The 144,179-nt window shown below is 39.8% G+C and overlaps 1 protein-coding gene and 2 long non-coding RNA genes across 3 annotated transcripts; all 3 read right to left on the bottom strand.

Annotated features, from left to right (window-relative positions):
- Positions 1-34,234: 34,234 nt before the first annotated feature.
- On the bottom strand, positions 34,235-35,180 carry KRTAP11-1 (keratin associated protein 11-1). The gene has a single exon (XM_002716804.4). The coding sequence runs from the start codon at positions 35,105-35,107 to the stop codon at positions 34,613-34,615; it is 495 nt and encodes a 164-aa protein (XP_002716850.1). The 5' UTR covers positions 35,108-35,180; the 3' UTR covers positions 34,235-34,612.
- A 9,414-nt stretch (positions 35,181-44,594) lies between these two features.
- LOC127482994 (uncharacterized) lies at positions 44,595-48,999 on the bottom strand. Its single transcript, XR_007908989.2, has 3 exons — positions 48,406-48,999; positions 46,289-46,467; positions 44,595-45,461 (listed from the first exon to the last, which is right to left on the bottom strand). It is a non-coding gene; the product is annotated as an uncharacterized lncRNA (long non-coding RNA).
- A 3,237-nt stretch (positions 49,000-52,236) lies between these two features.
- Positions 52,237-106,663, bottom strand: LOC127482995 (uncharacterized). Its single transcript, XR_007908991.2, has 3 exons — positions 106,402-106,663; positions 81,213-81,361; positions 52,237-52,470 (listed from the first exon to the last, which is right to left on the bottom strand). It is a non-coding gene; the product is annotated as an uncharacterized lncRNA (long non-coding RNA).
- Positions 106,664-144,179: the final 37,516 nt, after the last annotated feature.

Below are 144,179 nucleotides of genomic sequence, written 5' to 3'. Positions count from 1 at the left end.
TTTCCACTACTTTTCCCTTATGACTTCAATATGGGATTACTTGTTAGCAAGTAGTTGACTTCTATTTTACCCTTCCAGGAGATTTCCAGAAGGTTCAGGAACCCTACTCATATCCTGATCTCCTTTTCCCTGCAAGCTCTTAGATAAAGGAAGGCTTGGGAAGATCTTCGGATGATCCTTACAGCTATATTGAGGCCTTCAGGAGTTTGTCCAGGTCTATGATCTCATCTGGAAAGCTGCTGTTACTCATCAACAGCCTCATCCTACATGGACACCAATGACACTGTAAATAAATGGAAATGAAATATTTCATTGCTGTGTCTTGGAGAGATTGCAGAGGACCCTGACCAAGTTCCCTAAACTAGGCCAGGGTCCAGAAGAGAAACGTTCTGCCTTCCTAGAAAGGTTGAGGGAGGCATTTAGTCAAGCATACTTCCATATCTCCCAAATTGATAGGACAGGCAATCTTGAAGGATAAGTTCATTATTCAACAGCTTCAGATATTAGGAGAAGGCTTAAAAAAACTGGCTAGTAGGCCTTAAGAGGACCTCAGAAAACCTCCTGAGGATCACCATTTCAGTATTTTACAACTGAGACAAGGAGGAGACCCAACAACAAGAGATAAGGTTAAGAGGTTAAGAAAATGTCATGCTCTGGTAGCAGCCTTATAGTAAAACCAACATGAGAATTCCCAGGGGTCTCCAAAGTGTCATGGCTGTGGTTAATCATGGCACTTCAAGAAGAAATGTGCACATTCCCATCATCAGAGAAGCCCCCAATGGTCCTGTACTATTTGCAAAGGAGATTATTGGAGGGATGATCAGTTCCCAAGACCAAGACCTCTTGTGTTGGGCCCCCTTCCTAGATGCCCTAGTAGAACTGAAGGTGCTTTGGCTTCCACAGGCTCCTACCACCCAGACCATCAACATTCAGGAGTCCTTCATGGTCCTAATCATCAAAGGGAAAGGAGTTGCCTTCCTCCTAGATACTGGGGCCACTTTTCTATTCTTCTCTCAAATCTAGGTCTCCCCTCTTCCTTTAGTATGACCATGATAAGCATATTAAGAAAGACTTTAGTTATGTATTTCACACAGCTACTAAGGTGTAACAGGGAGAATGTGGTTTTTACACATGTCTCCCTGATCATATCAGAGAGTCCAACACCCCTTCTAGGAACATATTCCTTAGTCCAGATGGGAACCATGTTATCCTGCCTTAGGGCAGTCCTTATATTTTCTCCTATTTGATACAAATATTAACCCATTGGTTTGGACATGACAGAGAAAGATTGGCCAAGCAATAACTGCCCAAACAGTATAAGTTTATCTTAAGGATCCCTCCTTTATTTCCTCATCAAAAACAATATTCATTTAAATCAGAGACTGGTCCTACATGAGTTAAAAATCATGAGAAACAACTTGAGTCACAGGGACTTTTAAAGCCACGCACTAAACCCTGTAACACTCCAATCTAGGGAGTCCAAAAAGAAATGGATAATAGAGCCTTATGCAGGATCTCTATCTCATTGGTAAGACTGTGATCCCCATTCACCTGGTGGTTTCTAACACTTACACTTCACTGCCCCAAATTCCAGAAGTTACTAAATGGTTTAGAGTTCTAGATTTAAATGATTAATTTTATTGGATATCATTACACCCCAACTCACAATATTTGCTTCTGACAACCCTTCACTCTGTCCACTCAATAAATTTGGACTTTGTTGCCACAAGGGTTCTGAGGCAGTTCCCATTTGTTTGGACAGGACTTGCCCAAAGACCTGTCAGAGTTTTTCCAACCATGGGACAGTTTTTTATTGTATGTAGATGATATTCTTCTCTGAACTCACAGGAGGGTTCCCAAGAAGGTAGTAATGCCCTCTCAACTTCCTAGCAAAAAGAGCCCAATTCTGCCAGCCTTCCATAAAGTATGAAGGATTAATATTACCTTAAGAACTCGGACCCTGGAGGAAATACAATTAAGCCCATAGCCATCTTTCCACTTCCCAAATCACTTAAGCAGTTCAGAGGCTTCCTGTGAGTCACCAGATTCTGTCAACTCTGGATTTCCAGATATAAGAAATATCCCATTCTTTGTATCATCTGATGAGGGATACCCAGATACCAGGGACTCATATTTTGACATGAGGTCCAGAGGCCAAATTTAAGCAGGCCTTACCCTAGATCTCAGGTTTAGGCTTCCCAATGAGTGAATTCTTCTATATATATGTAACAGAAGGAAAAGGGATGACTTTAGGAGTATTGATTCAGCTTAAGGAACTAGCTCATCAGCTTGTAGGTTATCTTAGCAAAGAACATGACCTTGTGGCCAAAGGGTACCTCTGAGTGGTGGCAGCTACTATCCTTCTAATCCTTGAAGACTCCTTACAGAACCTGGGATAAAAATCTATTATTCTACACCCCTACAATGTGACAGGTTTGCTAGTCTCAAAACTAAGCCTCCAGTTAACAAATTTTTAAAAAAAAATACCAGACATTACTGATAGAGGGCCCTGCAATGCAGCTCAAGAATTGACCCTCTCTTAATCCCACTTTTCTCCCAGAGGAAATGGATATCCCAGAACATGACTGTGAACAGGTAGTTCTACAGACTTATGCAGCCAGAAAATACCTAAGGAGATCTCTTTAGAATACTTGAACAGTTGTTTTTGTTTTTGTTTTTGTTTTTGTTTTTGTTTTTGTTTTTGTAGATAGGAGTTCCTTTGCTGAAAAAAGAACTCACCATCCAGGATATGCCTTAGTCATCTTAAATGAGACTATCAAGAGCTCTCATGTACCTTCTGACATTAATGTTTACTTGACAGAGCTGGTAGCTCTGACAGGAGTCCTCAAGATGAGCATGGATAAAAGGGTAAATATATTAATTCTTAATAGGCCTATCTATTTCTCCATGGCCATGCAGATATCTAGAAAGAAATTTCGTCTTTGAAAACTGGCTCCCTATCAAGTACTGTTAGAAAATAGATCAATAACAATTGATCTATTTTCATTGTTCAGGTTATCTTCAGTGTTCAGGAAGTGATAGTTACACACTATAAGGGACACCAAAAGAGAATCAATGAAATAGCTGAGGAAAACCAATTGGCAGGTTTGGTGGCCAGATTTGCAGCCAAGGAGCCTCCATCCCTTGACCATTTGGAGGCCTGTTTGATTTGTGAAAATCTCCTACAAGTGTTCAGACTAAAATACTCCTCTAAAGAGACCCAACTGAGCACATGCAAGAGGTTACATTCTCCAACCCGGTGGATGGCTTCAGTCTGAAGAAGCAAAAATCCATCTTCCTTGCTCCTGCTAGTGGAAAGCTCTTAAAAATCTCTATCAATGGAGGCCAGTGCTGTGGCACAGCAGGTTAACACCCTGGCCTGAAGCGCCAGCATCCCATATAGGAGCCAGTTGGAGACCCAGCTGCTCCACTTCCGATCCAGCTCTCTGCTATGCACTGGGAAAGCAGTAGAAGATGGCACAAGTCTTTGGGCCCCTGCACCCACGTGGGAGACCTGGAAGAAGCTCCTGGCTTCAGATGGGCGCATCTCCGGCTGTTGCGGCCAATTGGGGAGTGAACCATCGGATGAAAGACCGCTCTCGCTCTCTCTCTCTGCCTCTCCTCTCTCTATGTAACTCTTTCAAATAAATGAATAAATCCTTAAAAAAATCTCTATCAAGCTTTCCACCTGAGGAGGTTGAAGACTTTTCAAAAACCCAGAGGACATTTATGGGAAAGAACCTCCTCGGGTCTCTACAACTGATTGTAAGGGCTGAGTTTTGTCTTAAAAACAGCAACCTTACATCAAAGACTTCCTTTCTCCCAAATACAAAGAAAAGAGAACTATCCAGGTGTGGACTGGCATCTAGATTTTATTCACATGCCTAAAACAAGAAATATCCAGAACATCTTAGTACGGATTGATACCTTCATTAATTGGGTGGGAGCCTTCCTCTGTACAGCTGAGAAGGTTCCTGAAGATGTAAAAGTGCTGATCTCTGAAATTGTACCTCGGTTTGGACTTCCTAAAAGCCTACAAAGTGACAATGGCCCCTTCTTCAGGGTGACTGTCACTCAGGGAGTCTCTAAATTGCTAGGTATATAACATTATCTCCATTGTGCCAGGAGACTCCAATCATCAGGGAGGACAGAAAAGTTTAAAGACATCCTCAAGAGACACTTCAAGAAGCTATCTCAGGAAACTCACGTTCCTTGGATCTCTCTCCTGCCCTCAGCCCCAGTGCATAGCAGAAATACCCCCTCAAAGTTAGGTTTGAGACCTTTTGGCATGCTATATAATCATCCCTTCCTTACTAATGATTTCCTAACAGACAATGAGATTTCATACATGATCAGATCCATTACAGCCCTTATCAAATTCCAACAGATTACTCAGGATCTACTGGAGACACAACACAAGGGATCAGGAAGCTCTAAGCATAACCAGGAGACTAGTTAATGTTAGTCAAGGCCCTTTAACTCACACCCTTTAGAAGAGGGTTGGCAGGGACTCTATACTGTGATTCTTTCCACTCCCACTGTGATAAAAATGTCCAGATTAGTCTCCTGGATCCACCATTCCCAAGAGAATGCCCGGATTTCTGAACCAACTTCAGATTCAATGCCAGAGGAAAATGTTGACATCTCCACAGAAGATGGAGTCTGGCAAGCCATTGAATGACTCAAACTGCTCTCTACACTTGATCTTGGCCAAAAGGCTAAGAAGTAATTCAAACTGCTCTTTAAAAAAGATGCATAATTCTGTTATGGACATTCCTCCCCAGCCATCATCTCTCAATTTTACCATCAAGATGCAGTTATTTTGGGAATAGCCTTGCTTCTAAGGGTAATAATTATTTTCTTATTGTTCACCTGCTTGCCTCCACTAATGATATGGTGCCATGGCTAGACTTTATTTGGCTTTAACTCTATTGACTGTATGCAACACAGTGAGTGCTTGCAAACATCCCCTTTATTGAGAGTTACATGCCCAGACAATCCCCTCCTATTTGTTGTATGGCTTGTCTCTTCTTATCTAGAGGCTATCAACTCCAGATATTCCTGCAGATGGAACCACTCACGCAAGCCTTCTACTAGGGTCCATGGGACGCATCCGTGAAGTGGGAACTCTGACTGCTGTCTCCAACATTGCCCCTCTCCAGCTCAAAGTAGTCAGAGTAGTTATCTCTCCTCCTCTCTGATGGCAGGTAGGGTTGTCTCTTCAGGGAGAATGGGTGGTGTTGATTGAGAGACAAATTCCTCTTAGGTCAACAGGTACCTGGAGGTCCCTCTGCAATGATCTGGAGATGAGTCTAGGAGGAGCTGAGAAAAGTCAATCAACTGGCTTCTGCATAGGATATTGATGTCATGTGCTAGTCCTTGTAATCAGTTTTTCTGTGTTATCATAGTATATGTAATTGAGAATCTTATGAATCTTTAGAGAAAAGTTTCATATGTTTGCTATTGTCTCTATAAAGTCTTGATTGGAACTTTCACACAATTAAGCAATCAAAACTGTCCCTCTCACAGAGCAAAAACAAAAGCTTCCAATTTTACAGTCTATCAAACCCTAAACAATCAGCCTTCAATGGCTCCGTTTTTCAGGGACCTCTCTCAGCACTTGGGAGGTTTTTCTTCTGCTTTCTCTGCTTTATTTCAATAGGCTGTTTTTATTTTACACACTTTTCATGGTGCACACTTAAAATTCTTCATGGAGTGAAATATGAACCCAGCAGATGAAAGAATTGCAATAACCACAGACTGCAGCAACAATGTTGAAATGAGGGCATCTTTGGGAATGATTAGTCCATGAGGGTGAAGCCCCGTGATTAGTATTAATAACCAGTAAGAGACTTCAGAGAACTCCATCAGTCTTGTCCATGATGTAAAGACACAGTGAAGTGGCAGCATCCATTAGCCAGGAAGCAGGCTCTCACCAAACACCAGATCTGCTGGTACATTGAACTTGGACTTTCCAGTTTCCAAAAGTACAACAAATAAAATTTAGTTGTTTATAAGTCACCCAATCTATGATATCCTGTTACATAGTCCAAAAATCTTATCTTCACTGGATTATACCATGTACATAAAAAATATACCATTCTTTCTGCACTTTATGATCTTTGTATGAATCCCATATTATGTGAATATTAATATCCCTGTTTCTAAGAAAAAACAGTATATATGTATATAGTATCTACCAATGAAATGAATACGGCAACAGTTTTCAAAATATGTCAAAAATTGTTGTCAAAATAAATATTTAAAATTCTTTTAGGAGCACAAAGAAAAAACAAATGTCAGACTATGCACCATAAATATGTATAATTATTAATAAAATATAATAAAAGGTATGAAAAACAGTGTCTCAGAAATATTTAAAGACATTTCATACATAAAACAAAAGAAGGCTCCAAACAATAAGAAAAGATAAAGAAATGGAAAGGCTTGCACAATAAAGTGACTATAGAAAACACTAATGTACTCTAAGTTTCCCCATAAAGAAAAAAAAATTAGAAGATAGGATTTTGGGTGTTTTCACCATAAGGAAATATCAAATATCTGAAGAAAAATATATATTTATCCTTATTTTAAACACAATACATATTATATATATATATATATATATTCATTAGAACATCACATAAATACATGTAAATGTTTTGAAAGTTTAAAAAAAAGTTTTAATTACTTAAAAGGCTGCCTGGGTGATTCCAATATGCAGATTCCCTGAGTAAGTCAGAATACTTAATATCCTGCTTCCTAGATTAAAAGAATTGGAAAAATCTGGAACGCTTGATTTGCTTGTCCTTACACAGCTTGAAAAGGGAATAATGGGGCTAGAATCTGTGCTATCGAGACACTTGGGTATCTAGTTGCACCCAGTACTTAGCTAAACGCATTTAAAAATTCAAGTTCCACTAAAGGTCAGATAATAATGAGAGCATCAATTTCAAGAAAAAATCTTAGTGGTAAGTAAATTATTTTACATGGACTCACTTATTAGATGAATAATGCCTGCCTTGTAAATCCAAACAATGACATATAAATGACAGTATTTTCTAAGAAAATATTCTTACTGTGACTTATAAAAGGAAGTAAATATTTCATTAGTATTTTTATAAGCTTCCTCATAACTTTCCCTAGAGGCCAACCTAGTGGTTTAGCTTTCTAAAGTCCACTCACAGTTTTTCATTCATACCTTTTTCCGCATTGTATCTCAGAAACCAAAATAGTTAACTTTTCAATAATCTTCCACCAGAATTGATCATGTGACCCAGTTGTGGCAAGGAAAATATAAGTAGAAGTCATTATATGAAACTTTGAAATATCTTCTTTAATTACAGTATTCAACCAAAAGTATTAAGTAGAACACAAAAAAAAAATTACTAAGAGGGATAACATATCAAGTTGCTCATCAACAGTCAGGGTGAGGGCTGATCAAGTCACCATTTCTCATAGTGTTCATTTCACTTTAACAGGTTTCCTTTTTGGTGCTCAGTTAGTTGTCACCTATCAAGGAGAACAAGTGGTATTTGTCCCTTTGGGATTGGCTTATTTCACTCAGCATGATGTTTTCCAAATTCCTAACAGGGATCACGTTTCAGTTAAAATTTAAACACCTAAGAATAATTGTGTGTTAATTACAGAGTTCAACCAATGGTACTAGAACAAAAAAAAAATACTAAAATGGATAAAGTATTACATTGTTCATCAACCATCAGGACAAGAGCTGATCAAGTCACTGTTTCTCATAGTGTCCATTTCATTTCAACAAGTTTCCCCTTTGGTGCTCAGTTAGTTGTCATCGATCAGGGAGAACATATGATATGTGTCCCTTTGGGACTGGCTTAATTCACTCAGTATGATGTTTTCCAAATTCCTCCATCTTGTTGCAAATGACCGGGTTTCGTTGTTTTTGACTGCTGTATAGTATTCTATAGAGTACATGTCCCATAATTTCTTTATCCGGTCTACTGTTGATGGGCATTTGGGTTGGTTCCAGGTCTTAGCTATTGTGAATTGAGCTGCAATAAACATTAATGTGCAGACAGCTTGTTTGTTTGCCAATTATATTTCCTTTGGGTAAATTCCAAGGAGTGGGATGGCTGGGTTGAATGGTAGGGTTATCTTCAGGTTTCTGAGGAATCTCCAGACTGACTTCCATAGTGGCTTGATCAGTTTGCATTCCCACCAACAGTGGGTTAGTGTCCCTTTTTCCCCACATCCTCGCCAGCATCTATTGTTGGTAGATTTCTGAATGTGAGCCATTCTAACCGGGAAGAGGTGAAACCTCATTGTGGTTTTGATTTGCATTTCCCTGATTGCTAGTGATCTTGAACATTTTTTCATGTGCCTGTTGGCCATTTGGATTTCCTCTTTTGTAAAATGTCTATTGAGGTCCTTGGCCCATCTCTTAAGTGGGTTGTTTGTTTTGATGTTGTGGAGTTTCTTGATTTCTTTGTAGATTCTGGTTATCAACACTTTATCAGTTGCATAGTTTGCAAATATATTTTCCCCTTCTGTCGGTTGTCTCTTCACTTTCCTGTTTCTTTTGCAGTACAGAAACTTCTCAATTTGATGCAATCCCAAATGTTAATTTTGGCCTTGACTGCCTGTGCTTCTGGGGTGTTTTCCAAGAAGTCATTGCCGGTACCTATATCTTGCAGGGTTTTTCCAATGCTCTCTAATAATTTGATGGTGTCAGGTTGTAGATTTAAGTCTTTAATCCATGTTGACTGAATTTTTGTGTAAGGTGTAAGGTAGGGGTATTGCTTCACGATTCTGCACGTGGAAATCCAATTTTCCCAGCACCATTTATTGAATAGACTGTCCTTACTCCAGGGATTTGTTTTGGATCCTTGATCAAATATGAGTTGGCTGTAGATGTTTGGATTGATTTCTGGTGTTTCAATTCTGTTCCATTGGTCTATCCATCTGTTTCTGTACCAGTACCATGCTGTTTTGATTACAACTGCCCTGTAGCATGTCCTGAAATCTGGTATTGTGATGCCTCCAGCTTTGTTTTTGTTGTACAAGATTGTTTTAGCTATTCAAGGTCTCCTGTGTCTCCATATAAATTTCAGCATCATTTTTTCCAGATCTGAGAAGAAGGTCTTCAGTATCTTGATTGGTATTGCATTGAATCTATAAATTGCTTTTGGGAGAATGGACATTTTGATGATATTGATTCTTCCAATCCATGAGCATGGAAGATTTTTCCATTTCTTGGTATCCTCTTCTATTTCTTTCTTTAAGGTTTTGTAATTTTCATCGTAGAGTCTTGTTCATATTTCAGACTAACAATATGCTAAATTCTTTGCTATGTATCATCACTGAAAAATGACTTGTCAATAAAAGCTACATTAAATTGAATATATCCAGATTAAAACATTAGATAATCAGAAAAATAGTGTAATTGTATTATATAATTTTTGGATGACAAAGGATATTTAAAAATTCTAGGATTAGATATAGGCAAAGATCAGCAAAGAAGAAATTTTATTTTCACACGAAATTAAAAACCTCGGAAAGAAGTACAGGCATGTTCAAGATAGAGAGCTGCATCCAGCAATGCTAGTGTCCCTCCCCATGATTCAGAGTCATGGGAGGTGGTGGCTAGTGTAGGGTTTAGTTGAATACTGAAAGAGTAGTGTTTGGAATGATGTATGATTATCGCCCATTTCTTTGCCCTTTTTTGGCAATTGCAGAAGTGTCATGACATCAGGTTCATGATGGAAGTGGGACTGTCAGCATACCTTCCATCATTTCAAACATGTATCCTTTTTTTGTGGTGGCAACATTCACAAATCTTTCTCATTATTTTGAAATACATAATATTAACTGTAATAACCCAAATGTGGGAAACTCCAGATTTCTTCCTCCACTCTAACTGTAACTTAACAATCACAGACCAATTTTTCCCCCACCCAGTGTGTCATAATCGCTATTTCAGTCCCTACTTCTATGAGATTAGTTTGTTATAGATTCTACAAATTAGTCAGACCATGCAGTATTTGTCTTTCTGTGCCTAGCTGATTTCACTTAAAATAATGTATTCCAAGTTCATTCAAGCTGCACAAATGATGAGATTTCATTTTTTTTAACTTTTATTATAATGAACATAAATTTCCAAAGAACAGCTTATGGATTACAATGGCTTCCCCCACCACAACATCCCTCCCACCAGCAATCCTCCCCTTTCCCGCTCCCTCTCCCCTTCCATTCACATCAAGATTCATTTTCAATTCTCTTTATATATAGAAGATCAGTTTAGTATATATTAAGTAAAGATTTCAACAGTTTGCACTCACACAGAAACATGAAGTGAAAAATACTGTTTGAGTACTAGTTATAGCATTAAATCTCAATGTACAGCACACTAAGGACAAAGATCCTGCATGAGGAGTAAGTGCACAGTGACTCCTGTTGTTGACTTAACAAATTGACAATCTTGTTTATGGCATCAGTAATCACCCTAGGCTCTTGTCATGAGTTGACAAGGCTATGGAAGCCTTTTGAGTTCACCAACTCTGATCATATTTAGACAAGGTCATAGTCAAAGTGGAAATTCTCTCCTCCCTTCAGAGAAAGGTACCTCCTTCTTTGATGACCCATTCTTTCCACTGGGATCTCACTCGCAGAGATCTTTCATTTAGGTGATATTTGTGTGTGTGTGTTTGTTTTGTTCTGTTTTGTTTTGTTTTGTTTTGTTTTGCCAGAGTGTCTTAGCTTTCCATGCCTGAAATACTCTCATGGGCTTTTCAGCCAGATCCGCATGCCTTAAGGGCTGATTCTGAGGCCAGAGTGCTGTTTAGGACATCTGCCATTCTATGGGTCTGCTGTGTATCTCACTTCCCATGTTGGATCATTCTCTCCCTTTTTGATTCTATCAGCTAGTATTTGCAGACACTAGTCTTGTTTCTGTGATCCCTTTGGTTCTTAGTGCTATCATTATGATCAATTGTGAACAGAAATTGATCACTGGGACTAGTGAGATGGCATTGGTACATGCCACCTTGATGGGATTGAATTCGAATCCCCTGGTATGTTTCTAACTCTACCATTTGAGGTAAGTCAGCTTGAGCATGTCCCGAATTGCACATCTCTTCCCTCTCTTATTCCCACTCTTATATTTAACAGCGATCACTTTTCAGTTATGTTTCAACACTTCAGAATAACTGTGTATTGATTACAGTATTCAACCAAAAGTATTAAGTGGAACAAATAAACAAAAAAATACTAAGAGGGATAACGTATTAAGTTGTTCATCAACAGTCAGGGCAAGGGCCAATCAAGTCACCGTTTCTCATAGTGTTCATATCACTTTAACAGGCTTCCTTTTTGGTGCTCGGTTAGTTGCCACCGATCAGGGAGAACAAGTGGTATTTGTCTCTTTGGGACTGGCTTATTTCACTCAACATAATGTTTTCCAAATTCTTAACAGGGATCACTTTTCAGTTAAAATTAAACACCTAAGAATAACTGTGTGTTAATTACAGAGTTCAAGCAATAGTACTAGAACAAAAAAATATTAAAATGGGTAAAGTATTACATTGTACATCAACCATCAGGACAAGAGCTGATCAAGTCACTGTTTCTCATTTTTAACACTTGAATATTATTCCATTATCTAAATATACCACATTTTCTTTATTCATTCGTGGGTCAATGGCACCTACGCTGATCCCACATCTTGGCTATCGTGAATAGTGGTGCTGTAAATACAGACATGCATGGGTCCTTTCAACATACTGATTTCATTTCCCAATTCATGACATATGAAGGCAGTTTTATTTCTTCTTCTCTCCAAAGCACACAATATTGCAAACCTGTAGGAAAAGCTTATAATTGTGTATTAATGTGATTTCCAGTGTTATTGGTGTGATTAGACACAGAAACAGCAAGATACTTGAAGGAAAGCATGCACACCATCTTCCATGCCATCAGTTGTGAAGGTTAGGGATACTTTTTCTGTCTTCAGCTTGCTTTATTCTTCGTGTCAGCCAAGTCCGCAACTGGCTTTACTAAAAACATCCACATCCACATCTTAAAGTGCTGTTCTAGGCCGGTGCCGCGGCTCACTAGGCTAATCCTCCACCTTGCGGCGCCGGCACCTGGGTTCTAGTCCCAGTCGGGGCGCCGGATTCTGTCCCGGTTGCCCCTCTTCCAGGCCAGCTCTCTGCTGTGGCCAGGGAGTACAGTGGAGGATGGCCCAAGTCCTTGGGCCCTGCACCCCATGGGAGACCAGGAGAAGTACCTGGCTCCTGGCTTCGGATCAGCACGGTGCGCTGGCCGCAGCGCGCCGGCCGCGGCAGCCATTGGAGGGTGAACCAACGGCAAAGGAAGACCTTTCTCTCTGTCTCTCTCTCTCTCACTGTCCACTCTGCCTGTCAAAAAAAAAAAAAAAAAGTGCTGTTTTAAATCAAATGTTTTCTTCAGTGTTAGAATGCTTGTTCTTAATTTTAGTATTTGAGGACTCAACCAAGAAATTGATATTTTTTCTGGCCCTTTTTTCCTTATGTGCTTGAGTCTTTGCTGATGCCTCTTTTGCTGGTATCTTCATCTTTCCAGAAAGAAGATTCATATTGTATTTTCCTGTTCTTCTCTGGATGCTATGTTTTGCAAATATCTTGGATAATTTAATTGAAATGTATTTTTCACTCTAATTTCATCTGAAAATGTAATGATAGGGATGGGTATCTGGAAAAGCAGAAAGATGCCACATGGGACACCCACATTCAACACCAGAGTGCCTGGGATCATGTCTTGGCTCCACTTCAAGTCCCAGCCTTCCAGATCATGCACTGTGGAAGGCAGCAGGTAATGTCTCAAGAGGTTGAGTCCTTGTCACCATTTGGGGAACCCCAGTGAGTTCTAAGACCCTTGCTTTGGCCTAGCTAAGTTCTCATTGTCTCAGGCATTTGGAGAGTGAACCAGTGGATTGAAAATGCTTTCTCTTTTCTCTCTCTTTCTCTCTCTCCCCCACTCAAATAAATAAAAATAAATGAATTTATTTTAAAAATCCAATGATACATGTAAATAAATATTCGAAAATTAAAAACTCAAAGCTAAACCAACCAAATGTCTTATTCTTGAGATACATATAAAAAGACTCTACTCCAGTTAGGGATTCTATGTAATTTTAGTGTGACAGGCAGAGGGAAAGAGATTTGAGCCATATCTCCTTCACTTGGCCATGGTTCTATCTTCTCTAATCACTCCACTTCCATTGAGAACAGGATAAAACCTAAAATATCATGATGCAAGCTATCATCAAAAGTGGCCCATTTTTGCCTCTCCTTTGCTGGCCAACTTCTATGTCTCAACTTGGAGAAAAATTCCAAAAATAACTTTAGATGATATTAACAGAATGGGAATTTTCTGAGTCAGAATAAATTATAGAGGTTGTAAAACTAAAAATTGTATTTCAGGGCCAGAATTGTGACACTGTTAGTTAAGCTTCTATTTGCAATTCTGGCATCCCATAACAGAGGGCTGGTTTAAATCCTGGCTCTGTTTAAATCCTGCTCTGTTTCTGCTGCAACTCTCTCCTAAGGCTCCTGGGAAGACAGTGGAGGATGGCCACAACTACCCACATGGGAAACCAGGATGGAGTGCTGGGTACCTGGCTTCAGCCTGGCCCAAACCTAGTCACTGGCAATTTGAGGAGTGAATGAGCAAATGGAAGATGTCTCTCTCTCTCTCCCTTTCTCTCTCTCTCTATCTCTCTCTCTCTGCATTGCAGATGAATGCATAATTTTTTTAATTTTATTTCATGATATATCTAGGGAAAGTTTTTGGAAGTATTGTTTTAGTAGAAAAGCAATGTTAGAAAATTCAGAAGATTCTTCATCATTTAGAAAATGAGACAAGGTGAAGTTTAATTTTGGGCATGAAGAAAGTGTTAAGTTTTGGATAAAGGTGGGTAAAGAGCACATCTCATATTAAAGCTATTACAGTAGGAAAATGACATGATTTCTTAAGCATGTTGCTGGATATCTCTACTTTATGAAAGATACTGGAAAAAAGTTGAGTCAGGATTTTATTAAGTAGTATATGGTAAGATGATGAATCTAGATTGCTAATTAAGAAGATTGCGATGAATCAGCAAGACCTAGAATTTGGGGGCAAAATATGTAAATTAACAAAATGCATATTGCCCCTCTGTTTCGCCCTTACATGTCATCCCAGACTAGAGGGGAAAAAAGTACTCATTATTTTACCTCCTTATAGACTGACTTGGTTAACAAATACTTCGGTGGTTTGTTGCTACAATTATACATTGTGATCCTTGATGCCATCACAGAGGAACAAGCCCACAGAGGGATCAGGACATTGAGAAAGGAGAAGTTCTAACTGCCACTGCGATGTGTTTGAGCTCCTGGTGTCAGTGCATGAATCACAGCTGCTCTGAGCTAATGAAATCTTATGCTATCCTAACAGAAAGTCAGTGTCAGAATCTGGCTTTACATCTCTGTCTAGTTCAGAGATAATCTTAGAGAGTTGCATTATTTTTTCTAATAAAAAGTTGCCAAGCTATCATAATTTTAATAACTTTGTTCTGCAATTAAATATAGTTCTATTTTACCAATTACAGGTTTGGAAAATGAGAACATTATCCCCCAGTTTCTAAAGTTGTTAAAAGTAGTTAAATAAATCAACTGTTTTGAGAAAAAGTTAAACAATCCTACTTATTTAGATGGGATGTATTTATGGCTGAAAAAGCAATTGATTTTAAATAATTAAATACTAGATATATGTGGTTGTTGCAATGTCCATTTAATTGTCTCATTGTGTTATCCTCTTAGTCATTTCAAGATTACACAAGATTTAACCTTAGGTGTAAGTTAGCTAACATGTCAGACTGGAATGACTAAGAGAGTTATAGGGAGTTAAATCTCAGCCCCAAAGTATTTCTTAGTCCTAACCTCTGGGTCTATGAATGGCTTAATTAACTTATTTGGAAATAGGGTCTTTGATGATGTAATTATGTTAAGAATCTCTAGATGAGCTCATCCTGGATTTAGGGTGGACTCTAAATCTAATGACAAGTATTCTTCACAAAGACAGAAAAAGAGAATTCACAGAGGCAGAAGAAAACAGAAGCAAGCTCTGGAGGAATGTTCCCATAACTGAAGTTCACCCCTGGTCTCCAGCAGCAGAGACAAGGAATGATTCTCCCTAGAGCCTTCCAAAGGAGTGTGATCTTGACCACACTTGGATTTTGAACTTCAGGTTCTTCAAGAATTCTGAGTAGAAAAATAAGTTTAAGATGCATTCCATGTTATACTCCACACTTGGAGATACACAGTTTAGCATTTAAAACTGAGACAGAACCTACAGAAAGAAAACAGCTTAACTTTCACTCACCCAACATTGTTCCAACTTTGTCATCTGGAATTCCTTCTGGGGGAAGAGGAGAGAAGGAAAAAGTTATTTTTTTTTTTTATAATCCACCAGACTGGAGCTCCATATAATGCTGTTATACCATGTTTAATCAATATGTCCTTTGTGGAATAAGTATTCTGAGGGCTTAAAATAAAATGTTTTTCTTTGAGCAAATGGCAGTTATTGGGTGCATTATGTGAAAAAATTCCAATAAATGGCAAAGAAGTGCCAACTATATTAATTGACTTTGAATCACTGCTTTTCTCAAGAATTATAAAATTATGCACAGAAACTAAGAAAGCAAAAAGATTAAAAATTTGGAGGAAACATGCTGACTTAAAAAATTAGGAAAGTAGTTTTATCTTTCAACATACTGTAAATTATGTTCTTGGTAAGTAATATCTGAATCCTTTGCAAAGAGCACTAAAATACATGACACAATCTTACAGAAATATGATCTCAAGGTTTAGGCACAGATGTGAAGATTCAGGATAGGTTTGCAAGCTCGTCAGTAGCTGCTGATTTCCAAACAATTGGCCTGACCAGTAGACAAATTATACCCATGATCACCAGTCAATAACTTCCAGAACCAAAGCCATAGAACTCAAACGTACACTCAGGGGAAGAGGATTCCTGTGGATCAGAACAGAAGATACTGTGCCCGTATATTCTCCTATAGGAAACCTGCTAGATCAATACTCCAGGTAAGTTATGGGTCCCTTCAGAGTCAATGAGTAAGTTTCCAGACTGATGTGACTGTGGCAGGAGAGGAGATAAAAGCTGAAAAAAAGAACAAATTCCTGGAGTTTGATATCACCATCTGCCCAGGGACAGCTATAACCTTTACCATCATTAAAACATCCCCCATTGCTAGAGGAGAGAAATTCGAATGTACTCACCACAAAGTAATGATAAATATTTAAGGTAATGAATATGCTAATTACCCTGATTTGATCACAAAACATCACACTGTACCCCATAAATATATACAATAACTATGTGTCACAAAAAAAATAAATAAATAAAACAAGGAAAAAAATGTGTATCTCTACCTAAGACCCTTCCTTCTCAACAGGCATACTAATAATGGGATATTTTCTTTCTGTAATTTAAGCAGCAATATTTCCTAGTTCATTAAGAAGTTTGCATGATTTTGCACAGGAATTAAAACACTCAAAGCAAATTACATGAACTTTGCAGTATATGTTCAGCATGGGTAACACAAAGCTAATAAACTCAGGTGGTGTTTATATTTCTCAAGGAACTACTCTGTCTGCAACAACTTAGTGTGTTCCTTGTGCGTGACCCTGACGAGAAGCTGGATGGAGTGTTGCATGGAGGAGCCAGTGATTACACGGTCAAGCAGGAGCCAGAGAAAGAGGACCAGGCCAAGGCTTTTGTCTCAATCCTCTCTCCCAGAGCCTCATGAAAAACACCTTCCTTCTTCTCAAGGACACGCTCCCAGTTCACATAGACCCTCCCACTAGGTCCCAGCTGTGAATGGCTCTGTCAACTCCCAGACCCCTCAGTGCCCATCACCTACCAGTGCCACCACACTGGGGACCCAGCTCCCAATGCATGACCTTTGGAGACAAACAACATGCAAACTATATCAGAGATAAAAAGAGAAAGTAAAGCCCCCAAACAAGAAATAAAGGGAGGAAAGAAGTAAGCGGAGAATCTAATCTAACTCTAAACCATTTCCCACAGTCACTAACTTTGAAAAAATATAAATCATTCACTTGATGGGCTCTGCTCAGAAATAAGTTCTCTAGGGGAAGAAAACAGAATCAGAAAACTATTCTGAAATGCCAAAGACTTCTATTTATTTTTGGTGTTTTACGATTGGTTTATTTGGCATTTGAAAATCACATTTCACTTTCAAAAGCCCAAACTACCCATCAGAACATCACCCAGTGCAGTCAGCCGTATTTGTTCATAAGTGTATTTTGCATTTTCAATTACCGTTGTCCCAGAAAACCGGGTAGCCTGGAAGAGTTTCACTGAGAGCCAGTCATATAAAACATGGCCGAGACATGTTAATTTAGCAACACATATGGAACACTGGAGCTGGGCAGCCTGAACTTTGAATCAGAGAACAATTGGATCTGCCATCCTCTCCGACTCTTCATTTCACAGAATGTTAGATGATAAAATGATTTAATGACCCAGCAAGGTTATGATGCACTGCCTCTTAGGAAATTCAGATAGATATTCCTATTTCTTTTTAAGATTCATGCAACTGTCTTGATCTTCTCACCCCTTTTTTACATTAAAGAATGAGTTGAATTGAACCCATCTTGGGGGCAATTTCTCTACCTGTGGGTACCTAGCGCTACTCTTCATTAGCCTTTTCCAAAGTGCTTTCAAGTATGATAGTTTCACTAGATGTTCCAAAGTGAAAGGATTCTGTGGTTTAAGAAAAAAATGTATCTTTACCACACATTATGTCCTGTATCAGAGATCATAGCACATGATAGCAAAAATAAATAAATAAATCATGTTATTTAGGACATCCGCCATTCTATGAGTCTGCTGAGTATCTCACTTCCCATGTTGGATCACTCTCCCCTTTATTTATTCTATCGGTTAGTGTTAGCAGATACTAGACTTGTTTATGTGCTCCCTTTGACTCTTAGTCCTTTCATTATGATCAATTGTGAACTGAAATTAATCACTTGGAATAGTGAGATGGAGAGTGATCCAACATGGGAAGTGAGATACTCAGCAGACTCATAGAATGGTGGATGTCCTAAATAGCACTCTGGCCTCAGAATCAGCCCTAAAGGCACTCGGATCTGGCTGAAAAGCCCATGAGAGTATTTCAGGCATGGAAAGCCAAGACACTCTGGCAAAAAGATCTCTGTGAGTGAGATCCCAGTGGAAAGAACAGGTCTTCAAAGAGGGAGGTGCCTTTCTCTGAAGGGAGGAGAGAACCTCCACTTTGACTATGACCTTGTCTAAACAAGATAAGAGTCGGAGAACTCAAGGGGCTTCCATAGCCTTGGAAACTCATGACTGGTGCATAGGGAGATTACTGATGCCATAAACAGGAGTGTCAATTTGTAAAGTCAACAACAGGAGTCACTGTGCACTTACTCCTCATGTAGGATCTCTATCCTTAATGTGCTGTACACTGAGGCTTAATGCTATAATGAGTACTCAAACAGTATATTTCACTTTGTGTTTCTATGGGGGTGCAAACAATTGAAATCTTTACTTAATGTACACTAAACTGATCTTCTGTAAAAAAAAAAAAAAAAGAAATTATCAATTCCCAACTTGACTCTCACTGGGATTAAACATGACAATAGGTCTGATCTGATTTCATCATCATTTAAAAAAAATCATCTATTATTTTTTACCTTATGTTTCTGTGTGGGAACAAACTGTTGAAATCCTTACTTAAGGTATACTAAGCGGATCTTCTGTATATTAAGATAATCGAAAATGAATCTTGATGTGAATGGAAGTGGAGAGGGAGTGGGAAAGGGGAGGGTTGTGGGTGGGAGGGACGGTATGGGGGGGAAAGCCATTGTAACCCATGAGTCGTACTTTGGAAATTTATATTCATTAAATAAAAGATATAAAAAAATCAATGCAATAAAAAAAAATCATGTTAAATTAACTAGATCTAAATTTCTTATACATCTGCTCTACAGAAGCCTTTTTTCTATCCCACAAGACTTTTGCAAAATTTTTATACATAAGGGTGAACATTTTTTAAAAGATTTTATTTATTTTATTTGAGAATTAGAGTTACAGATTGTGAGAGGGAGAGACAGAGAGAAAGGTCTTCCTTCCATTGGTTCATTCCCCAAATTGCCACAATAGCCAGAACTACCCCAATCCAAAGCCCAGAGCCAGATGCTTCTTCCTGGTCTCCCACATGGGTGCAGGGACCCAAGGACTTGGGCCATCTTCTACTTCTTTCCCAGGCCTTAGCAGAGAGCTTGAGTGGAAGCGGAGCAGCCAGGACTAGAACTGGTACACTTATGGGATGCCGGCGCCACAGACGGAGGATTAACCTATTGTACCATGGTGCCAGCCCCAAGGGTGAACATGTAACATGGCAATTAGGATGCCTCTCAGGGCTCCAATTTTTTTTTTTTTTGACAGGCAGAGTGGACAGTGAGAGAGAGAGACAGCCGGTGCACCACGCTGATCCAATGGCAGGAGCCAGGTGTTTCTCCTGGTCTCCCATGGAGTGCAGGGCCCAAGCACTTGGGCCATCCTCCACTGCACTCCCTGGCCACAGCAGAGAGCTGGCCTGGAAGAGGGGCAACCGGGACAGAATCCGGCGCCCCAACTGGGACTAGAACCTGGTGTGCCGGCACCACAAGGTGGAGGATTAGCCTAGTGAGCCGCGGCGCCGGCTCATGGCTTTGCTTTTGATTCTAGCTTCCCGCTAATGAGAATTCTGGGATGCAATAGACAATGGTTCAAGTCCTTGGGTCCCTCCCAGCATCACCTTCCAGTGCCACCACACTGGGGACCCAGCTCCTAATACATGACCTTTGGAGACAAACAACATGCAAACTATATCAGAGATAAAAAGAGAAAGTAAAGCCCCCAAACAAGAAATAAAGGAAGGAAAGAAGAGGAGAATCTAATCTAACTCTAAACCATTTCCCACAGTCACTAACTTTGAAAAAATATAAATCATTCACACAAGGTCCCTGGACTGGTTCTCTCCCTGGCTCCTGCCTTCAGCCTGGCCTAGACCAGGCTGATGCAGGCATTTGGGGAGTAAACCAGTGGATAGAAGATTCTCTCTCTCTCTCTCTTTGCCTTTCAACAAAAATGAAAAATAAATAAAAACTTTTAAATAATTTGCAGATAAAAGACAAAACTTCAGTTACATTTGAAATTTACATAAACAAAAATATTTTAGTAGAACTATGTCACAAATGGACTATACCTATACTAGAAGAATTACTCAAAATGCCAGCAAGAGTAAGAATTAGACACAACATAGGGGGTGATTTCTTGTGAGGATACCCTGAGGTGATAAAGGCAGCAAGTGATAGAGACAGGAGGTGCTAGAATCTTCAATTAGAACAGCGCAGCTGTTAGCAGGTGCTCCCTCAGATGGCAGCCGAGTCTTCCTACCACACAGTGCCCCTGAGGACTCTCAGGGTCACGTCCAACATGACAGTTCAGGCATTTGTGGTGAGATAACCAGCTAAGTACCCTAGATCAAAAGTAGTTCTCTAAATGTACCTTGCATAGAAAGTCCAGATTTAGCAAATATAAATATATGACTCCATGTTACATTTCAATGTCAAACAGCAAATAATATTTTGCTAAATAAAACATGTATGTGGGGCTCTTAGTCAAAGACTATAGAACCTAAAAGTGGAGAAAGAGCACAACTTATACCCCTAGATGATCTACTAACAAAGTAAATCATCAAGAAATGAGAACGAATATGGAGCCACACATATCTATATGAAAAACTCTAAGTATCAGAAGTCATCTAGAGGATCCATTACTAAGTGTTTTATTAGAAAAATGAATCACTTCCTATTTCCTTATCTATTAAATGAGAGGGAGTTGTACAATAGCTTACAAAAGACGTTATTACATGATGAAAATGGGGGCCAGAAATAGATAATTTAAAATGATATTATGTGACTTATGCATAATAGAGGGACATAGAATAATTTTGCACCTAAGTTTCATTGTGGATGTTGTCAGGCCATTTCCTATTGTATTTCAAGTCAGGAATATCTAAATTATTTCCAATTATTGTAGCCATTACCAGAATTAGCTACTTTTAAATGAGCCCTAATGATTTACATTTCAATTTTTGTCTAATGTATTTTCCTTGGCATTTAAAAATAATACCTCCTTGAAAGATCCTTAAACACAATTAGCAATCTCTGAATACATTAGGTTAGTGCCTGAATCAATCCCTTCCTGTGTATTCTGTTTCCTAAAACAGGGCTCCTTTGATGCTCAGATGGAACGAGAAGTCTGGTTTAGATTTTCCCAGCACTCTAGAGCAGCTGCAATGAGTCAGACTTCACACCATGCTCTTTCATTCTTACAACCACAATATAAAGAGTGGCAGTCACAGACCTACTGTTTGCCAAGCCAGTTTCTTCATCTTCTTTTGCGCACTTCTATACTGCGTGAACCAGATTCTCCCCTGCCCATTTCTCCATGTAAGTGAGCTGTGTGGCTGGAAATTTGACTCTGAAATATGGGCAGAAGCCATATGGGCCCCTTCCAAGGCTGGCTCATAAAAACTCTCCATGTGAAATTCCTAATATTTTTTGTCTCTCTGCAGCTACCAGGAGGCCTTGTGTTAAAGCTGGAAGAAGCACAAGATAGAGTACCTATGTCCACAAATCCCCTTGTTGAGAATAGCTATGCACCAACCAGGAGAACCATTCACAACTTGCAGGAAATAGACTCCTATTTTATTAAGCCACTGAGGCTGAACAGTTCATCTTTTATAGCAATGAGCCTCACCTTAGCTACATTGAAAGTTAGCATTACTATTCCCAATTTTACACAGGAAGCAAAGAAGATCTTGTGAGATCAAAGAATTTACTTTACTCTCAGTGGGAGAGAGAACTGAATTCAAGACCAGACCTCTGGCTCCACTGCCTGTGACTTTTCTGAAACAAGGCTGACTTCTTCCAAAAGCTCTGGCTTCCAGAAGAACATTGCATATGCTTTGCAGACCTTTCACAAGCTTTTCTTTAAAAAGAAACATTTTCTAAAATCCTTCCTCCATCACAGACAAAGGGTAGAGTCAGTGAATTAGTATTTCAGCAAGAGCTATGAAAGAAATTGAGTTCTTCCTTCATTTTAAGTAAATCAATTTGGACATGAACATAGCCTTTAATTTTTGGACTTAACATTGTGAATTTTGTCCATAAAGTAAGTTTTAGGGTAACATTGCTTCACTTTCTAGTGAGTTTTATTTCCATTTTTCATCATTTACCATGGAAAAGGAAGAATGCACAGACTGTAGAACCTGTTGTGTGAGTCACCAGTTTGTGGCGTTTTGTAATGACAGTCACAGAACACCAATCCAGAGAGATCAGATAGCTGAGCATAGAGGAAGAGCCAGGAAAGAAAAACACTGAGCTCAGGTAGGGGCTTGTTACAATATCCTCATCTAAGGCAGTGGCTTCCCTAGTAGGAAGTGAGGGAAAAAATGCTTTCAAAAAGACAGAGGAATTGTTATTGCTACCAAGGAAGGGAGAATGACTCTTGGATTTCATTAAATATGTGAAGTTGGGGAGAAAGAGGCATAAAATCTGATAAGGGGGATTACATCCAAAGTGACTTGAAAGATGATGGTACCAATAACCAAGAATCAGAAATTATTATGATGAGAGATTTTAGCGAAAATATTTTTTTTCATTTTAGTGAAACAGTCTTCTGTGTTATTATGCAATTGATGTGTTCTTAAAAACATTCAAACTCTCAATTTTTTAAATGTTTAATAGACATAAAAAAATAGGTTAGTAGTTAAGAGTTTCAGACTCAAATATAAAGTCACATTTATGAAATTTTTTCAATGATCATTCTTTTCTATACCAAGTACATGGTTATGAAACATACACTTCACTAAACAAATCCTACCTTGGACCACATCCAATCTTTGATCAAGAGTAATCATTTTGAGCAGGTCTTTAGCCTAATAGTTAAGACATCTATACCCCATATTTAAGTACCTAGGTCTGAAAACCAGCCCCAGCTACTAATTCCAGCTTCCTACTAATGCCTTTGGGAGGCGGCAGTGATGCATCAAGTAATTGGATTTCTGCCACCCATGTAAGAGACACAGACTGAGTTCTTGGCTTCAGCCTAGCCCAGCCCTGGCCATTGCAGACATTTGGAAAGTGAACCAAAGGATGGATGGATGGAATCTCTCTCTCTCTCTCTCTCTCTCTCTCTCTTTCTCTCCCCCCCTCCCCGCTAAATAAATAGTAATCACCTGTCTTTTTATACAAGCACAAACACTAACAGCAATATTCTTCTAATTATCATAACTTTTATTTTAAATGCTTTTATATAATGAATGCATTTTTCATAGGTACAACTTTAGGAATATAGTGGTTCTGTCCCCCACACCCCCCCACCCCAACTTCCTTCCCACCTCCCTCTCTCTCTCCCTCTCCCATCCCCTTCTTCATTATGGTTCATTTTTAGTTTGATTTTATATACAAAGGACCAACTCTATATTAAGTACAAATTTCAACAATTTGCACCCACACACACTCACAACATATAAACTACAGTTTGAGAACAAGATGTGCAGTTAATTCTCATAGTATTACTCATTAAGGATGGAGGTCCTATATGGGGAGTAAGTGCACAGTGACTTCTCTTGTTCCTTTAACAATTAACATTCTTATTTACAATATCAGTGACCACCTGAGGCTCTTACGGGCTGCTTTTGTGATCACAGACTCCATCAGTATTTGGACATGGCCAAAGTGGAAGTTCCCTCTTCCCCTCAGAGAAAAATACATCCTTCTTTGATGGCCCCTTCTTTCCACTGAGGTCTCACAGAGATCCTTTGTATAGGATATTTTTTGCCACAGAGTCTTGGCTTTTATAACTTTTATCATCTATCTCTATAATTAGGCATAGAACTTGTAAAAACCAATTGTGTCTGCTGATAATAGATTTTTACCTGTGCTAATGAGTGAGTACTGGTTCCAAATCATTACTGTTTTATAATATGAAATGTACAATATAAATAATATCCAATTAGTACAATATGATTATGACCAATTCAAATTTGCAAAATTTCTTTGAATGTTATCCTAGGACATGTCTCTGTAAATGCCCATCGGGTACTTGAATAATAAAGGAAATCACAGTTTATGCAAGAATTTGAAGCTAGAGATCCTAATAAACATTTCAGAATCATAAAAACAAACACAAAGTCCTTCATGAAGCATTTACAAGCTCCTAAGCACAGGTAGGAGTCTCCTAAAAATCTGTGGGAACCAAATAGGTCTTTATGAAGGCTAAGATCAAACAGCAGAGCAAAGGTCAAGGAGTTGCCCTTGCCTACTTGTGTGGGTGGGTTGGGGCTGCTTTCTGACGATGTGTCAACTTCTCATTCCTGCCATTTGACCAAATCTCATCACTGTCCTTTGTGAGTCTTACAGGCTTTATGGCTCTCAGATTTTATGTCTCTTCAAATATCCAAGAGGTATATGCTTTCAGTTTTTATCGTATTTTTACTATAAATAAGTATCATATAAGTAAATAAGAAGGGAAGTCTATCCACCATTTACTGAGGGCATCTGGTATGTAGCACCTTGGTGAGCAGTTGTGTGTGCTGTACTCAAGTACTTAAGCCATCACCAGTGCCTCCCACAGTGTACCCTAACAGGAAGCTAAAATCAGAAGCGGAGCTAGGACTTGAACCCAGACACACCAACATGGGATGTGGGCATCCAATGTGTATCTTAACAGCTGAGCCTAATGCCCACTGATCTCATTTTTTTTATTGAAACCTAGACTAGAAAGCTCAAGATTAAGAAAAAATTCCTTAAAAATAGTCCATCAACAGCGAAAAACTTGGAATTTTCTGATCATACGTGTAGTGACTGAAACAAATGATTAATTAAGATGAGTAAACAGCAGCTCTGAATGGCCATTGAATGTTTCCCTAGGGATTTGCATTCTACAGTAAACCAGAGTTCTGCTGAAAACCAGAACATCACTTTATAAAAGGGGGAGGGGGCACATGGAACTTAGAGAAGTGCTTAGTGAAGACTGCCTTGTTTTAACAAGGTATTACTCTTATTTCTTTTATCAGGGAGACCCCAAGAGTAGAGTCAGCCAAGGGAAACTGAAAATATTCCATCCATACAGAAATCATCTGTACATTTTGCCTCCTAAAGACCATGAATGAAATAAGGAAATCATGCTGCACTGACAAGACAGGACAATGATCAGATTCTCCACCAAGCATGAGGTCTCTCCTTCCATGAGCAGAGGAACTAATTGCTCTTGGCATTTGCACCTTGTATGTCTCCATTTTCTATTAAAAAATGCTTCTGTTTCTTCTTGGGCAATTCTATGGGAAATAAATAATACAGAGATGTGTTCCTGGACATAACAGGTGATAAGGGCAAACCATTGGTAACCAATTCTCACTTTCTAAAAAAAAATAACAAAAGGTTACATGGTCCCCTCCCCCACAGAATCCATCCAGATGGCTTGCTTTAACAGTACATGGGTTCTGGGAAAGAGAAAGCAGGAAATAAGGCTCTGAGTATCAAAATAGACAAATCTTGTTAAATCCTTCCTGCCCATACTAATTAAAATGGGGAAGTTTTGTTGACTTGGAGCATGTTTGGGAGTCTGCTGATTTGCACTAGTAAGTAAGAGGTCAATAAAGCTGAGGCAGCAACCTGCTATAGTTTGAGCATCCCCCAAGGCCCCATGTGTTGAACTTCAGTCACCATTGGAAGATATGAAGAGGGCCTAGACTTATTCTGACTAAGGTGTTTAGAGGTGCCACCTTCGGGAGGTGATGGAGATTGGGTGAAGTCATCAGAGTCAAGCCCCTGATTGAATTCTTGTGGTTTCATAAGAAGAGGGGAACAGACCACACTGACATAGACCAGTGAGTTACCATTCATGCCATGTGATGCTCTGTGCCTCTTGAGGACTCTGCCTGCAAGACCATCACCAGATGAGGCCCCTTGAAATTGCACCTCCAGGGAGATTAGATGGCAGAGAAGGGAGGAAGCTTGCTGCTCTAGTCTAAGAGAAGATAGTTTAAAAAAGCAGAAAACAGCAGAGGAAGCTCGACAGACTAGAGGAGAAAAAACAAAGGGGGGGTATGATTTCTCTCTCCATGATCACCCTGAAACTGTGTCCTGCAGCAAGCTGATAGAGAGCAGGTGCCATTTTGGACATACTTAACAGCTGTGCCAGCTTGTGTCCATGTCCAGCAACCAGCCAAATGGAGACTCCTGAGTCTGGTGGGGATATCAGAGAGGTATTTGGGTGCTCAGGACTGTGGGAGGCTTGTGTGCCAGGACTGTGAAAACACTGAGGCTGCGTGGGAGGACTCAGGGTGTGGCTGGGACATTGAGCAGTCACTGTGGAAGGCTCCACACAATCAGGTCTCCATGGTTACCTGGCAAGGAACATTGCTGGGGAATCTGAGCTTACACTGAGGTCTACACAGATCCTTTGTGTGGTCCTTGTGGCACAGCAAATGCATAATATATCCACTGGGGCTAGCGCACAGGCAGTGGTCTCCTTTGAGGAACGGAGTTCAGCGGAGTCTACACCAACAGACAAGAATAAACCTCCCCTTTGATTTAAAAAAAAAAAGAGCAGATTTACCACTCCAAAGCTGGGTGTGTCACCTCAGACATGCACTTCACCCTGGAGCACTGACCAGAGCTCTTTGGCTACAACCCACCACACACCTATAGATATTCACTGAAAGCAAACACTCCACTAATCCACACAGACATAGTCCAAACAACAACAAAAAAAGAAGAAACCAATGAGTATCTCCACAAATGCCAAAAACAAATGTACAAATTCAAGAAACAAGAATAAGTAAGGCAACAAGACACCCCAAAAGAGCACAACACTTCAATAATAGATTGTGAAGATGATGATATTGAAGTAATGCCAGAAATAGAATTCAAAAAATTGATTATAGGATTACTTAGAAGTAATCAGAAGCAAATACAGTAATAATGAAATACATACATGACATGAAAGAAAATTTCTCCCACGAAATTCAGATCTTAAAGAGAAATCAAGATGATATCTTGGAAATCAAGAATTCAGTAGAGCAAATAAAAATTTTCAGTGGAAAACAACAAAATCAGTGAAGCAGAAGAAAAAATATCTGACTTAGAATATATATCACAGGAAATTATACAGTCAGACCAAACACAAGAAGATATCAGAAATCTAAAAAACCCTGTTGGGGATCTACAGGATACTATCAAATGACCCAACATATGGATTCTTGGAGTTCCTGAAGGCATGGAAGTGAATTGCCCCAATTTGGAGAAGGAAAGAGACATCTAATATAGGAAGCACATAGAACTCCTAATATACATGACCAGAAAAGATCTTTACCATGACACATTGTAATCAAACACTTCACAGTAATACATAAAGAAAAGATTATAAAATGTGCACTAGAGAAATGCCAGATTACTTTCAGAGGATCACCAATTAGACTCGCAGTGGACTTCTCATCAGAAACCCTATAGGCTAGGAGAGTGTGGATTTATATCCCAAGCATTAAGAGAAAAAAACTATCAACTCAGAATACTATATCCTGCAAAGCTCTCATTTATGAATGAAGGTGAAATAAAGACCTATTGAAATAATTTGTCATCACCCATCCTGCCCTGCAGAAGATGCTTAAGAATGTGCTGTACACAGAAACACAAAAACTTGGTCATCACTATGAAATAAGTTAAAGGAAGGAAACTCCCCAAAAATACAAAGTAAAAGGGGCCAGTGCTGTGGTGTAGCAAGTAAAGCTGCTGCCTGCAGTGCCAGCATCCCATATAGGCACCAGTTCAAGTCCTGGTTGCTCCACTTGCAATCTAGCTCTCTGCTATGGTCTGGGAAGGCAGTAGAAGATGGCCCAAATCCTTGGGCCCCTGTACCCACGTGGGAGACCTGGAAGAAGCTCCCGGCTCCTGGCTTCAGATCGGCACAACTCTGGCTGTTGCAGCCAATTGTGTAGTGAACCATTGGATGGAAGACCTCTCTCTCCCTCTGCCTCTGTTCCTCTCTCTATGTGACTCTGACTTGAAAATAGATAAATAAATCTTTTTTTAAATAAGTACAAAGTATAAATATTTTTAGAAAAACGGAAGGGCAAAGTTTTTACTTATCAGTAGTCACATGGAATGTAAATAATCTCAACTCTCCAGTTAAAAGACACAGACTGGCTGAGTATATTAAAATACAAAAGCCCATCTACTTGCTGCCTGCAAGAAACATATCTCACCAACAAAGATGCACAGAGACTGAAAGTGAAATGATGGAAAATATATTCCATTCTAACATAAACCAAAAGAGAGCTGGTGTAGCCATCCTAACATCAGACAAAATAGACTTTAACACAAAAACTATTAAAAGAAACAAACAAAGGCATTATGCAATGATTAAGGGAGCAATTCAACAGAAAGATGTAACTATTATAAATATATATGCACCTAATTACATATATGCACCTAATTAGGTATATGCACCTGGCTATTTAAAAGAAATGATAAGAAATCTAAAGGGAGACATAGATTCAAATACAATGGAAATGGGGGATATCAAACCCCACTTTCAGCAATGGACAGATCAAACAGACAGAAAATCAGCAAAGAATCAGCAGATTTAATTGACACTATAGACCAAATGGACCTAACAGATATCTACAGAACTTTCCACCTTACAGTTGCAGAATACACATTCTTTTAAACAGCACACAGAACTTTCTCTAGGATTGACCACATGTTGGGCAATAAGGCAAGTCTCAGCAAATTGTAAAAAACTAAAACCATGCATCTTCTCGGACCACAATGCAATGAAGCTGGAAATCAGCAACCCAGGAATCTCTAGAGCATATGCAAATACATGGAGACAGCACAACATGCTCCTGAATGACCAGTGGGTTATAGAATAAAGCAAAAGAGAAACCAAAAAATTTCAGGAAACAAATGAAGGTGACAATACAGCATATCAAAACATATGGGATACAGCAAAAGCAGGGTTAAGAGGAAAGCTTATAGAAGTTGATGCCTACATCAAGAAATTAAAAAAGCACCAAATAAATGAGCTATCAGTCCATCACAGGGATCTAGAAAAACAACTGCAAACCAAGCCTAAACTAGTTGGAGGAAATAAATAATTAAAATTAGAGAATAAAATCAACAAAATTGAAACAAAAAATCAGCAAAATGATTAGCTGGCTTTTTTTTTTTTTGAAAAAAATAAACAAAATTGACTCACCATTGGCCCAACTAGCCAAAAAAGGAGAAGACCCAAGTCAATAAAATTAGAGATGAAAAAGGAAATGTAACAACAGACACAACAGAAATAAAAATAATTATCAGAAATTACTACAAAGAGCTGTATACCAACAAACTGGAAAGCCTAAAAGAAATGTATAGATTCCTGGACACATACAACCTACCTAAATTGAGCCAAAAAGAAGTAGAAAACCTAAAAGACCCATTAATAGGACAGAAATTGAATCAATAATAAATAATCTCCCAACAAGGAAAATCCCTGGAGCAGAAGGTTTTACTGCAGAATTCTACCAGATATTTGAAGAACTAACTCCCATACTTCTCAAGTTATTTGAAACAATTGGAAGGCAGAGAAATCTCCCAAATTCTTTCTATGAAGCCAGCATTACTTTAATTTCTAAACCTGAAAAAGATACAGCAGAGAAAGAGATCTACAGACCAATTTCCCTGATGAATATAGACACAAAAATCTTCAATAAAAATCTAGCTAATTGAATCCAACAACACATAAGAACAATCATTCACCCTGACCAAGTGGGATTTACCACTGGTATGCAGGAATGGTTCAACATTCTCAAATCAATCAATTTAATACATCTTATCAACAAACTGAAGAACAAAAATCATATGATTATCTTAACAGATGCAGAGAAAGCATTTGATAAAATACAACACACCTTTATGATGAAAACTCTAAGCAAATTGGGTATAGAAGGCACATTCCTCAGCACAATAAAAACAATTTATGACAAACCCATGGCCAGTGTCCTATTGCATGGGGAAAAGTTGGAAGTATGCCCACTGATATCTGGAACCAAACAAGGATGCCACTGTTATTCTCGCCATTGCTATTAAATATAGTCCTGTAAGTTTTAGCCAGAGCCAATAGGCATGAAAAATAAATCAAAGGAATTCAAATCAGGAAAAAGGAAGTCACACTATCCCTTTTTTCAGATGACATGATGCTGTATATAGAGGATCCAAAATACTCCACCAAGAGACTAATGGAACTCATAGAAGAGTTAGGTAAAGTAGCAACATATAAAATCAAAATTATGAGACTGACTAGTACTCAAACAGTATTTTTCACTTTATGTTTCTGTGTGGGAGCAAACTGTTGAAATCTTTACTTAATGTATGCTAAACTGATCTTCTGTATATAAAGAGAAACGAAAATGAATCTTGATGTGAATGGAATGGGAGAGGGAGTGGGAAAGGGGAGGGTTGTGGGTGGGAGGGACATTATGGGGGGAAGCCATTGTAATCCATAAGCTGTACTTTGGAAATTTATAGTCATTAAATAAAAGTTTTAAAAAAATCAAAATTAATATCTTTTGACAACCTTTATATTTGACAACATTTGTATACACAGATAATGCCACAGCTAAGAACTTCTAAGGTCAATCCTATTCATAATAGCTGTGAGAAAAATTGAGAAAAATCAAAAACCTTGGAATAAATTTAACCAAGATTGTAAAATATCTCTAAGATGAGAATTACAAAACATTAAAGAAAGAAATAGAAGAAGATATTAAAAACGGAAAAATTTTCCATGTTCAATATCATCAAAATGTCCATTTTTCCAAAAGCAATTTACAGATTCAATGTGATACCAATCAAAATGCCAGACATTCTTCTCAGATCTAGAAAATGTGATGCTGAAATTCATATGGAAACACAGGAAACCTCAAATAGATAAAGCGATCTCATGCAACAAAAACAAAGCTGGCGCTACAGTACCAGATTTCAAGACATACTACAAGTCAGTTATAATCAAAACAGGCTAGTACTGGTACAAAAACAGGTGGATAGATCAATGGAACAGAATAGAAATGCCAGAAATCAATCCAAGCATGTACAATCAACTTATATTTAACTAAGGAGCTAAAACCAATCCCTGGAGCCAGGACAGTCTCTTCAACAAACGCTGCTGAGAAAACTGTGTTCCCACATGCAGAAGTATGAAGCAGGAGCTCACCTTACACCTTACACAAAAATCCATTCAAAACAGATTAAAGACCAAAACCTATGACCTGATACCAACAAATTATTAGAGAACATTGGGGAAACACTGCAAGATATTGGCACAGGCAAAGAGTTCTTAGAAAGTACCCCCGAGGCACAGAAAGCCAAAGCCAAAATTAACAAAGGGGATTACATCAAATTGAGAAGCTTCTTTACTGCAAAAGAAACACTCAGGAAAGTGAAGAGGCAACTGATGGGATGGGAAAAATTATTTGCAAACTATGCAACAGAGAAAGAATTAATAACCAGAATATATAAAGAGATCAAGATATGCCACAACAACAAAACAAACAACCCCATTAAAAAATGGGCAAAGGGCTTAAATAGATATTCTTAAAAGAGGAAATCCAAATGGCCAACAGACACATTAAACCATGTTTAAGATCACTTGCCATCAGGGAAGTGCAAATCAAAACCACAATGAGGTTTCACCACACCACAGTTAGAATAGCTTTCATACAGAAATCAACAAACAAAAATTGCTGGCAATGATGTGGGGGAAAAGGTACCCTAATCCACTGTTGGTGAGAATGTAAACTGGTAAAACCACTATGGAAGACATTTTGGAGATACCTCAAAAAACTGAATATAGACCCACCATATGACCCAGCCACCCATTCCTCAAAATTTACCCAAGGGAAATGAAATCAGCAAATACAAGAGTTGTCTGCTTCCCCATGTTTATTGCAGCTCAATTCACAGTAGCTAAGACATGTAATCAACTAAATGCCCATCAACTGAAGACTGAATAAAGAAATTAAGGGATATGTACTCTATGGAATACTACACAGCAGTAAAAAATGAAATCCAGCCATTTGCAACAAAATTGATGAACCAGGAAAACATCACGCTTATTGAAATAAGCCAGTCCCAGGGGCTTGCACTGTGGTATAACAGATAAAGCCACCGCCTTCTGTGCTGGTTCTAGTCCTGGCTGCTCCACTTCTGATCCCAATTTCTGCTGTGTCCTGGAAAGGCAGTAGAAGATGACCCAAGTCCTTGGGCTACTGCACCTGCATGGGAGACCTAGAAGAAGCCCCTGCCTCCTGGCTTCAGATCAGCCCAGCTCCAGCCATTGCAACCATTTGGGGACTGAACCAGTTACTGGAAGACTCTTTCTCTCTGTCTCTGTCTCTGCCTCCACTTCTCTATAACTCTTTCAAATAAATAAATAAATCTAAAAAAAGGGAAAATTACCATATGTTCTCCCTGATCTGCAATAACTAATAGAGCACCTAAAAGAAAATCTATAGAAGTCAAATTGACACTTTGAGAAGCAATGACTTGAACAGTCCTTGTCTTGACTATAGAGGAACAGTTTTTTTTCTCTTCTTCATACTATTTGTTGAACTCTTTTCTTAACATAGAATTAATCAGATGTGTATAAAGTCAGTTGAAAACATATCTCAGTAAAAGAGTGGGAATAAGAGAGGAAAAAGGAATTTTGTAACTGTAAAGCTGTAGAGTTCTTCACACATTCCTACAGACTTACTTCTAAGGGTACAGTTTAAAAATCTGCCATGGGACCCCAAATCCTATTAAGCTGGGTGGTAAAAATATCATCTTAAGTGTTAAAGTGACCACATTAAGTGTTAAAGTGATCATACAGATGGAATTAAGTGTTAAAGAGATCATGTAAATAAGATCAAGTGTCTGGTGATAATAATAGAATTAAAAAGGAGAGAATGTTCCAACATAGGAAGCACTTCACACAGCAGATTCATAGAATGACAATCTCTTTAAACAGCATTCTGACCTCAGAATCAGCCCTTAAGGCATTCTGGTCTGGCTGAATGAGCATGACAGCATTTCAGACATGGAAAGCCAAGACACTGTGGCTACATATGTTCTACATAAAGGATCAGTGTGAGACCCCAGTGGAGAGAAATGCCAATCTAAGAAGGATGTACTTTTCCCTGAAGGGAAGAGAGAACTTCCACTTTGATTATGGTCTTACCTAAATATTTAAGGAGATTGTGGATTTAAAAGGCTTCCATAGCCTAGGTAGTTCATGTCAAGAGTCTCAAGTGATCACTAACATTATACATAAGAGTGTTAATTGCTAAATTAACAACAGGAGTCACTGTGCACTTACTTCCCATGTAGGACTTCTGTCCTCAGTGAGTTGTATTAAGGGAATTAACTGTAAAACTTGTTCCCAAATATTTGTGTGTGTGCATGTGTGTGCAATTTGTTTAAATCTTCACTTAGTATAGAGTTGTCCTTCTGCGCATAAAGTTAATTGAAAATGAAAAAAAAAAAAGAAATTGCAGCTCCAGCACTGTGGGCTAGAACAGCCTTTTGTCTTTTATAACTTACATAATCTGTTGGATTGTGTTAGCAGCAGCAGAAAACAAACTGATACATGACCCTGTTGGTGCAGAGAATATCAGGTCCTAGAAATCACTGTTGTACCTTTCCCCTTTTCTTATTCCATCCCTTCTCATCCAGGAGTGCTCTGCTGCAACCTTTGCTGCTATGGTCCCCTGAATAATAAAACTCAGTGTCTCTCATTGATCTCACTGCCGCTTTCCCTATAAAAGTCTCTGAACTACCTGAACTCTTGGGTAACATTTCCTTTTCTCTCATGCGAGTCATTCTGTGAGCTCCTAAAACTTGGGGGAAATATACAGGACAAACCATTCCTTCCAAGCTTTTAACCCTTACTTCACATCGAAGCCGAACACTCTCTATGAACAAGTAAAATATCTTAAGGCTAAACCCACACACTAAGCTCAATCAGACCCTGATCAGCATAAAATGACTCCCAGACTGAAAATAACTTGCAAACAAAGGACTCTGTGGAGACATACTTGCAATGCCAACTAATGCAGGTTTATTGAGAAATACATAGTGAGACAAGCTCCCTCTTTCACAGACACAGAAGCAGAGGTCAGGAGATTCAGCAGTAAGGTCAAAACATGACAAAATTATCAGAGCCTGGGGCATGAATGAAAAAGCTTCTGGAAACATCCAGCGACTACATAGCACCAGTGGCCAACCCTTAAAATAAGCTTGGTGCTGGCTAGAAAATTTTGAGCATGCCAAAGGCGGCTTGTGCATGGCTAGCAGCCAGCAATCAGGCAGTCAGTATAGTGTTTAGCAATGAAGAGTTTTCAGGCAGCATGCTGGACAATCCTGGAAGCACAGCTGGCAGGTCACGGAGTCTTGACTCACTGGCTCCTACACACTTAGCAAGTTCTTCGGCAGCTGGACACACAGGAGGACTGCTGGTACGTCCGGGAGTACCCACAGGTTGGTTGGCAGACAGAAGAGACTCCTCCCACTGGTTGGCAGACAGTCGAGATGCTGCCCACTGGCTGGCAGACACTGGAGATGCCTCCCACGGGCTGACAGCCACTTGAGACAAAGCTGAATGGCCGGCTGCTGGCAGTTGAGCAGGGATTGGAGACACAGGTAGTTTGCCGCGAGCAAGTTACCTGCGCAGGGCTGGAGATGCAAGAAGTTCGCTGGAAACAAGTAGGCTGGCAGACAGTAGGCTCGCAGCTGGACTCCTGACAGTGGTCCAGGAGCCAAGAGCCAGTTTGGAAGGAACTGGGCAAATAGATGCTACTCAGGCAGTCGCCTTCAAGGGTTGAAGACGTGGCAGCTGGGGCCACGGGGACAGTGTACCGTCCTCCGATCGGCCTGGAAGAGCAATTTCTTGTGGAGCAGTTGAAGGACATGATGTCAGAGAGAGGGCTGAAGGTACTTCAGTGAAGTTAGCTCCTAAGTTGTGAGTGCCACTTCAGGCTCCAGAGCTTTTATATATCCTTGCAGGTGGGTGGGGCTCCCTCCTTGGTCTCCCTGGCTTCTTTGGCTCACAATAGCTTGTCTTAGAACAGCTTGTGAATCTCAAGTTAATTGTCTCTTGAGAAGCCCTCCTCCTCGTAAAGAAAGTTTAGTAGTTTGGTAACTAAGTCATAAGTCTTCTGCACTGTACTTAGTCTGGATTAAGAAGGTCGGTTGACAGCTTCAAAGCTATTGGTCATCCCAGCCCACACGGCATCTGTCATTCATCATGCCTGCAGACGATGAGTGTCACTCTGACCACAACACCAGACACGCCACATCCATCCCACACTCTCTCCCTTCTGACCAGTACTGATTACAAGCTCACACTCTGTTTGGTTTGTCATTGGCAGTTAATCTGTTTTAAGCATGACTTAATCAGTCACTCTTCCGTAGCTAACGGGTCTTCTGATAGGGAAGGTGGATGGTGCCTGCTTGAATATGTTTCAAGGTGACAATGGCAAGACCTGCCAGGAAAAAGAATACAAAGTCTTGCATCCAAAGCAGGAGCTGACTCTCAAAATCACCAGATGACCAAATTAAGATGCCTATGGAAAGGTGGAAGGGCAGTGGGACTCCCTCCATGTTCAATGAACAAAACAAATAAGAAGCTAATGAAAAAACAACAGCACTTGTAGCCAAAGACCCTTTATAAATAAATTGGATGAGCTTTATTTGTAAAAATATTTAATCTAACAACAATGGATAATGATGACTCATGGGCCTCATTAGCATGCTAGTGGAACAGGCTTAACTTTTAAATTTGAAGTTGCACTATCTTTCTCCCAATTTGCCCAATACATATAGAAGATATTTACCTTCACATAAATATATTTGGATAAGATGCATTTTAATCATGGATGAACACTCTTCAAGGTCATTTTCGCTATCAGAGAAAAAGAGAGGGGAGAATGTGTGTATACAGAAACTTGGTCAATGCTGTGTAATTATGGATGGGTGAAGAGTATGCTATAACATTTAGTAATTCTTTCTATGCTTGGGGAAACTTGACTTCATCTCACAACAATATATTCCATTCTGAAATGATCCCCTTGTACACAGCTAAAAGAACTGCTTCAACTCTGGCAATATACATAAATTCAGCACAGGGTAAGTGTTCAGGGTATTTCTACCTCAAAACAGCTGTAAAATCTGGTTCATTTTCATAAACTGGCTTACCTGGGGCAGGGCATGGGCACACTAATGGATTTACATGTATTTGAGGGCTACAGGAAGGCTGTTGTAAATATCCACAAAGCAAACAGCTTTATGTCAGAACTCATCAGAAGTCCCCTTGCAAAAGCATCATTCATCTAATTGGGGGTGAATGACACATCCAAACAAGAGGAGGCTGTGTGGGGAGCTCTATTACAGTTCCCAGGGCTCAGCCCCCAGCATCTTACCACTCCCTCAGTGACTCGCAGTATGTTCCCAGGAATAGCGTGAAATTAATGAGATGACTACTTTCCACAATGTTGTGACTACTTTTTTCCCACCACAGAGAATGTCCTAGTTAGTGTTAGTTAGTGTTTGAAGGTTAGAGTCCCTGGTCACTGGGCCTGGCTTGTCTGTTTTAAAATGCATGAGTAGTTTACAGGCTTCTACTGGCCACAGATCTGCAGGCTACTATCAAAGAGTTACACTCAATGGCATAAGTGCCAAAAAATGAAGTCAGTAATAGGGTTGCCAGGAAAATCTTTTTGTCTCCATTGCCCCATTCCTGGTGCAGCAGACATTTTTATCATTCTGTCCTGATTCCTCTTTTCCATTGAAAGTTCGAAATTACAGATTAAAAGATCCTACAAAATATCTCTCATCAGCTTTAGGAAAAGGCAATGAATGCTTTTTGAGCACACCCCTCTTTTGCAGGCATGGAGTTTGGGGCTTTGCAGACCCCGTCTCTTTGAGTCCTTACAGCAAGGCCACAGAGTAAGCATCATGTCACACAAAGGCCCTGAAGTTCAAAGAGGTTGAGTGGCTTGCCGAGGTCAATGCAGTTCATATTTGACTAAGTTGAGTTTCAAATAAAACAGCACCTGTGAGCAGCCAACCCATGATGAGAATGCTTTCAACATGATGACACACCTTCACTAAGCTGTGAACAGGATCTTTTTTTAAAAAAAAATTCAATTCCTGCTTCATTGATGACATCGTGATGGATATGGTCTTCATTTATCTTCCAAATTTATCAGCTGCTTAACAATGAAAACAAACTAAATAAATAAAATAGCAGGACCACTTTGTGGCACAGCACATTAAGTCACCCCATATCAGAGCACAGATTTGGACCCTTTTTGTTCAGTTTCCTTTCCAGCTCCCTGATATTGTGCCTGGGAAAGCAGCAGGTGACATAAGTGCTTGGGCCCTGCCCACCCACATGGGAAACCTGGATAGAGTTCTGGGCCCCTGGCTTCAGCCTGGCCTGGACGTGGCTCTAAGAGGCATTTTAGGAGTGAAACAGTCGATTGAAAGCTCTCTCTCTCTCTCCTTCTCTCTCTCTCCCTCTCTCATCTCTATCTCTCTTGCTCTCTCTCTCTCTCTCTGCCTTTCAAATGAATAAATAAATTAAATGCCAGTTACAAACATTCCTTTCCTTATACTTCATATATATCTTCATTCTGCATAAGATTGGACAACTTTTGCTTCACTAGAATAAGATACAAGTTTGCTCCAAATAAAGCAATAATAGCAGGGAGCCATCAGTAGTTTGAAGCTACAACAGGAAATTACAATTACTTATAATGGTTGTACATGCAGCAAATTGTGAGAGGATAACAGAGATGTGAACGGATTTTTCAGCCTTACCCGATTTCTAGACAATCTGCCATTTGGCAGGTGTTAAATAGCAGGCAATCTGTTAATAGATCCCTTAGATTTAATTACTAAATGAAAGTACTGATTTGGCCTACATTGTGATTGGAAGAAGACCATTTCTGAAATCTCAGTCAAAAATGATTTCAGAATGTGAAACTTTTATTCAGAAAGTTTTTTGCCACCTAGACCTGAAAAATCAATTCACTTCTCTGCTATTCGCTGAAATTACACTATCCAGGGTACACTTAGGGAAGCTACTCAGTACCATCCTACCTTCTACTTTTAGGCACAAGCATTTTATTCTTTATTTGGATACACTGGGAAGTGCTAAAGAAAAAACACACATTGACAATCATGTGAAGCTTGAACCAAATACAATTTTAGTTCAACAATGTCATGAAGAATAATTAATAAATCATCCTTTCATTGGAATGTAAGAAAAATAGATGGCCAGTCAACCACTACTACTACATAGTTCTGTGGGATATGAAACTTCCTCTCTGCAAATGGAATTATGAAGATTATTCCCAGGTCTGCAGAGCGTGAAGTGAGGAGAGTTGATGAGAGCAGATGACGAGGGATCTAGTAGCCATTATCTTCATCACTGTTGGATAATTGGCTCTCGTTTGTATAGGACAATCTAAGTCCTATACAATAATTATCCCAGGCTGGAAATGAGCAATTCTTTCACTCCAAACTGAATCACAGCAATCACTTACAAGGCTAAGCATTTGAGAGTAAAATGAGTGAAGCAGGTGTGGGCACTAAAGGTTTGATATGCAGAAAGAGTATTTTTCATCCCAACGTTGGTGATAACACTGAACAATCCCAGTTCAGAGCAAATCACTTAGCCTCACCAAAGGGAAGAAGAGTAAACTTGTACAAAAATTAATACATAATGTAATTCTGTCATTTTGCACTTTTTCAGAGTGTTCATGCTCTCAAATTGCAGCTATTCATCGTCTCTTAAGAAACATCAAAGGGAAACTCAGAAGTTTAGGTACAGAGTACAACGGTTATTGTAAAATGTAAATACATCTTGGCTGAATTGTTCTGCTTTTTTTCCTCCCAACTTTTCATAAGGCCTCTAGGTTGAATCTCCAGAATCTTTAGTAACCTAGACATTATAAAGTACTAAAACTCAAGTGATTTGCACCACAAAACTGAACTGAAATTCATTTTCCAACCTATTTTCAAAAAGCATCAATCCTAAGAAGAGTTGAATCTTTCAGGCTTGGGAGAACTGTAGCACAAAAAGCAGAAGGTGAAAAGAATCAAGCAAAAACCAGCAAACGTTGTTGCTTATAGAACCTGAAAATAGCAATGGCTGGCTATATGACTTGTGTAAAAATAAATGATCAGACAGGGTGTCAAGGTTGAAAACTCCTAAATAGAACCATCCTCTCTCTCTTGATGCTTATTTCCAAATTCATCTAAGTTTTCAGGTAAGCCTTCATTGAATATCAAAATCAAGGTGCTGTCAAGAAAGGAAAGGTGAGTAGAATCCCAAGTTTGTTGTCACAACAAATTCACGTGGGAAAACCCATGTGTGTTTGACAGGTGCTCCAGTCCTGGTTTTCCATGTAAAATAGGCCCATTTGTGATCAGACATGTGTAATGTTTATGTATAGGGCCTAAGCGAGCAGGTACCACATCAGCAAAATGTCTTCTCTGACTCAGAATTATTTGGGGGCTAGTAAGTACTCAGTAGGGTAAGGATACTAGAAGCTATGTAGGAGACAGGAAGAGTATATAAACCTTCTCTTAGCATTACCTAGCTGATGTGTGTTTCTGCCCTTCCAACAAAACTCTTTTTGGCCTGAACTGCCTATCCAGAGGACTAGAAATGAAGCATCAGGTAGCACTACCTAAAATTGAGAATTAGACTACCAGAGCTGAATTTTAAATTCCTCTACTACAGTTTTCTCAGGTGGTTGATGAAAGACCAAGTCCCACAAAGGGAGCGTCTTGCCAAATGTATCAGGCTTCAACATTGTCTCAACCCATTTCCAGCTGTAGCCTTTATGCACAAGGGTAGCCCAGCATCTTGGTGGTGGCGACCAAACAAGGTTCCCATCACTTTGGAGTCTTTAACCTGCTTCTTGAGAGATCCTCTCAAGAGATCCTTTCTGGTGCCAGGCTGGGGAGGGGCAGGCTGACTTGCTCTCCACTATTCATGTATGTGCTGTAGAAGTGGGGCCTCACTTGGGCAACACAAAATGTAAACCAGCAGGAAAATGCTTCCAATTTTCAGCTCCAGATAGATGGGTTCTGAAACCCACTCCAGAAAGTCCCACAGGATCATGCATAAGTTGCTTGCAATCGTGGCCAACTACTGATATTTTGCAGGGGTGGGGGTGGGGAGGAGGAAGGGGGAACTTCACTTATTTCTCTATTTCATTCACCCTGTGCTGCATTCCCTGGAATAAAATTCTAAACTATCTTCAGCTCTGCTTTTAGGAAAACTTAGATTGAGATGCCATGTTCCAAGACTTTCTAATTTGAAGGAATTAGAAATAACAGCATTCTTAGTGCAAAGCCCCTAAAAAACCTACATAACCCTGTGCACGAAATCCAGGAGAAAGATTTGTATACCAACTGAGCATCAAGCCAGTAATATTTTGATAAGAAACTACATATCATTAAAACAACTATTTGTAGGCATATTTTAAAACTTCCTAATCACACACAGCTTTTTCCTTGACATAGGCTGATACTTAAATGTTGATATCCCACCCAAAAGGATTGGAAGATAATTTTATTCTTCTTGACTTCATGTCACAGCTGTTTTCCAAAATTAAAGGACAATTTTTTCCAAATGAGATATGTACCAACTGTGGAATAGGAAAGCATTTTAGATAGAAAATGTACAAACCCTAAGTAAATTAGAGCTGATTTATCCAAGCCATAATTTCATGGATATTATTACATAAAATGAAGCTTAAGCAAGATTTTTATTTAGGAAGTGTGTTAATACAAAAGTAATAAAAGTTTATATAAAATAAATAACATAAATAATATGAGTAATAGTGAGATTGATCTAAAATATGGCAAAAATACAACAATAAAATCATGGCAATGATTTAATAAATGCTTAAATGGCACTAATCGTGCTTAAATGGATTATAAAAATAGTAAATATTTAGAGTGCTTTAGCAAATTTTTAAAACTCCTTTTAACTCAGAGAATATACCCACTTACCACCCACTCACATTGACATACACCTGTGTACTCCAAGTACTCAATTCTCTCTTCTGCTAATCAATTAATCCTTAATAAATCACTACAAAATTTAGAAACTTAAAATAACCTCTTATTTTGCTCATGGATTTTGTGGCTCAGGAATTTGTACAGAATACAACAAACCCAGTTTGTCTCTGCTGTAGGATGTACGGGATCAATAAAGAAACAGGAGGCTGTGATTGTTTAAAGGCAAATTTAGTCACTTTATTGACAGTTCCTGCTCGCTGTCAGCCCTGTTACCTATGTGTAGCCTCTCCCTTTGACCAGGATTCTTAAACACTGTGGCTGGCTCCAAGACAGAACTGGAAGAGACACAGTCAGGCAGAAACTATTTCACTTTTCAAACCTAGGCTCAGAAGTCCTGCAACATCAGCTTCACCAACCTCTTCCCATGTTCAAGAGAAGGTGAATAGACTGCATTTCTTGGTAGGAAAATGACAAGGTTCTGGATGAAGAGGTAGGACTGCAAATATTGTTTTAGCCATGAAATCAGATTCACCGTCATTTCCAAAATTGCCAGGATTCCAGACTAGGAATCCCAGAGTTGGGTTTGGTTTACTCTCAAAATCTGAATTTCACATTCTGCATTTTTTGAAATGATTTGAGTAAACAGAGAGCTCATTGTCTAAAGACTTTGTGAAGGGGATTCTTACAGGAATTAGAGATACCAACAAGATGTCCTTTACATCTCCTTTGACGTGGGATACCAGACAGTCACATAAAGGGCCATGCCCCAGATAGAATAAATCTGGCCAAAGAAGAAAGTTCTCAGCACCTTCAAGGTATTTAAGCCACTCACTGGTAATTTTTAAATGTTTATTTGTTTATTATTTTCATGTACTTGAAGGAAGAGCTAGGGAGAGAGAGAGAGAGAGAGAGAGAATCTTCCATCTGCTTATTCACTTCTCAAATGCCCTCAAAAACCAGGGCTGGGCCAGGCCAAAGAACTATACCCAAGTCTTTTACAAGGGTGGCAGGCACCAAAGCATGTGAGCCATCAATGACCATCTCCCAGGTTGTATTAGCAGGAAGCTGGATCAGAAGCAGAGTATCTGGGCCTCAATACAGCACTCTGATATGAGATGTGAGTTTCCCAAGCAGCGGCTTATCCTGTTGGGCCTCACTGCCACTTTTTCAGTGGTAATCTCTTCTTCTGGTTTGATTTCTTAATTAAATACCATGAAGATCCATCATCTTTGGAGAATACATGTGTTCAGGGCCTTATACATCAGATGAAGTAGTGGGACACACAGGAGTTCCCATGAGTTACTTGAAGCTATAGGAAAGTCAACAATATGAAAAGATCTGTTCTTTGGAGACTACGCTATCTTATGCTTTAAATGAAATTGTTTAGCAACTTGTAGATTGAAAATTATGAAGATAGAATTAATATAAAAAATAAAAAACCAGTAGTAAAGGTGAGAATACTGAATTTTTCCCAACTCCTAGACTACCTTCGATTTTCTGTCCTAATCTTGTATTCTGTGAGTTGGTGACTCTCACTGTTACAGTTATTATTATTTAAAATACGAGTCAAACTGAGCATAAACACCTTTTTTTGTTTTATGGTAATGTTTCTTTCCCTACTTAAAACTTAGTTCCAGGTAACTAGATCACAGCTCAAGATAAAAGATCAGTTGTCTTACCCTAATCACAGAACATTGATCTGTCCTTGCTTATCTGACAATGGTTATCTTTGATATTGAACTATCAAGTGAACATGAAGTAAGCAATTGCTTTGGCTAAGCAACAAAAGAGCTAAGGGTTGATAAATTGACCATTCATGAAAAGAATCCACTGGGACTGATGCCCAATTTCATTTTCACTTAATTGCTTTTTCCCCACTGATATAAGCCAACATACCTGCCCTTGCCCAGAAACCCATTGAGAACTTAACAGTAACTTTTGGTTCTGAAGCTTTTAAATTTAGGTATTATTCTGAGAGGTACAAAAATATATAATGTGTTAAAAAAAACTGAGCATTAGAGAGAAAAAAAGTAAAAATCACTAGGAAAACCTAAAAGAAAGTTTCAGAATGAAGAACTATATTATGTATTCTATATAAGAATTATGGTCATGCTAAATTTAACATTACCCCAGAATCTGGAGCTATAATTCAGAAGAATAAGTAAGCATTAATATAAAGTAAAAGAGATGAAATATAGTAGATATCTTCAGAAATAATCAATATTTTTAAGAAATGACTTATCAATGTTTTGTTTTCAGACTAGGTTGAGCAAGAACATATTATTAAAGATCATGTGTTTTACCCTAATGGAAACACATCAAAGATAATGTTACCTTTACAGAAAGGTAAAGGACTCAAGAGATGCAGGCTGTAAGTGCTCTACAATGGTGTTCCAGCCTCAACAGGGATAAGTTTTGGACTTGTCCCAACACCAGATTTAGTAGTCACTGGACTGTGGCCAGGCACTGCATCTACCTTGGCAGTTTGGGCTAAGGGTATTCCTAGAACTGGAATGACTACAGTAGTAAAAGGCTTAGGGATCAGACAGATGACTTGCCCATACTCTCTTCATAGGTATGCTGTTGCGGGTGGGAGGGACGTTATGGGGAAGCCATTGTAATGCATAAGCTGTACTTTGGAAATTTATGTTCATTAAATAAAAGTTAAAAAAAAAAAAGACTGTACCCAGACATATCCAGGTTGTGATTGGAATAATTCCCTATTCTTCAATGTAAAGACATTGAAGCACCAACACAAGAATTGAGAACAATCAGGGAAACATGATATAACCCAGGGAAAAATAAAACCCCAATCACAAACCTTAAAGGAATGGATTTTAGGGGCAGGTATTTGGTTCATTGGTCAAGACACTACTTAAGACATGCACATCCCACATCAGAGTGCCTGGTTTTGAAATCCAGCTCCTCTGATTTCAATCCAGCTTCCTGCTGTGTGCACCCTCAGAGATAGCAGGTGATGACTCAAGTACTTGGGTCCTTGCCACACATGTGGGAAACTTGAATTGAGTTCTGGGCTCCTTGCTTTGTCCCAACCCTGGCTGTTATAAGAATTTCTGGATGTGGTGTGGGGGAGGGAGGTAACCAGTGAATGAAAGATTGATCTCCTTCTATCTTGAAAATAAACTTAAATAAATACAAAAATAATTTTAAAGAAATGGAAAAATGACAAAGAACACAAAATAATTGTTTCAAGAAAACAGTGAAATTCAAGAAAATACAGAGAAACCATTCAAAGAAATGAAGAAATCAATAAGTAATAAGACTAAGACATTTAACAGAAATTGTAATAATTTTAATCATACAGAAATACTAAGCTGAAAAACATAATAAATGAAATGAAGATTGCAATAGATAGCATCAACAACAGCTTGACCAAACAGAAGAATCTGTGAATTTAAGTATTGGTTATTTGAAAATATGCAGTCAGGGGATAAAAGGAATGAAAATTAATTTAAAATTACTTACAGGTTTTATGGGACTGCATCAAAAGAGCAAATGTTTGAGCTACAGCAGTTTTTGAAGAAAATGAAAAAAGAGAAGTGTGTAGAAAGCTTATTTATAGAAATAGTGACAGAAAATTCCCAAACTAATTCTTCTCAAACCCTTCTAGTACATTGAAGAGAAATTCCTCCAAACTCATTTTTACAATGCTTACATTATCCTGAAACAGAAACGACACAAGGACACAACAACAATAAAAACAATATACATACATATGCAAAACTACAGGGCTCATCAACATGGATGCAAAAATCTTCAAAAAACAAAAAATACAATTGAAACCAGGAATGCAAGGATGACTCAACAGATGCAAGACAGTAAATGTGATAAATCCCATTAAAAGAATGAGGGGGGAAAAAACACCATATGATCATTACAAAGGATGAAAAATAAGCATTTGAAAATACTTTACGTCTCTTTTCAATAAAAAGTCACAACATGGGCTGGTGCTGTGGCACAGAGGGTTAAAGCCCTGGCCTGAAGAGCTGGCATCCCATATGGGCACTGGTTCTAGTCCCGGTTGCTCCTCCTCTCTGCTGTGGCCTGGGAAAGTAGTAGAGGATGGCCCAAGTCCTTGGGCCCCTGCACCCACATGGGAGACCCAGAAGAAGCTCCTGGCTCCCAGCTTTGGATTGGCGCAGCTCCGGCCATTGCTGCCATCTGGGGAGTGAACCAGTGGATGGAAGACCTCTCTCTGTAACTCTGTTTTTCAAATAAAAAAAATCACAACAAATTAGGTATAGAAGGAATATATCTCAACACAATGAAAGTCATATGTGGCATATCCACAACTAATATTATAGTGATGGAAAAAACTTGTTTTTCCTCTAAAATCTGACACAAAGTAAGAATAGCCACTCTCACCACTCCTATTCAACATAGTACTGGAACTGTAACTAGAGCAATTAGCAAGACAAAGAAGTAAAATCATCCAAATTGAAAAGGCAGGTGCTGTGGTACAGCAAGTAAAGCTGCTACTTGGGATGCTTGCATCCTCATGGGAACTCCAGTTGCAGTCCTGGCTAAACTGCTTCCAATCCAATTTCCTCCTAATGCACCTGTGAAGCAGTGAATGATGGAATTCCTGGCTTCTGGCAAAGCCTGGGATGCTGTAGCCATTTAGAGAGTAAATCAGCAGATGGAAGATTTCTTTCTGTCTCTGACACTCTGTCTTTCAAATAAATAAATAAATCCTTATTTCAAAAAAGAAGAGGTTAAATCATTCCTGTTTACAGATGATATGATCTTATACATAGAAAGCACTAAAGATTTCACCAAAGGAAAACTGAACTAATAAATTCAGTAAAATTGTAGAATTCAAATTCATCATGGATAAGTAGTTCATTTCTCTCTTTTTAAGTTTTTTTTTTTCTATTTATGTATTTAAGAATCAAAGTGATTGAAAAAGAGACCTTCCATCAACAGGTTGGGTCCTTCAAATGCCTGCTACAATCAGAGCTAGACCAAGCCAAAGGTGGAGCCAGAAACTCCATCCAGGTCTCCCACATAGGTAGCAGGAACTCAAGTACCTTGGCCATCCTCTGTTGCCTCCCAGTTGCATGAACAGGAAGCTAGATCTGAAGCAGAAGCAGAAGTTGATCTCAGGCACTCCAATATGGTATGCAGACATTCTTAGTGGGGACTTAACCCACTGCACAACAATGTCTGCCCCTCCTTGTAGCATTTCTAAGCACTAACAATAAACTATCTGAAAAAGAAATAAAGAAAAATGCAGTTTACAATATCTACAAAAATACTTAGAAATTAATGTACACAGCATGGTGAAATATCTATAGTGAAAACTATAAAATATTAATGAAGAATGAAAGAGGACATAAATACTCATAAATTGTTTTAAATTCTAGAAAAAAAGGAGGAAATCATTATCATTTTGGTCTGGATAATGATTTTTTTAGGTATGATCTCAAAAGCACAGACAACAAAAGCCAAATTAGACAATTATGATTACTTCAAACTAAAAGTGTCTCTGTGTAGCAAAAGAGCAACAAAGTGAATAGACAATTTACAGAAGGGGGAAAAATACTTGCAAAGTATGTATTTAATCAAGAGTTAATATCCAGGGCTGGCACTGTGGCATAGCAGGTAAAGTTGCTGCCTTCAGTGCCAGCATCCCATAGGAGTGGCGGTTCGTGTCCTGGCTGCTCCATTTCTGATCCAGCTCTCTACCATGGCCTGGGAAAGCAGCAGAAGATGGTCCAAGTCCTTGGGCCCCTGCACCCGCGTGGGAGACCTGGAGGAAGCTCCTGGCTCCTGGTTTCAGATGTGCGCAGCTCCAGCCATTGCGGCCAACTGGGAAGCGAACCAGTGGATAGAAAACCTCTCTCTCTCTCTCTCTCTCTCTGTGCCTTTCCTTCTCTCTCTGTGTAACTCTGACTTTCAAGTAAATAAATAAATCTTAAAAAGTAAGAGTTAATATCAAAACATATAAGGAAATCAAACAACTTAGTAAAAATAAAAGAAATGACATTTAAGAATAGGCAACAAATCTGAATAGATACATATTTAAAGAACATACCAATGGCCAACAGGTATATGAAAAGCTGTTCAACATCATTTTTCTATTTTTTTAAGATTTATTTGTTTTTATTATTTGAAAGGCAGAATTACAAAGAGAGAGGGTGAGAGAAAGAGAAAAGCTCTTCCATTCACTGGTTCATTCTTCAAATGGTTGCAAGAGCCAGGACAGCATCAGGCCAAAGCCAGGAGCTTCTTCCAGATCTCCCTCATGGGTGGCAAGGTCCCAGGGACTTGGGAGTAAAGGTCCCAGCCATCCTCCACTGTTTTGCCAGGTGCATTAGCAGGGAGCTGGATCAGAAGTGAAGTAGCCAGGACTCGAACCGGCACCCATATGAGATGCCCAGCACCTTAAGCAGCAGCAGCTTTACCCACTATGCCAGAACCTCTACCCAACATCATAAAGCATCAGGGGAATGCAAATCAAAACCACAATAAGATATCACTCTTGTTGGATTGGTTGCTCATATATCAAAAAGACAAAAGATAATAAGAGCCCGCGCCACGGCTCACTAGGCTAATCTTCCGCCTTTCAGCGCTGGCACACAGGGTTCTAGTCCCGGTCAGGGCGCCGGATTCTGTCCCGGTTGCCCCTCTTCCAGGCCAGCTCTCTGCTGTGGCCCGGGAGTGCAGTGGAGGATGGCCCAAGTGCTTGGGCCCTGCACCCCATGGGAGACCAGGATAAGTACCTGGCTCCTGCCATCGGATCAGCACAGTGCGCTGGCCGCGGCAGCCATTGGAGGGTGAACCAACGGCAAAGGAAGACCTTTCTCTCTGTCTCTCTCTCTCTCACTGTCCACTCTGCCTGTCAAAAAAAAAAAAAAAAAAAGATAATAAGCATTGAGGAGGACATGGAGAATAATTTGGTGGGAACGTAAATTAGAATAGCCATTGTGGAAAACAGTACAGAGGTTCCTAAAAAAATTTAAAATAGAACTGAGATACAACCCAGCAATCCCACTACTGGGTATATACCCAAAGAAATAATCTCAGTATTTCAAAATGATACCTGCATTCCCTTTTAATTGCAGCACTATTCACAATAACCAAGACTCAAAATCAACTGAAGTGTCCATCTGTAGGTGAAAGAATAAAGAAATGTGGTACATACACAGGGTGGAGTAGGTGAGATGATGCCAGAGGAAGGGTCGTGGGGAGATGTTGGTCAAAGGATACATATTTCCAGCTACATAGGAGTAGGAAGTGGGAGATCTGTTGCACAGCATGGTGATAGAGTTAATTACATTATATTCAATTTTTGAAGATTTCTGTAAGTGAATGTTGTATTATAAAAAATTGTAAATACATGAAATAATTCATTTGCTAGTTGGCTAGATTTAACCATTTCACAGTGTTTATCTGCTTCAAGACATCATGTTACACCTGATAAAGACACACACAGTATTATCTGTCAGTTAAAAAAAAAAAAAGACCTTCCTCAACTTTCCCACTGACTCATTGCCTGACATTAGGCTGCTCCCTGCAGCTCCCTGGTTGTTTCATGAACATCTGTAAAACAGGACTAATGGCAACTGCCTCACCAGGGAGCTGGGAAAACTGAGTTATTGTTTGCAAACTGCTTTGTGATTCATACATAAAAGGCTCTACAAAAAAGCATACTGTCATTGGACGTTACAAACAGTTTTAGTCCCAATTATTTTAAAGAAGAGACTAATACCCAAACTTGCAAAAGATATTAAAGCAGCATTATGTTGTGGAGAATTTCCAAAACTAAGGTAGGCAATTGCTGATTCAGGTTTTTTTCTGAGCATTAGAAATGTCTCTCACTGATAAAGTATAGAGTTAGGAAAAAAAAAAAACTATGAGCGATAAAAAGTAAACTCTTGGCTCTGTAATCAGGCAATAAGAGAGTTTTTACTTTCAAATTATCCATTGGAATCCAGCCCAAGAGAATTAAAAAAGAAAAATCTTTCTACTGTTCAGCCACCCACCCACATCTGGTGCTGCTCTTATACTTCCTAGAGATGGAGCAATGATTTTCATGCCTTAAGGGCAAGCAATTTAAGGGTTAACACTATTAGATTTGTCCTTCAACTAGAGAACATTAAAGCTGAAAAATCTAAATTGTACAGAGTGGTGGTGAAACATCTATATTGTACTTTAAATTACCTACAAACATCTTAGAAGAAGGCTCTGGGGAAAGACATTATTAAGAGCTGATAAAATTATAACACTTGACACCAACTAATAATTTCATTTAGCTATGTTGCACTTATTTTCACCTTTAAATCATAACCACACAGGGAAGGAGTAAAATTTTTCCCTATTATCATCTGGTAGATTCCCTTATTTAAAAGGCTCCTGGGCACACTTAGCACTGAAAATGTCATAATAATAATTAAAATGATTAACATTCACCCTCTTCCAATTAATAGAGTGCCATAACTGCAAGATCCAATGGTGAATGTCAATGTCTTAGCCACAAGAGTAGGACTAACAATTAGCAAAAAGTAAAAAATAAAAGGAAAACTTTAAAAATCAGAAACCCAAGACTGCCAATAGACTCAGTGACCAGGGTACTTCTCGAGAATTCCTAAAAATTCTAGTTTGGCAGTAACCTTTCCCACTTGTCATTATAAAAAATCAATTACATAGGTAATGTGTGTAATTTTGCTGATGTAAGAAAAACCATTGGCTGTCTACGTTATCTTAGCTTACTTGAAAGATTACAGATGAAAAGGAGGCTCTTCCACTTAGCTAGTTGTGACCTGGGACAAAGAACTAACAGCCCTGAGCCCTTTCCTTGTTTGTAAATGGAAATAATAATGGTACCTTCCACACAAAGTTTGTGTGAAGGTTAAATAATGCCTGGGACAGTTGATTTAAATATAAGAAGGCTTTCATAATTTTTTAAATAATGGGACATTCCTATCCATATATAACAACTTACTGCATATAATTGATGAAATATAAAAACCAAATAACTTGGAATATTTAGCAGTTAATGTTTTGATGTTCCCTTCCAGTCAGCTCTGACAATGTTATAGGCAAAATGACAACACTAATGAGATTTTGAGCAAGGTATTGCCAATTTTACCACAAAACCAGAAGTTCTATCTGCAGTCCACAGTGATGCTGTGTAACAACCTACTACAAAACTCAATGGCTTAAGACAACAAGTATGTAATTGACTCAGGGATCTGTGGACTATTGGGCTGAGTTTTGCTTAACAATTCTTTAGATTTGCCAACATCACTCACCAGTGAGAAGGTGGCTGTGGCTACCTCTTGGTTGATCTAAGATAGCCAATGATGGGACATCTTGGACAAGAGAATGAGTTAAAGTACAAAAGCATATTTTCATATTTAAGTTTAGGTTACATTTGCCAGCATGCCCTTATGGAAGGCAAGTGATTGCTAAGGCCAAAGTCAAAGTGATTTTGAATACCAGACCAGAGGGTACTAATAATTACAAGGCAAAGGAGGTAGATATGGAGAGAATGGGGGTCATTAATGCAATCAGGTGTCCACACACAATCAATGCCAGTGTGTCTACTATTTGAACCAAGGAGAGCTTGACCAGGCTGTTTACTTCATCACCTATGTAACCCCCAGTTTAGTGGCCCCAAATCTTGAACCATGCACTTAAATGAAGAGAAACTAGAAAGAGATCTAGGCAACTATCCCCAATATAGTTTAAATTAAATCATTGAATAATTGCAATAAGTAATTGATGAAATTTACTAATAGGTAAATAAAATTAGCTTGTATCTTCATAACGCATGAGACTGTAGTGCATTTTTCTTTGTTCCTGCCTTACACAATCCGAGATTACTGTCTAACAAATCAACAAGTCATGAAGACAGTTTGTCATAAAACCATTACCATTTCTTAAGGCAGACAGACATTAGGGCATTCTGAAAATTTCATGCAAAAATTGAATTAAAATGCTTATTTTTGGTGCAAAAAAGTCAAAAGTCATGCATTTTTCATACTATGCATTTTCCATGACCTTTTGAAGATCATTTGAATGCATGAATTTCAATTTTTGTATCAAAATAAACTTATTCTTTAACTCCATTTTTCATAATCTGTTCAAAGTACACTTGTACAAGTTAATTGCAAGTGACAAAATGATTTTCCCCAAAATGGCAGTGTGAAAGCAATCCTTAGAAAGTGCAGTTGAAGAGTTAGTAGTGTTAAAATCAATAATATGGCAAAAATAACATAGAAATCAAGATATATGTCCTCAAATTGTCATTAGAAATGTATCACTCATTCATTTAAGATAGGAAGATTAAAAATTCACATGATTTTATCTGCCCTTGCCTTTAAAATGCTTCATGTTTGAAACAGAATGCTTTGCTCTGAATTCTTTGTTGTTTTATGGATTTGTTAGATCTCAGACTTTTCTCTGAAAAACTGAACATGTTTCACATATTTTAGGTTAAAAAATCTTTGTATTAGAGTTTGGAGTATATTTCCCACTCCATCTGCAGCAATAGGCATCTCAAATTGCTTGGGATAATTATTTCCACAGGAGGAGATGATGGACCAAATCCAATTCTTAATATCAATGCTTTTATAATAAATTCAGTAGTAATCTTGCTGATCATCAGCACAACCCATATACATTCTGAAAAGTTAATGAATCTAATCAACCAGTTTGGATATTTCAGCAGGTAAAATTCTGCTTGTTAGGGACACCAACTCCCAGAGACAGTTAAATGAAAAGTGATGGAATTTTGCATATCTTATCATTATTCCTGACTCTACAATCAAAGTCATGGTAATGACAATTGCTCCCAACCCAAAGGACTTTGAATAAAACAATGTTTTTATCAAGGCAGCAGAATTATACCTCATTTCTGACTCAATTCTTTTCTGAATGCTTTATCTGTGAAGTTTCTCCTCTCTTTCATGTTCCATTTTGTTTCTATCTCTAGGGCAAGAGAGAACTCTCTCTAAGAAACTGCCTCACCACCAATTTAACTCTCATTTTACTTTTTTAAAAACTGGATACAGACACAAATCACAATGTACAATGTGATAAGTTTAGCAACAATAGATGCCTTTCATCCAGTTTCCCTTGTGATCATCCCAGGTGTTGTTTTAGATAGCCAGAGAAGCAGAGGCTCTTTCAGGGCTGCAGTAAAAGTCTCCTCATCCACAGAGAGTTTTAGGCATGCTGGGAGCAGAAAGTCTTTTCAGTTATCCTAAAAGGAAAAATGGAAAAAATTCCACAAGTTATTTTCTTTTGTCCAGCCAATATAGCTGTATCTTCCTTCAATTTTCAGTCCCAGGTGTCATATGGATTGAACAAAATTGTAAAGGTAGCTCTTTAGAAGAGAAGGTCTATTTCTTCCTCAATCTAGTATTTGTGTAATATGCATAGGTATCAAAATAAAAGATAAGGAATTTTCATCAGGAGAATTTTATGAAAATGTTTGAAGAAATAAAAAGGGAAATTTACGGCATCTTATCCTTGAATAAAGAATGTGTTGCTAATAGCTAAAAATGTACTACAATGAGAGGGGGCATTTGGCAAGACACCTCTAAGGGCACCCCCATTCCATATAGAAGAGCCTACATTCATGTATCAACTCTACTTTCCATCCAGCTTCCTATTAATGCACACCCTGGGAGGCAGAAAGCAATGGCCTAAGTGCTTTTGTCCCTGCCACCCATGTTGGAGAACCAGAAAGAGTTCCAACTTCCTGGCTTCAGCCTGACTCAGCCCTAGTCCTGGCTGTTGTAGGCATTTGAGGAGTGACCCAGTGGATGGCAGATTCTCTCTCTCTCTCTCCACCTTTCTAATAAATAAATATAATGTTAATGTAGCACAATAATTATGATAGTATTTTTTTCTCCCCATTTCTTCTACTGCTAACACCATGAATGTGACCCTACCCAGCCTGTTGCTACCTTTACCATCTCAGGAATATTGCTGACATTGTTCTCTTGAAGGACACCAATGACTATTTCACCTTTTTTACCCTATTTTATTGCGAAGCTTAGCACATAAACAAAATTATATAAAACCAACATAAACATTGATAAACTGTCAGCACTTCAAAAGCATTCCCTCATACCCTCTCCCTGTCACTGAGCCCTCTCTCCTCCACAAAAACGATCTATTGTCTTACGCCTAAAACTAGAGTTATTTTTCACAATATTTTGTGATTGGACTCATGCATCTGTCATAATACAGAATTGTGCCTAGTTTATTTCTTTAGAGTTCTGCTGGTGAGATTCAGTCACACCACTGCCTATAGTGATACTTCATTCATTTTCATTGCTGTATATATTTGTATTGCATAACTGTTGCACAGTTTATCTATATTACTATTGATGGACATTTAGGTTGTTTAGCTATAATAAGTAATGCTGCTATGAATAGTATATATATATATCCTCCTAATTTACATTTGTACTCACGTCTGTTGGATAACTAAGAGTAAGAGTTCAAGACCATAGAGTGTACATATATCATAACTAATATATAATTAGCAATTATACTGATTAATGCTTCTAACCTAGTATAAGAAAGTATCTGTGGCGCCGCAGCTCAACAGGATAATCCTCCGCCTAGCAGCGCCGGCACACAGGGTTCTAGTCCCGGTCGGGGTGCCGGATTCTGTCCCGGTTGCCCCTCTTCCAGGCCAGCTCTCTGCTGTGGCCAGGGAGTGCAGTGGAGGATGGCCCAAGTGCTTGGGCCCTGCACCCATGGGAGACCAGGAGAAGTACCTGGCTCCTGCCATCGGATCAGCGCACTGCGCTGGCTGCAGCGTGCCGGCCACGGCAGCCATCGGAGAGTGAACCAATGGCAAAGGAAAACCTTTCTCTCGGTCTCTCTCACTGTCCACTCTGCCTGTCAAAAAAAAAAAAAAAGTATCTGTAATAGCTGGCATTATAGTATAGCGGGTAAAGCTGCCACCTGTGATGGCAGCATCCCATGTGGGTTCCAGTTCGAGTCCCAAATGTTCAACTTTGAATCCATCTCCTTACTGTTGTGCCTGGAAAGGCAACAGAGGATGGCCCAAAATGTGGGCCCCTGCACCCACATGGGAGACCTGAAAGATGCTCCTGGCTCCTGGCTTTTGGCTCCAGCCCCGACAGTTGCAGCCATCTGGAGAATGAGCAAGTAGATGGAGGATCTCCATCTTCATCTCCATTTCTCACTCTCTCCCTCTCTCTCTCTCTGTAAAGCATTCTTTAAAAAAAGAAAGTGTCTGTAGCTTTATGATGAGTCACTATTATTTTAGCCATTTGAGGGTTCATATTGTTACTCTTAGGAACCATAATGTGTTATTTGCCAATTAGTAGAGCACTGTTCCATATATTTATGGGTATTTGGATATATTCTATTATGAAATGTTTGTTCAACTCCCTTACCTATTTTTTACTGATCTGCGGTGGTTCTTTGTACAGTCTTCACATTTTCTTTTTGTTATTTACTTATGATGCAAATGGGTACTGCCACTCAGTGACCTGTTTTTTATTTTATTCATAAAATATCTTTTTTTAATTTTTTAACTTTCATTTAATGAATATAAATTTTCAAAGTACGGCTTATGGATTACAATGGCTCCCCCCCATAACGTCCCTGCCACCCGCAACCCTCCCCTTTCCTACTCCCTCTCCCCTTCCATTCATAAAATATCTTAATTTTGTTGTTTTATTATCTATTGGCAGTCTTTTCTTATTTATTACATTTGAGAATCATTTTCATGAAATCTTTGCCTGGAGATTTTAAAGATATTCCCTTATCTTAGCTTTTATAATTTTATGTTTCTATCTTTCACATTTTGATAAAAAATCTAACTGAAATTTATTTTTGTGTATTATATGAAATAGAGTTAAAGTGTAATTTCCTTCCAAGGACAGGCATTTATTAACAGATTGTTCTTTGCCCAACATCCTTTAGTGTTGTCTTTGATGGAAGTGAATTGTTCTATTACTAGAAAATCTATTCTATTCCTTGATTTGGTTTTCTTTATGAAAATGTCATGTTGTCTTAGTACAGATTTAGAATAGATCTTGAAACCTGCTAACACATGTTCTTTCAAAAAAAGATTAATTTTTTATTTATCTGAAAGGCATATTTAGAGAAAAATAGGGAGAGACAGGGAGAGAAAGAAATCTTTCATCTATTGGTTCACTCCCTTAGATGATCACAATGGTCAAGGCTGGGCCAGGTTGAAACCAGGAGCCTGGAATTTCATCCAGGTCCACTACGTGGGTGGCAAGGACCAAAGCATATGCACCATCACCCTCTGCTGCTTTCCCAGGCACATTCACAGGGAGCTGGATCAGAAGTGGGACAGCTGGGATTCCAAGATGGCAGATTAGAGAGCAACATTCTATACAGGGCTAAAGATAAACAGTGAAGAGAAAATTGTAAGAAATGTACTCTCAGGAGAGAATTGGAGAGAAAATTACACTGGAAGTCCTACAGGAGTGGGAAAGATGGCATGGACTATGCGGAGGGCACAGACTCACAGCAGAACTAACTCCAATTCTTCTCTAGCTATGCAAAATAAATGAAAGGGAGGGAATCCTCCTAAACTTCTATGAAGACACAACACCTTAATATATAAATCTGAAAATTATGCAACAGAGAAAGAGAACTATAGACCAATATTCCTGATGAACATAGATGTAAAAAATCCTCAGAAAATATTAGCTAATAGAATCCAACAACACATCAGAAAGATCATTCATCTGGAACAAGTGGGATTTATCCATAGTATGCAACATTTGCAAATCAATCAATGTGACATATCACATTAACAAACTGAAGAAAAAAAACATTTGGTTATCTCAATAGATACAGAGAAAGCATTTGATAAAATACAACACCCTTTCATGTTGAAACCCTTAAGCAAATTGGGTATAGAAGTAACATTCCTCAACAAAATCAAGGCATTGCATAGCAAACCCAAAGCCAGCATAATATGAAAGAGTGAAAAGATGGAAACATTTCCCCTGAAATCTGGAACCAGACAAGGATGCCTGCTCTTACTACTGCTATTTAATATAGTATATATAGAAGTTTTACCCAAAGTCATTAGGGAAGAAAAATAAATAAAAGAGATACAAATTGGAAAGGAGGAATTCAAACTTTCCCTATTTGCAAATGACATGATTCTATATATAGGAGATCCAAAAGACTGTACTGAGAGACTACTAGAACTCATAAAAGACTTCAGTAAAGTGACAGGATATAAAATCAACATAGAAAAACCAATAGCCTTTATATATATGGGCAATGCCATGACTAAGAAAGAAGTTTTAAGATCAGTCCAATTCCTAATAACTACAGAAAGAATTAAATACCTTGGAATAAATTTAACCAAGGATGTCTAAGGCCTCTTTGATGAAAATTACAAAACACTAAACAAAGAAATAGAAGACATTAAAAATTTACATATCTTACATTTCCATGGATTGGAAGTTTCAACATTATCAAAATATCCATACTACTAAAAGCAATTTATAGATTCAATGCAATCCCAATCAAAATACCAATGACATTCTTTACAGATCTAGAAAAATGATGCTAAAATAGATATAGAAACACAAAAGATCCCAAAAAGCTGAAACAATCATTTTTGTTAAAGAGTTATTTATTCATTTGAAAGTCAGAGTTACACAGAGAGAGAAGGAGAAGCAGAGAGAGGTCTTCCATCTGCTAGTTCACTCCCCAACTAGCTGCAATGGCTGGAGCTGCACAGATCCAAAGCCAGGATCCAGTAACTTCCTCCACGTCTCCCATGCGGGTGCAGGGGCCCAAGAACTTAGGCCATCCTCTGCTGCCTTTCCAGGCCACAGCACAGAGCTGGATAGGAAGTAGAGCAGCTGGGACTTGAACCAGTGCCCATATGGCATCCTGGCACTGCAGGTGGAGGCTTTACCCATTATACCACAGTGCCAGCCCCACTAAAGCAATCTTATACAACAACAACAACAAAAAAAAAAAGCTGGAGGAAACACAATACATCATTTCAAGACTTACTACAGGGCAGTCAGAACCAAAACAGCCTGGTACTGGCACAAAAACAGACACATAGACCAATGAAACAGAATAGGAACTCCATAAATCAATCCATGCATCTAAAACCAATTTATCTTTGATAAAAGAGCTAAAACAAATCCCTAGAGCAAGGACAGTCTCTTTTTTTTTTTCATTTTTTATGTATTTTTTTTGACAGGCAGAGTGGATAGTAAGAGAGAAAGGTCTTCCTTTGCTGTTGGTTGACCCTCCAATGGCCGCCGCAGCCAGCGCGCTGCGGCCAGCACACCGCGCTGATCCAATGGCAGGAACCAGGTACTTCTCCTGGTCTCCCATGGGATGCAGGGCCCAAGCACTTGGGCCATCCTCCACTGCACTCCTGAGCCACAGCAGAGAGCTGGCCTGGAAGGGGGGCAAACCGGGACAGAATCAGGCGCCCAGACTGGGACTAGAACCCGGTGTGCCGGCACTGCTAGGTGGAGGATTAGCCTGTTGAGCTGCGGCGCCAGCCAGAAACCTATATCTTGTTACTTGTGATTAAATGAAAACTCTTCAAAAAATTTACAGAAGCTGCATATTAAGAAAAAAGCTGCATTTTTATAAATTTTGAACTAAGATAGACATTCTTTAATTTTATTTTCAACAAACAGAATCCGGCACCCCAACCGGGACTAGAACACTGTGTGCCAGCGCCACAAGGCGGAGGATTAGCCTAGTGAGCCACAGTGCAGGCCGGACAGTCTCTTTAACAAAAGATGCTTGAGAAACTGGATTTCCATATGCAGATGTATGAACCTAGAACCCCACGTTAGACCTTACAAAAAAAAAAAAATACCACTCAAAATGGATCAAAGACCTAAATCTATGACCTGATACCACCAAATTACTAGAGAACACTGCGGAGACCCTGCAAGGACTGACATAGGCAAGGATTTCTTGGAAAAGACCCCAGAAGCACAGGCCATTAAAATGAAAATTAACAATTAGTATTACATCAAGCTGAGAAGATTCTACATTGTAAAAGAAACACTCAGCAAAGTGAAGAGGCAACCAACAGAATGGGAGAAAATATTTGCAAACTATGCAACTGTTAAGAGTTAACATCCCAGGGCCAGTGCTGTGGTGCAGTGGGTTAAAGCCCTAGCCTGAAGCGCCGGAATCCCATATGGGCACTGGTTCTATTCCTGGCTGCTCCACTTCCAATCCAGCTCTCTGCTATGGCCTGGGAAAGCAGTAGAAGATGGCCCAAGTCCTTGGGCTCCTGCACCCATGCGGGAGAGGCTTCTGGCTCCAGGCTTTGGATCGGCACAGTTCTGGCAATTGCGGCCGTCTGGGGAGTGAACCAACAGATGGAAGACCTCTCTCTCCTCCTTTCCTGTCTCTATGTAACTCTGACTTTCAAGTAAGTAAAATAAATCTTTTTAAAAAAAGAGTTAACATCCAGAATCTGTAAAGAGCTCAAGAAATTCAACAACAACAAAGCAAACAAAAAAAAAATCCAGTTAAGAAATGGACAAAGAACTTGAATAGGCATTTTTGAAACAAGGAAATTCAAGTGGCTAACAGACACTTGAGAAAATGCCCAGGATCACTAGCCATCAGAGAAATGAAAATCAAAACCACAGTGAGTTTTCACCTCACTCCAGTTAGAATAGCTCTCATACAGAAATCAATAAATGACAAATGCTGGCAAGGATGTGGGGAACAAGGTAGTCTGGTCCACTGTTGGTGGGAATATAAACTGGTTCAACCACTGTGGAAGACAGTATGGAGATATTTGAAATATGAATGTAGACCTACCATATGACCCAGCCATTCAACTCCTGGGAATTTACAAAACTAAAAAAAAAAAAATCAGTATGTGAAAGAGTTATCTGTACCTCCATGTTCACTGCAACACAATTTGCAATAACTAAGACATAGAATCAACCCAGATCTCCATCCACTGATGACTGGATAAAAAAATATGATGTATATACACGATGGAGTACTACTCAACTGTAAAAAAAAAAAAAATGAAACCCTGTCTTTTTCAACAAGTTAGTCACAAATGGAAACAATTAAACTTAGTGAAATAAGCCAGTCCCAAAAAGACAGAAATCGTATGTTTTCCCAGATCCAAGGTAACAAGAGAGTGCCTGAAATGTAATGTATTGGAGTGAAATAGACATTTTGAGAATCAATGATTGTTTATAACCCTTTTCTCTTCCACTGAAGAACAGTGTTTTGGTTTGTTTACTTTTATTTTCTTCCTCTTCATATTAGTTGTTGAACTCTTTTACTTAGAGTTAGGTTAACTATATGAGCATTAAGTATACTGAAAATAGATCACTATAAAAATTAAGAATGGGAATCTGAGAGGGAGGGGGAGTAAGGTTTGGAGCATGAATGGGAGGGAGTATAGGGAGAAAAGTGCCACCAAGTTCCTACATCTTTACATATGAAATATATGAAGCTTATATAATTTAAATTTAAAAAAGAATTAAAAATGGAACAGCTGGGCCTTAAACAGTCTCTGATAAGGGATGCTGACATTGCAAGCAATGACTTAACCTGCTGCACCACAACACCAGTCCCTCTCACAGCTTCTTTGCTTTGAATGTGCGTTGGCTATTATTGACCCCTTATATTTATATATATATACATTCAATTGCAGGGAAATTAGGGTATTTAGAATACTGAGTCATCGAGCCGGCGCCGTGGCTCAATAGGCTAATCCTCCACCTTGCGGCGCCGGCACACCGGGTTCTAGTCCCAGTCTGGGCGCCTGATTCTGTCCCGGTTGCCCCTCTTCCAGGCCAGCTCTCTGCTGTGGCCAGGGAGTGCAGTGGAGGATGGCCCAGGTGCTTGGGCCCTGCACCCCATGGGAGACCAGGAAAAGCACCTGGATCCTGGCTCCTGCCATCGGATCAGCGCGGTGCGCCGGCTGCAGCGGCAGCCATTGGAGGGTGAACCAACGGCAAAGGAAGACCTTTCTCTCTTTCTCTCTCTCACTGTCCACTCTGCCTGTCAAAAATTAAAAAAAAAAAAAAAAAAGAATACTGAGTCATCCAATCCATGAAAATGGTGTAGCTACTTATTTATTTCCTTTTACTTCTCTTAATATCTTTTCTGTAGAGATTTTACACAACTTTTATTAAATTTCATGTGAGTATGCATGCATAAAATTTTTTTATTTTCTATTTATTGGCATACATAAATTCTTTTGATTTTATATGTAGACATTGTATTCTGCAAATATGTTACTTTTACTTGTTACTTCTAATAATTCATTGGTAGATTCATATTTAGTTTTCTCCACATACAACTTTTTTTTTTTTTTTTTTTTTTTTTTTTTTGACAGGCAGAGTGGACAGTGAGAGAGAGAGACAGAGAGAAAGGTCTTCCTTTTGCCGTTGGTTCACCCTCCAATGGCCGCCGCGGTTGGCGCGCTGCGGCCGGCGCACCGCGCTGATCCGATGGCAGGAGCCAGGAGCCAGGTGCTTTTCCTGGTCTCCCATGCGGGTGCAGGGCCCAAGGACTTGTGCCATCCTCCACTGCACTCCCTGGCCACAGCAGAGGGCTGGCCTGGAAGAGGGGCAACCGGGACAGAATCCGGCGCCCCTACCGGGACTAGAACCCGGTGTGCCGGCGCCGCTAGGCGGAGGATTAGCCTAGTGAGCCGCGGCGCCGGCCCACATACAACTTTATTATCTATGATATGATAGTATTATTCCTTTCCTCCTATTTGTGAAGTACTTTTTTTCTCATTCTTACTTTTTGGCAGAAATTCTGGTAAAATGAGGACTAGATAAAACAATAGCGGGCATTTTTGTTTAAAATTCTAATTCTCAAAATTTTACTCTTGGATATAATGTTTTGTGCTTATTTAGTGTAAAAATTATTGACTTGATTATCAAAGTTTCCTTTTATTCCTCTTATGCTAAGTGTTTGAAGTATTATTATAAGTTAGTAAGTTTTATAAACTTTCAGTGAATCTTTTTAGAAGGAACAAAGACTATTCTCTATGTTTCTTTATGCTAGATTGATTTTCAAATGCTTAACCAACCTTGCATTTCTACAGTTATTGTACTTTGTTTTGGATTATAATTTATGTAAACTAAAATTCATCACTCTAAGTATACAATTTGATATAGTGTGGCAATAGCACACGGTCTTGGGACCATGGCCACACTCAACATTCAAATCAGCTCCACCAGCCTTGAAGGTTTCCTTATGATCTATGATCTGACAGCATCAAATTATTAGAGAACACTGGAGAAACCCTGCAAGATATAGGCACGGGAAAAGACTTCTTGGAAAAGACCCCAGGGGCACAGGCAGCCAAAGCCAAAATTAACAACTGTAATTACATCAAGTTGAGAAGTTTCTGTGTGGCAAAACAGTCAGGAGAGTGAAGAGGCAACCAACAGAATGGGAGAAGTTATTTACAAACAATGCAACTAATAAAGGATTAATAACCAGAACCTACAAACAGATCAAGAAACTCCAAAACAACAAAACAACCCATTTAAGAGATGGGCCAAGGACTTAAATAGGCATATCTCAAAAGAGGAAATCCAAATGCCCAACAGACACATGAAAATATGTTCAGGATCACTTGCCATCAGGGAAATGCAAAGCAAAACACGATGATGTTTGCCTCATCCCAGTTCAAATGGCTTTCATACAGAAATAAACAAACAACAAATGCTGGTAAGTATGTGGGGGAAAAGATACTCTAATCCACTGTTGGTGGGAATGCAAACTAATAAAGCCACTACGGAAGACAGTTTGGAGATACCTTAGAAATCTGAATACAGTCCTACCATACAACCCAGCCATCCCACTCTTCCAGTCTAGCTCTCTGCTTTGGCCCAGGAAGGTAATGGAGGATGGCCTGCACCCGCATGGGTGACCAGGAGGAAGCGCCTGGCTCCTGGCTTCAGATCAGCACAGCGCACCGGCCACAGTGCACTGGCCGTAGCGGCCATTTGCTAGGCAAACCAATGGAAGGAAGACCTTTCTCTCTGTCTCTCTCTCTCACTGTCTAACTCTGCCTCTCAAAAAAAAAAAAAAAAAAAAAAAGAACATTTTAAGTGCCTAACTGATCACAAAGATAGTAATAAGTGTCAAAAGGATCACATAAATAAGATCAAGTGTCTGCTAATAACATTAGATAGAATTTAAAAGGAGTTTATGCTTCAACACGGGAAACAGGACACACAGCAGAGTCATGGAATGACAAATGCCCTAAACAGCACTCTGGTCTCAGAATCAGCCCTTAAGACATTTGCATCTGGCTAAAAAGCCAGAGAGGCAAATGTTCCCTGAGCCAGCTGTCCATGGGTGTTCTACCTAAGCAGCTTCAGCCCTATAACCTATGATATGTTGTGAGGATGGGGGCACCTCACAGTTGTATGTGGATGCCCAGCCCCCGTCCATCCTCCCACCCAGGTTCAAAGTCAGTGGGGATCATGAATATTTCCCTCCACTAGAGTCTGTGGATCACATGCATACAAAAGAGCCACTGGCCAAATATTACCCTCTCCCCACCACTGCCACCAGTACTGCTGAGAAGACGGCATCCTGTTTTAGCCAGTTGCTGTGCACGTGCACAAGGGCTTCTGCCGCTGCCACCCAAACCCAAAGTGGCACCTGTCCAGCTGTGTGTTGGGCACCATCGTAGGGAGCACGGGTTGAGAGAAATGTGCTCCTTTTACTTCCACTGGGTCCACGGGTACCCACTAGCCCTTAGGGCTCCAGGCAAGACTCATGCCACACTCCTCCTCTGCCTATATCACCATGGGCTGCTGCATTCTGGTCTCACCTCCTTCTCCAAGCTGCTGCCTGCTCCAGCTCTTGGCTGCTGGATTCAGGTTTCGTGTCCATGTTCAGGCTGTGCATCCGCACCTTCAACACAGGTCCACAGTATTCCTATTCCTTCTGTGGAGTTTCCACCACAGTTTTCTTTCTAATTCTCCCCTGGGAGCGGATTCCCCACACTTTTTTTTTACTATGTTTCCCAATTCTAGCATAGTACCTCTTCCCTATTCTGCCATCTTAGAATCTTTCATATATACTACATTTTATTAATCCACTGATGGACAGTTAAGTTTATTCCATTCTGATTAGTGTTTCATTACTGATTTGTAGCTTAATTTCTCTGCACTCTGAAATTTTCCAAAAGATTTCAGTCCTTGGAGACTTTTTGAGCCTTGCTTTATGGCCCTGCGTGTGGTCAATTTATGTAAATACTGTTGTGCACTTCAAAAGAAAGTACATGTTACAACTTTTGTTATACTTTTAGATTTATTTGTATTTGTTTTATTTGAAAGGCAGCATGGTAGGCAAACAGGGAGAAAGAGAGAGAGAGAAAGAGAGAGAGAGATGAGAGGGAGAGAGAGATCTTTATCACTTATTCTCTTCCCAAATGCCAGCAATAGCCAAGCCTGGAAGAGAGAAGAAGTATTTAGTAATATCAGACTTTGATAGCTCATAAAGTCTACTATTATTTTTTGGTGACTGTTCATTTAACTTTGTTCATTTGTTCCTCACTTTCTTTAGACTTTATTTCTTCCTATAGCTCAAATTTTGAGCCTGAAAAATGTTCCTTCTGTTTGGTGTAGATTACTGATGATGAATTCTTCTAGGTTTGCTTATCACAAAATATAGCTTATCTATTTTTGAAAGGTATTTTCACCAGGTATGGAATTTTTGGCAGCAGTTATTTACAATGAGCACTATAAGTACTCTGTGGATAATGTTTTCCTCACCTTTTAGCTTTTGTTGGTTCTATTCTGAAGTCAGCTTGTCACTCTAATTATTGTCTCTTTAAAAGGTGTTTGGCTTTTCTTCCCTGAATGTTTTTTCCATTGTTTTCATTTTCATATTTTCTTATGACAGACTTGAGATTGTTCATTCGCTATTCTCCTGCTCAGGATATGTAGAAATGATGGAATACATGTCTTAATGTTTTTAGAAACTGTAGAAAATTTTCCTATTCTGGGCCTTTATCTCTTGTCCCTGCTCCAGGGGTTCCATCTCATTTTTGTACAATGTAGTCTATATCTCTTCTCTGTTCCCTAATTGTAATTCCACATATTTCAATCTATATTTTATAGCAGCAGACTTTTCAAGTGGTTCATTTTCATAGTTTCCACTTCTTTTGGCAAAACATTCAATGTTTTATTTTTATTTCCTGGAAGATATTAAACATGGCTATTTTAAAGTTCAAGTCTGAGAATATCAAGTTTTGGAACCCCTGTGGGCTTTTTCTTTTGTCATTTCTTTTGACTTTGATCTATTTTGTCTTGTCACCTTGTTATTTTCCATTGAATGCCAGCTGTTGTTTATTTGAAAACTGGAAAAATAATTGCAGAAATTGTAGAAATAACATAAATACTATGTTATTTTCCTCTAGAGAAAAAATGTAATTCTCCACAAACAACCTGGAATTTACTTGAATTCAATGTCAGGAATTAAGACCATTCAAAAAGTAGCTTTAATCCTGGTAAGCGTTGATCCACCTCAGTATACTCTGAACCCAGGATGTAACATTTTGGGTTCTTAACCCCAAGTGAGAAGTTGTACCAACTTTGGGCAATGGTTGTTGACCTCATTTTTTTTCTCCCTAGACAAAAAAGACTTTCAAAATCTCTGTCCAGTTTAAATTCTCAATTCTCTTCCAGATTTAACAAATACCTCGATGTAAAAAACAGCCCTCAGTGTTAGAGTTTTCTCTCTGAATGGTCAATCCAGCTGCTTCTCAAATAACTCCCTGATTTTCTCTAGCTCTTTCTTTTTTCCTTTTAATAAATAAAAAAATTAAAATTTGAAAAATATATATTATGAGTAATTCTTCCATATAATTCTCCCTAAAACATATTTCTCATATGACTCCAAATATTAAGAATCCAGTGTGCCCCCTTCCCATCTCTAAATGTCTTTGCCTAATTTCCAAAGTTATTTGTAATCTGTGATCATTTTACCTAACCAGGTTTCCAATACTGTATTCAATTGATACACTAATTAATAATTTTATTCAAAATACTTCATTCTGGGCTAGCATTGGATTCAGCAGGTTAAAATGCTGCTTGCAATACCTGCATTCAATATGAGTGCTGGTTCAAGTCCTGGCTGCTCCATTTCCAATCCAGCACCCTGTTAATGTATCTGGGATGGCTTGGGCACCTGCACCCACATGGGATACCCATATGGAGTTGCAGATCCCTAGTTTCAGCCTGGCCCATGCTTGGCCATTGAGGCCATTTGGAGAGTGAATCAGTGGGTGGAAAATCAATCTCTCTTGCACATGTTCTCTCTCTCTCCCAATATCTCTCTCTCCATCTATCTCTCTCTGTAATTCTGCCTTTCAAACATGTTTTTTAAAAAAATGCTTCATCCTGTAATTAATACACAGTTATTCTTAAGTGTTGAAATTTAACTGAAATGTGATCCCTGTTAAACATAAGAGTGGGGATAAGAGAGGGAAGAGATGTACAATTTGGGACATGCTCAAGCTGACTTGCCCCAAATGGTAGAGTTAGAAACATACCAGGGGACTCCAATTTAATCCCATCAAGGTGGCATGTACCAATGCCATCTCACTAGTCCAAGTGATCAATTTCAGCTCACAATTGATCATAATGAAAGGACTAAGAGTCAAAGGGAGCACATAAACAAGTCTAGTACCCACTAATACTAACCGATAGAATAAATAAAGGGGAGAGTGATCCAACATGGGAAGCGAGATACTCAGCAGACTCATAGAATGGCGGATGTCCTAAACAGCACTCTGGCCTCAGAATCAGCCCTTAAGGCATGCGGATCTGGCTGAAAAGCCCATGAGAGTATTTCAGGCATGGAAAGCCAAGACACTCTGGCAAAAAAAAAAAAAAACCCTAAATGAAAGATCTCTGTGAGTGAAATCCCAGTGGAAAGAACAGGTCTTCAAAGAAGGAGGTACCTTTCTCTGAAGGGAGGAGAGAACCTCCACTTTGACTATGACCTTGTCTAAACAAGATAAGAGTCGGAGAACTCAAGGGGCTTCCATAGCCTTGGAAACTCATGACTGGTGCATAGGGAGATTACTGATGCCATAAACAGGAGTGTCAATTGGTAAAGTCAACAACAGGAGTCACTGTGCACTTACTCCTCATGTAGGATCTCTGTCCTTAATGTGCATTGAGGCTTAATGCTATAACGAGTACTCAAACAGTATATTTCACTTTGTGTTTCTATGGGGGTGCAAACTGTTGAAATCTTTACTTAATGTATACTAAACTGATCTTCTATTAAAAAAAAAAGAAGAAATTAGCAATTCCCAACTTGACTCTCACTGGGATTAAACATGACAATAGGTCTGATCTGATTTCATCATCATTTAAAAAATCATCTATTATTTTTCACTTTATGTTTCTGTGTGGGAGCAAACTGTTGAAATCTTTACTTAATGTATGCTAAACTGATCTTCTGTATATAAAGAGAATTGAAAATGAATCTTGATGTGAATGGAAGGGGAGAGGGAATGGGAAAGGGGAGGGTTGCGGGTGGGAGGGACGTTATGGGGGGGAAGCCATTGTAATCCATAAGCCATACTTTGAAAATTTATATTCATTAAATAAAAGTTAAAAAAAATGCTTCATCCTTCCCACTGACAAACTATTTTCATTAATGACAAGTTCTCTCTTCCCACATACTTGGATTGTTTTTTTTCTTTTTTTTAATTTTTTTTTAAAAAACAGTATTTTTTTTTCAGACACTAAAAATTACTTTACACCAATAAGGCATCCATTCCTTAATAAAATCGTGTGTCCACTTATAATTGTGATTATATTTTTAGCATCATCAAACATGTAGCTTTCATTAAGTGTTTATATCTGTGATGCATGGCAATTTTCAGAGATTACTGATGCTTTCATATGGTTTTATCTTGTTTCTTTTTCTTAACTTTTATTTAATAAATATAAATTTCCAAAGTACAGCTTTTGGATTACAGTGGCTTCCCCCCTCCCCATAACTTCCCTCCCACCCGCAACCCTCCCACTCCCGCTCCCTCTCCCATCCCATTCATATCAATATTCATTTTCAATTATCTATATATACAGAAGATCAATTTATTATATATTAAGTAAAGATTTCAAGAGTTTGCACCCACACAGAAACACACAGTGTAAAGTACTGCTTGATTACTAGTTATACCATTGATTCACATAGTACAACACGTTAAGGACAGAGATCCTACATGAGGAGAAAGTGCACAGTGACTCCTGTTGTTGACTTAACAAATTGACACTCCTGTTTATGGTGTCAGTAATCACCCTAGGCTCTTGTCATGAGCTGCCAAGGCTATGGAAGCCTTTGAGTCCACAAACTCTGCCATTATTTAGATAGGGCCTTAAGCAAAGTGGAAGTTCTCTCCTCCCTTCAGAGAAAGGTACCTCCTTCTCTGATGGCCTGTTCTTTTCGCTGGGATCTCAGAGAGATCTCCCATTAAAGTGTTTTTTGTTTTTGTTTGTTTGTTTGTTTGTTGTTGCTTCCATGTCTTAGCTTTCAATGCCTGAAATGCTCTATTGGGCTTTTTAGCCAGATCCAAATGCTTTAAGGGCTGATTCTGAGGCCAGAGTGCTGTTTAGGGCATTTGTCATTCCATGACTCTGGTGTGTGTCCTGCTTCCCATGTTGAAGCATAAACTCCTTTTTAATTCTATCAGTTAGTATTAGCAGACACCAGTCTTATTTATGTGATCCCTTTGACTCTTAATCTTATCATTATGATCAATTATGAACTGAAACTGATCACTTTGACTAGTAAGATGGCATTGGTACATGCCACCTTGATGGTATTGAATTGGAGTCCCCAGGCACAAATCTAACTCTACCATTGGGGCAAGTCCAATTGAGCATGTGCTGAACTGTACATCTCTAGTGCAAGGAAGTTCTCTGTGACTACATAGTAAATTTTCAGCAAATGTAATGTTGATTGAAGAAACAAGGAAAAGAACTTGTAAGAAGTTTCCATATAAGTATTTCTATTATTCTTCAAAATTTTCAACCATTTTGAGCATTGTTTTATTACAAACCAGGTGTACAGTTGCAAAGCAAATGGATTTCACACTACAGAGCCTAAGGATGACATCAGAGCTTGTATGGGCTAGGGTAACTTGTCATCATTTATGATGAGGATTGGTAATATTTAGGATATTGTTTGCATTGCATAGCATGTGTTACAGTAAATATTTAACATGAGTTTCTCTCTCTCTCTCAATAAAAAATAAAAGTCAACTTAGTAGATCACAATCCAGCAGTGTGCGTCACAGAAGTCCTGACTCCTGGGCAGAGTCACGGTACTCTCCAGTTCACCTTCTGGGTGGTTTTATATTAGCACTATACTTCACAAGTCTAGAAAAAAAAGGGATTGTCCCTCATAAATCCAGTTTTAGGTTCTAAAACATTGTTATAACAGGAGTTTCTCTCTTTGTACATCTTGGATACCCTTTTTCTGCTCCATTAGAAGTAGAGAGAACAGGGTGGAAGGGAAATTTACTCTACACCCTCTTTTCTACATGTCAGTCTGTAAAGACTGACTTAAGTTTGCATTTATTTATCAAATTTTGTGAAGGATATCATATCACTTAGTCACATAATTATTTAAATGTGTAACTGAGACCTGCAAAGGAAGGAAAGAATTTTTTTGTTGGAGAGAGGCCCTTTATGAAGGGAAAGAGGGCCATTTTGGAGCAGAGCAGAGACCACTTTCAGAAAAGGCTGTTCTGGAGAGCGGGTTGTGTAGCAATTGTGTGACAAACTCTCTAGGAGGACTCTGGACCCCGGAGATCCAGGGCTTAAAACAGAAAAGTTCCTGGGAAACAGGAGATGGCAGAAGGAAAAGAGCTGAAAAGATTGCTTTACCTATTCAAGGTCTCTTATGTTTCTGAATGAATCGTAGGGTCATCTTTCTAGGTCTGAGAAGAATGTCCTTGGCATTTTGGGATAGCATTAAATCTGTAAACTGATTTTTAGTAAAATGTAGATTTTGATGACATTAATTCTTCCAATCCATGAACATGGAAGCCTTTTTCATCTTTGTGATGTCTCCTATTTATTTACTTAATGTTTATGATTTTCATTGTAGAGATACTACGCTTCCTTCATTAAATTTGTCCCAAGGTATTTAATTGTTTTTGAAGCTATTGTGAATATGACTAATCTTAAAAGTTCTTTCTCAGTCATAGCATTGTTTGTGAATATATATGCTATTAACCTTTGGGTATTGCTTTTACATCCTATAACTTTGCAAATTCTCTTCTGAGTTCCAATAATCTCTCAGTGGAGTATTTTGGTTCCCCTAGATATAGGACGATGACATTGGTAAACAAGAAATAATTGACTCCTCCTTTCCCATTTGTATCCATTTGATTTCTTTTTCTTATCTAATGGCTCTGGCTAAAACTTCCAGAGCTATATTGAATAGCAACAGTGAAAGTGGGCATCCTTCTCTGATTCCAAATCTTTCTTAGTGGCAGTGCTTCTATGTTTTCCCCTTTCAATATGAGGCTGGCTGTGTGTTTGTCATATATTGCCTTGATTGTGTTGAAATATGTTCTTCTTATATCAATTTAACTTTTTATCGTGCTTGGATGTTGTATTTTATCAAATGTTTCACTACATCTATCGAAATATTCATGATTTTTATCTTTCAATTTTTTTAAGATTTATTTATTTGAAAATTAGAGTTACAGACAGAGCAAGAGACAAAGAGAGAGGTCTTCCTTCCGTTGGTTCATTCCCTAATGGTTGCAATGGCCAGAGCTGTGTCGATCCAAAGCCAGGAGCCAGGAGCCAGGAGCTTCTTCCGGGTCTCCCATGTGGGTGCAGGGATCCAAGGGCTTGGACCATCTTCTACTGCTTTCCCAGGCCACAGCAGAGAGCTGGATTGGAAGAGGAGCAGCCAGGACTAGAACCGGTGCCCATATGGGATGCTGGCACCACAGGTGGAAGATTAACCCACTGCGCCACAGCACTGGCTTCTTTCAATTTTTTATGTGATGTATCATTGATTTGTGTATATTGAACCATCCCTGCATCTCAGGAGTAAGTCACACTTGGTCCAGCTGGATTATCTTTTGGATGTGTTGTTGGATTCAATTACATAGAATTTTGCTGAGAATTTTTGCATATATTTTTATCAGTGATATCAGTCAATAGTTCTCTTTCTTTGTTGTATCTTTTTCTGGTTTTAGAATTAATGTGATTCTGGCCTCGTAGAAGGATTTTGGGAGGATTCACTCCCTTTCAATTGCTTAGAACAGTTTGAGAAGAATTTGGATTATTTCTTTAAAAGTCATTGAATTCAGCAGTGAAACTGAGCAGTGGAGCCAGTTCTGTAGCTTTTCTTTGTTTGGAGAGTCTCTATTACTGATTCATCTCCATCATGGTTATTGATCTATTTAAGTAGGTTTCCTATATCTTCATACTCCAATTCTGTTAAGTTGTATGTATCCATAAATCTATCCATTTCTTCTAGAGTTTCCAATCTGTTCGCATATAGCTGTTTGCAATAATTCCCGATGATTCTTTTTGTTTCTGTGTCCTCTGTTGTAGCATCTCCTTTTTCATCTTTGATTTTGTTAGTTTGGGTTTTTTCCCTTCTTTATTCAGTTGTTCCAATGGTTTATCAATTTTTTTTTTCAAAAAACAGCTATTCATTCCACTGATCTTATGTATGAGTTTTTATTTCAATTTTGTTTATTTCTCCTCTAATTTTTATTATTTCTTTTCTTCTATTAATTTGGGGTTTGGTTTGTTATTATTTTCCTATGTCCTTGAGATGCATTGATAGCTCATTTATTTGATGCCTTTCCAATTTATTTTTTAAGATTTATTTTATTTATATGAAAGAGTTAATAGAGAGAAGTAGAGACAGAGAGAGAAGTCTTTCATGTGCTGGTTCACTCCCCATTTAGCTGTAACTGCAGGAGCTGAGCCTATCCTAAGCCAGGAGCTTCTTCCGGGTCTCCCATGTGGGTGCAGGGGCCCAAAAATTTAGTCCATCTTCTACTGCTTTCCCAGGCCATAGTAGAGAGCTGGATCAGAAGAGGAGCAGCTGAGACTAGAAACGGTGTACATATGGGATGCCAGTGCTTCAGGCCAGGGCATTAACCAACTGTGCCACAGTGCCAGCCCCTCCAATTTCTTGATGTAAGCACTAATTGCTATAAACTTTCCTCTTAAGAGTGTTTTGCTCTATCACATAAGTTTTGATAGGTACAGTACCCAATTTCAAGATATATTACAAGGCAGTTATAATCAAAACAGCCTGGTACTGGCACAAAAATAGACATGTGGACCAGTGGAACAAATTAAAATCCCTGGAAATGAATCCTTGCATCTACAACCAATTAATCTTTGACAAATGAGCCAAAATCACTCCTTGGAGAACATACAGTCTCTTCAACAAATCTTATTGAGAAAGTTGAATACCTGCATACATAAGAATGAAACAACTGGTGGGAATGTAAACCAGTACAACCAGTACAGAGATTTCTCAGAAATCTGACAATAGATCTACCATATGATCCAGCCATCCCACTCCTCAGAATTTACCAAAAGGAAATGCAATCAACATTTGAAAAAGACGTCTGTACCCCCATGTTTATAGCAGCTCAATTCACAATAGCTAAGATATGAAATCAACCCAGATGTTTATCAAATGATGACTGGATAAAAAAATGTGGTACCTATACGTGATGGAATACTAATACACCAAAAAAAAGAGTAAAATCTGTCTATCACAGCAAAATGGATGTAACTAGAAATCACTCTGCTTAGTGAAATAAACAAGTAACAAAAAGACAAATATCATTTTTTCTCTGATTTCTTGTAACTAACACAGAGAGTACAAAAATGCAATGTATATAAGTGAAATTGACATATCGAGATTTAATCATTGCTTATAGTCCTTGTATATACTCATGAGGAACAGTGGTCTTTCTATTCTCTACTGTTGATTTCTTTATTAGGTGGAGGATTAAGCTTGTGATTATAAGGCAGATAAAAGCATGTCGTCACAAAAATTAAAAAAAAAAAAGAACAGGAAAGGGAGAAGGAACAAGAGTGGAAGTAAGGGAAGTAAGGAGGAGGAGTATCGTTACATTCTTAAAACTGCATATATGGGCCGGCACCACGGCTCACTAGGCTAATCCTCTGCCTTGCGGCGCCGGCACACCAGGTTCTAGTCCCGGTTGGGGCACCAGGTTCTGTCCCGGTTGCCCCTCTTCCAGGCCAGCTCTCTGCTGTGGCCAGGGAGTGCAGTGGAGGATGGCCCAAATACTTGGGCCCTGCACCCCATGGGAGACCAGGATAAGTACCTGGCTCCTGCCATCGGATCAGCGTGGTGCGCTGGCCGCAGCGTGGCGGCCATTTGAGGGTGAACCAACGGAAAAGGAAGACCTTTCTCTCTGTCTCTCTCTCTCACTGTCCACTCTGCCTGTCAAAAAAAAAAAAAAACTGCATATATGAAGCACATGAAATCTGTTCTGTGTATATAAATAAATAAATAAATAAAATCAGTGATGCTATTCATAATCAGATGAATAGAAAAGGAAAATGGAAAGGAAATATGTATATGTATATACACACAATGCAATGTTATTCAGCTATTAAAAAAGAATAAAATTCTATCATTTGCAACAAAAATAATTAGAACTGGAGGGCACCATGTTGAGTGAAATAAGCCAGACACAAAAACACAAATATTGCACGTTCTTCCTTATATGTGGAGATAAAATTTTAAAAAGAACAGAAGAAGAAATGCCTGTGTGTATCAGTTTTGCTGCAAATACAATGTTTTTCAAGCTTTGTTTAAATCTTTGTCAAATTGAAAGTAATTATATACTACTGTGGCTTTACTAATCTATCACTACTTTAAAGCTTACTTTTTAAGAAAATAGACTATAACTCTGGCTTCAGAATCAGCCCTTAAGGCATTCGGATCCAGCTAAAAAACCAGAGTTTCTCAGGCACGGTAAGCCAAGACACTGCAGCAAAAAATGACTTAAATGAGAGATCTCTGTGAGTGAGATCCCAGAGGAAAGAACGGGCCATCAAAGAAGGAGGTACCTTTCTCTGAAGGGAGGAGAGAACTTCCACTTTGATTATGGCCTTGTCTAAATAAGGTCGGAGTTTTTGAACTCAAGAGGCTCCCATAGCCTTGGTAGCTCATGACAAGAGCCTTGGGTGATTACTGACATCATAAATAAGAGTATTAATTGTTAAATCAACAACAGGAGTCACTGTGCACTTACTCCCCATGTAGGATCTCTGTCCTTAATGTGTTTTACTATGAGAATTAATGGTATAACTAGTACTCAAACAGTACTTTTTACTTTGTGTGTGTGTGTGAGTGCAAACTGCTGAAATCTGTACTTAGTATATACTAAGTTGATCTTCTGCATATAAAGACAATTAAAAAGGAATGTTAATGAAGAATGGGATGGGAGAAGGAGTAGATGATGGGATGGTTTGTGTGTGGGAAGGTGGTTATGGGAGGAAGAACTGCTATAATCCAAAAGTTGTACTTTGGAAATTTATATTTATTAAATAAAGTTTTCAAAAAAAAAAGAAAGAGAAGAAAATAGACTATATAAACAGCTCAAGAAACTCAACAACAAAAAAACAAACATTCCAGTCAAGAAATGGGCAAAGGACTTGAATAAGCATTTTTAAAGAAGAAATTCAAATGATCAACAAACATAGGAAAAAAATGCTGAGAATCACTAGCCATCAGGAAAATGCAAATCAAAACCACAATGAGGTGTCACTTCACCCCAGTTAGAATGGCTCTCATACAGAAATCAACAAAAAATACATGCTGGCCAGGATGTGTGGAAAAATGTTCCCTAATCCACTGTTGGTAGGGATGCCAGCTATTGTGTGGAAGACAATATAGAGAGTCCTCAGAAAGCTGAAAATAGATGTACCATATGACCTAGCCATCCCACTCATGGGAATTTACCCAAAGGAAATGAAATCAGCATATGAAAAAGTTATCTGTATCCCCTTGTTCATTGCAACTCAATTCACAGTAGATAGATATGGAAGCAACTCAGATATCCATAAGCTGATGGCTGGATAAAGAAAATGTGGTATACATATGCTATGGAATACTATTCAGCTGTAAACAAGAATTAAATTCTGTCTTTTTCAACTAAATGGACAAGATTGGAAACCATAATACTTAGTGAAATAAGCCAGTCCCAAAAAGACAAATATCATCTTTTCCTTGATCTGTAGTAACTAGTAAAGTAGGTAAAAATGTAATACGTATGAGTGAAATTCACATTTTGAGAATCAGTGATTGTTTAAAACATTTGTCTGTACTGTTGTGGAAAGTGTTTTTCTTAGTATTTGTTGAATTCTTTACTTAGTATAGGGTTAATATTGTGAGTATAAAGTAAGCTGGAAGTAGATCATTGTAAAAATTAAAAGAAAGAATAAAAAGGGAAGGAATAGGGAGGATGGAAGCATGGGCCAGGGGGAAGGTAGGGTAGGAACAGTGACTTGATCAGCTCTTGTCCTGACTGTTGATGTACAATGTAATACTTTATCAATTTTAGTATTTTTTTTGTTCTAGTACCATTGGTTGAACTCTGTAATTAACACACAATTATTCTGAGGTGTTTAAATTTTAACTGAAAAGTGATCCCTGTTAGGAATTTGGAAAACATTATGCTGAGTGAAATAAGCCAATCCCAAAGGGGCAAATACCTCTTGTTCTCCCTGATAGGTGACAATTAACTGAGCACCAAAAAGGAAACCTGTTAAAGTGAAATGAACACTATGAGAAACGGTGACTTGATCAGCCCTCACCCTGACTGTTGATGAGCAACTTGATATGTTATCCCTCTTAGTATTTTTTTTGTTTGTTCTATTTAATACTTTTGGTTGAATACTGTAATCAATACACAATTCTTCTTAAGTGCTGAAACTTAACTGAAAAGTGATCACTGTTAAATATAAGAGTGGGAATAAGAGAGGGAAGAGATGTGCAATTCGGGACATGCTCAAGCTGACTTACCTCAAACGGTAGAGTTAGAAACATACCAGGGGATTCCAATTCAATCCCATCAAGGTGGCATGTACCAATGCCATCTCACTAGTCCCAGTGATCAATTTCTGTTCACAATTGATCATAATGATAGGACTAAGAACCAAAGGGATCACATAAACAAAAATAGTGTCTGCAAATACTAGCTGATAGAATCAAAAAGGGAGAGAATGATCCAACATAGGAAGTGAGATACACAGCAGACTCATAGAATGGCAGATGTCCTAAACAGCACTCTGGCCTCAGAATCAGCCCTTAAGGCATGCGGATCTGGCTGAAAAGCCCATGAGAGTATTTCAGGCATGGAAAACTAAGACACTCTGGGGGGAAAAAAACCTAAATGAAAGATCTCCGCGAGTGAGATCCCAGTGGAAAAGAATGGGTTATCAAAGAAGGAGGTACCTTTCTCTGAAGGGAGGAATGAGCTTCCACTTTGACTATGACCTTGTCTAAATAAGATTAGAGTCGGTGAACTCAAAAGGCTTCCATAGCCGTGGCAACTCATGACAAGAACCTAGGGTGATTACTGATGCCATAAACAGGAGTGTCAATTGGTAAAGTCAACAACAGGAGTCACTGTGCACTTACTCCTCATGTAGGATCTTTGTCCTTAGTGTGCTGTACCTTGAGATTTAATGTTATAACTAGTACTCAAACAGTATTTTTCACTTTATGTTTCTGTGTGGGAGCAAACTGTTGAAATCTTTACTTAATGTATGCTAAACTGATCTTCTGTATATAAAGAGAAACGAAAATGAATCTTGATGTGAATGGAAGGGGAGAGGGAGTGGGAAAGGGGAGGGATGTGGGTGGGAGGGACGTTATGTGGGGGAAGCCATTATAATCCATAAGCTGTACTTTGGAAATTTATATTCATTAAATAAAAGTTTAAAAAAAAACTAAAAAAAGAAATTCCTAGGGAATAAAAAAGCATTTAGATTAAATAGTTGGAACAACTGATTTAAAAAAAATAAATTCAAAAAATTAGATTTTAAAAAAAAAGGAAGTATCACTATGTTCCTAAATCTGTGTGGATGTGATACATGAAATTTGTTCTCCTTTAAAAATAAATAAAAATAAAAATAAAGCAGGATATATGCTAGTATATTACTGATATGTAATCTAATAAATATATGGCAATATGTAACTGTAAGATATTCTTTTGCCAGGGAATTTTCAAGCAAAGTAGCTAATTAGTTCAATCATCAATTTTGATTGGAATGGTTTGTAAACCACTGTGATATGTCTATAAATTTGTGATTTTCTGGTTAAAAAAAAAAAAAAGGTTGTAGAACAGGATCACCCGTTTCAAGTCTTCCCATTTTGTAACTTGTTTGAGAAAATGAAATCAGCTTCAGAGGTAGAGTCTTAGTATTTTAAATAAATTGTGGTCCTGGACCAACAGTGTTAGCATCCCAACCATCCCATTCCTGATAATTTACTCAGAGGAGGCCGGCGCCGCGGCTCACTAGGCTAATCCTCCGCCTAGCGGCGCCGGCACACCGGGTTCTAGTCCCGGTCGGGGCGCCGGATTCTGTCCCGGTTGCCCCTCTTCCAGGCCAACCCTCTGCTGTGGCCAGGGAGTGCAGTGGAGGATGGCCCAGGTGCTTGGGCCCTGCACCCCATGGGAGACCAGGAAAAGCACCTGGCTCCTGGCTCCTGCCATCGGATCGGTGCGGTGCGCCGGCCGCAGCGCGCCGGCCGCGGCAGCCATTGGAGGGTGAACCAACGGCAAAGGAAGACCTTTCTCTCTGTCTCTCTCTCTCACTGTCCACTCTGCCAGTCAAAAAAAAAAAATAAATAAAATAAAAAATAAAAAATAAAAAATAAAAAAAAAATTAAAAAAAATTTACTCAGAGGAAATGAAATCAGCATATGAAAGAGATATCTGTACCACCATGTTTTTTGCTGCTCGATTCACAACAGCTAAGACAGGAAATCAACCTAGATGTCTATCAACTGATGACTGGATTGAAAAAAAAGTGATATGTATGCATAACAGAATACTACTACAACATAAAAAAGAATAAAATCTTGTCATTCACAACAAAATGGGTGCAACTGCAGATCATTATTCTTAGTGAAATAAGCAAATTTTAAAAAAAGATAGCATATGTTTTCTCTGATTTGTGAAAGCCAATACAGAGGCTACAAAAGTTGAAATATATATGAGTGAAATTGACATCTTGAGATTTGATTATTGTGTATAGCCTTTGTCTATACACAATATATATGAAATATGTTCTCCATATATAAATAAAAAAAGAGAAATACAAATTATGCTCCATCCCACCCAGACTTGCTGAACCCAGAATCTGGGGTGGGGTCCATCCTACTGTATTTCAACAAGCCCCCTGGGAGAGTCTAATGTCCTCTCAAAGGTCTAAACCACTTCCTTTAGGTAGTGGAAAAAAAAAAAAAGAACAACAACATACACAATTTTCCCAGCACCATTTTTCAGGTCAGCACTGAGAGCCTGCCCTAAGCTCCCCTCCTCCAGCTGAAGAGATATCGCTCTCTATGTGCCTCCCAGTTCCAAATAACTCATCCTTTAGCAGCAACTGCCTCAGCTAGAGCTTGGAAGGACACCAATTCCTCAACTGGCAGAGGGCAGATGAGTGGGCACTGAGATCGGTGACGTTGTTGAATGGCAAAGTCAAACAGCAACTGCCCTGCCCATGGACTCTTCATAGCTGAGTAAGGTGACTTCCTTATTGCTTAAATCTGTATAACTAGAACTTTCTGGAATATTTCCCTACTGACAAAGTTTACAAACTTCAATATGTTGAAAGTGTCCCTACTTCTGCCCAGGACTCTGGTGTCAACCTAAAGTCAGATGCCCTGACATGCCAATGAAAATTTAATAGCATTGTGAGCAAAAATGGCTTTGTAAACATGACGGATGTGAAAATTAAAATGGCAGTCCCAACTATCCAATAACCAGTACGATTGGGTTCAATCCATAGGCAGACTTCTACATTTTAGGTTAGAGTTTGAAAGAGATTTTGTAAAATTATAAACTAGTACATTTTCATCACAAACTAGAAAACTCATGATATGTCCATGGGTGAAATGCTTAATGCAACTTTTGGTTTCACCAGTCCCCTCTGATACCTTTTATAAAATGAAAGAAAACAGGCTGAATGGTCTCTGATAGGAAGATCATCTGTCTTGCATAATTCAGGACTGAGGCATTTTCCTTTCAGGACTAAAGTGTTTGTAGGCAGCTGGGGTAATTGGTCAATTTACTCTGTTCACGTTGACCAAATAGATTTGAAAATTTACTCTTCACTCTGTTTACAGAGAGCCAAGTGACTTATTTCCTTTAAGATGCATGAGGTGGAGCCACTATTGTAGCACAGTGAGTTAAGCCACCACCTACAACAACAGCATCCTGTATGAATTTGACTGCCGTCTGCTCTGCTAATGAGCATTGGAAAGCAGAAGACAAAGTACGTGGGCGCATGACACCCAAGTGAGCAGCCAGGAGCAACCTGGCCATTGCAGTCATTCGATGTATCAACCAACAGGTGGAAGATTCTCTCTCTCTCTCTCTCTCTCTCTCTCTCTCTCTCTCCCTCTGTGTGTGTGTGTGTGTGTGTGTGTGTTATTGCATGAGTGCATGCACACAATGTGTGTGACTCTGCCTTTTAAACAAATATTTTTTTAAAAGAATCAAATCATTACTGTTGGAATCTGCGGTCACAAAAGTCTTCTATAGCCTTGGCAGCTCATGGCAAGAGCCTTGGATGATCACTGATGTCATAAATAAGAATGTTAATTGTTGAATTAACAACAGAAGTCACTTTGCACTTACTCCCCATGTAGGACCTCTGTCCTTAATGAGTTCTACTATGAGAATTAACTGCAAAACTTGTTCTCAAACAGTACTTTATACATTGTGTATATGTGGGGGGGTTGTAAGTTGTTGAGATCTTTACTTAGTATAGAGTTGGTCTTCTGTCTATAAAGTTAATTAAAAATAAATCTTGGCTGGCGCCGTGGCTCACTAGGCTAATCCTCCGCCTTGCGGCGCCGGCACACCGGGTTCCAGTCCCAGTCGGGGCGCCGGATTCTGTCCTGGTTGCCCCCTTCCAGGCCAGCTCTCTGCTGTGGCCAGGGAGTGCAGTGGAGGATAGCCCAGGTGCTTGGGCCCTGCACCCCATGGGAGACCAGGAGAAGCACCTGGCTCCTGCCTTCAGATCAGTGCGGTGTGCTGGCCGCGGCGGCCATTGGAGGGTGAACCAACGGCAAAGGAAGACCTTTCTCTCTGTCTCCCTCTCTCACTGTCCACTCTGCCTGTCAAAAAATAAAAAGAAAGAAAGAAAGAAAGAAAGAAAGAAAGAAAGAAAGAAAGAAAGAAAGAAAGAAAGAAAGAAAGAAAGAAAGAAAAAAAGAAAGGAAGGAAGGAAGGAAGGAGGAAAGGAAGGAAAGGAAGAAGGAAAGGAAGGAAAGGAAGGAAGAAAAGGAAGGAAGGAAGGAAGGAAGGAAGGAAGGAAGGAAGGAAGGAAGGAAGGAAGGAAGAAAGAAAGAAAGAAAGAAAGAAAGAAAGAAAGAAAGAAAGAAAGAAAGAAAGAAAGAAAGAAGAATCTTAACAAAGAATGGGATGGAAGAGGGAGTAGGAGATGGGATGGGAATGGGGGTGAGAGTATGGGTATGGAGGGAAGAACCACTATATTCCTAAAGTTGTACCTATGAAACTTGCATTCATTAAATAAAAGCTTTTATGAGAAGAATCAAGTAGTATTGATTACAGTTAGATCATTCTCCATATGTAGTGTTGGCATCACTTGCATGTCTCTTTCTAAATTAGTTTTCTTAAGAGACTTTTCAGGTGTAGCCTCAGAGATGTCTCAGTTGTAAAAATGAGGGTACTAACCATTTCCTTCAAGTCACCTTTTTGTAACCACTTGAAATTTTCATTTTCCCTTGGATAGTAGATTCAATTCCACTCTGTTGAATGCTCTCAGAAAAGGCTCTGAAATCCCACCCATCCTAAGCTTGCCCCACCAAAGTCTGTGCGGTTGAAAATGGAAGTTCACTTATGAAAAGAAACCAAAACTGTTCGTGCAAATGGATGGTAAACTGGACGTAAGTCCTTTTTCTGTCCTCATGTATTGTCTCCTCTCCAGCTCATATGATGGAAAAAAATCAAGAAATAATGCATTCTTCTTCAGTTAAATAATGATGCATGAAATGTTATAAGCATTTATTCATTGCAAATGGCATCCAGTTTCCCCAAATTCCAGAGCAATCATGACATGATGGCTAAACCAAAGGGAGAAATTAATAGGAACGTTGCATAAAAGCAAAATGCAAAACACTAGACTTGTTTTAAGTCTTAAAAGTAAACAGGAGCCAGTGCTGTAGCTTAGGGGATAAGGTCACCACCTGCACTGCTGGCATCCCATATGGGCACCGGTTTGGGTCCCGGCTGCTCTACTCCCGATCCAGCTCTCTGCTGTGGCCTGGGAAAGCAGTAGAAGATGGCCCAAGTTCTTGGGCCCCTGCACCCACGTGGGAGACCCAGAAGAAGCTCCTGGCTCCTGGCTTCGGATCAGCCCAGCCCCAGCTGTTGTGCCCATCTGGGGGATGAACCAGTGGATGGAAGACCTCTCTCTCTCTCTCTCTATCTCTTTGCCTCTGCCTTTCTGCCTCTCAAACAAATGAATCGAGAGAGAGAGAGAGAGAGAGAGAGAGAACAGCAAAAGAAACATTGTTTTTTTATTTTTAACAACCTGAATGAAACAAGTTAGTTTAAAAACACTAATATGAAGAAAAGAGGATTGTTGCATTACTTGTATATAAACAGTCAAATATTTGCTTTCATGGTTCTTTGTTCTTTAACCTTCTCACCTGCTGGTGAACACAGAACAGTCGGTATTTTGCTTTTGGTGTTGGTGATACAGAATTGCAAACACTGCTGCTGGTTTTGACATTGAAGGAGCAGATGATCCGATTTGAAACACTCTAGCATTCTGTAACCTGGCAGTTTGGTCCTGTACCTGAACAAAGGGGAATACTAGTCAGTTAAATTACGTGACCTCTGGGGTTCTCTGAAGAGCAGACTGAATGCATTCCCGGTGGGTGATTGGATTGGGGAGAAGAGGAATGTTCAGATTCTGTGGAGAATCACAGAGGGCACCACACCAGCCCAGAGCAAGGTGAAGGGCAAGCCGGCCCCGGGAATTAGGGGGTTGCAGCAACGTTCCCAAAGCTTGACTGAGAACATATCAATAGTCTTAGAAATAACTACTAATGCTTCCCAATGGACCTCCTTTCAGGAGAATCCAGATTATAAAAACAGAGCAATACAGGTCATTGTAATATGATGGGTCTCTGTTTTAATGCATTTGGCTACACCAATTTTTATATACACCAAGCTAAGCTTACTTACTAAAGCACAAAATTATATCATTTAACTTATAAATTCAAAGTACAAACCCTAAGGGCATCATTGCACTGGACAAGACTGTATATTATTGCAAAGCCAATAGCCATTCTTCCCAGAACCAGGACGTGTATGGCATTGTCTCTTGCAATTTAATAGATAATTTTGTTAACGTACTGTGTAGCAGGCCATATTTTGACTAATTTAGGCCTCAGAAAAATCCAATGAAGTATGGGTACTCTAATTGTTATCATTTAACAAATAAATCAAAGGTGCACAGGTTTAAAAAAGTTACCCAAAGTTCTCTCTCTAGTGAGTATTCAAATCCAAGCATTCTGGTCTGGGTGGCTACACTCCTAAGCCACTATAACATCTGTTTTCCAGCAGGAGACAACTCAGTCTTGCTCAAAGCTAGTCTCAAATGCACTCACTTTTCAAAAATTTGTCAAGGCCGAGACCACCTTGGATATACATCAAGTATCTCTTTGCCACTGATAAAGCGTTCTTCTTTCTCTGCTACTCCACTGCTCCTCCAGTGCTATCCGCTCACTGTCTGTAGCAGCTCAGGCTCAGAAGACTGCTTAGAGCTCATCCCATATCCAAAGCATGAGCTCGAGTCCACACATCACTCATTCAGAGGAAACCATCTACAATACAAATCAGCCTCTTTTCTTCCATCATTGCCCCTTGTACGTGACATGTTACTACATGAAGATCCTCTTCCCACCAAATACCACTGAGTGGAAAGGAAATGGAGATGAACCTATAAAAGACACAAAACTGTACATACAAGCTGAACTATTTCATAGCCTCCTCGAACTCCTGTGCTAGGGGGAACTGTGCCAAAGACAGCATTTTTTTAAACTTTTATTTAGTAAATATAAATTTCCAAAGTACAGCTTGTGGATTACAATGGCTTCCCCCCCCATAACTTCCCTCCCACCCACAACCCTCCCATCTCCCGCTCCCTCTCCCATTCCATTCACATCAAGATTCATTTTTAATTCTCTTTATATACAGAAGCTCAATTTAGTATATATTAAGTAAAGATTTCAAAGTTTGCACCCACACAGAAACACAAAGTGTAAAATACTGTTTCAGCATTACTAGTTATAGCATTAATTCACATTGAACAACACATTAAGGACAGAGATCCTACATGAAGAGTAAGTGCACAGTGACTCCTGTTGTTGACTTAACAAATTGACACTCTTGTTTATGGTGTCAGTAATCACCCCAGGCTCTTGTCATGAGTTGCCAAGGCTATGGAAGCCTTTTGAGTTTGCCAACTTCAATCTTATTTAGACAAGGTCAAAGTCAAAGTGGAAGCTCATTCCTCCCTTCATAGAAAGGTACCTCCTTCTTTGATGACCTGTTCTTTCTACTGGGATCTCACTCACAGAGATCTCTCATTTAAGTCCTTTTTTGCCAGAGTGTCTTGGCTTTCCATGCCTAAAATACTCTCATGGCCTCTTCTGCCAGATCCGAATGCCTTAAGGGCTGATTCTGAGGCCAGAGTGCTGTTTAGGACATCTGCCATTCTATGAGTCTGCTGTGTATCTCGCTTCCCATGTTGGATCATTCTCTCCCTTTTTTATTCTATCAGTTAGTATTAGCAGACACAAAGGCAACATTTTAATGAAAGCATGATTAATTTTTTTAAACTTTTCATTTATTTAAAATGTAGAGTATCAGAGATGAGATCTTCAATTTGTTGATTCGTTCCCCAAATGCCACCACACCAAATTTAGGAGCCCAAAACTCAGTCCAGGTCTCCCTCATCTATGGCAGGAATCCAAGTAATTGAGCCATCATCTATACTTCCCACTCTGTACATGAGCAAGAAGTAGATGGGAAGTAGCTCTAGGAGTGAAACTCAGCCACTCTGATACAGGATATAGGCAGTCCAAGCAATGTCTTAACTGGTTTGGCAAACATTCATCCCATTTATTTATTCTTTCTTTTTTATTTTTTTTATTTGACAGGTAGAGTTACAGACAGTGAGAGAGAGAGACAGAGAGAAAGGTCTTCCTTCCATTGGTTCACTCCCCAAATGGCCCCCACGGTCGGTGCTGTGCCAATCGGAAGCCAGGAGCCAGGTGCTTCCTCCTGGTCTCCCACTTGGGTGCAGGGGCCCAGGCACTTGGGCCATCCTCCACTGCCCTCCTGGGCCACAGCAGAGAGCTGGACTGGAAGAGGAGCAACCAGGACTGGAACCCAGTGCTCATATGGGATGCCAGTGCTGCAGGAGGAGGATTAACCAAGTGAGCCACAGCGCAGGCCCCCCATTTGTTTATTCTTATGAAGAAAACACCTGCTGTGTGACACACTGGGGACTGAGGGAGGAGTAGTATATTAATTTGTTGACCCGTATTTTGGAACACAAGAAGAGGTACATGGACTTTTGGCCAATGGAAGAGGCATTGAAAATGCTCTTCTGCATAGACTTGAGCATGTATACAAGTCAGTAGACCCCCTAAGAAACCACCTCACTGCCTACATAGTCTGAGTATTCTGGAGTAGGAGAGAGAACACTGGACTCTGCATCCAACTCCCGTTTTCTTGTATATTTCTCCTTTGTCTCAATTCTATTCCTCTCAGTTTTCTCATCTATAAAATCATCTGTAAAATAAAGATTTCAGCTTAATGATTCCACCTCTTAAGGCTCTATGAACATTTATTATTGGATCTGATGCTAAGAAAATAGATAAGATAGACTTCAAAGATTCCTTGGTGTTGGTTCTTGGACCAGAGCATCTTTACACTAGAGCTCAACCAGCAGAAGAAAAATCCCCAGCCAACAGCAGGCTCAACAAAAATATTCACTAGTTTTTGATTGTATTCCTTTGACTTTAACATGGAAGACACAAAGAGTACTGTTACAACAAAAAGGCATAGAAAGAGTGAGGGACTACTACCATATGTGCCTAAATCCTTACTTAGCTGCGCTGCCATCAACAAGCAAGCAAAATTTTGTTCAACCTTTAGTACAAATAAGAACCAGGAATTCAACAGATGCCAAGCCCTGGCACTCACTAGGGTACACAGTTTCCAGGGACTAAGCACTCCTGCCACCCTTCTCAACTCAACCAGATGCTTTCAAGGTTACCTCCTTGCATGCAAAAATAAACAAGCAGCAGTGTTCTTCAGGGAATGTACTGGTTCACATCACAAAGCACCAGGGGCTCAGGATGAGACAAACAGGTGCCTATGCCACAAAATTTAAGGAGGCAAAATAATGTGAGTGCTGGCTGTGCCCTTGCAGAACCCTAAAAGTGAGCATGAGCTTCCTTAAATTCTGTGCCCCAGGCTCCTAACTCTTGAGATCAAGCAATTGCAGATTCCAAACTTGCGCAACCTTCCGCCTCCTTAATTTCGGCGCCCTAAGCACTTCAGTTGTCTCATCCAGGGCCAGACACTGGTGCTATGTGAAGTGAACCAGTACATTTCACTCACAGGGAACCACTGCTTGTTTATTTTCACAGACAAGAAGGTAACCTTGAATGCACCTGGTGAGTCTAGGAGCATGTCAGGCACTCTCCAACCCTGGAAGCAGATCACCTTCAGTGTGTGCCAGGGTCTGGAGTCTACTGAATTACTCACTCTTATTTGTTCAGAAGGCCAAATGAAACTCACCTAGTCCTGACCCTGCAGCATGCACTGAGATGTGCACAGTCAAAACAGGCTCGTGGGTTTGAATGCTCTCACTCCTCTTCACCATGTTATTCTTGATGATCATTTTAACCAGATCCACAAGGAAATTTAATAAACAAATGGGGCTCAAGGCAAATTCATTTGTCTAAACCTTAAAATGGTGATTTTTTTAAAAATTAATGTGCATATATAACATCTGTGGGACATCTTAAAAGTGTATATTCCACCTCCATTGCTGTGCTAGGGCTGCCGTAACAAAGTACCATATACTAGGCCTCATAAGCAATGGAAATGTATTGTCTCACAGTGCTGAGGGCTCCAGGTCCAAGATCAAGTGTTGGTTCCTTCTGAGGTCACTCTCCTTAGCTTGTATGTAGTATCTTCTCCCTAGTCTTCACAAAATCTTCCCATGTGTCTGTGTCCTCATCTCCTCTTCATCTAAGGACATCAGTCAGAATGGATGATGGAACCATCCTCACGGCCTCAATTTAACATGAACACCTCTTTAAAGAATCTGTTTCCACAGGCCAGAGTTGTGGTTTATCAGGTAAGGCTGCCACCTGTGACCCTGGCATGCCATATGGGCACAGGTTAAAGTCCTAGATGCTCCACCTTCCATCCACCTCCCTACTAATGGCCTAGGAAAAACAGCAGACAATGGTCCACATATTTGGGGTGCTGCCACCCTCTTTGGAGAACTCAATAAAGCTCCTGGCTCCTAGCAGCAGTCTGGACTAACCCCAACTGATGCAACCATCTGGAAATTGAACCAGAAGATGAAAGGTACACCTCTCTCTCTCTCTCTCTCTCTCTTTCTCTCTCTCTCTCTCTCTCGTAACTCCTCTCCCTCTGTAACTCTTGCAAATAAATAAATATTGTTTTTAAAAAAAGAGCCTATTTTCAAATGCAGCTACATTCTGAGGCACTAAGGGTTAGGACTTCAACATACGAATTTAAGGACATAATTCATCCATAACACCATCCAACTCTATTCCCAATGTTTTGACCCAGGGGAAAATATCCAAGATGGGGCCAAAGATTTTTCACACATTCCTTTCACAAACACTCCCAGGATTCTGGTTCCACAAAATATAGCTTGGAAGGAATATTACTTTGGGATCCGTGCTCAATTCCCTTGTAGAAGCTCTCCCCACTTACCTTCCTGCTTCTTGTTTTTATGAAATTATTCACGTTTCATTTCTCCATGAGTCTGTAACTTTGGGGCTTTTCATCCTCTTCCCCACAGTTTCAATCTATATCCAATGTCTTTTACCATTTTTCCAAATACGCAGGAGTAATTAAACCCAATTTTAAGGTAAAATAAAACATAATTTCTCCTTGAGTCTGCAACCCATTGACAAACTAGCATAATCACTAAGCAAAATGTCCACAAAACATGATAAACCAAGTTCCCAATTCATCTTCATGACCAGCCTCCCTTCTTCCAATATAGACTGTGCTATAGATTCTTTAGAAAGAAATTACCAGCAAGGCTCCTGTTCTAAGAGAAATCTCCATGGCATTAAGCACAACCCCTCTCTGGGAGGCATCCAGGTTTCCCATATGAACACCTCATGAACACAAAGTACTTGGCACCTGACTAGCAGCCAACCTAACCAACCAGTGGGTACCGGTAGCAATAAAATATTAGCGGCTCCAGCCAGAGGCACCTGCCCTCTCTCAGCTCCAATGCACACTAGATATGGGACTCTCAAGAAAATGCTTCCCAAGAGATTCCTCAGATCTTGTGCTTCAAATTTGACTGCACACAGCTAGAACCACACTTTCTGCAGCTGGCAACAGCCCAAACTTGGACGTAAAATATTCAAACCAAAGCATATTTCTCCTTCATATTTTTGAGCAGAAGCTTGTGAATCACTCAGGATCTTAAAGGTGAATTCAGTTTTCCCTTTAATAACATGTAAGAGGTTAGAGACATTATATTTCCTTCTCTTTCAATCAGACTTATCTCTTCAGTGCATAGCATTCTGCCTACAACACATTTACTCAAATGAAAGCATTTTATATGAAATACCAAAAATATAGAAACAAGAATCATTTATGATTTCAGACTTGGTCTGTTTTGATCAGATTAAACTAAAAAAATGTTTACAGTGTTTTGATAAGGAAAATCAGAAGCAAAACTATAAACAAGCCAAAAACTATTTCTGATTAAAAAACATGAGATATTAAGATGTGACATATGATAAAATTTAGAATATATCAAGAGATTTTCTCAAAGAGGCTTTATTTTCCCAATTCAATCAATGTCTGTGCAAGATAAGGCCAAAAACAGCATTCCAAGGGTGTTCTCAAGGCTACAGTGGTAAAGACCCCAAAGACTCCAACTCTTAGGAAATTATTGATGTAACCTCAATTGGGGAAGTAATGCACTTCAAGAATATCAATATTCTATAAATCCAAGAAAAGAGAAAGAGAAATAAATGTGGCTTCAGTAGAAGTAATGTGATTATAAAGCAACTAATAACAAAGGCCATCCTTTCTGCTAGGGAAAATGTATTCAAGGTGGTGAATTTGCCAATGCCAAGAGGATCTCATTGGTTATTTCCAGTTACACAGGTAGCCAGAGAAAGAGTCCGCAATGTATTTGAGATTTTTCTCCTTTCTCTTTCCCCTCTTCCCACCCAGGAAGGCTGTATGGAGATGTGTTGTCTAGCACAACAGCAGCTGGGCTGTAACCAACGAGAGAGATTCATGAAATGGAAAGCTACCACCTTAAGCTTAGTGGAATCAAAAACTGGAAACAATCTGGACCCCTGAAGTATTCCTGATCTATAAACCAGCTGTGAACACCACTGATCTAAAGGCTTCTTATTCATTAAACAATGGATGCCCTGTGGTATAAATCACTAGTTCTGAAAGCAAGGTACCTTGAGGTTTAAAGCCTGGTCCTTCTTGCTTCGACTATTACCTTCTGTTGCCTTCTTTTTGTCCAACTCTTTGAGATCTTCATTTGCTGTCATCCTTGCAAGTAACATACACTCCACAAAGTGATCTTGGTTGTAGTATTACCTCCTATCCCAGCAGGCCAACTGACTCTAAGTCACCTCTGAGAGCATACAGGAGATCTGAGTGCTGTTCATGCCATGAATGATTCAGGAATGCAAAATTTCATCTTCATTTTGTTCTGAGCCATAGGATTCACTTTGCTAGACTCTCCCCAGGTTCAGGAAGGAGATACTTTTGGGATTATCTCATTTTTAGAGTATTTAGAGTTCCTTATTTATCTAACAAACCAGAGATCCTACATTAGTGGTTCCCAACCTTGAGCAATTTCATCTCCCAAGTGTTACATCTGACAATGTCTGGAGGCACTTCTTCATTATCACAACTCTGGGGGGGGGAGGGGCGTTGGAGGTCTCCCCTGGCATCTAGTGCAGAGACCTGCCAAACACCCCCTACTGCAGTGGTAGGCAGCCCCTTTGAGATCTGCACAATCCCCTGCCCTTGATCATAGGCAGGATGCTTATATTTATATAGCATAAGGAATTTGTAAATATAATTAATATCCCTAATCAGCTGCCTTTGAGTTAAGAGAAAGGGAGAACATCTTCATTAACTGAGCTTTAAAAGAGAACAGAAGCAGCAACAGACCTTGTTCCTGCTGGTCCTGACAAAGCAACCAGTAATGGTGTGGACTGTCTGTGCAGGGGGCCTCTGGGAGCTGAGAGGCAGCTTTAACCAGCAAGAAAATAGAGACTTCACCTTCCAACCAAAAGAAAATGAATTCTGTCAACAATTTGATTTGGCTTGGAAGAGGACCCCAAGCCTCAGATGAGAATTGTCTCAATCAGCACCTTGACTTCAGGCTTCTGAGACCCTGAGCAAAGCACCCAGCAGGCAGCTTGTAGACTTCTGACCCACAGACACTGGGAGATAAAGAGCATTTTTGTGGTTTAAAGTTTTCAAATTTGTGGCAATTTTCTGTGTACCAATAGAAAATGAATCCCTATATCACAAGAAACCACCAGTCCAAAATGGCACCAGCGCCACTATTCAGAAACCACACAGTAGAGGGAGGGAAGTGCGATCATGTTTCTCTTTTCTCCATAGGAAGGGAAACTTCCAAGTAACTCACTTTCTTAGCCTGCACCCTACATTTGGTACCATTCTAGATCTTCTAACCATATAGCAAGGCATACACAGTGTGGAGAAAGGAGCAGGACACAGATATCCAGTAGCTTTGGAAAAGACTGGAATCTCCAGAGGAGGTAAGGCAATTGTGAGCCAGATTTGGAGGTCACAGGGGTCTAATGGGATTTAGGATTAAGTTTATCATATTAACAGAGAAAGCTATGAAGGCTTGTCTTCTTAGCCCTGTGATGTTATCAGAAAGAATCTATCTTCCTTTCTATGACTTTAGATTTGTGTGCAAGTATTGAAAATAACAGTCTTATTTTGTGATAAGAATAAGGGTGAAAACTGATACTTCCTGGCTACATCCCATGCAATGCTGTTGGAGTGGGCATTATTATGACAATTATTATTTTATGGATGAGGAAATTGAGGCTAACAGATGTTTGGTATTTCCAAGAGCTGCTCAGCTAATTATCAATCAGAAATTTAGACTTCAGTATGCCTCCTCCTGTAGTTTAGGAATCTTAGGATCCTCCATACCCTATCTACAGGTTTTTGTCATTTCCATAAATATTCCCTTATATCAAAATGCTGCACCCCAGTTACAATAGACCAGGAAGCTTAAAGAAAACATTGATCCCCGTCCTCTCCCTATTTATCCACCCACTATCCCAGAACCCCAAAGAATCTAATTTCAGTGCAGTATGTAACTCCAGGACTGAAAAGAGTTCTCTGATGAGTCTAATGCAGCCTAGGGTCTAGGGTTCAGGGCCATCACACTACAAATATAATTATTTATATTTAACCCTGACCACAACACACCCAAGTCCATTTGTTCTTTTGGCATTTGTTCAAGTCATTGCTCTTCCTATCAATAACTACATATTCACATTTGTCATCCTTAGGGGATTTTTTATTTTGTTTTTTTTTTGTCCTTTGCTTTTTCCCCCACTGGAAATATGACTGCAGCAAAGCAGCTAGCAAATTCCAGACAGAGCAGCCCTGAGAACTTCATTGGCAGACCAAACCCAATATCCCCTGTGGTACTTCTCACTCAAGCTGTTTAATCTCAATTACAAGGTAATGAACAAGGAGCAAACAATGAAAAGCAAGATTTCAACTTAACAGATGTGACTAGATCATGTTGAAATTCTGTCTGATAGCAGAACTCTTTATGTTCCTAAAGCATATTTATTCTCTGTTTCCTGCTGGGAACTTTTGAAGGACCTAGAGATAGGATTCAAGAAGATAAGAAAGCTCAGGGAGGGTCCAGTGCTGTGAGGTAGTAGGTAAAGCCTCCACCTGCAGTTGCCAGCATCCCATAAGGGTGCTGGTTCAAGCCCCAGTGACTCCTAGCTTTGGATTGGCCCAGCTCTGGCTATTAATGGCCATTTGGGAAGTGAACCAGCAGATGTAGACTTCTCTCTCTCTGCTTCTGCCTCTCTGAAACTCTTCCGTTTAAATAAATAAATCTTTAAAAAAAAAAGAATGCTCAGAGAAAATTAAAATGAACTGATCTCCCATAGTGTATCTAGGAAATATGAGGTGTCTGGGTTTTTTTTCCATTCATTATAATTATTTAATTTAGCCATATAAATGAATCATAGCACCCTTTGTTATTTCACAGATCAAAAGCAAAGCAAAATACATTTGTCCCAAATAACCAGTCACAAACATTATGTGTCATGGAATCATACTTCCTAAGCTGAGCCCATTGAGTGCTGAAATGAGAATGCCCACAGCAGCAGCCCACACTGTAATGAACCTGGAGTCCTGATGTGATCACAGCTCCAGCAAAGAGCCTGAGCACCACAGACCCACAAGGAGTCCATGCAGCCAGAACCTGGCCCGCTGGTGTCTAAGCCCTGTGCCCTGCTCTGGCTGCCCCTCTGGCCTGGGTGGTAAGTGTCGAGGGCCTTGAACATATGACCTTCCCTGGTGTCTGCAGCATCGTTTCCTATTTCTCTCAAGGTTTTGGGTGAAGACTAGTATCTACCAAGCACCCTGCAGGGAATAGGAAGATTTCAGAGGAGAAAAGGCAATGAAACAACTTTGTTCAAATATGTTTTACAAATTTAAAATGCAATTTCAGTTATGATTTCCATGGATATCCCATTAATCTCTTAATGTCTTTACTTTCGTGTTGGTTGCATAGATACTGTGAGTGCTAGGATTTAGGTAACAAGGTACAGTTTATCTCAGCTCTGCTGTTTTGAGCCTTGAGTTTTAGTTAGAGTCAATTGTTATTTTTACTATTACCATCAAGTCTCATTTTCCTCCAATTAGTCAGCATCAATCACTGGCTCAATGGAGACTTCCTGAATTGTAAAAGTAGACACTTTGAAAGTAATATGCATGGTAGAATTCAGAGTAAGGGAAACTAGTGGTAAGAGGAACTTATTGCAAACATGGATTCTATGTATGTACTAAGACACATGAATCTGTGAATATAATAATGTTGTACAAGCATGAAAAAGAAAAAGGTAAATGTAATGTCTGATCATTACATTTTTTCATAATGGGGATCTGTGACCCTCCTGGGTCATCTGCTGTGAAATCTTGCCAAATAATATCCCCCCAAAAAATAAAGTTTTTTCATAATTTTTAATATTTTGAATTATATAAGGAGAACAAATTTCATATATACAGATATAAGAGCATAATGTTACTTTCCATTCTACCCTCCCTCTTTCTCCCACCCTCCCTCCTCCTTCTTTTTTTTTTTTTTTTTTTTTTTTTTTTGACAGGCAGAGTGGACAGTGAGAGAGAGAGAGAGAGAGACAGAGAGAAAGGTCTTCCTTTGCTGTTGGTTCACCCTCCAATGGCTGCCACGGCCAGCGCGCTGCAGCCGGCACACCACGCTGATCCAATGGCAGGAGCCAGGAGCCAGGTGCTTTTCCTGGTCTCCCATGGGGTGCAGGGCCCAAGCACCTGGGCCATCCTCCACTGCACTCCCGGGCCACAGCAGAGAGCTGGCCTGGAAGAGGGGCAACCGGGACAGAATCCGGCGCCCCAACCGGGACTAGAACCCGGTATGCCGGCGCCGCTAGGCGGAGGATTAGCCTAGTGAGCCGCGGCGCCGGCCTCCTCCTTCTTTTCTTATTTTTCTGTTAATCTTTATAATGAAATACTTTCAATTTACTTTAAAATCACAAGCTTAACCCTCCACTAAGTAAAGAATTCAACAAGTAGCAGGTAGAAAAACCACTGTTCCTCAAGGACATAGACAACATAGCTGGTGTTGTAGTGTAACTGATAAAGCTACCACTTGTGATGCAGGCATCCCATATGTGTACCAGTTTGCGTCCTGGCTGTTCCATTTCTGATCCAGCTCTTTTTCCAGCCTGGAAAAAGCAGCAAAAGATGGTCCAAGTGTTTGGACCCTTGCACCCATATGGGAAACCCAGAAGATGCTCCTGACTCCTGACTTCAGCCTGTCCCAGCCCAGCCATTGTGGCCATTTGGAGAATGAACCAGTAGATGGAAGACCTCTCTTGCTGTCTCTTCTTCTCTCTCTCTGTAACTTCGCCCTTCAAATAAATGTTTAAAATGTATATACAAGGGTTATAAACAATAATAAAATCTCAAAATTTCAACTTAACTCTCACACATTACATTTTTCTCATAATTTTTAAAACAAGTCCAGTAGCATCTCTTTGAAAGCAACCTCACCTACACTCTAGTCCATGCACAGCTTCTAATCTATTTTGAACTAAACTGTTAAAGATTATCCACCTGAACTCACCTCATAGATGATGTATAGAAATTTTAAATGACTTATATCAAAGAGCTAATGATTGCTATGGTTAAGATTGAAAACTCAAATCTCAAGGCCAGTGTTGCTGCACTTTGGCTGAAGCCATTACCTGTGACGCCAGTGTCCCATATCAGCACCAGTTGGAGTCCCAACTGCCCTGCTTCTAATCCAGCTCCCTATCTAATGTGCCTGAGAAAGTAGCAGAAAATAGTCCAAACACTTGGGCCCCTGCTACCCACGTGGAAGACCTGGATGGATGGAGTTTCAGGCTCCTGGCTTCACACTGGTGTAACCCTCTCTTGCTGCCATTTGGGGGATGAGCCATCAGCTGGACAATTCTCTCTCTCTCTCTCTCTCTCTCTCTCTCTCTCTTGTCTTTCCTGCTCTCTATATCTTTTTGTCTTACAAATAAATAAATAAATCTTTAAAATTCCACAAATCTCCTGGAGGTGAGGTGGGGTGCATGTGAATACAGTAGAGGAGGAGAGAGAGAGAGATAGAGAGAGAGAGAGAGAGAGATGGTCTGGCCAGCAGTAAAATACTCCCAAAATTATTTTCTTATATTACAAAGAATTTCTCTTATCATTTCCACCTGACGATCTTGGGGAGATCTTCTAATTAGAGTGGTTGGCAAACACAGGACCTACTGAGGATAAGAGCCAGCCTCTGTATGAATTCTCATCCATCCAACTCTGCCTTTACCCTCTTCTCAAAGGTGGGTCTTTCCTTCTCAGAAAGCTCAGTCATTTGAGATTCCACTGGTATCCTCTCTTCAAATTTACATTTGGCAATTCCATACCCTGCATCCAGCCAAATCTAGTTCAAGAAAGCCACCCTGGAGTTTTTGTAAGCAAGTTCAAAATCACGCGTAATGGTTTGTGCATTTGTTTTTTTTTCCCTTAGAAACCACTAGAATAACCAACTACGAAGTAGACGCCAGCTGCTAAGTGTTGACATTCAGCAGTTAGCATGAGCAGTCATGGTTGATAATTCATCACATTACAAATACGTCTGACAGAAGCCCCAGGTGTCAAGAAGCACATGTCCTAGAGCCCTGGATGAAATGCTACTCAACAACACGGGAACATCTAGGGAGTGAGCTGTGCCAGAGAGTTAACCAGCAGTTCATTCCATCTCCTCAAATCCAGACATTCTAATGCTTCCCCTCTCACGAAACTCTCCTCAACTCACACCACTTCAGCCAGTCATGAAAATAAGATGTTTTCTCTTATTCACAAATCTATATTAATTTCTCACTTTCTTATTATTTTTATATTTTTTAAATTTAGTAGAGTAACAACAACTTCAGCCAAGAAACTTGAAGTTTAGTTTAAAAATATATAGCTGAGCTAGGAAAATCATTCTATTTAATAAAATGTAGATACTTTTTTCCCTACTAGAGACTTATCACGTACCTACTGTTTCTTCCCAAAAAAGTTAGCTGGTTTCCCACTTTGCAGCTATCTAGAAACATTAAAATAATGATTGAAGAGGTGAAATCTGATGAAGCAAGCACACTCAGAACAACTGGAAATCTGACACCAAGGGAGAAGAGAACAAAGTTTAAAAAGAGAATATGAGAATCAAAAGCATAATTCATTGAACCTTTTAGTGTCATGCCAAGTAACCCAATACTTTTCAGTAGCCCTAAAGGCACCAGATTTTATATAACACCAAATAATTTATGTATTTAATAATAGCCTAAATGAAGATGCTTGTCATGGCAGAATTCATTTAAAAATGTGAAATAAACTTATAATCCAACAAAGGAAGAACCATAAGTAAATTATAATGCAGAATCAAATATTTTGTAAGGATTAAGTGGTATAGAAAAGCAGTTTGTAAAACAAGTCATAAAAACATCCTGAAAAATGATAGAGCCATGTCCTGTATATTTGGTTCAGTAAGGCTTCTTAGTTTTATATAAGCAAATGATCTATTTCTGCTTTTGTCATCTGTGCTTTTTGGGTGACTATGGCTCACGATGATGTATTTATTCTGTATAAAGAATTGAAATAGAAGAGCCAGTAGGTCCCAAGCACAAAAAAAAAAGATATGGAAATGGAAAGGCTGGTTTCCTGGCATAGTTGACTTAATCTATGCACAGATAGAGGTGCAACTAAGTGATTTTATTAGAGGGATAAATTCACATCCCCACTGACTTCGAGTCTGGCCTGGAGAGCTTGCAGTGGTGGGACAATCCCTTGGGATTCTGAGGTACTCCCATCCCTGTGTTCTATAACAGGCTCCAGGACTCAAACTGAAAAAGGTGAAGTACCAACAAGCAGTCAGCTCTGGGAATGCCTCTGCTCTCTGCATGAATGGGCTAAGCTAATGGGGCTGAGAGTGGATCCCTTGGACTGAATGGATCTTCTGGACTGAGGGAGCCTTGCATCCTATGACTGAGAATTCTGGGATTGCGTGAAAGGCATGAGGTGTAGCTGGGTATCTGGGCAATCACAATGTCTGACTTCAGATGCTCACAGTTCCCTGATTGCCTGGAAGGAGTCATTGCAGAGGGTTTTATGCTCACAATGAGGACCACACAGCTCCCTTGGTTCATGCACCTGCGTGGGTTCTGGTTGTAGCCACTGTGGGCTAACTCTGGGCAATAATCATCTTGGAAAAAAGGAAGTAAGGTAGTGATGACACCAGCAGACATGATCATACTTCCCCTTTGCTGACAGTAGAGGAAATCTACCACATCCAACATGGGCATCAACCTGGACATCTGCCCCACAATTTAGCACTGACCAGTGTTCCCTGGCTCTATACAGCACACACCTCTGGATATCCACTGAAGCACACACTTCACTAAGCCATAGAGGCATGCTTCAAAGATAAAACACATCAAAGTAGAAAACCAACAGGTGTTTCCACAAATGCCTAAAAACAAATGCAGAAGTATAAAAAACAAGAACAAGGAAGACAACACAACTCCCCAAAAGAAACACAACAGCACTTCAATATTAGACTATGAAGATGAAAAGATTGATGAAATTCCTGAGACAGAATTCAAAAGATTAATAATAGGGTAATTCAGAAGCAGAGAGAACAAAATGCATGAATTAAAGAAATCTATACATGACTTCAAAAATTTTCCCATGGAATTGAAATTTTGAAGAGAAATCAAAATGAAGTATTAGAAATGAAGAATCCAATATGGCAAATAAAAATTACAGTGAAAATTCTTAATGACAGACTTGGTGAAGCAGAAGAAAGAATATATTAGCTAGAAGAGAAATCACTGGAAATATTTCAGACAAAAAAGAAAATTAGAAAACCTGAAAACCGTGTTAAAGACTTATGGAATACTATCAAATGACCAAATAAATGTGTCTTAGGAGTTCCTGAGGCATGGAAAAAGAGAATGGATTAGAAGGCTTATACAGGGGCCAGCACTGTGACATAGCAGGTAAACCCGCTGCCTGCAGTGCCAGCATCCCATATGGGCACCTGTACAAGTCTTGGCTGCTCCGCCAAGCAGTATAGGAAAGCAGTATAAGGTGGCCCAAGTCCTGGGGCCCTGCACCTGCATGGGAGACCTGGAAGAAGCTCCCGGCTCCTTGCATTGGGTCAGTGGAGCTCCAGCTGTTGCGGCCAACTGGGGAGTGAACCAGCGGATGGAAGACTTCTCTCTCTCTCTCTCTCTCTCTTCTCCTTCTCTCTGTGTAACTCTGACTTTGAAATAAATAAATAAATAAATCTTTATTTTAAAAAAGGCCTATACAGTAAAATATCAGCAAAATTCCCTAATTTGGAGAAAAAAGGGACGTTCAAGTACACAAGGCACATAGACCTCCTAATAGACATGATCAGAAGAGGTCTTCAACATGATGTTATGGTCAAACTTCCAACAGTAAAGCAAAAAGAAAAGATTCTAAAACATGCACAAGAAAAAGACCAGATTAACTTCAGAAGATCCCCAATTTGAATAGCAGCTGATTTCTCATCAGAAACCTCAAAGGTTAGGAGAAAATGAAGAAACATAGTCCAATTCCTAAAAAAACCTGTCAACCCAGAATACTATACCTACAAAGCTCTCATTTATAAATGAAGGTGAAATAAAGAATCAACAAAACAAATAGAAATTGAAACAATTTGTCACCACTGGCAAGCCTTACAAATGATTCTTCAGAATGTTCCACACACAGTAACTCATAATGGTAGTCATAACTATGAAAGAACGCGAAGGCAGAAAATCTCCTGGTAAAAGTACAAAGGAAACAATAGGAATATTTATGGAAAAATGATAGGCCAAGTCATTACTTATCAACGATAACCTTGAAGGCAAATGGCCTGAATTCCTCAATTAAAGGATACAGATTGTCTGAATGAATTAAAAAGCAAGACTCATTTATTTGCTGTCTACAAGAAACACACCCACCAACAAAAAGACACACAGAATGAAAGTGAAAAAACAGAAAAAGATATTCCATACTAATGGAAAGCAAAAAGGAGCATGTATAGCCATCCTAATATCAGAGAAAATAGACTTTAACACAAAAACTGTTAAAAGAGTCAAAGAAGTGCACTATGTAATGATTAAGAGATTAAATCAACAGGAAGTGACTATTGTAAATATATATTCACCCAACGCCAGGGTGCCTATCTATTTAAAATGAACATTAATGGATCTAAAGAGAGACATATACTCCAATGCAAAATAATGGAGGACTTCAACAACCTGCTTTTGGTGCTAACACTGTGGTATAGTGGGTAAAGTCACTACCTGAAGTGCCAGCATCCCAAATGGGTGCTGGTTCATGTCCTAACTATTCCACTTCTGATCCAGCTCCCTGTTAATGTGCCTGGGAAAGCAGCTCAAGATCAAATATTGCTCAAGTTCTTGGGCCCCTGCACCCATGTGGGGGACCTGGAAGAACCTCCAGCCTCCTGGCTTCAGATTGGCCCAGCTCCAGCCATTGCAGCCATTTGGGAAGTGAACCAGCAGATAGAAGACACTCTCTCTCTCTCACTCTCTCTTTCTTTCTCTCTCTCTCTCTCTCTCTCTCTCTGCCTCCCTGTAACTCTTCCTTTCAAATAAATAAATAAACCTTAATTTTAAAAAACTCGTTTTCATCAATGGACAGAACAAATAGACAGAAAATCAACAAAGCAGCAACAGAGCTAACCTATATTATGCACCAAATAGGCCTAACTGATATGTACAGAATATTTCAATCTACATTTGAAGAATACGCATTCTTCTCATCAGTGCATGGAATTTTCTCTAGGACAGACCATATGCTAGGCCATAAAACAAGTCTTAGAAAATTCAAAAAATTGGAGTCATACCACAAATCTTTTTTTTTTTTGATTTTCAGTATGCTTTTTAATTTAATATGAAGGCATTTATATTTAAATTTCCATATACAGATATAAAATTTACTTCAATGATCATTTAAAAAATCCATGTTCACATGCTTTCACACAGTTTTATTAGTTTGCTCTGTGTGAATACTCAATTTTATAATATTGAAGTTTCTGCTATGAATGGTTCTTTTGTTGTGGAGACTCCCATTAGTACAGGTTAAACATCCTTAATCCAAAAGTCTGAAATCAAAATGCTCCAAAATTTTATATGTTTGATCATGACACTCTAAATGTTGCAGATATCAGAGCATTTCAAATTTTAGATTTTCATTTTAGGAATGCTCAAAAAGTCTACACAAATATTCCCAAAGCCCCCAAAATTCCAAGATCTCAAACACTTCTGGTCCCAAACATTTTGGATAAGAGATATTCAACTTGGTGATTTTATGACCACACTGGAAAGAAGCTGGAAATTAACAACTTAAGAAATTATAGAAAATAAACCAACACATGGAGACTGAACAACACACTCCTGAATGAAAAGTGGGCCATAGAAGAAATAAAAAAGGAAATGAAAAATTTGTGGAAATTAATGAAGATGACAACACAACATGTCAAAACTTATGGGATACTGTAAAAGCAATGTTGGACGGGAAGTTTATAGGAATTAGTGCCTACATAAACAAATTGGAAAGGCATCATAAATGATATATCAAGGTACCTGAAAGTTCTAGAAAAACAACAAACCAAACCCAAAGTTAGTGGGAGGAAAGAAATAATTAAAATTGGAGATTACAGAAACTTTAAAAAACGAAAGAAGGGGAGAATAAAGGAGGTTGGCAGGAAAAGAGGGGAAGTGAGGGTGTAGGAATGGGACATCATGATATTCTCAGAATTGTGTCTACAAAGTTAATTGAGTTTGTTAAAAATTAATTTAAAAATAAAAATTTTGAGAATGGACAATTTGAAACCAAAAAAGAATACAATAAGTCAGTGAAATGAAGAGCTGCTTTTTTTTGAAAAAATAAACAAAATTGATACACTATTGGCCCAACTAACCAAAATAAAGAGGGGAAAGGCCCAAATTAATAAAACAAGACATGAAAAAGGAGAGGAAACAAGGGACACCTAGAAATAAGAAGAATCATCAGGATTTACAGCAAACAGTTATATGCCAACAAATTGGAAAATGTAGAAGAAACAGAGACTTCTGGGCACATAGATTCTACCAAAATTGAGTCATAAAGACATAGAAAACCTAAACAGATCAATAACCAAGATGTAAATTGAATCCATAATAAAGACCCCCCTACCCCCACCAACAAAGAAAAGCTCAGGACCAAATGGCCTAACTACTGAATTCTACCAAACTTTTAAATAACTAATTCCACTTCTTCTCAAAGTATTCAGCACCATTACAAGAGAGGGAATCCTCCCAAACTCTTTCATTAACACAAGCACCACCATAATTCCAAAACCAGAAAAAGTTACAACAAAGAAAGAGAACTGTAGACCAATATCCCTGATGAACACAGATGCAAAAATCCTCAACAAAATACTAGCTAATCGAATCCAAAAAAAAAAAAAAAAAAACATTAGAAATATCATTCACCCTGACCAAGTGGAATTTATCCCTGGTATGCAGGGATGGTCAACATAGGCAAATCAATAAATGTAATACATCACATTAAGAAATTAAAAAATAAAAACTAAATGATCTTATCAGTAGATACAGAAAATTCATCTGATAAAATGCAACATCTTTTTTATTATAAAAACCTTAAGCAAATTGCGTATAGAAGGAACATCCCTCAACTCAGCCAAGGTCATATATGACAAACCCACTGCCAGCATCATGTTGAATGGGGAAAAGTTATAAGCATGTCCACTAATATCCAGAAGCAGACAAGAATGTCCATTGTCAATTAAATATAGCTTTTTATTTTTATTATTTTTAAATATTTATTTATTTGAAAGGCACAGTTACAGAGAGGCAGAGGCAGAGAGAGAGAGAGAGAGAGAAAGAGAGAGGTCTTCCATCTGCTGGTTCACTCCCCAGAGGGCCACAACAGCCAGAGCTGGGTCAGTCCAAAGCCAGGAGCCAGGACTTTTTTCTGGGTCTCCCACACGGGTGCAGGGGCCCAAGGACTTAAGCCATCTTCTACTGCCTTCCCAGGCCTAAGCAGAGAATTGGATCAGAACTGGAGCAGTTGGGACTCAAACTGGCACCCATATGGGATGCTGGCACTAAAAGTAGCGGCTTTCCCCACTAAGTCTCGGCGCCAGCCCCTCAATATGGTGTTGGAAGTTTTAGCCAGAGCCAACAGGCAAGAAAAAGGAATCAAATGTATATAAACTGGAAAGGAGAGAGTCAAATTATCTTTGTTTACAGATGACATAATTCTATATATAAGAGAGTCAAAAGACTCCACTAAGAGTCTCCTGGAACTCATTAGAGAGTTCGGTAAAGTTGCAGGATACAAAATCAGCACAAAAAACTAATAACCTTTGTATAGACAGACATTGCCATGGCTGAGAAAGAACTTGCAAGATTAGTGCTATTCAAAGTAGCAACAAAAAAATTTAAATACCTTGGAATACAATTAACCAAGGATGTGAAAGATCTCTACAATGAAAACTACAAAACATTAAAGAAGACATAAAAAATGAAAAATCTTCTATGTTCTTGGATTGGTAGAATAAATATCATCAAAATGTCCATACTGTCCAGTACAGTTTACAGATCTTTACAGATCCAATGCAATCTCAATCAAAATACCAATGATATTCTCAAATCTAGAAAAAATGATGCTAAAGTTCATATGGAAACACAAGAGATCCCTGAACAGCTAAAGCAACCTTAAACAACAAAAGCAAAGCTGGAGACAACACAATACAAGACTTCAAGACATACTACAGGGCAGTTTTAATCAAAACAGCCTGGTACTGGCAGGAAATTGACATGTATAACAATGAAACAGAATAGACACCCCAGAAATGAATCCATGAATCTACAACCAACTAATCTTTGACAAACTAAGATCAATACCTGGAGAAAGAACAATCCCTTCAATAAATGGTACAGGGAAAATTGGATCTCTGCATTGCAGAAGTTTGAAACAAGACCACTATACTTACATGTTACACAAAAATCAACGCAAAATGAATCAAGGATCTAAATCTACAAATTGATACCATCAAATTAATAGAGGAAAACATTGGATAAACTCTGTAAGACATTGGCATAGGTAAAGACTTCTTGGGAAAGGCCCCAGCAACACAAGCAATAAAGGCAAAAATAGACAAATAGGATTACATCAAGCTGAGAAGATACTGCACTACAAACGAAAAACTCAGAAAAGTGAAGAGACAACTGACAGAATGAGAGAAGATATTTGCAAAATATTCAGCTAAGAAAGCATTAATACTTAGTATCCATAAAGAGCTCCGGAAACGCAACAACAAAACAAATAATCCAGTTAAGAAATGGGCAAAGGACTTGAACAGGCTGACCCCTGTTTACTGCAGATCAATAATAATAGCTACATATGGAATCAACCAAAATGTCCATCAACTGATGACTCCACAAAGAAAATGTGGTATATATACATTACAGAATGCTATTCAGCCATAAAAAAGAATGAAATCATGTGGTTTGCAGTGAAATGGATGCAACTGGAAACCATTATGCTTAGTGAAATAAGCCAGTCTCAAAAAGACATATATTGTATATTTTCTCTGGTATGTGGCAGTTAATAGAGAATACAAAAAATGTATAGGAATGAAATAGACATTTTGGAATATCTTTGTCATTTTTAACCCTTGTTTATACCACTGTGAAACTGTGGTCTTCCTTCTTTTACTTGTAGAACACTGTGATTAGTGGTGAATTAAGCCTGTGAATATGGAGTGGATTAAAGGAGGGGTGCGAGTGGGAGGGAAATTATGGGGGGGGAGGAGCCATTGTATTCCATAAACTGTAATTTGGAAATTTATATTTACTAAATAAAAAAAGGAGAAAAAAATAAAGTTATACCTTTGCAAAAACTGATGACGACAGAGGGAGCGAGGAGGTTTGGGGGAAATAGGGGAGTGAGGGAAGTGTGGTTGTTTCCTTGGAACTGTACCTATGAAATGCATGAAATATGTTCTCTTTATATTAATAAAAATTTTAAGACCAACAAAAGCTGTACTTTGGAAATTTATATTCATTAAATAAAAGTTAAAAAAAAATAAAAAAAATCTATGTACATAGGTTGAAACATACCCCCCAAAATGTTCAAGTATTATGTGCTAATTCAAAAAAAAAAGATTAAGAAACAACCCACATGCCACCAGTCAGCTCTTAATGCAATTTTAAGATTTTCCATCACTAAATTTTTCTTCTCTGAACTCTAAATTACAGAAGCCATAGAGATAATTAAAATTATAAATTTACATTAATTTCTTATAAATGTTTCATTCTGTTGTTCTCTTCTTTCTATTGCCTGAACAAAGATTCCATAAATGTCTAGCCTTTGCAGAGTATTTTCAGTCATTGTGGGATGGCTCCAACCCTCTTCCCATCACAGCCTCTGGCCACATCCCATTCATTTTCAACTTGAACTTCAGACACTGCTTCTCTGCAAAATGCTTCCTGCAGCCCCACAGCAGCCTCAACTGCTTCCTCCACTACAATTTATGTAAACCTCATGTCAGCCTCATTACTGTCTGCCTGTGGATAGTCCCCTTGGGAGTAGAGAGCTTATCTTTTTATGTCTAACTCATGGATTTCAAGCATCCAGTAAGCTCTCAATATTTTTCAATGAATTAATGAATAAATGAAGGAATGTAATTTACATGAGACACAGTGTCCCTAAGACTAAAGTCGCAATTTCACTGTTCAGCTTTATTTCCTTAACAGCAGTCTTCACCCTTGAGCAGTCTCACACTCTCATGTTTTTATGAGACAAGACAGATTTCCTACGGAATGGTTCTGTCTCTCCTTCATCACTACTGGAAGAACGCACTGCTCCTGGGAACTGCTGGAGGCACACTCTGAGTTTAAATGACAACACGTTTTCTTGGAGTTGAAACATCTATTATCCTAGGCTTTCTATGGCTGTCTAAACATTTACACTCAATTGCTGGTGTCTGCTTATCCATTTCCTATTGCATTCCTTTGTACAGAAGGAAAAATCATCACTTTTTTTAAAATCTTTCTCCTTCCTGGAGGTGAGAAGCTTGTCTATCTCACAGATGTAAGGTGGTGTGAAATCAAAATGAGACTCTAGATTTCTGTTTGATAAGTTAAAAGAACTTTCCACAGTATTTTACTTAGAGAAGGCAATCTCCAACTTTCTATGCAAAGTGCATTTTTTCCAAAGCAGTCATTGATTCTAAGGTTAATGCCTTAACCCAAAAGCCGGCTGATAAACAGAAGTCAAGTTATCAGCTCATAGTCCCTGCTACCTGGGGCTATGATATATGGACCAGCAATAGTGGCATTTCCTATTACCACAAAAAATGCAGAATTTGAGACCCCAGCCTGCAACTCTTCAATCAGAGCTAAGCTTTCCCAAGATGCCCAAGTGGGGGATGGTGCTGTAGTACAGCTGCTAAAGCTGCCACCTGCAATGCCAGCATCCCATATGGGCCCCAGTTCGAATCTCAGCTGCTCCACTTCAGATCTAGATCGCTGACGACGTGCCTGGGAAAACAATTTAAGACGGCCCAAGTGCTTGGGACCATGCACCTGTGTGAAGCTCCTCACCCCTGGCCCTACCCTTGCTGTTGCAGCCTTTTGGGGAGTGAATCTGCTGAAATATCTCTCTCTCTCTCTCCCCCCCCCCCTCTCTCTCTCTCCTTCTCTCTCTGTAACTCTGCCACAGCTTCCCTCAAACCTCTGATCAGTGTACATTATTTTTAAATACAGGGTACTTCCAATAGGTCATGGAAAATGAGATTAAGAGGCAAGTATAGTTTGGTGCAAAAATCTGGAAATCCAAATTTTTTATCATATGCACTTCCCCTGAAAGCTTTGAAGATCCTTCATATTGCATGAATTTCAAAATATTTTGCATAAAAATGAACTTAGTTTTCAATTCCATTTCCCACAAACTTATTGAACTACCATTATATAAGCATCTGCTATTTTCGTCCCCTTTCAGACCATGATGTCAGAACTGATTTTCTCTTTTATGGTGTGCATCTACTAGGAAATTTTTATGTGAAGTAAACACAGACAAGCACACACATACATGCACACACATGTGCACCTACACACGCATGCTCAGTGACTCCAGGGGACTTATTATCCCGAGTAACAAGAGACCTTGAGGAGAAGAGGTTGTAGGACTAAGTATGCAACCCAGTGAGCTCAGCAACACACAGGTTCCTTCTCTCTTTCCTCTCAACCACCCTTGATATGGGCTTCTCAGGTTAATTCCCTCAGGTTATCATGATGGCTGCCACTGTGCTAAATGCTATGCAGCAATAAAAACACCTTCAACAAAAAAAAGTAAGTTTCTTCAAGACTAATTTTAAGATTTAGAAAGAGTTAAATATAGGACATTTGAGCAAATTAAATGTTTTTTGGGGTCACAGCAATGGGGTGAAGTGCACTTAATGTAATTAAAACACAAAGTTATGATTTGGGATTTTAAAGAATTTGGGACATGGTGCAAAGCTGTTCGCAGATTCAGTTACTCGGAATTTAGAGCTCCATTTTGATTATCCACAGAGTCTGTTTTTTAAGACAACTTGGTTTTGGACATCAGCTCAAAATTTCACTTTGAAGAGGGCTAGGATAACAGTCCACATTGTCCTCGTTAAAGGAACTGATCCTTCAGTTTGTCTAAATTATCAAGGAATGTGGTGGTTAAGTGAATTCCTTTTGCTCTTCACACTGGTAAGATAAATGCACACTTTTTCATTGTTTGTCTTCATAAATATTATAATGCAACAATTGAGCATTTAAAACCTGAAGGATGTTAATGTGCTGGTAAATTATTTTTAGCAAATTAAAACAGGTGAGGAAGACATAGAAAGGGGTCGGTGTGTGGTTAAAATGCTGCTGGGACACACAAATCCCCTATCACAGTTCGGGGTCCGAGTCCTGGCTGTGCTTCCAATGCCAGCGTCCTGCTAATGTGCACCCCTGGGAAGGAACAGGGTAACAGCTCAAGCTGATGGGCCCCTGCCACCCATGGGGAGGTCTGGATGGGGTTCCTGGCCCCTGGCTTCTGCCTGGCCCATCCCTGGCTGTTGCAGTTATTTGGAGAATGAACCAGCAGATGGAAGATCTCTGCCTTTCTCTGTCTCTCTGCCTTTCAAATAAATAAAAAAATTTAAAAAGGACATGTAGATATAATTCACTGAAAAGGAAAGAAGCATTTAAAATGGTTTTTATTTCAGTTAGGAATTAAACGAAAATTGGATGAGTTTTTAACATATCAAAACAGTTAGGAGTTTTTAAAAATGATAATACTCGCCGGCGCCGCAGCTCACTAGGCTAATCCTCCGCCTTGCGGCGCCGGCACACCAGGTTCTAGTCCCGGTCGGGGCGCCAGATTCTGTCCCGGTTGCCCCTCTTCCAGGCCAGCTCTCTGCTGTGGCCAGGGAGTACAGTGGAGGATGGCCCAAGTGCTTGGGCCCTGCATCCCATGGGAGACCAGGAGAAGCACCTGGCTCCTGCCGTCGGATCAGCGTGGTGCGCCGGCTGCAGCGCGCCGGCCGTGGCGGCCATTGGAGGGTGAACCAACGGCAAAGGAAGACCTTTCTCTCTGTCTCTCTCTCTCTCACCATCCACTCTGCCTGTCAAAAAAAGAAATAATAATAATAATACTCACCTCCCTCTGCTTCACAGAAGTACAACTCAGCAAAACTTTTCTGGAAAATTGTCAGGTGACAAGTACGGGGCCCACTGAGAGCCCCAATGTTGATCTAAAGACCGTTTAGGCCGTTAACTTTAACCCCACCATGAGCCAGCTCCTTCTTTTGTTGACTCTCGTATGCACATAAACAAGTCTCTTTTTCTTTCCTGTTGATATGTATTTATCAGTTTAATTCACAGACCTCAGGAACTGAGCCTAACAGGATAGGAAAAGAAAAAAGTGTTTTCTTCCTCCCCTACATATCGAGTAAGAGGCTTAAAAGAATTCACATACTTCAATCCCAGACAACTCGAATTACAAAATCTAGGGAAATAATCAGAAGTCAGAAAAAATATTTATGTATGGGATTTCATGGGGAAATATTAGGGAAAATAGAAGGAAAATAAAGGAAACAGTCATTGCTGTGGCATAAGGTTAAGTTTCTGCCTGCAGTGCCAGCATCCCATATAAGCACTGGTAAAAAAAAAAAAAAAAAAAAAATTAGAAAGGCAAAGTAAGAGAAAGAGATCTTCCATCTGCTGTTTCACTCCCCAAATGACCACTACAGCCAGGGATAGGCAGACAAAAGCCAGGAGCCTGGAATCGCATCAGGGTCTCCCATATGGATGACAGGGGCCCAAGTACTTGAGCCGTCCTCTTCCTCTGCTGCTTTCCCAGGCATATCAGCAGGGAGCTGTTTCTGAAGCAGAGCAGCCAGCACTCACTGGGATGTCACTGTAACAAGAAGTAGCTTAACCCACAACACCACAACAAGGGCCCAGGGACTATCTATTAAGGATAGAGAAGAGGCTGGTACCGTGGTGTAGTAGTTTAAGCCTCCGCCTACACCACAGGCATCTCATATGGGCACCAGTTCATGTCCTGGTTTCTCCTCTTCCAATCTAGCTCTCTACTAATAGCCTGGGAAGGCAGTGGAAGATGGCCCCAGTGCTTGGGCCCCTGAACCCATATGGGAGACCTGGAGGAAACTCCTGGTTCCTAGCCTCAGATCAGCCCAACTCCAGCCATTGTGGTCATTTGGGGAGTTCTGTGGCCATTGGGTCATTTGGAAACCCAACTGATGGAAGACCTCTCTGTCTGTCTCTCCCTCTCTTTAACTGTAACTCTGCCTCTCTAATAAATAAATAAATCTTTTAAAAACTGAAGAAAACATTTTGCAGAATCTCTTCCACAATCTGATCCCTTATTTCTTTTGGCCAGAAATGTCACATGATACTACCTAAAGCAATCAAGGGTTACAGAGTCTCCTTGACTTGCAGCCCAACCATTGCTCATTGTCTGTGGCTGATTCTAATGTCTGCTCCCCTGAGGCACATAAAGAGTGGGAAGTTGTATAAAACTTTATGATTCACAAGAAATAATGTGGACAGGAGATGGGGATGGAAGAAGTGTAGGTAGTGTCAGGATTCCTAAAAATAATAATTCCAAACATAGGCCAATAAACAAATAGAAACTTGTCTTCCCTTCTTTTTAACTTAAAAGAGCCACATGAGAAGAATCAACACCAGATTTTAGTTCTCAGTAACTTTCCAAGTCTCCCTGTCACTCCCTCTTATCCTGTTCCTGCAGCCCAGTGAGCAGGACCTGACCTCCACCCTGCAGATGGAGCCGGGCCAACAAAGGCAGTTGGAAGCTGATGTTCTGTGCATATTGCCATGTGGATCCCCACGTCTGAGATCAGAAAACTCCAGCAAGTTTTAGAGCAGACTCTTGCCATTCAGTATACTTGCTCCCACATCCTTTGTAAGCAAGAATGAAGTAAGGATATTATGAGGTGGACTCCTGCAGCCAGATAAGTCTCCAATGTACAGCAAGAGCAGCAACATTGTGTGGTGTTCCCGGAGGACATAGCAAATTATACAAGAATAAAATGAAATAGAAGAACTATTACTGTCCTTGTCTATCTCACTAATTGGTTTACAGAGAGAGAGAGAGAGTGAGCAACCTCAGATATATGTAGCTATATAGATATATCTCAAAACAACAGATTAAAGAGAGAATTAGATAGACCAAAGAACAAGATAGCTGAAGAGTAGAACATGGGTGAAACTCTGCAAGACACTGGCGTAGGCAGACTTATTGGAAAAGACCTCAGAAGCACAAGCAATCAAAACCAAAATAGACAAACGGGATTACATCAAGCTTGGAAGTTTCTTCACTGCAAAAGAAACAGTCAACAAAGTAAAGAGGCAACCAACAGACTGAAACAAACTAGTTGCAAACTATGCAACTGATAAATGATTAATATACAGCTTCTATGAAAAGCTCACAAAACTCAACAACAACAAAATAAGCAAACCAGTTAAGAAATTGGCAAAGGACTTGGAACAGGTATTTTTCAAGGGAGGAAATTCAAATGGCCAACAGACACTTGAGAAAATGCTCAGGATCACTAGCCATCAGGGAAATGCAAATCAAAACCACAATGAGTTCACCTCACTCCAGTTAGAATGGCTCTCATAAAGAAATCAATAAATGACAAATGTTGGCAAGGATATGGGGGAAAAGGTACCTTAGTCTACTGTTGGTGGGAATATAAACTAGTACAGCCATTGTGGAAGACAGTAAAAAGACCTCAGAAAGCTGAAAATAGATATACCATATGACCCAGCAAACTCACCCCTGGGAATTTACCCAAAGGAAATGAAATTAGCATTTGAAAGAGTTATCTGCACCCCCATGTTTATAGCAGCACAATTCACAATAACAAAGATATGAAATCACTCCAGATGTCCATCAACTGATAACTGGATAAAAACTTATGGCATATTTACACTACAGAATATTCAGCCATAAAAAGAATGAAATCCTGTGATTTACAACAAAATGGATGCAACTGGAAATCATTATACTTAGTGAAATAAGCTAGTCACAAAAAGACACATACCACATGTTTTCCCTGACCTGTGGTAACTAACAGAGCAGCAAAAATGTAATGTGCAGGAGTAAAATTGAAATTTTGAGATTCAATGATTGTTTACAGCCCTTGTCTAGACTGTTGAGGAACAGTGGGTTTTTTTTTCTTCTATTTGTTGAACTCTTTACTTAGTTTAGGGTTAATCTTAAAAGAATAAAGTAAACTGAAAGTGGATCATTGTAAAAATTAAGAGAAAAGATAGGAGAAGAAAGAGGAGGAAAGGTGGGAGTATGGGGGTAAGGGAGGGTAGGGTGGGAAGTCTAAATCTGTATATATGGAATACATGAAAAGTTTATAAATTTGTAGACCTTAAATAAAATAAAAAGACAGCAACACTGAAAGGTTAGTGTGCTTAAACATCACCTGCCTTAGTGGTCTGGGATGAGAAAGGAAAATTTCTCAGCTAGACAAGCTGTCCTTTGCAATCCAGGCATGCACACATTAGGGGGTATGTTTGTGTGTATGTGTGTGTGCATGTGTGTTGTCTGTTGGGTGCACAGAAGCACTCAGTCCTTGAAATAGGCTTTTTCAACTACCACAGGTGCACAGTCTGTTGTAAAAAGCACTGAGTTCTGGTACCATCTCTGCCATTTATGACCCACTTGACATTCGTCATGTCACAACTTCTCTAGGTCTCAGCTTTCTTACCCATAAAACTGCAATAATAATGTCTGCCTTGCCCCCACAGAACCACTTAAAGACACAAATGAGAAGAAAACATGTGAAGGAAACTTGTAAACCAGTGAAGAGCCATTCCTCTCTGTCCCAGATGAAGTAACCTTTGTCCTACTTAGTGAGTTAGTTCTTAGAAGTAACCTTTGCCCCACTTAGAGTGCTAGTTCCTAGAAAGAGCCCTAGGCACCAGCTGTCACTTGAGATGTGGTTAGCAGCAGGAACCCCGCCTCGAGGCTTTGTGATAACTCCTAGTTGCAGAGCACCTTCTGGCGAGCAGCAGATATCCCACCCTAAAGTCTTAAAGTGACTCCTGCGATAGCCAGAAAAATTTTCCCTCCACTAACCCCCTCATTTAAATCCTCCAATCAGTGTGTGAATCGTGTGTGTATCATTTAAACCCTCCAATTAGCGTGTAAATTGTGTGTATTTAGTAAATTATGTGGTTTTTCCCTTTAAAAATGCTCGTTAACAACTGTTCGGGGCTTCTTCTTTGGATGGCTTTGTGCTGTCGAGAGGCCCGTCTGCGCAGAGGTTGAATAAATCCTCTTGTGTGTTGCATCTACTGGTTTGGAATCTGAGTCTTTGGGGTGCGCAACTCGATGTCTCGGGATCCTAGTTCAGGAACCCAACACCAGGTAGCACAATAAAATGTATTTTTCAATTTTGACATAACATTAATTTTTCCATGATACTGAAGCACTTTGAACTTTATGTCTTCACTGTGTGCAACATCCTCTTGACCCTCCTGGTCATTTCACAAGGCTGTCCATTCTGCTTCACAGCCTGTTACCAACATGACATCAAATGGGGCCTTATTCTCACTCATTCATTCATTCATGGGCAACATGAGAGCAAAGCTGTTGGCATTAACATAGCACACCTAAGCTGGAGGCTTTGATTTACCCTTTGAAAGACCCTGGACATTCAAAAGGAATGTACCTTTGACAAGTGTGTAAGCCAGGAAACACTGAAAACAAGATTTGTTTCTATTTCTGTCTCACTAACCAACCCAGGAAAAAAAGAAACAAATCTGCCAGAATTATTATTCAATGGTCTAAAAAATAAGACCTTAAAGACAAAAAAAAAAAAAAAAGATCACTTCCATAAGGAATGAAAATAGATACATAAGAACAAACAATAGACATGGCAGCTACTTTTGCCTGAAGCAAAAATTCATCATAAGGAGAAACATGTCACTTGCTTCTACATAGAAATAATTGTTCCTACTCTCTTTGACAACACTGAGATTTCTTTTCGTTAAGATACTTAGAGGGGCCAGTGCTGCCGCATAGTGAGTGGGGCTGCCACCTGCAGTGCCAGCATCCCACATGGGCACCAGTTCAAGTCCCGGCTGCTCCTCTTCTGATCCAGCTCTCTGCTGTGGCCTGGAAAGGCAGTGGAGGAGGGCCCAGGTGTGTGGGTTCCTGTATGGGAGATCTGGAAGAAGCTCCTGGTTCCTGGCTCAGTTCCAGCTGTTACAGCCATTTGGGGGTAAACCAGCAGATGAAAGAAGTCTCTCTTTTCTCTGCCTCTGTCTCTGCCTCTCTGGTTCTGCCTTTCAAATAAAAATAGATAAATCAAAAAATAAGTAAATTTGCAAAAAAAGATACTTGGAAAACTGTTTTCTGTTTGCATTTGTGTTTCACACTACTGCTTCCAGCTGGGCCAGAAATGAATGCAGTATTGTGCCAGTATCTCCCAGGCAGTCCCTCACCTGCTCCGAGAGGTGTGTTACCAAGTGCAAGCACAACTCTGAGTGAACTTGTTTAATGCTTCCCTTGGAGGACACAGAACTCAGAAAATATTTTTTATGCACACACCAGCTGGTTCCCAAATGTGTCAAATACAATGCCCCCCTCAACCTATTTTTAAAATAATGGTACCAGCAGCTATTCATAGGAACTCTTTCTCAGACATGGAGTGACCTAAGGGATGACAATTTCCAAGGGCCACACAGTTGTTGGTCCCTGAAGACACACAGTAGGCACAGTAAACCAACAAGCAATTCAATAGGATTTACTTACCAGATAGCAAGGTCAAGTCCTTATAATGTGGATGAGGGGATTTTAATTTATTTACTCCAGGCTCTTGTCATGCACAAAGATAGGCATTGTAATTGCTGACACAAATAAGGTGTACAAAGTGATAAAGTGTATTTTAAAAAATGAGACAGAGAATGCACACATACACACACACACACAAAGAGAGAGAGAGAGAGAGAGAGAGAGAGAGAGAGAGAGAACTGTGGTCTCAGTTGTTACTCTCCTTTACAAGATCGGGCCATGCCTCCTCAGGCGTGAAGTTGCCTTGGGAATATATGGCACCTCCACTAGTTCCACATGGAGCTTAATTTCCATATTTTCATAGCATCTTCTTCCTAGGTCCCAAATGAAGCAGATGCATCCTGGGAAATGGAGCATTTTGGTTGCAAGTGAAAGGATAGAATTATACCCAGGGGCTTGTGATTTCCAGCTCAGCAATCCTAAATTAACTACCTATTTATCCAACATCACTTACACTCTGAATATCCTCAATTTCTAGGCACAGAAGCCTCATGCATTAACCTTTATGACCCACATTCTATTAAGTTTCTAGTTCCAGATTCTATAAAGGCCACCCAGAAGATCATGCTGAATTCCTGGAACCCAAAAATGTTATCTTATAAGGGGAAGCAATCCTTTTCAGATGTGATGGAATTAAAAGGAGGGTAGGGTGGGAAGTCTAAATCTGTATATATGGAATACATGAAAAGCTTATAAATTTGTAGACCTTAAATAAAATAAAAAGACAGCAACACTGAAAGGTTAGTGTGTTTAAACATCACCTGCCTTAGTGGTCTGGGATGAGAAAGGAAAATTTCTCAGCTAAACAAGCTGTCCTTTGCAATCCAGGCATGCAAACATTAGGGGGGCACTTATTCAGTTGAGTTCTAAAAGTAATCACAAGGGAACATGAAGTTGGCTCAAAGGTTAAGTCTCTGTGGGAGGCCTACATCCCATATGACAGAGCCTGGTTTGAGTCCTGGTTCTTCCACTTCCAATCCAACTTCTCGTTAATGTGCATCCTGGGAGGCAGCAGGTGATGGCTCAAATACTTGGGTCCCTGCCCACCACATGGGACACCAAACTGAGTCTGGGTTCCCTGGTTTCAATCTCTACCAGCCCTGACTGATACAGGCATTTCCTGTTACCTTTCTTCCTTCTCTACCCCTCTTTCTTGCCCCCCCCCATTCTCTCCCTCTTTCTCCCTCCTTCCATCATGTTCAAATAAAAGAGAAGAAATAGAGAATATTAACAGATCTCAGAAGCTCTCCTGAATCCCTCCCACATGTAAGTCCACTTCCAGCCCATCAAAGGCACCCTACAGTTTATGTCAATTGTCTCTTGGGTTATCATTAGATTTGCTCCAGATTATTCTGTTAGGTTCCTTCTAGCCACCTGGTACAACTGTAATAGTGCACACACATGGGAAAAAAAGTTAAATTTGGACATGTAACTTCTTGGCAAGTGAAAGATGATCAGAAGTGACTGGGTACAAGCTTTAAAAGTCAGGGTGGGGGCTGGCATTTTGGCACAGTGAGTTAAGCCACCACCTGCAATGCCAACATTCCATGTGGGTGCTAGTTCATGCCCTGGCTTCTCCACTTCCTATCCAGCTGCCTACTAATGGTCTGGAAAAGCCAGTGTAAAATGGCCCAAGTGTTTGGGCCACTGCCACCCACACAGGAGATCCAGAAGAAACTACTAGCTCCTGGCTTCCGCCTTAGACCCAGCACTGGACATTGCAGCCTTCTGATAACAAACCAGCAGATGGAAGATTCTCTCCATCTCTCTCTCTCTCTCTCTCTCTCTCTCTCTCAACTCTTGACTTTAAAAATAAATATATAAATCTGCAAAGGACATTCTGATCATATTTAGAAAAAACTATGGTAAAATTCATACAGAAAAACAAGGGACTCTGAACAGCTAAAGCAATATTATTCAAGAAAAACAAAGACAGAGGCACAACAATACAAGATTTCAAGACATATTACAGGGCAGCTATAATCAAAACAGCCTTGTACTAACACAAAAAAGACATGTAGACCAATAGACCAATGGAAGAGAATAGAAACTCCAGAAATAAATCCACGCATCTATAACCAATTAATCTTTGACAAAGGTGCTAAAAGACAATACCTAGAAAAAGGGCAGTCTCTTCAACAAACAGGGCTGGGAAGATTGGATTGCCCCATGCAGAAGTATGAAATAAGAACCCTATCTCATACAAAAATCAACTCAAAATGTATAAAGGATCTAAATCTAAGACCTGATGTAGTCAAATTACTAGGGGAGAACATTGGGGAAACTCTGCAAAGCATTGGCATAGGCAAAGATTTCTTGGAAAAGACCCCAGAAGCACAGGCAATAAAGATAAAAATTGACAAATGGGATTACATCAAGCTGAGAAGCGTCTGTATGGTAAATGAAACACTTGCAAATTGAATAAGCAACCCACAGAATGGAAGAAAATATTTGCAAACTCTGCAACTGATAAAGGATTAATATACAGAATCTATAAAGAACTCCAGAAACGTAACAACAACAAAACAAACAACCCAGTTAAGAAACGGGCAAAGGACTTGAACAGGCATTTTTCAAAACAGGAAGTTCAAATGACCAACAGACACATGAAAAAATTCTTAGTATCACTAGCCATTAGGGAAATGCAAATAAAACCTACAATGAGGTTTCATCTCACCCCAGTTAGAATGGCTCTCATACAAAAATCAACAAATGGCAAATGCTGGCAAGGATGTGGGGAAAGGCACCTTGGTCCACTGTTGGTGGGAATGTAAACTAGTGCAACCATTATTGAAGACAGTAGGGAGATATCTCAGAAGGCTGAAAATAGATATACATGTGATCCAACAATCCCACTCCTAGGAATTTACCCAAAGAAGGTGCAATCAGCTTATGAGAGAGTTATCTGTACCCCCATGTTTATTGCAATTTAATGCATGATAGCTAAGATATGTAATCAACCCAGATGCCCATCAGCTGATGAATGGATAAAGAAATTATAGCATATATACACTGTGGAAGACTACTCAGCCATAAAAAATGAAATCTTTTGAGTTCGCTGAAAAGGCTTCCATAGCCATGGAAACTCATGATTAGAGCCTAGGGAGATTTCTGATGCCATAAACAAGAGTGTCAATTTGTTAAGTCAACAACAGGAGTCACTGTGTACTTACTCCTCATGTGGGATCTCTGTCCTTAATGTGTTGTTCAATGTGAATTAATGCTATAACTAGTACTCAAACAGTATTTTACACTTTATGTTCTGTGTGGGTGCAAACTGATGAAATCTTTACTTAATACATACTAAATCGATCTTCTGTATATAAAGATAATTGAAAATGAATCTTGATGTGAATGGAATGGGAGAGGGAGTGGGAGATGGGAGGGGTGCGGGTGGGAGGGAAGTTATGGGGGGGAAGCCATTATAAACCATAAACTGTACTTTGGAAATTATATTTACTAAATAAAAGATAAAAAAATGAAATCTTGTGTTTTGCAACAAATAGTTGTAACTGGAAACCATTATATTTAGTAAAATAATGCAGTCCCAAAAAGACAAATATAATTTGTTTTCCCGAGATCTGTAGTAACTAATAGAGTACCAAAAATGTAATGTATAGAAGTGATTGGCGACAACTAACTGAGCACCAAAGGGGAAACTTGTTGAAGTGAAATGGACACTGTGAGAAACAGTGACTTGATCAGCTCTTGTCCTGATGGTTGATGTACAATGTAATACTTTATCCATTTTAGTATTTTTTTTGTTCTAGTGCCATTGGTTGAACTCTGTAATTAACACACAATTGTTCTTAGGTGTTTAAATTTTAACTGAAAAGTGATCCCTGTTAGGAATTTGGAAAACATCATGTTGAGTGAAATAAGCCAATCCCAAAGGGACAAATACCACTTGTTCTCCCTGATAGGTGACAACTAACTGAGCACCAAAAAGGAAACCTGTTAAAGTGAAATGAACACTAGGAGAAACGGTGACTTGATCAGCCCTCACCCTGACTGTTGATGAGCAGCTTAATATGTTATCCCTCTTAGTATTTTTTTTGTTTGTTCTATTTAATACTTTTGGTTGAATACTGTAATCAATACACAATTCTTCTTAAGTGCTGAAACTTAACTGAAAAGTGATCACTGTTAAATATAAGAGTGGGAATAAGAGAGGGAAGAGATGTGCAATTCGGGACATGCTCAAGCTGACTTGCCTCAAAAGGTGGAGTTAGAAACATACCAGGGGATTCGAATTCAATCCCATCGAGGTGGCATGTACCAATGCCATCTCACTAGTCCCAGTGATCAATTTCTGTTCACAATTGATTGTAATGATAGGACTAAGAACCAAAGGGATCACATAAACAAGAATAGTGTCTGCAAATACTAGCTGATAGAATCAAAAAGGGAGAGAATGGTCCAACGTGGGAAGTGAGATACACAGCAGACCCATAGAATGGCAAATGTCCTAACAGCACTCTGGCCTCATAATCAGCCCTTAAGGCATGCGGATCCAGCTGAAATGCCCATGAGAGTATTTCACGCATGGAAAGCCAAGACACTCTGGCAAAAAAAAAAAAAAAAACCACAAACCTAAATGAAAGATCTCCCCGAGTGAGATCCCAGTGGAAAGAATGGGTCATCAAAGAAGGAGGTACCTTTCTCTGAAGGGAGGAGAGAACTTCTACTTTGACCATGGCCTTGTCTAAATATGATCAGAGTCAGTGAACTCAGGGGGCTTCCATAGCCTTGGCAGCTCATGACAAGAGCCTAGGGTGATTACTGATGCCATAAACAAGAGTGTCAATTTGGGGCCGGCGCTGTGGCTCACTGGGCTAATCCTCCGCCTAGCAGCGCTGGCACACTGGGTTCTAGTCCCGGTCGGGGCGCCGGATTCTGTCCCGGTTGCCCCTCTTCCAGGCCAGCTCTCTGCTGTGGCCTGGGAGTGCAGTGGAGGATGGCCCAAGTGCTTGGGCCCTGCACCCCATGGGAGACCAGGAGAAATCCCTGGCTCCTGCCATCGGATCAGCGCGGTGCACCGGCCGCAGGGCGCCAGCCGCGGCGGCCATTGGAGGGTGAACCAACGGCAAAGGAAGACCTTTCTCTCTGTCTCTCTCTCTCACTGTCCACTCTGCCTGTCAAAAAAAAAAAAGTGTCAATTTGTTAAGTCAACAACAGGAGTCACTGTGCACTTATTCCTCATGTAGGATCTTTGTGCTTAGTGTGCTGTACATTGAGATTTAATGCTATAACTAGTACTCAAACAGTATTTTTCACTTTATGTTTCTGTGTGGGAGCAAACTGTTGAAATCTTTACTTAATGTATGCTAAACTGATCTTCTGTATATAAAGAGAATCGAAAATGAATCTTGATGTGAATGGAAGGGGAGAGGGAGTGGATAAGGGGAGGGTTGCGTGTGGGAGGGACGTTATGGGGGGAAGCCATTGTAATCCATATTCTGTACTTTGGAAATTTATATTCATTAAATAAAAGTTAAAAAAAAAGAAGTGAAATTGACGTTTTGAGATTCCATGATTGTTTACAGCCCTTGCCTCTACTGTTGCGGAACAGTGTTTTCTTCTTCTTCGTCTTCTTCTTCTTCTTCTCCTTCTCCTTCTCCTTCTCCTTCTCCTTCTTCTCCTTCTTCTCCTTCTTCTCCTTCTCCTCCTTCTCCTCCTTCTCCTCCTTCTCCTCCTTCTCCTCCTTCTCCTCCTTCTCCTTCTCCTTCTCCTTCTTCTTCTTCCTATCTGTTGAACTCTTTACTTAATGTAGGGTTAATCTTAAGAGTATGAAGTAAACTGAAAGGAGATCATTGTAAAAATTATGAAAGGGAATAGTAAAGAATGGAGGAGGAATGGTGACAGTGTGGGCAGGAGGGCAGATAGGGAGGGCAGTATCACTAAGTTCCTAAACCTGTATACATGAAGGACATGAAATCTGTATACTCAACCACATTCTTTTTCTGACTCTGCTTCTGCTTCTGTTGCCTCTGGTTGCTGCTCCATCAACTCAGATCCCAAAATGAAAACAAAAGCAGTCTGAAAGCTGAGAAATTAAACTGTTATTTCAAGACACTGAAGTATCAAGATTTTTCATGACCAGAGCAGAACATAGGTGATCCTGGCCAATACAAGCCCCATGATTCTCAATATTTTATAGCTTTCCTCACCCATGAGTATAACTTCAATAAAGTTTCACTTGGCTCACTGCTATATGTACATAACGGCAAGGATATTGGCACATACTGTCCTATGGCATTTGATATCTTGAAAGTTAATCATGTTATGTCCGTGAAACATGTCTTTTATTTTCACAACTCATACATGTCATTATATGATTGTGCAATGACTTATCTATTCCAACATCAATGGACATTTATTGAAGTGGCCTCCATTTGTGAAACTTGTTCGGGAGTGTATTTTTCTTAGGACTAATGTTTTCTCAGGATGTGAAATTAGGGGACCAGCACTGTGGCGTAGTGGGTAAAGCTGCTGCCTACAGTACCGGCATCCCATATGGGTGCCGGTTCAAGTCCCAGCTGCTCCACTTCCAATTCAGCTCTCTGCTATGGCCTGGAAAAGCAGTAGAAGATGGCCCAAATCCTTGGGCCCCTGCACCCACATGGGAGACCTGGAAGAAGCTCCTGGCTCCTGGGTTTGGATTGGTGCATCTCTGGCCGTTGCAGCCAATTGGGGAGTGAACCAGCGGATGAAAGACTCTCTCTCTCTCTCACTCGCTCTCTCTCTCTCTCTTCCCCTCAATGCCTCTCCTTCTCTCTCTAACTCTGACTTTCAAATAAATAAATAAATCTTTAAAAAAAAAGAGTGAACTTAGTCATAGAATTTCACCAGAATGCCAAGCTTCAATAGCCATTTCATTTTTATCCATCCTAACCCATATACATAGCCAATAATTTATGTCCAGGATATTTTACATATATGCTTCCATAATTTAAATTTTTTTGTGCCTGGGGCAATTCCACACTGATAAACACAATTAAGGTGGGCAACTCTACAACCTTAAAGTATTTTTCTGAGAGTTTCTCTTAGGACATTTTTTTTTTAATTTTCCAAAGAGAGGTAATCTCCCTTCAAAGACTTATGTTTTATTTTGCATGTAACCCTTTGTGAAGATTACTTGAGGGCATTTACTTTTTTCTAGACAAAATATTATATTAGGTATAATTTATATTAGTTATAATGCAGTTACTTATTTATTTAGCTACTATTAGGAATTTGGAATATGTGAGACATTGTGAAAGAGATCCAGTCATGCAAAACAGTGCCCTGGCTCTCACACAGCAGCAATGGTACCAACTGAAAAATGATTTAAGCCCTTCCATACATTCAAAGCCATGGAATCATCCAAAATTCAGTCAGACATCTGACAATTTTGCCCATTTAGGATGTAGCAAAGAAGCAAACTCATGGTAATATGGATGCCTGAAAGTTTGCACCGCATAGAAGGAATTCCTTTGACTCTTACTCTCAGTCTATTAATGATATTTTGTGTTCATAACTTTATTAAATTAATCCCCTTATTTACAAACCTACCATAAGTTAGGGCCAGCAAGAATAAGAGGCAAGCAGAGTAGCAAGTATAAGTGACAGCAAGAAAGAAGACAAAAGACTATAAAACACAGGTAAGCATCCTGGCATCTTAAGTGCTGTACACAGGACAAATTTCCCTTCATGAATCAATAACTCCCAAGGCATTTCTGCATTTCATCAGAGCTCAGGAAACAGCTGGGCCTATTAACGGCCTTGGTGCATCAAGAAAAGATAAATCAGGCTGCATCCATTCTATGCAAGAAAGTGAATGGCCAATAAAATTTTAAGGACTTCTATCAAAAGGGTTATGCTTTTTAAAAGCTTTGATGCTTAAATCAACAACATTTTTTCTGAGTCCAAATCTCAGATATCTCATAACTATCATTCTGATGCTTTATAATATGCCATGAGATGTACCAAAAACTTCAAAAATTTCTTGGGGAAGTGGAATTAAAAGATAAATTTTTTGGTGTAAAAAAAATCTGAAATCCATGTACAGTGCACACATCTGCCAAGAATTCCCATAAGCCTGTTCATCTACCTAAAAGAGAAAGACCATTATCCTTATTAAATTAAAACTCAGAAAGATTGAAAAACTTTCTCAAGGTCATACATCTGGTACTTGGTTCATCCAAGATACAAAAACTTGTCTTTCTGACTGCAAAATTCATGCTGTGTCGTTTGACCACATGGTTTTATTTATCTAAGAGTCACCTTTCTGAAGGTTATGAAAATGATTAATTTTTTCTCTCTGTATATTCCAGAAAATTAATAGTAAAGGGTTTAGGTTTATAACCCAGAGTAATCAGTATGCTTGATTTACATATTTGCCTTAGGGAATAATTAGATATCTAGGTTGCTACTGTTTTTAATTTGTACCTACCATATGCCCCGGTGCCCTGTGGAGGGAGGCGTGGAGAAGTCCTTCAGCTGACTGCTGAGTTCCCCAGATTCCTGAGTGCAGAGGCTTCTGGGAGATAGGCAGGGCTTTCTGACTAGAACTCCTGGAGGTCAGCCTAGCAGCCACAGAGGGAGGGTGTCCTGTCTGATCTCAATACAGATAGAAACTGTCGCACACTGGCAGATGGACTCAGCACAGGAACAGCCCTCAGAATTGCTCTAGAAAAAGCAGCTTATTGGAAGAGTTAGGGAAGAAAAGAAAGCCCTTGGGTATGCCCAACATCATCCTCTGGAATAAGAAACAAGGCAGATCCCTGGAGGCCACAGGCACACCCAGCCACACAGTCAGGAAGAAGAAGGCCAGAATGAAGGCGAAGCCAGAAACTCAGAAATCAAGATAAATCACATCTTAACGCCATATTGGAAAATACAAAAGGCATTGCAAAGTTTTCATGATAAATAAAATATTAAAACTTTAAATAGAGACAGGATTAACATTACTGATTTTTCCTTTTGCTTCAGGATCCAAGATGAATTAACATAACATCAACACAGGTAACAAATGTTTCAAAAACAAATAAATAAACAAATAAAAAAAGAAGGTAAGGCAAATGCTTGGTTGTAGAACTATGCTGATGTGGGAGATCATTTTTAAATTACAAGTTTCACTAGATGGGGCAAATAATAGTTACCTTCCTGAAGTCTTATTGATTGAGAGAGTTGCAGCATAAAAAAGTAACTATTAATACTAATTCCATTCAAACCAACTAATAGGCACAGCCAAAGAAAATAATCAGATTGCAGACCCCATACTGGGCTTGACTATTGACTATGTGATTAACTTTGGCCAGTAGAATGGATGACAGTCCCAAGCCAAGGCCTTGACAGACATCAAAAATTTCCACCCAATTTCCTTGCAATTCTGCTATTGCCAAGAACACAACATGTCCTGTGTAACCTGTTGGTTCCAAAAGAATGAGAGTAGGGGGTTGACTGTGTGTGCAGCAGATTAAAGCCACAGTGTGCAGTGCCGGCATCCCATATGGGCACAGGTTCGAGTCCCAGCTTCTCCACTACCAATCCAGTTCCCTGCTAATGGCCTGGGAAAGCAGCAGAAATGGCCCAAGTGCTTGTGTTCCTGCACCCACATGGGAGACCCAGAGGAAACTCCTGGCTCCTGGCTTCAGCATGGCCCAGCCCTGGTTGCTGCAGCCATTTGGGGAGTGACCAACATATAGAAGGTCCTCTCTCTCTCTCTCTCTCTCTCTCTCTCCATGAGTGTGTGTGCATGTGTGTGTGTGTCCTCTCTCTGTAATTCTGCCTTTAAAATAAACAAATCTTTACAAAGAATAATAGGAAAGAATGAGAGTCACATGTAACAACACCTATGGCATGAAGCCAGACCCAGTTGGCTATTTAGGGATCAAAGATGCAGAAGTAGGAAAAAAATGTTCTTTGTTGTAGGATTTTTTATCCATCCTTTCTAAAGCAACAAGTGATTAAGAGTTGTCAATAAACCCAGAACAGTTAGCAGTTTAGGTTTCTGTGTATATCAGTTTTTCTTAAACCTGCATACACAATAGAATGTATTCAACCTTCAGAAATTAATGCCCAAGCTTTGCCTCAAACCACTTGTTTCAGGATCTCTAGCAATGATTCGTTGGCATTAGCCTATTTGCTGTAGGCAAGCAATCTTTCTCCCTTGTTGAAGTATGGGTGGAATGTAGCCCTGGCTGGGGAACAGGGTCTACAATGGCCATGCAGTGAGGCAACAAATAGCCTGGTGTGTTGCATAGAACCAAAGGATTATACTACGGTTGATGTCCCCTGAAAATTTATGTGGAGATAGCAATGCAAACATATTTATCATAAAACAAACTAGGTAGATGAGGAAAGTTAAAGCTAAAGCCAAACTCAGGAGGTGAAAGACATGATTGGTGAAAGACAGAAATCAAATACCAAGAGTTAGCTATAAATTCAAATAGCCTAGGAATCACCTAGGAAATGTAGAATCCCTGGCCCCATCCTAGATGTTTTTAATCAAATTTTCCAATAGCATGTATGTACATAAAGTTTGAGAAGAACTCATTTAGAGAGAGCTGGAAATGATATACTTATACATCCCAATGATTTTTATCCTCTCCTGTATAATTGTGGCCAGCCCAGGCACATTGTGGTTGTAATGGGACATTAAATGTCAGGAGTACATACAGACAACCCATGAGCTCTTCCAAAGTATTTAAATATCACATGTAATGAGGATTAGGACGCCAGAAATTCTGATCTAATTTGTGGCAGGAGAGCCAAGCATAAGTATTTTCCAACAGTTACTGAGACGTGTCTAAATGAGTAGCAAGCATTTAGAATCACCATTCTCCACCCTGGAAAATTGGAATTTGTTCTATTTGAAGTCTGTCTTTACCAGTTATGATTTTTTAAGATTTATTCATTTATTTGATAGGCAGAATTATGGAGAAAGGAGACAGAGAGAGAACTTCTATCTGCTGGTTCACTTCCCAAAAGGCAGCAATGGCCAGGGTTGGGCCAGGCTGAAGTCTGGAGCCAGGGGCTTCTTCCAGGTCTCCCATGTGTGGGGCAGGGGTCCAAGAACTTGGGCCATCTTCTGCTGCTTTCCCAAACCATTAGCAGGGAGCTCATAAATGAGACAGCTAGGATGCAAACCAATGCCCATGTGGGATGCCAGCACTGAAGACTTTAACAAGCAATGACACAGAGTCAGCCCACCAACTATGATTTTAAAAATAATGTTAATAAATATGTTTTTAAAACCTCTATAGTAAAAGCTCGGTTTTAATATGACTTCTAGTTACAAAAACAGAGCAATACTGTGGCGCAATTGGGACAACCACATCCCATATCAGAGTGCCTGGTTCAAGTCATGGCTACGCTGCACTTCCAACCCAGCTTTCTGTAATGTGGTTGGGATGCAGTAGATGATGATCCAAGTACTTGGGCCAGTACAAACCACATAGGAGACCCAGATTGAGTTTCTGGCTCCTGGCTTTGCCCCGGCCTGGTCCCAGCTGTCATGGGCATTTGGAGAGTGAACCAGTGAATTGAAGATCTGTCTGTCTTTCTCTCTTCTCTCTCCCTTTCAAACACATAAATATCTTTAAACACTAATGATAAAACAAATATGTACACAAAGTATTTTACTTTGACATTGTATTCTCCATTTCTCAAGAGTATAACAAAACAAAGCAGAATTGTATTACTTCATGTTTTGGTCCCAGAAACAGAAAACCCCTCTAGATATTCCAAATGGGAAGTGATTTAGAAGAGTCGCATGATTACAAAGTAATGGCAGAGTGAGCACTGTAAAAGCTATCACCGACTGTTGACTGTGCCATTGCCTTTCAGAGAATCAACAAATTGCAACTACTCCCCAGGCCAGGATTTTAGTGGTCACTGACCTGTGGATGCACAGGGTAGTGATTCTCAGGGCAATACCTACAGGCTCCTGTAATAGTTGATGTCCTAGTAAGTTCAGGCTGCTAGAACACATTACTATCCACTGGAAAGCTTAAACCTGTATTTCTCATGGTTGTAAAGGCTGGAAGTTCAAGATCAGCAAGGCTGGGTTCTTAGCAACGGCAAATAGATGTAATGAGACCATCATTTGACTAAGGGCAGAGGCTAACAGCAACTTATGAGCATCCTCAGGCAGCTGAAGGAGTTGTGCACCTGGAGGATTTACTAAGACATGTATCTGGAATACATTGGCACTCAAGAAACATATACTAAAATAATGTAGATACAGCAATTTGGGGATTAGAGAAATTATATCTTTGTAAACTAAGTGGTATAGTATGGGCTGAATGTTTGTGTCCCCCTAGGATTTATATGTTGAAGCCCTGATCCCCCAACGGTATTTAGAGATAAGGCCTTTGGGTCAAAACTAGGATTAGAGGAAAACCTGAGGGTAGAATCCTTGTGATGGGATTACTGTCCTTATAAGAAGGGGAAAACTGCGAGAGCTCTCTCCACACACACAGCCGAAGGAAAGGCCATGTGAGGAAACAAACTAAAAGGCTGTCTGCAAGCCAGAAAGAGAGCTCCCCAGACACCAGGTCTACTCCCACCTTGGTTTTGGACTTCCCAGCCTCCAGAACTGTGAGCAATAAACATTTGTTGGTTTAAGTCCCCAGCCTAAACGGACCCAGACACTGAGTAAAGCTAACTCTGTATATAGTCGGAGAGGACAGTGACAAGACAGCTATAATGAGGATGATTTTATTGGTAGGAATGGAGACCTCTAATCTGGCTAAGATCTACCTTCTTCTATGGCAGGAGATTTTCCTCCTGCAGTCTTGTGGTGCTGTCTAGTGTTGAGGAATGATGTGAGAGTTTAAAAGTTGGTGGGGAGGCCGGCGCCGCGGCTCAATAGGCTAATCCTCCGCCTTGTGGTGCCAGCACACCAGGTTCTAGTCCCGGTCGGGGTGCTGGATTCTGTCCCGGTTGCCCCTCTTCCAGGCCAGCTCTCTGCTGTGGCCCAGGAGTGCAGTGGAGGATGGCCCAAGTCCTTGGGCCCTGCACCCCATGGGAGACTAGGAGGAGCACCTGGCTCCTGGCTTCGGATCAGCGCGGTGCGCCAGCTGCAGCGCGCCGGCCTCAGCGGCCATTGGAGGATGAACCAACAGCAAAGGAAGACCTTTCTCTCTGTCTCTCTCTCTCACTGTCCACTCTGCCTGTCAAAAATAAAAATAAAAGTAAAGTGGGTGGGGAAACACTGCACCTGCCAAGGAAAAACTGCAACTTCTCAGAGGGAAAGAAAGGAAGGACCTGGTACCAGGAGGTCCTGTCCCAGCTCTACTGTCTGCTTGCTCAGAGTCCTTAAAATCCTGCCTCCCCTCTCTGAGCCTCAGATTATTCAGCAGTCGAGATGGAGTATGACAAAGCTGTTCACAGATGAGCAAGAAGGTGTCTGAGAAAAACATGCTGAAAGTATCAGCAAATATTGATTGGCATTATTGGGAGAAATGTTTTCCAGAGCACGTTGAGTGTCCATCAGATTCCAGAAAGTTCTCTTGTCTCCAACTCAACCTCTCTATACCCTTAACCTTTGGCTCCTACTACATAGTCAACTGAACAAGATAGAAGAGGAAATCTTAGTTATACAGTTCAGTGGTAAATAAATGAAGACTTGTTATTTAAGTAATAAAAACTCTAGACCTTGACAGGGGGATGTGTGTGCATTTTCTCTCAGCCATGTCCCACGGGTTTCCAATCAACATTTACCCTCAACTAGGGTTGCTGTAAATGGTTGTGCAGGCTGCGCACTGCACAGGCAAAGGGGTGACATCACACTGACTGATGTCCTCCAGAGCTTTGCAGAGCAGACCCACCTAGCTCTACACAGCAGCCTCAATTGGTGAAATATTTCCCTCATTCAGGAACCTGTCTTCCAAGAAATGACCCACAGGTAACTAGTCCTCATAATCCTAATTCCCTACTAATCAAGTTTTAGAAATGTTATAATTAGTTCCAATCACTGTGTCATTTATAATCATTGCCAGCTAATAGATGCTTAGCAAGTTGGTTTCATGGACAAGCATGCAATCTGTGCAGTAAAACCAGGCCCCACACTTGGCTTCAAGCTCTGATGTCCCCATCTTGACATTCTTAATAATGTATTGGACAATGTGTCCACATAGTCATCTTGCAGTAAGCCCTAAAAGTTATTTAGCCAGTCTTAAAACTTGGGGTACATAAAAAATGAAATTCAAGAGCTCATCAAATCATATGTAGATATTAGAAACCTAATAAGTATGTTGCCAGCAGACATGCATTGAGACAGTGACCCACAAACACTTCTGCAGAATCCTTTGAGGAGTTTGTAAAGTATGCAGGTTCCCAGGTCCCATATGCTAGAAATCCTGATACCATAAATCTGCATCTAAGGTATAGTCTTTTTTAAAATGTCACAAGGCATGTTGATGCACACCATGTTGGAAAATTATTAGTTTGGGATGTGCCAGGCTGATCCTTCCAAAAAGTACAATCAGAATGGATCAAATTGCATTAAAGCCAATGAGCTTTCCTTCAAGTATACACTGAAATTAGGGTAACACTTTACTCTGGCACCTGTATAGGCTCTATCAAAAATTGTTTCCAGAAGCCTAAAAAAGTTCTTTAAACCTTAAACATGAGAGAAATGATTTTTAGAAGTCAGAAGTCCTTTAATCCAATGATACTGAAACTAGGCTGGAAACATAGGAGGTCTTTGGCTCACTCCTCTCCCCCTGTCACTAGAGGAACTTTAGTGTCTAAGGAGTGTTCCAAAATACCTCTCAAGGGTTGCAACAACCAAAAGGAAAACATGTGGTTGAGAAAATGAGAAGAGACATGTCATGGCATGATTGCCATTCTGGAAACCTCCATGGATCAGAGAATGTTTCAAGTGGGCATTTCAAGCAATAGCTAAGCACAGGGTCAAGCACGAGAAGTGCAACAAAACTGTCCTTTGGTGGCTAGTGTTGTGCAATGGGTTTAAATGTCACCTGCAGAGATGGCATCCCACATGAGAGCACCAAAATGAGTGCCGGCTGCTTCACTTCCAATCCAGCTCCCTGCTAATGCACCTGAGAAAGCAGCAGAAGGTGGGCCTAGTGCTTGGGTTCCTGCCACCAATGGGGAAGAACAGCATGGAGTTCCTGGCTCCTGACTTCAATCTAGACAAGCCTTGGCTGTTACAGCCTTTTGGGGAATGAACCAGCTAATCGGAAAACTCTCTCGTGTGCTCTCTCTTTTGCTTGCTCACTCGCAAGCGAGTGACAAATAAATAAATCTTTTTACAACAAACAAATAAATCTTTTTAAAAAGAAAAAAACTATCTTTAGCCAAAGTTTCACATGAAGACCTGGGGCATGCATATTTGCCAATCATTCCACATGCCAAGATGGTGGCTGGCTCCCCTCAGTAAGCGCTAAGGAGCTCCTCTTTCGCCACTCCCAGACCCAGAGATCCTTTACAGGGATACCAGCTCTGCATGGTCAAAGCACCGCACACAAATTTTATTTTCAACTCTCTTTTCATCTGATTTTTTCATTTAGGTTTTTTGGACAGGTTTCTATTTGTTATCTAGACAAATAAATTAGCAGGCAAACCACCAATTCATCCTAAAGGTCCATTTGCGGAGAGTCAGAAGCAGTTTCCCCCCTGCAATGAGGATTGTGGGAAATCTATTAAAATTCTTTCTGACTACAAAATAAATTCATTCACTCCACGTTTATTCAAGGTCAGTTGCTATCAAGAGAATTGTGAAAGTAGAAGTATCAGTTTGGAAACTAAACCAATCTGTTGAACCTGGTTCATGAGCTGTGAAGAAGAGAGTCACACCAAGAGGAGAATCTTTCACAAGTTTAAGTTTCAAAAGGGGCTGGTGAAGCAGTGCAGTGGATCAAGCCACCACCTGCACACAGGCATCCAAAGTCAAAGAGCCCATTCAAGTCGACTGCTCCATTTCTTATCTAGCTCCCCATTAATGAGCCTGAGAAAGCAGCAGAAGGTGACCCAAGTACTTGGTCCCCTACTACCCATGTGGGAGACCTGGATGGAGCTCCTGGCTCCTGGCTGTGGCGTAAATCTGCCCCAGCCATTTCAGGAGTGAACCAGCAAGTGGAAGATCTCTCTCTCTCTCTCTCTCTCTCTCTCTCTCTCTCTCTTTACCTTTCAAGTAAACAATCTTCCAAAAACAAGACAGGATTTCTGAAACACTTCCGTAGGGCACCTGGCAAAATCTATGGATCATTATAGCAAATTATTTAGAAGTCAGGGTGGAGGAGAGGGAACAGAAACATCTTCACAGCTGGTGTTAATCCCTCCCACTACTGCCAGCATCCACCCTAGAACACCTGAGCTGCAAGCCTGTACCCTTAGAGTCCTACAGAAGCATGTAGACCCGTTGTCTGCTCTTGAATTGTAAAGACATGAACTGATGAGTGACCTCCTGCTTGACTTTCCCCATGTCTCAGGTCATGACAAGGGCTAAACGGAGACAGCTGGTGCGTAGGCTGCAAAACTTCTCCCTTATAGGATTCCCATGTGGAGCCAAATGTCCCTTCCCCTGGGAATGTCCTGAGGAGTCATGTTGCAAACTGAAGGGAACTCATCTAATTCAATGATTACCAAAAGCAGCAATCTTAGAAAAACACTTATCACCTCTCCTAAGAGACTGTCTTCAAAGGTCCAATGACTTTCAGGAACTGATTTTTCAAAATGTTAAAGAACCATGCTGGGCTTGTAAATCAAAGGGAAATAAAAAAAGACAACCATATTCCCTTCTGGAAGACTACAGTTTAGGATGTCTTCTATGCTCTGTGCTCTCTGGTATCCATTAAAATAATTAAAATGTTAAAAAATACTCATAAGGCCGGCGCCGCGGCTCACTAGGCTAATCCTCCGCCTTGCGGCGCCGGCACACCGGGTTCTAGTCCCGGTCGGGGCGCCGGATTCTGTCCCGGTTGCCCCTCTTCCAGGCCAGCTCTCTGCTGTGGCCAGGGAGTGCAGTGGAGGATGGCCCAGGTGCTTGGGCCCTGCACCCCATGGGAGACCAGGAAAAGCACCTGGCTCCTGGCTCCTGCCATCGGATCAGCGTGGTGCGCCGGCCACAGCGCGCCGGCCGCAGCGGCCATTGGAGGGTGAACCAATGGCAAAGGAAGACCTTTCTCTCTGTCTCTCTCTCTCTCACTGTCCACTCTGCCTGTCAAAAAATAATAAAAAAATAAAAAATAAATAAAAAAATACTCATAAAATATTAATAAATAAAAAGAAATAAAGTAAGTGATAGGCACGTATTATGATAGCATTCAAAAGACACTATGCCCATGGAGAGATCACAGAGCTGGTTGGAGAAGATGGGCTATTCAGAATCCAGGAAAGAAGCAGGTGCCGAGTGGCTGACATTCTGGCCAAATCACTCTTCTTCATGAAGGGCTATCTGGTGCACTCTAGGATGTTTAGCAGCTTCACTGCACTCAACCCACTAGATACACAACCACATGCAAGTTCTAGGGACTACAGGTGTCTCCAACACTGCCAAATGGCCCCTGGAAGAGAATGGAGCACAGAGTTGCCCCCAAGTGACAATCATTGATCCAAATTAACACAGTTTAAATTTATCATAAAGTATTCAGTCACAGCTCACAAGAACCAAGTTTCTTTTCATGGGAAACCTTTCTAAAATTAATTATAGACAGACAAAACACTGCATCCCCAGAGTCAGCATTTAGTCTGGAGGGTAAGACATCAGCATACCACATGAGAGTGCCTAGGTTCAATTTCAGGCTCCAGCTCCTGACTCAGACTTCCTGCCAATACAAACCCTTGGAGGCAGTAGTGATGGCTCAAGTAAATGGGTTCCCGCCACCCATGTGGGACACCTGGACTGAGTTCCTGGCTCTTATCTTCAGCCCATTCAAGTTTTGGCCACTGTGGGCTTTGGGGGAATCAAACAGCATATGGGAGCTCACTTGTTCTCATGCTCTCTCTGTCTTTCTCCATCTTGAACAAATAAAAAAATAAATTTAAAAGACAAGCAACATTCTCTATTTGGTATCATAACATGAAAACCAGGGTCAGAAAGACAGCTGTGGTTTGTCTTTGGTCTAAGAAATACTCTACAAGATTTTGGAAAAGAAAGAGGGCTACTATTGAAAGGATAGTACCAACCCCTCCACTCAAACAAACCTGTGAAAGAAATAGTACACCAACATGATTCATACTGTTGCTTCCTGCAGTCTCAGTTCATCATAATTTTATTAAATGAGATCAATGTGTACATCTGAAGAACCAGTTGCTTTGGCATAAATAGTGCTTGTTCTTCAACAAATTTTCTTCTTATCCAAGGCCCCCGTCTTGTCATTGTAGGCCAAATTACACAAAGAAACCAGACAAGAGAAAGGCAAGCAAATCCACAGAGGCCTTGCCCATGAGGAGGTAATGACAAAGTATGAAATCCAAATTCCAAACAACACTAACTCGGAGTTTATCTTCATATAGGGAAGAAAGCATAATCCCCTAATCATAAATATCATTTTAACTTAGAATTTTGTTGAGCAAAACTATTTCGCTGTCTTTGGGGATGGCTTATAAGAATGAAACTTTGCCAACATGGTTTCAGAAAATTAGATGAAATGAAAAATCCCATAGAACAGATGTGTTCACAAGTCCCCGTCCACATAAGCAGTTGATCTGTTTAATGAAAGCACTGCTGTGGTTCAGAATTAGTGTTGCCTACTGTTACAGTATTGTTGTATTCGAGTCTCACAGGAGAAAAGGAAATTGGCAAAGAATGAGAGTGAGGAAATTGCCAGAACTAGGGGTCAGGGCTTGGATATCTCTGAGGCAGGTACCTCAATACAACAGCAAAGCCAGAGAATAGACGTGGAATGACTGCTTATTCAGAAAAACTAAAGTAACACAACCTCTGTGCTCTGTTTAGTAGGTTTCATTTAAATATAATTGGAATGTAACAAAGCTTCATCCATGTCTCTGATTAATTAAAATGAGTCTTTGTCTTCATGAGCTGTTCTTTACCCAAACCATCCTAATGCCTTGGGAGTCCGAGGACCACTCAGCTTGTCCTCAAAAGCCACATGTAGATAAAATGCTATATGGTTCCTCCATGTCAGTCTTATTCATAGTGACTGTTTGATTATCATTAGGATAACTGATAATTGTCCATGTTCTGTCTCCAAAGCAAAGAGAACCAATCTCATTGGAAATTCCACAGCAAAAAGCCTCACCTACAGCATTTCTTGTTGATCTCTGTGTGGGTTTATATCTTACAGAAAGCATCCAGCATGACTCTGCCCCCAAAGAACCTCACTTCCAATTAATATACAGCCCAAGCCCTGCATAGATTCCATTCACCTTGAAACCACCAAAAAGGTCCAAAGTTATCCCATTAAAAATAAGATACAGTAATTTTAAAGAAAGCTGATAATTTAATTTGGGATGGTAGTAAAGTGGGCCAGTAAAAAATAAAATAAAATTTAACCTTCAAAAAGTAGTATTGGCATTTTTAAAGGACGCGATGCAGAAGGTTAAAAATTTCAATTTATTCTTGAATGTGAGCCCTGCCTGAGAACTATCCAAAGTTTTGAGAGTTATTTACTAAATAGCATCCCTTCTCCAAGAAAGCATATATTCATTTCTGACTTGAGCAGTTGACTTTTCATTTTTTAAAAGTCCCGATCAAAACTGGGAAAATGCTTCTCATTAGAAGGAATACAAAACAAATATTTTAATAAAATCTATTCCCTTAGACATTGCTGAGGTGATACTGACTTTGCATGCTTCAGTTTAAGTTAAAATGAATAAAACGCATCTTCACAGATTTTGTAAACTATCTCTGATAGTCCTTATACCATTTGCTGTTCACCAGCTCCTGTTGTAAAAATAAATAGTGAGTGTCTTGTGTGAATTTGCTGATACAGGCTAACATACAGTTTCTTTACATATAAAAAGAGAGGTGGAGCTTGATTTGTCTCTTTCCTGTCTCTTTTCTGGCTTTATTAAAAGAGATTAATATATGCATTGTTCTTTCACAGCTTACCATGCATAGGCTTTCTTTAATCTTTCCAACAAGCCTGTAGGCTTGGTAATATTATCATCATTTTTAGTGAACTGATTGGGTGGTAAAGGATGAAAAGAATTTGCCAAATATTAATCAACCCAAAATTGGCACAGCTAGAATGTAGCAGAAGCAATAGATTTTTATAAGGTGCATTTTGTTCTCTCCACATCAATGAAGAAGCTGCCCTCTCCTATACCAACACACAATAAACTATACACACACAAGTCATGCTATGTTTCATAGGCTCATTACAATTGGTGACATAATTGACACGTTTTCAGAGATGGGCTCTTTGATAACCAATTCTTCCATCATGGCCTATAGTCCTGGTTTTTATTCCTTAGAGACATGTACGTTAGATTGAAAGTAAAACATTCTGCTGCTGGTTGTGGACCTGTTGAGTTCCCCAAGGTCAACCATACCCACCGTCCCCAGAGGATTTGAAGTTGACAGCACTTTTTAAGACATATGCAAAGTCTTGAAAACTACCCTATTTTAGCTCAATCAGCAAATAAAGCTTTCTTAATTTTCATTTTGAAATTTGTTGAAGACTTCCTATGATTGTGACTTTGCTAACCTATGTTATTCAAGAATATTGTGAAATATATATTGACTTGAAATGCATTTCCCATCCCTATCATGTCAGATACTACCTCACAGACAGCACAGACAGATTCTAAATAAGAGATGCAACAGATTTCATCAGACATGTGACTAAGAAAGCTGGAAACTAGTATTATGGTGAAATATGTGTGTGCTGGGTCTAGACTGCCTCAATGCTCCTCTTGGTCTAACACTTCTCCTAACACGGAGCACTTGGACAAATAGTGTAAATTTTCTGTGCCTCAATTTCCTCTTTTGTAAGACAGTCATGGTAATAACAGCTCTGATTTCATGGGCTTATAATGAGAATTGAGTCAACAGAGGTAAAATATTGTGGGGTGGACATTTAGACTAGTAGGTAAGATGTCCCCATCCTTTATTGAAGTACCTGGGTTCAATTCCCAGTTCCAGCTCCTGATCCCAGCTTCCTTCTATATGGACCATAGGAGGCAGCAGTAATGGCTCAAGTAATTGGATCCCTGTCAATCATGTAGACCTGGACTGAGTTCCAAACTCCTGGCTTTGACTCAGTCAGGGGCTTTCACAGACATTTGGGGATTGAACTAGTGGATAGTCTCTCTCTCTCCCCCCTCTCTCTTTCTCTAATAAAAAATATATTTTTACAAAATTAAAGTACTTTGAAAAGCACTGGTCACATAGAAAGTACTCTAGAATTATTAACCAATACTACTTCTATCATCACAGCACTGTAAAAAATAAAATTTCCCTCTTGAGCGTTCAAGAACAACAACAAAAAAGACTTAAAGCAATATCATGGTGAAAACATATTTTCATTTTTTTTCTCTCCTTGTTTCTAAGGTTTTATGCCAGAGTTCAACAAACCTCAGCCCATGGGCCAAATCCAGTCTTTTATCTGGTTTTGCATATCTAAAAGTCTTAGAACGGCTTTCACATTTTTTACTGGTTGAAAGAATAAAAATTAGAAAAAGTAAATTTCATAGCACAAAAAGTGTATGAACTCTCAGTCAATGTCAATAAATAAAGTATAACTGGAACCCAGCAAGGTTCATTCATTTATGTCACATCTGTGTCTGCTTCTGTGCCACAAGCCACAGTAACCTCACGCCTCACAAGCCCTAAAGCATTCACCATATGGCCCTTTTCGGCAATGTTTGCCAACATATCTTACAGGTGATCAGTGAGTACACAGCCAAATACAGAGTAATCCAGGGAACGGAGAGAGGTGCAGGTAGGTCCTGAAAGGTCAAATTCATATTCCAGAAAATGAATTCTAAAAAAGACAGGGTAAAGAAATCCATCAAAACTATGAGCTGAACCACACTGAATATATTCTATGAAATCTGATTATTCATAATAATCAAAAATTTTCCAACTCTCCCTCATAGAGGCTCATTCTGTTACAAAAATTTTGCACAGCACCTTAAAAAGTGAAGTTGAATTCCAATCACCTTGCACTGCCAATGTTAGTGATTTTTTTCACTTCATTTTAATACATTGCATTTCATTACTCCTTTTAAAAGTCAAATTTTGAAACTGAAAAATTAAAGATTAACCACATAGTAACTTTACCTGGCCTACCCATTTCCTCATTTGTCTCTGGGAAGTTTCTAATTTCCCCTGGGGAGAATTTGTTCATTCTTTTTTCAATAGCCATAATCCTAGACTTAGTCCTCTCTCAGTTATCTATTATTATTTATTAAATAAAGAAATAACATATTGTTAATATATTATATAGTATTAATATAGAAATAAATTATTTATTATTAAAATATCCGATTAGACTTTCCCCAACATGATATCCAGGCACCCAAAGTCTTCCTACTACTGTCTTTCAATTTTCATTTCCAAAAAAAATCTTTTCTTACACTTTGGTGAGACAGAGTTGAAGAATAAGAATAAAAAGTCTTGCTGTTTATTTTTAAATTATTTTAATTGAATTACTTTTTCTGGAAAAAAAATGGATCTTCTTACAAGCTTATGCAAAAAAAAGATGTGGATGCACTGTGGTTTGATTAGCAATACTAGAATATGACCAATCTGACAGAGGAAAATCTGCAAATATCTGTCCATTATCTTTTTGAAATGGAAACATCCAGAGATGGCTCCACATGCCTATGTAACTTCACGTTTCTAAGACTCTTTTATTCATTGTTCTTGTGGCTATTAAGTCTTTCCCTAGAAAATAGCTTTTAATATTGGACAAAACTATTGATCTCTAATTCTGGGCAATAATTCTGTATTCTGTACAATAATCCTGACTTCTACATGATTAAATCACTTTCTAATTCCTACTTTACTATGAGCTTATACTTCAAATCCATTCATATGCATGCAGCTTTGGTTAGAGGGGCCACAGGTTGGATTGAAGATGCCTTAAAGGGAACCCCAAGGCCAGAGTTGTGGTGCAGCAGGTTAAACCGCTGCCTGTGGCTCTGGCATTCAGCTCCCTGATAATGAGCTTGGGAAAGTAGAAGAAGATGGGCCAAGTGCTTGAGCCCCTGGCACCAAGGGAGATCTCCATATGAAGCTCTTGACTCCTGGCTTTGGACTGGTGCAGCCCAGGCCATTGCAGCCATTTAGGGAGGAACCAGCTGCTGAAAGAGTCTCTCTCTCTCTCTCTCTCTCTCTCTCTCTCTCCTCATCCTCCTCCACTCCCATCCTCCCTCCCTCCTTCCCTCTCCCTCTCTCTCTGTAACACTCCCTTTCAAATAAATCTGCCATCAGCTGGTTCACTCCACAAATGGCCACAACAGCCAGGTCTGGGCCAGGCTAAAGCCAGGGGCCAGGAATTCCATCTGGGTCTCCCACATAGGTAGCAGGGACCCAAGTGCTTGGGTCATCTTCCACCACCTTCCCAGGCACATTAACAAGAAGCTGGGTTGGAAGCAGAATAGCCAGGACTCCAACTGGCATTCTGATGTGGAATTAATGCCAGCATTGCAAGAGGTGGCTTAACCTGCTGTACCACAATGCCAGCCTGTAAGTCTTATACATTTCTCATTAGGGTTAACTCTAGGTATTTTGGTTGTTTCTTTATTATTATGAATAACATCATATACATACATATATATGTATGTATGTATGTGTGTGTACATATACATTCCATTACTGGGTAATAGTAAATTTGTGATTCCAGTATAACCTCCCAAAATCTGGCCAATTCATGGCATCCTCATATTAGTTCTCAGTTTCTCAGTGTGTCTGTTTTTCCAGGTAGAAAATCATACCATCCACAGATGATGTTGTTTTATTCACTTCCATTCCAAAGTCTGTAGACCACCCTCCACTGATTTTATTTTATTCCCTGCTATTTGCAACACAATATAATACTTCTGGTTTCAGTGAATATCCTCTCAACATTTCAATTTTTTTTTTTTTACTTTTTTTTTTTTTTTTTTTTTTTTGACAGGCAGAGTGGACAGTGAAAGAGAGAGACAGAGAGAAAGGTCTTCCTTTGCCGTTGGTTCACCCTCCAATGGCCGCCGCGGCCGGCGCGCTGCGGCCGGCGCACCGCACCGATCCGATGGCAGGAGCCAGGAGCCAGGTGCTTTTCCTGGTCTCCCATGGGGTGCAGGGCCCAAGCACCTGGGCCATCCTCCACTGCACTCCCTGGCCACAGCAGAGAGCTGGCCTGGAAGAGGGGCAACCGGGACAGAATCCGGCGCCCCGACCGGGACTAGAACCCGGTGTGCCGGCGCCGCTAGGCGGAGGATTAGCCTAGTGAGCCGCGGCGCCGGCCTCAACATTTCAATTTTAAGCAAGATGTTTGCCTTGTTTGTGTAGATATCTTTTATTCTAGTTTAGGAAGCATCTTTTTCCAAGTTTTTGTCAGGAATAAATGTCGAACTTTCATAAATTGCTTTTAGTCCTACAAACAAGCTAATCACATATTTGATTTTTCTTCTTTGACAAAGTGAATAATTTTAAGAATTCCCTGGTGTGGCAATATGTCTTCTTTCCTAAAATAAACTATTTGTTTATTTCCTGATGCATTATGATGATAGATTATTCTTTTTAATCATTGCTAGTATTAATTTGCAAGTATTTTAATTAACTTTACATATTTAATGTTTTATTTTCATTTTTGAATTTATTTCCGTAAATCAGGTTAGCCCAGTCATTTTCTTTTGGTAGGTTGAATTTTTTCAATGCTGAAATTGGGGTTAAAATCATCAAATAATCACATCAGCCAACAATACTTGTAAAAGGTGTGCAGAGAACTCTGGTTACAGTTGCTGTTCCTGTGGGAGTCCATGAAGCATGGACAGAGGGCTTGAGGCAATTCAGACTTTTAGACTCCTGTGATGAGCTGCTGTAACTCCAATGTTGAAGAGACGATACTGGCAGGAAACTATCAGAATACACCTTTATTTTCTGCCTATGCTATTCAAAAGCCATCTTGTGGTGGTAATTCTCTTTGGCTCTGTTGCAATCTTGCCTAGTTCCCAGGAAAATCTTGCATGGAACCTCTGCAGATCTGTTCACCCTGATTATTAAGGACGTTCTTTCTAATCACTTGCACTCCTAAAAGTAGTTTCATTTCAGTAATAAAAGTGTGACATCCTGTGTAATAGTCAAACTCTGAACTTCACTTCAAGGTGGAAGGAGGAAGCGTCCCTGCCCTGAAAAGCCCTCCCACCCCACCACCATCTGTGACTTCCTACAGCATTGGAGCTGAAGAGGGGAGCAAAGGTAGGAAACAGGAAAGAAACCACTTGGGAAGCAGCTGCGGCACACAGCTTTGGTTCCAGCCTGTGTGTAACGCCGACTCTGTTGTGGGATGCTTTGTGAGTTCTTTGGACAACACTTCCAAGCTAGGGATCCCACACCTGCCATTTCCCTTGATGTGGCTAAATGGATCTTCTTGCTGATAACTTAGCATGTTGCCTCAGTCCTGGCATCCAGTGGCACAGATCCAACCCTTTCTATTGATGTTTGCTTGCCTTCCTGGAAGCCCTTCCGGAAGGATCTAAAAACAGCGCCAAGTTGGTGCCTTACCATGGGGCTACCAGGAGACGGGACTTCTGAGCCACCAGGAGAGGGAGAGCTGCACCTCCCAGACACAGCACTACCCTCAGCTGCCACAGCCATTCTGCCAACCTCTCATGCATGGAGGTTTCTTGGTAGGCTCATATTAAAAACTGCAGGGCTCCTAGCTCACACACTGCAAAAGAGCCCCTTACACTCCTCCTGCTTGCCTTGGCAGAGGCGAGTCTCTTTTATCTTGGGAGGTTAGGGGGCTCCTTTATAGCCTGGGGTAGGTAGCCGCTGAGGGCCCCCGAAGAGGACTTGGCCTCCCTCCTTTTAATGTCTTCATTAGAAGGTCCTATTTTTCACTCTGGAATATGGGAGTAGTATAAAACTCCTTATTTTAGGGGTATCAACCACAAAATAACCTTGGAAAGAGGCAAATTATTCATCCCATGCACTCAAATTTATCTTTGAAGTTTTTACCTCAAGATGAGGAGCCCCCCAAAACAAGACTGGCTTTCTCACCCATAGTCTCTCAATTATCAGCATGTAAAATCCTCACTCCTGGAAATGAATTATACAATAACCCACTTAGACATGTTCTTAGAACAAGCCAACAAACTAGACCCCTTTGAAGTATGGCTAAAAGCTGAGGCCATGATGAAATCTTAATCTCATTTTCTTTTCAGTCTCTAGGCTTTTGTCCTTTACTTTGATCCACCCTGAATAAAGCTATTGGCAAATGTATCACCGATTTTGATCTTATAAACTGTACATAAATTCACACACCCTCATATTCATCTTGTAATACAGACAGCAACCTGTAAACGATGACACAGCAATGACTCAGGAGATTGAAGGCCTCCAAACAGCTACCTCACCTCTTTATATGGGGCTTCATCCAAATGTCTCCCCTGGGAAGCTTCCTTGATCTTGGGGGTCACTAAACAGTCATTAGTCTCCCCCAGATGTGGACAGATGAAGCATAGTCATAATCCAGCAGCCTTGGGTACCGGAACCAGCAAAGGTCAGGAATTGTGAGATTGACAAAACAAGTCAGATCACACCGGACGCCTACCTGACCATCTTAAAACATAAGGATGTGAGGAAAATAATTCCTAAAAATCAGTGCTTTGTATTAGTGTGGAGCAATTATATTCTTATGTTGATTGTCTTTGAGCACCAGTTTTAACTAGATTCATTGCAGGACATATAAAGAACGTTCCATAATGATTCTATACAACAGGGAAAACTCTAGGCCACTGGTGCTATCAAGACCACAGCTTGTTTTTTGTGCAACTTGTGAAATTATTGAAATAATCAAAAGAAAACCATTTGTGGGGTGATATTTGGCACAGTGATTAAGATGTGTGCATCATGCATCAGAGTGCCTGAGTTTGAGCCCCAGCTGTGCTTCTGATTCCAACTTCCTGCTAAAGTACACCCTGGGAGGCTGCAGGTGATATGTCAAGTACTTGAGTCCCTGCCATGGAGATGGGAGACCTGGATGGAGTTCCAGTCTCCTGGTTTCAGCCTGATGCATCCCCAGCTGTTGTAGACATTGGGGGAGTGAACAACAGATGAACAATATCTCTCTCCTTCTCTCTCTCTCTCTCTCTCTCTCTCTCTAACTTTCGAGCAAAATGAAAATAAACAAAAAGAAAAATAATCATGACATATAAAAATTACATGGAGTTCAATTTTAGTTTCTGTAAATACAGTTTAATTGGAACCCAGCCATGCTCACTTGCGTGTGTGTTACCTATGGCCACTTTTATACTATGTTAACAGAGAGGGAGTTGAAATACAATGTGCATATGGTACACAAAGTCTAAAATATGTACTCACTAGCCCTTTACAGAAAACACCAGCTGTGCAGAGCTGCAGTCATTAAGAAGGCCATGGGAAAGAGGCTGCATTAATAGGAAGAGGCAGTCTGTGTCCCATTCTTCCCCTCAAAACAATGGTAGAAGTCTCCAAATTAGCACTGGCCCTCTGTCTTCTTCAAAAAAATGTTTTGGGTCTGGTGCTGTGGTGTATCAGGTAGAATCGCTGCCTGCAGTGCTGGTATTCCATATGGGCACCTATTTGAATCCCCACTGCTCCACTTCCTATCCAGCTCCCTGCTAATGTGCCTGGGAAAGCAGAGGATCACAGCCCAAATCCCTAGACCCAGAAGAGGCTCCAGGCTCCTGGCTCCAGATCCGTCCAGCTCCGGCCTTTGTGGCCATTTGGGGCGTGAACCAGTAGGTAGGAGATATCTCTCTCTGCCTCTGCCTCTCTGTAGCTCTGCCTTTCAAATAAATAAATAAATAAATCTTTAAAAGAAAAAATCCAAAACCATTGAGGCACAAAGCAGATATCTTTGGGTACTCAAGAAGACTAAAAAGGGGTAGGGGAATATGACAAAAGGAAGCAACAAAATACCCAAGAAGTTCTTAAATGATTGTGCACATACAAATGACTCAAAAGATGAGATATTTTGGACTCCCAGTAAACCAACACAACTGAGCCAACTGTAGGCTTCATTTCAAACCTGAAAGACTCTGAATTCTTCTCTATTTTTATTCTCTTTCAGACCTCAAAATTCTAAATCCTTACTATTATCCTAATTAGGATTACTATGAAAATAGATAAAAAATCAACCACAGAATGTTAGCTTAGAGATATCAAAGAATTCTGCTCTAGAGACCTGAAACATTTGAAGAACACTAGCTTTCCACCTTCAAATCCTTACTTCCAAAGATCCACCAGGATCATGTAAACCAATAAGGATCTCATACTTGTGGGTTAGCTAAAGACCCATAATTACCCTTGGAGTGTGAGCTTCCAATGAAATTGTAGGTTCTCCCAATTAAATAGATAACTCTTTGAGGACAGGCTGCATGCCAGCGTCTGCAATCCTCAAAGAACCAGGACCTAGTAAGTTGCCATTGTTAACACTTGTGGAATAAATGTTCTATTTACTCAGTTTACTGCTTTCAATTCAAATGCAATTGTGCCTTAATTACTGAGATAATTCTGGGTAGTTGATACTTTTAATATGATTACATTAACTTAAATATGCTATCCTGTGACTGCCTCATGGTTAATCTCATCTTATAGAGAAATTTCACTTCATTTTCACATGTTTTCAGACCTTCTAGAATTAAAACTGGTAAGGAGGAAGCTGAGGTCAAAATCTGCTCCTCATATCCCTGCTACGTGTGAGGAAGGCACTCTGCTCCACTGAGCAGTGGCAATGTGGGCAGCTCAGGAAGGCAGGAGAGGACACTGGGACAGATAGATCCTGGTCACAGGAGAAAATGTCCAAGTTCACCCCAACAATGAAGAATATGTTGAGTAACCTTTAGCTCAACTGCTCAGCAATAGAGAAGAGACCTAGAACTCAAGGATCCTTTACTATCTGTGAAATCATTGCAGTCTTCCACAGTGGCAATGTTTTCTAGTCAACTCCTCACCATCCAGATGTGGAAGGCTCATCAACAGCACAGCTGTGCAAAATCCATACGCTGACTTCTATCTTCAGTAGCATGCCCAGGATTCAGTCAGCCCACTCCCAGGAGGGACACTCACAGCTCCAGAGTGCATCAAAATCTAGAGCTGTCGGTTTTTTTTTTACTTTTTTTAAAAAAAATTTACTTATTTATTTGAAAGGAACAATTACAGAGAGGCAAAAGCAGAGAGAGAGGGAGAGAGAGAGGTTCCCATCCGCTGGTTCACTCCCCAGGTGGCTGCAATGGCCAGAGCTGCGCCCATCCAAAGCCAGGAGCCAAGAGCTTCTTCTGGGTCTTCCACGTGGGTGCAGGGGCCCAAGGACTTGGACCATCTTCTACTGCTTTCCCAGGCCATAGCAGAGAGCTGGATTGGAAGTGGAGCATCTGAGTCTCGAACTGGTGCCCATAGTGGATGCCAGCACTGCAGGCAGCAGCTTTATCTGCTATGCCACAGTGCTGGGCCCCCATCTGGTTTCTAATTGCTTCTCTTTCGCAATTGAAAAAAAAAAAACTCAGACTATTTCTAAACTTTTTTGGACCAGGAATCTTTGTTTTCTCCATTGCTCAGCTGGGTTATAAAGTCCTCACAACTAAGCTAATAGATGCCTTAAAGTAGGAACGGCATTTTGTTTGTCTGCAATTTAAAAATTGCAAACATTCATAACACAATGCGCAATGCAGTATGGTATGTACCTCCACTATATTATTAAAGTATGGTCTGGAACTATTCATATACCTTTGGTAGATTTATTTTCTAGTGACTATAGCCATAAACACTTGACAGATCGAAGCAAAAGAGGTGGTTCTTGTTGCTGAGAAAAAGTAATGGGTGCCCAATCCTCACAGCAGGAGTTGGTGACCTGAGAGGAAAAGGCTCACTATGGCCCAGGTTTGCTCTGCAGTCTTCTATCTCAGATGTATAGGGGCTGGTGGTACCTTGGCATGAAGGACTAACACCAGATGAGACCATATTCATTCAGCCCTGGAGGGGGAAAGGGATGAGTCACCCCACCCCAAAAGCCAAGCCTACTGACACAACCCTTCCAAGGCTTAGCAAACGCATCCTGTCATTAGGCATTAACCTCTAATAAATAACAAGTGAATACCATTGTAAAGTACTTTGCAAACAGAGAGGACTGTATGAGTAGCTATCATTAATAATGATGATGCTGCAGGTAATCACAGCATTCAGGAAGCAGTTTAGGCTTAGGCAGCCTCAGCAGGGAAACCACTAATGTCTAAAGGGCTAAACATAAAATTTTTCAAATGCATGCCCTGGCTGGAAGGCTGCCCAGAAAAGATGACAAGCTCCACAGAGCTCTCTCTGGAAAATATTCCTGAGAGTTCCACTGGAGACACAAACATTGTCAGGGAAAATTATGCTATTTTCTTAAAGAATATTTGAAGCAGCAATCTGTCTTACGGGTTTACAAAAGCCACCCCATTTAGAGCATCCAGAAGAAACAGAATAGGAGAAAATATTTAAATAATGCAAAAGGGTCAGACACCCTTACAAGCCACCTTCTTAATCACAATTAACAAAAATGAGAACACTTCAAGGAGTTCAAGGAGAATGTCAGATGGCAGATACAACCATAGAGTAATTTCAAAAGGAATTCCAATTCCTTTATATTTTGCTTTCTTGCATGAATTATTTTCTTAGAAATAACAGTGGCTTTTTACAGAGACTTGGGTTTTTTTTTATTTTATATTTTATCAATTTCTGGTTATGCAAAACTTTTCAATGTAGAATTTATCCAAATCCTGCAGCCTCACTCATTTCTTTGTCTTTGAATACCTACAATCAGAAAGTTAGCATGATATACTATAGATTATATTCTGCCTTATTACAAATAGTAACAGATTGCATTTTGTCTTGTTACACTTTTGAGCATATGTAGGTTTTCATCTCCGCGATAAACCCTTAGAGAATAAGAACAATGTTCTTGGGCACTACATGGAATTCCTTTTGGACTAACTTGGTAATGCTCTTTAGTATTTGTTACACAAACACACAATTAAATTGCTCTACTATGGGATCCTCTATTTGAATATTTCCATTCTTAATATTCAGAAAACTTGAAGCAATTTTCAAGAAATAGTTCAGGTAGCAGTTAAATTAAAATCACTTTTGATTGAAAGTCTCTGTTCCCAAAGCAGATGGATCACAGAAACATCATCCCAGGGAGAACACTCAGAACTTGAGGACCATACAAGTATGCTCAAGAACTTCCTTAACCCTTGTTTGCTTCACAGTTGACTGGCAAACCCCGCTCATCTAAGTAGGAAGATAATAAGCCGTCCTTCTAACCAAGTATTGGCAACATTTTGAGTCCTCCCTTTTTTGAAGCTTTAAAAAAAAAAACATTGAATTTTCCAGTTATCTACAAAACCAAGACAAAGTCAGTGCCAAAAAACTCATTCTCCACCCCACATTTTTTCCAATTCACCAATATTTACATTTGAGCTCTTCTCTTATGTTTTCCTTAATGCTATAACACCAAAACACGTATATTCACATAAAGTTTTTGTTTGTTTGGTCTTGGGGGTTTGGGAGGAGTTTTGTTTGCTTTTTGGAAAAACTCAGATCATATTATTCATATTACTTTGCAACTTGATTGCTTTTTTCTTTATTTTTTTGATTTATTTTTAAGGAATAGAAATTTCATAGCTACAACTTTAAGAAAATAGTTATTCTTCCCACCATATCAGCCCTCCAACCCACACTCCCACCCTTCTTCTTCCTCCCGCTCCCCTTCCCAGTCCCATTCTCCATTAAGATTCATTTTTAATTAACTTTGTATACAGAAGACCAACTCTACACTAAGTAAAGATTTCAACAATATGCATGTGTGTGCACACACACACACAGAAACTGTTTGGAGCTGGTTTTACAGTTAACTCTCAACACCTCATTGAGGACAGATGTCCTGCATGGGGATTTAGTGCACAGTGACTCCTGTTGTTAACAATTA

This window comes from Oryctolagus cuniculus, chromosome 4 (genome assembly GCF_964237555.1).
Source record: "Oryctolagus cuniculus chromosome 4, mOryCun1.1, whole genome shotgun sequence".
In the NCBI taxonomy this organism is placed as follows: domain Eukaryota; kingdom Metazoa; phylum Chordata; class Mammalia; order Lagomorpha; family Leporidae; genus Oryctolagus; species Oryctolagus cuniculus.
This window is presented reverse-complemented; position numbering and strand designations above follow the sequence as displayed.

Excerpts from the sequence above, each read along its gene's own strand:
- KRTAP11-1 (XM_002716804.4), bottom strand. The coding sequence starts at position 35,107 with ATGTCCTTCAACTGCTCCACAAGAAATTGCTCTTCCAGGCCGATCGGA.